At 38.6% G+C, this 126391-nt stretch overlaps 7 protein-coding genes and 2 long non-coding RNA genes across 20 annotated transcripts; 6 read left to right on the top strand and 3 right to left on the bottom strand.

Annotated features, from left to right (window-relative positions):
- The first annotated feature begins 17471 nt into the window (after window positions 1-17471).
- Window positions 17472-19058, top strand: LOC135652386 (uncharacterized). Of its 2 annotated transcripts, XR_010502118.1 has the most exons (4): window positions 17472-17744; window positions 17825-18004; window positions 18106-18201; window positions 18837-19058. It is a non-coding gene; the product is annotated as an uncharacterized LOC135652386 (long non-coding RNA). The 2 variants fall into 2 exon arrangements; XR_010502117.1 differs by lacking the exon at window positions 18837-19058 and having other exon boundaries at window positions 18106-18593.
- Window positions 19059-22336: 3278 nt separating this feature from the next.
- On the top strand, window positions 22337-28981 carry LOC103970657 (MADS-box transcription factor 50). Its single transcript, XM_009384525.3, has 7 exons — window positions 22337-22822; window positions 27545-27626; window positions 28055-28116; window positions 28222-28321; window positions 28398-28439; window positions 28533-28574; window positions 28674-28981. The coding sequence occupies exons 1-7, from the start codon at window positions 22641-22643 to the stop codon at window positions 28788-28790; spliced, it is 627 nt and encodes a 208-aa protein (XP_009382800.1). The 5' UTR covers window positions 22337-22640; the 3' UTR covers window positions 28791-28981.
- Window positions 28982-36226: 7245 nt separating this feature from the next.
- LOC103970656 (uncharacterized) lies at window positions 36227-44474 on the bottom strand. The gene is made up of 9 exons (XM_009384523.3): window positions 44086-44474; window positions 43084-43148; window positions 40746-40794; window positions 38573-38667; window positions 38320-38405; window positions 38152-38211; window positions 37982-38063; window positions 36795-36908; window positions 36227-36723 (listed from the first exon to the last, which is right to left on the bottom strand). The coding sequence occupies exons 1-9, from the start codon at window positions 44270-44272 to the stop codon at window positions 36553-36555; spliced, it is 909 nt and encodes a 302-aa protein (XP_009382798.2). The 5' UTR covers window positions 44273-44474; the 3' UTR covers window positions 36227-36552.
- Window positions 44475-46191: 1717 nt separating this feature from the next.
- On the top strand, window positions 46192-57188 carry LOC103970655 (uncharacterized). Of its 4 annotated transcripts, none has more exons than XM_009384522.3 (13): window positions 46192-46324; window positions 46822-46911; window positions 46983-47081; window positions 47187-47407; window positions 49812-50002; window positions 50223-50331; window positions 50473-50780; window positions 51632-52030; window positions 54405-54489; window positions 54579-55247; window positions 55338-55468; window positions 55689-56091; window positions 56657-57188. In XM_009384522.3, the coding sequence occupies exons 2-13, from the start codon at window positions 46856-46858 to the stop codon at window positions 56815-56817; spliced, it is 2832 nt and encodes a 943-aa protein (XP_009382797.2). In that variant the 5' UTR covers window positions 46192-46324; window positions 46822-46855; the 3' UTR covers window positions 56818-57188. The 4 variants fall into 4 exon arrangements, with proteins under 4 accessions (XP_009382797.2, XP_009382796.2, XP_065030936.1 ...); XM_009384521.3 differs by having other exon boundaries at window positions 47184-47407; XM_065174864.1 differs by having other exon boundaries at window positions 54579-55468; window positions 56657-56936.
- A 1690-nt stretch (window positions 57189-58878) lies between these two features.
- LOC135582307 (WAT1-related protein At5g47470-like) lies at window positions 58879-62068 on the top strand. Of its 2 annotated transcripts, XM_065175418.1 has the most exons (8): window positions 58879-59057; window positions 59123-59253; window positions 59328-59393; window positions 59651-59767; window positions 59880-60129; window positions 61152-61313; window positions 61452-61603; window positions 61756-62068. In XM_065175418.1, exons 2-8 carry the CDS (start codon window positions 59141-59143, stop codon window positions 61892-61894), a joined length of 999 nt encoding a protein of 332 aa, XP_065031490.1. In that variant the 5' UTR covers window positions 58879-59057; window positions 59123-59140; the 3' UTR covers window positions 61895-62068. The 2 variants fall into 2 exon arrangements, with proteins under 2 accessions (XP_065031490.1, XP_065031489.1); XM_065175417.1 differs by having other exon boundaries at window positions 58883-59253; window positions 61756-62020.
- Window positions 62069-74354: 12286 nt separating this feature from the next.
- LOC135652949 (probable indole-3-pyruvate monooxygenase YUCCA5) lies at window positions 74355-83892 on the top strand. Its single transcript, XM_065174316.1, has 5 exons — window positions 74355-74824; window positions 79312-79363; window positions 82870-83013; window positions 83096-83467; window positions 83563-83892. The coding sequence occupies exons 1-5, from the start codon at window positions 74355-74357 to the stop codon at window positions 83785-83787; spliced, it is 1263 nt and encodes a 420-aa protein (XP_065030388.1). The 3' UTR covers window positions 83788-83892.
- A 19801-nt stretch (window positions 83893-103693) lies between these two features.
- On the bottom strand, window positions 103694-115620 carry LOC135653419 (actin-related protein 2/3 complex subunit 1A-like). Its single transcript, XM_065175382.1, has 15 exons — window positions 115309-115620; window positions 113523-113608; window positions 112754-112830; window positions 112555-112649; window positions 111869-111938; window positions 109741-109810; window positions 108575-108648; window positions 108451-108493; window positions 106805-106886; window positions 105726-105814; window positions 105544-105629; window positions 105272-105335; window positions 104419-104525; window positions 104262-104320; window positions 103694-104184 (listed from the first exon to the last, which is right to left on the bottom strand). The coding sequence occupies exons 1-15, from the start codon at window positions 115376-115378 to the stop codon at window positions 104138-104140; spliced, it is 1119 nt and encodes a 372-aa protein (XP_065031454.1). The 5' UTR covers window positions 115379-115620; the 3' UTR covers window positions 103694-104137.
- A 911-nt stretch (window positions 115621-116531) lies between these two features.
- LOC135652860 (uncharacterized) lies at window positions 116532-119413 on the bottom strand. 7 transcript variants are annotated; one of them, XR_010502225.1, is made up of 5 exons: window positions 118922-119413; window positions 117968-118275; window positions 117612-117715; window positions 117233-117308; window positions 116532-116912 (listed from the first exon to the last, which is right to left on the bottom strand). It is a non-coding gene; the product is annotated as an uncharacterized LOC135652860 (long non-coding RNA). The 7 variants fall into 7 exon arrangements; XR_010502227.1 differs by having other exon boundaries at window positions 117233-117291; XR_010502229.1 differs by having other exon boundaries at window positions 118067-118275.
- Window positions 119414-120046: 633 nt separating this feature from the next.
- On the top strand, window positions 120047-122284 carry LOC103970651 (alcohol dehydrogenase 1). The gene is made up of 10 exons (XM_009384516.3): window positions 120047-120142; window positions 120230-120366; window positions 120545-120591; window positions 120679-121004; window positions 121085-121167; window positions 121255-121330; window positions 121405-121466; window positions 121546-121641; window positions 121732-121893; window positions 121976-122284. The coding sequence occupies exons 1-10, from the start codon at window positions 120106-120108 to the stop codon at window positions 122090-122092; spliced, it is 1143 nt and encodes a 380-aa protein (XP_009382791.2). The 5' UTR covers window positions 120047-120105; the 3' UTR covers window positions 122093-122284.
- The last annotated feature ends 4107 nt before the right edge of the window (window positions 122285-126391 follow it).

Below are 126391 nucleotides of genomic sequence, written 5' to 3'. Positions count from 1 at the left end.
CTCCCCAATTCGTTCACCTTGTCCGCGACCACCATACATCCTCGATGGCATATCCAAATCTACGACTTCTACTCGTGTGTTCCACTAGATGGGATCAATCTGATCCACACTCACACCACCAATGTCGGTTGACTTTGACTCGATTCCCAAAACCGGTATATATATATATATATATATATATATATATATATATATATATCTTTGTGCCTGATTTCAGAGTCTGGTTGATGTTTGATCATTCAGATTCAAAGCATGATGAGATATCGTTTGATGACAAAATGGAAATAACAACACAAAAGGGGGATAACATCAAGTTGGGTCTTGGGATTAAAAGCTGAATACTTGCAACCATGGACCATGGACATATGACCTATCATTGCAATCATTGTGTGCTTGTGGTTTGAAGGCTGTAAAGTACTATTCTAATCCATTGGTTGTCAAAGCTGCATTGGTTCCAAGTGAATGGGCTTGAAATTATGACCCACATCTTGCAAAAAGGTTGTAAAGATAGAAAGTGATATTCCGATATAAGGAGAGGAGGAAAACAAATTCTTCATAAACCATATTAATTTTTGACTTTACTGAACTCTATCTAATTAAGTTGTACTGTGATTGATATCTTCTCTCTTCAATCTCTCTCTTAGCCATATGAGACTATTTTCTGACTTATTTATCTAATATATATTTTTTTAAAGCACTTTAACTAAAACAATAAAAAGAAAACATGGGGAGGGGGACATACATATTTCTGGGCAGAAGGTGACATTAGGTGTATAAAGATGGGAGAAGTTGAGAGAAGATACATGAAAGAAGGGACAGAAGGAAGAAGGCAAGTTAGGGTTCATTTGTCTCTTGTTTCCTAGTGGTTGGATGTTGCTCTAATGGTTGGCTATATATTTTTTTATGGCTTTCCACTGCCTTACATGCTTGGATGCATTGCTAAGTGCCAAAATATGAAGAGGAGAGAGAGAGAGAGAGAGAGAGAGAGAGAAGATGGGAATTGTTCCAACTTCTTTCTGACTTATGAAAGACACATACAATCCAATCAAAAGAAAGTAAAACACAAAACAGAAAGAAATGGATTCAAATAAGGGATATTGTAATGCTTAAAAAATATCTATCATAAGGGTAGAAGGACGTTAGGAAATAATTTGAGTGCTCTAATGACTTCTCTTAAGTGGATCTAGAAAGACTGTGATATAAGGCCAGAGAAATATTTTGGGAGATGATATATCGGATAAATTCTGATTCACTTAAGATAACTTACGATCTATTTTTTTTCATGAATATACATAAAAAAAATTTTGAACTATAAAATTTGATAGAAAATTATGATATACATAAATATGAAATGATAACTTTGAATTCCTTATATATTCTAATCCTTGATTATGTGTATTATGGATTGATAACTCTGGTAGACAATCATGTGCATTCCTTATATGTAGGCATCTAGAAGACTCCTAACGTGATGACAACATTATCGTTTCCCTCCTTTGGAAGATCACTTAAATCTTCTATCATTGACCAACTAGAAGACTTCCTTATAAAATCTCTCACCTGTATGATATTTTAGTTGCATTGATTTAAGATTGACATTTATGATAGAAGCTCAATCTTGCGAAGACATAATTGAAAATCATCACATAGGAAAATATGGAATGACAACTCTGTATTTGTTAAATATTCTAACCCTCAATCAATTTATGATTTGAGGATTAATCATTAATATAAGTGCATGATTTGAATGATTTTTTTCCATATAACCTGCATAAATATGTATTACCTCAACGAGATCATCCCTTTCACAATAAGTACTTCATTACATCATAACCTTCTTGCTTCAGACAAGGTTCACTTTTCCTTGCTCTCTCTTCCTCTACCCTGCTGGCGACTGTTGTTCCTCTTCCGCACCTACTATGTTGCTACTTTATAACTTTTTCTACTTTCAAATTCTACCATTGCACCGAAGATAAAGACATGTGACTCCACCTTACCAATCTCCTAGCGTAATAAGCTCCACAATAGATTTTTTGCTTGGTGGGAATTCCCTTTGCTCTTTTCTACTACTCAGCATTTTTATCGGTGTCCTTATCACCTTCTCGTCAACTATTGAACTCACTAGTGCCTCGGATCCATAATCGACCTCTCGACGATAGTCCATTGCTTATCACCATCTTTTTAACTACACCATCAGCACTCACAATCGAGAGGACTCAAGAAAGAATGAAAGAAATCACCTTCTTTTGCACATCTCAAATCAGATTCTCTTATGTGTACTTCTCAAATCTGATTTCCTTCATCAGATTAGATCTTCTCATGTGCACTTCTTATATTTGATAACCTTCAATAGATTATATCTTCGCCATCTGTGTATTCAAACTAGACTATTAATTGGTTTTGGATTTCTCTTATTGGATCGCAATATTTTCTCAGCATGTCTTTCTACTCTACATTTAATGCTCCAATTATTGTTTACTTAAGAAATAATAGTTCATCTCAGCCTACAAGACTTTTATATGTTAATGTAGCAATTCTAATCCCCTTTACGTTCTCCGGTGACAATTATGTATTTTGATGAGTATAATTAACCAATCTCTTCTTTAGATATGATTCATTGGGCTACATCGATGACTCTCTTAGTTGTCCACTAGAAAAAAAATCTAAATATCAAGAAAACCTATCCCGATGACAAATCTTTATTAGAAGTTCTGGTTATAATAAGATTATCTTATTCTACAAGCCATTCAAACCCTAGTTACTGGCTCCATAGCACCATTAATCTTTTAATGTAATACTACGATAGAAGTATGATCTAAGTTATAAACTACACTTGCTAATCACTCTCACACTCATATGCTAAATCTTTTATCTACTCCGATGAAAACAATATAAGAGGGAGACACTATTGCTAATGATATATAAAATCTAAAAGTTATTATATATGATTTGACTTTAATAGGTTATCCCTTGAGTAATGAAGAAGTCATCGTTCATACTCTCAATGGCTTAGGAGATGAATATAAAGAACTGATGATAGCAATTCGAGCATATAATTTAATAATAGTACAACTAGTTGATGATAACTCAATTTGTGTTTCTATAAGAGATAAAAACTCAATTAGATATTATCATGGTCTATCATGATAATGCTTGTATCATAGGATCTTCTGTCCCACATGATTGAGATTATCTTTGTCATCAGAAAATAATAATTGGAGCATCAAATGTAAAAGAGAAAGACGAGACCTACTATCATAATTCAATTCAACTAGAAAAAATAATCAAAGCAATAAAAACTTCAATAAAGGAATGAACAATATGCCTTCTAGAAACATGGATAATATATAGAGTCATCATCCTCTATTACATCATCAACTCTCCAACTATGATAGCAACTTCAACTCAAACAACTTAAGAAATAACTTCAACTATAACTATTAGTAGTTCTAGTGTTCCAACACTAGTAATCAGTAAAAAATCATCTGTCATATTTGTGACAAAATTGGACACACATCAAAAGTCTATCAATCTCAACCCAATCCTACTGTTATACCTAATTGGCCTCAAGCAAACATCATGATTACTCTGATTGCTTATCTAAACAATTTGAAATCATTTATACTAATGTCTAGGGCCCTATTCCCACCACTTTTTTGATAATTTTAGATTTTATATTATTTTTATAGATTACCTTACTAAATATATATGGTTATATCTTTTCCAATATAAATTTGAAGCATTACAATCTTTACTTATTTTAGAAAGCTGATTGAGAACTTCTTTCAATCTATCATTAAAATATTTTGCTTTGATGGAGGAGATAAATACTAAGCTCAAACAACTTATGTCTCATTATATGATATACAACATCTCAAGTCACCAACACACATATCTAAACTAATTGGCTCTGGACGAAAGCACCGATATATAGTTGAGATTAGTCTCACCCTCCTACACTACACCTCTATGTTATTAATATTTTGATCAACAATCTTTCAAATTGTAGTCTATCTCATTAACCGCATGCTCACTCCAATCCCATAATACCAATCATCATTTGAAAAACTATTTCATAAAATTTTAAACATTTAAAAACTCAAAGTATTTGATTGTTTATATTATTTCTGACTATGTTGTTACGCTTCACATAAGTTAACACCAAAATCTAAACAGTATATCTCCAATCCCACAATACCAATCATCATTTGAAAAACTATTTCATAAAATTTTAAACATTTAAAAACTCAAAGTATTTGATTGTTTATGTTATTTCTGACTATGTTGTTACGCTTCACATAAGTTAACATCAAAATCTAAACCTTATATCTTCATTAAGTACTCTTTTGAATATGATCCCTTTTGGAACTATGATCCTCAAGTTCAAGACGTCTTTGTATCATGTTATATTATATTTGTTGAATCTATCTTTTTCTTTCAAAATCTTGCTCCTTCAGCAACACAAGTCACTATAATAATAATTTATTACTAGATTTATAACACAAAGGGGAAGAAGTATTTAAAGCAATCTATGTAAAATTCCTCTATAAGCTTGCTATTATTATTTTCTGGTATCATGATTACTATGCTTTTTGTTGATGACAAAGGGGGAGATATATATATGAATTGATAAACACTGCCATGATTAGAAATACTATGAATGATGCTATGAACACTGCTATGATTATGCCATCCTTGCATCACCAAGAGATATATGAACATGTGCTAAAGTTTGCATTATGCCCTGAGTTGATATTTTATCATGTGAAGAAAATGCAAAACTTGCTAGAATACTTCAAATGTGTGCATCAGGTAATAGTGTTTCACAGCTTTATATGATAATGTTCAAACTACATGATGAATAGTTACAAACACAATCATACAAACTTATTGATGTATGTCAAACCCTGACATCATCCTTGAAGAGATACATCATGATGAGTATCATGATGGGAGTATTGATAAGTTTAACTGATCTAACTTATCAATACGTCACTTGAATTCTTAGGTCTTGAATTCAAGGTTGACTTATCTCAACTATGGCATATAGACAGGGGGAGTTAAGGATAACTCCATTATCAATTGATTGTCATCATCAAAAAGGGGGAGATAGTTGAATCTCGGATTTTGATGATGAAGTCAATTGTCATTTGTTGTCTAATCTATGTGTTGAGATAAGTGTGCAGGATTAACTACGATGAAAGATAGATAAGCAGCAGGAGTTGCGCCGGAGTCAAGTTCATGATCACGTTGGGAGTTCGAGAGTTCGACGGAAGTTCGGACGGTCGTCGGAGGTTCTGCGAGAACAGATCCGAGAAGTCCAGAAGCTTGCCAAGCGAAGCTTGTCGGAACTTGCCAAGTGGATCGTCGCAAAGTCCAGGAGTTTGCCGGAAGTCCGCAGGAGCATCACCGAGGGTTCATCGGATGATCGACGGAAGTTCGCCGGAAACTCGCCGGAAGGAGCGATTGACGCACCGAAGCAAAGCTGCAGAAGTTGTCTTAGATTTAATCGTAGTTAGCACGTTGATTAAGTTGGAAAATGGGAGATGATCCCATTGGCTTAATCTTGGGGCAATTGGGCCCCTGAAAGACTGAAATTGGGCCGAATGGAATGAACCATTCGGACCCTGATTGCACCAGGAGGTGCAACCGCCCAGGCCAGGAGGTGGCACCGCCTGGGCTAGGCCTTCCAGCGAGACTGGGCGGTGCAACCTCCCCAGCAGAGAGGTGGCACCGCTTGAGCTCAGTCTTCGAGTAAGACTGGGCGGTGCAACCTCCCTGGCAGAGAGGTGGCACCGCCTGAGCTCAGTCTTCGAGCAAGACTGGGCGGTGCAACCTCCCTGGCAGAGAGGTGGCACCGCCTGAGCTCGGTCTTCGAGCTCTGCCAGGCGGTGCAACCTCTCCAGTCAAGAGGTGCAACCGCCTGATCCCAGAATTCCGGGATTTGATTGTTTTGAGCTCCAAATTTGAATTGGGTTGGGGCCTATAAATTCCCAACCCATTCAGCACTGAAAAGATACAGACCTACACCGAAATCTTGATCTTTTCTGTGATTCTAAGAGCTCAAAAGTGTTGTAAAGCCTTTAAGTCTCCTCCTTCTGTTCTTCAAGTTTTCAGTTGTAAAGTGAGGAGAGAAAGGTCTATAAAGGTTGTCTCCTGAGCCTGTCAAAAGGAGAGAAACTGTAAAAGGGCAGTTTGGCCTTCGCCTATTGAAGGAAGGCCCCTAGTTGACGTCGGCGACCTCGTCGGTGGAGGAAGCCAAAAGTGGAGTAGGTCAAGGCTGACCGAACCACTCTAAATCTCTGGTTTGCGTTTATTTTTGAGCACTTTATCATTACTGCAAACCTCCTTCATTACTACTGCTCTCTGCGCTTTCACGAACAAGTTCTAAGTGCTGTTCTTCCGAATCTGCATTCAGACGTAAATTCGTGTTTTCGTACATTACAGTTTACGTTTACGTTTGATTCTGCAGAACTGTCTTCCGTGCTTTTACGAACGAGTTTCTTTGCAGTTTACACTTACATTTTGATCCTATTAACTGCAAACTGTCCTCTACAATTTTACGAACGAGTTTTAACATTTAGACGTAAAACTGCACTTAGACGTAAATCGACTTTCCTCGCACAATCATCAGATCTCAGTTCACGTTTGCGTCTTGATTTCAACTGCATACTGCCTTCTGCGAGTATACAAACGAGTTTCAAAGTTCAGACGTAAATCTGCGTTTAAGACGTAAATCTGCGTTTAGACGTAAATCTGCGTCTAGACGTAAATCTGCGTTTAGACGTAAATATGTTTTTTGCAGATTACTTTTTGAGCTGTACAACAGCAGCACATTGTCTTTATACTTCTGCTTAAACTGCTCCTAGACGCAAACTGTGTTTAGACGCAATCTGCGCTTAGACGCAATCTGCGCTTAGACGCAATCTGCGCTAAGACGCAAACTGCGCTTAGACGCAATCTGAGTTTAGACGCAATCTGCATTTAGACGCAAACTACGTTTAGACGCTAACTATGTTTAAACGTAAACTGCACTTAATCATAAGTAATCTTAGAATCGGCTTTTGCATCAAAATAGTCTTTATCGAACGAACGCAGCTTTCGTTTTTTAATCGCTGAAAAATATCCGCTGCACTAATTCACCCCCCCCTCTTAGTGCTCTGGATCCTAACAATTGGTATCAGAGCCCGGTTAACTCTCAAAAGGATTAAAACCCAAGAGAGATGGCTTACGCCGGAAACCAAGAGGGCCATTCCATTACACGTCCACCCATGTTTAATGGGACGGACTACACCTATTGGAAGACCCGAATGAGAATCTTTCTTATTTCTATGGACATTGATCTTTGGAATCTTGTCGAGAATGGTTTTTTAAAGTCTTCTCTTCCAATGATCGATTGGAATGATTTGGAGAAGAAGGCTTTCGCTCTTAATGCAAAGGCTATGAATGCCTTATTTTGTACACTTGATAAAAACGAGTTTAACTGTGTTTTAACTTGTGAAACTGCGTTTGATATTTGGCACACGCTCGAAGTGACCCATGAGGGCACAAGTAGAGTAAAAGAGTCAAAAATCAATTTGCTGTTACATTCTTTCGAACTTTTTCGGATGAAACCGAGTGAAACCATTGGCGACATGTTTACCCATTTCACGGATGTCGTCAACGGTCTAAAAGGACTCGGAAAGAGCTTTTCGGATTTTGAGCTTGTTAATAAGATACTAAGATCCCTTCCTAAGAGTTGGGATCCTAAAGTCACCGCTATTCAAGAGGCAAAAGATCTGCGAAATTTCCCTCTTGAAGAACTAATCGGGTCATTAATGACCTACGAAATGACTTGTAAAGCTCATGAAGAGCAAGAAGACATCCTTCCAAAGAACAGGAAGGATATGACACTCAAAACTTCAGAATGCCACTTGAGAGAAAACTCAAGTGATGAGGACTGTGATGATGACTTGGCACTTCTAACAAGAAAGTTTAAAAAGTTCTTTAAAAGAAACAAGTTTAAAAATGATGCAAAAAATAAACTTGAACCCAAAAAGGACCAAGTAATCTGCTATGAATGCAAAAAGCCGGGACACTACAAGAGTGATTGTCCCCAAGTCAAGAAAAGAACAACAAAGAAGAAGGCGCTCCAAGCAACATGGGATGATTCGAGCGCATCTGAGGAAGAGGAGTCCAACACCGAGCAAGTTGCTCATTACGCCTTAATGGCCATCGAAGATGAGGTAACAAATTCAATAGATGCTGATTTATCTTTCGATGAATTATTAAATGCTTTCAATGACTTATTTGACGAATGCAAGAGTATAAGTAGAAAATATAAATTGCTGAAAAAGATGCATGATAGTCTTACTTGTGAGTTTGATAAGTTAAAAGTCAAACATCATGATAGTCTAAATTCATGTATCAAATGTCATGAGTTAGAAACTTTGCAAAAAGAAAACCTGCTACTCAAGGACACCTTGAAGAAATTCGAGGTTGGTAGCAAGTCATTAAACATGATCCTTACAAACAAGGGTCACATTCTAAAAAGGAGCGGAATTGGATTTGTGAGAAGTCCTCACCAAAATCCAACCACCTTCATAAAAGGCTCCATCTTACATGTTCAACACCAAACCAAGTGCAACTTTTGTTGCAAATCTGGACACAAGACACATTGTTGTCCATTCAAGAAAATAAGTCCAAACAAACTAATCTGGGTTCCTAAAGGAACCATGACAAATTCTATGCAACATGATAAGAAATGTAGATCTATTTATGAGGCACCCAAAAGCAAATGGGTTCCTAAAGATCATCCCTTCCTATAAAAACATTAAAATTTTAGGTCGGAGCAAGAAATAATATTCTGCTCCTTGACTCTCGATGGTCAGAAAACAAGAATCAAAAAGGAACTCGCAACACTTAAGTAACAAGTGGAAGTTATGAAATCACAAATACGATTTGGATACAACCTTATTAGAAACATATGACATCCAAATTCACATACCCCCTTGATCTTCAAAACCCGTTAACACTATCATCTACGAATTAATTCTTGTATCATGAAGAAACTAAATATGTCATGATCTTAAAAGGGATACCAAACAAACTATCAACATACGTATGCACGTTAAAAGATCTATCTTGATCGTACAAAAGCTTCTTCCTTAAATAAAAACTCATACGAAATCATGTAACAAACATTAATTGCTCTGAAACTCTCCTCAAGGCAAAGGCTCCCTGATCAAATCATATTAGGTGCTCACTGGCTGCAGGCGGTGGCACCTCTCTAGCTGGCGGTGGCACCTCCAGCTATCACGGGTTGCCAGAGGTTGCACCGCTCCAGCCAGAGGTGCAACCGCCCGCAACTCTGCCTTTTTAAACCCACACTAGGGCCGGCTATGGAACCGACCCCAACTCACTCCCATTTCCTCCTCTACTCTTCCAAGTCTCCTCCATTCCCATTTCACTCCTCTAAGCCTTCCAAATACCTCCCATTTCGGAGCAAAACATCAAGAATCCTTCCTTTTCTTGAAGATCTCACAAAGGTACTCTCTAAGAAGCTCTTAAATTCTGTTTTGTTCTTCATTTACTCTAGCTCATCATCATCTCTCTAAACAACAGTAGTTATGGGATCTAGAAGATCCTCAAGGGACAAGGGAAAGAGGAGATTAGTAGAAGAGTTTGATTTCACTCTTTTCGATTCGAAATACCATGCTGAAAAATTTCCCTCTTTCGAACTTAGATGTATCAGTAAGGGAAAATACGTAGATCTAAATGAACTAAGAGACTTAGAGACCATCCAATGGTTTGCAAACCTAGGTCTACTTCCAATCTTGCAGATTAACGAACCCATCTATCCTAGGCTTGTTAGATTATTTTACAATAACATACAAATAGATGATGAAGGAAGGATGTCCACCTATCTTTTGGGACAACACATCTCAATCACTGATAGGTTCATTTGTGATATGATAGGCATTCCCATAAAAAGCATAGGACTCTACTTTAGAGGATCATGGGATGATGAAAGTATTGGAACATCCTATGTTGAAGCCTTAGGAACAATCTTTGCCAATCATAACATAGCATTGGTTCCCAAAAGTTGTGAACATCTATTGCCTTTGAACACTAAGATACTTCATTATATCATGACTAGTATAATTCTTCCTAAACAATACCATCATGATGAAATAAGTCAACTAGAATTAGGAACTATGTACTCAATCATGAAGGGACATGACATCTGTCTTGGCTATCTTATTCAACAAAATATGTTAGAATTATCTAAGAAAGATATGATGCTCCCATATGGTGGTATAATCACTAGAATAATAAAAGCTTACGACATTCTAATATCACCAGAAGAAGAAGTAATGAAAGTAGATCGATTCAGCATAATAAACAAAAATCTACTTCACCGACTAAGATGTTACTATAGAAACGGTAACTGGGTTAGACTCCCTAGAAGGACTGATCACCCTCAATCTGAACCAGAACCGGAAACACCAGTATTTAGGGGTACTCAATCTCCTCCGACCCTTCCCTTTGAGGAAACACATCCAGTTGAGCAAACTCATACATCCATCGAAGAAATTGGGATTCGAATGGATCGATTCGAACAGAGACAAGAACGGATTGAACAACGACAAGATCAAATCCTATCTGAGCTGCAGCAAATTCATAGTCAATTTGACTCCTTGTTTAGGCACTTTAATTTTCCACCTCATCAATGAACTTGTTGAACACCTGTTGTTGTTGTAAACTTCTTATGATACTCACTTCTGATGTACTGGCTGTAAACATCTATTGTGGTAAAAGTTATCTCAGATTTTTATGGTATCATTACTGTTTGGTATGTGATGTGTCCAAATTAAGAATGTTGTGCTTTGAAACTAAAAGTTTTGAAAATCTTGTGATTTGATTTCATTCGAGGAGAACTAGGAATGTTGATGTGTCCGAACAGATAAATTTGTTAAAATAATTTTCTTTCGGACTATATTGTATGATCAAATCACTTGATTTCCATGATTATATGTGAAAATCTGCAACAAAATCTTGTCCGAATGCATCTTATTTATGAAACAGATTTTCTCGTACACCTTCATGAAAATTGAGTTTCTGAAATAGATTTAATGAAGTGATTCATGTGTATATATTCCATCCTGCAAAATCTTTACAATGGATTATAACACAAAGGGGAAGAAGTATTTAAAGCAATCTATGTAAAATTCCTCTATAAGCTTGCTATTATTATTTTCTGGTATCATGATTACTATGCTTTTTGTTGATGACAAAGGGGGAGATATATATATGAATTGATAAACACTGCCATGATTAGAAATACTATGAATGATGCTATGAACACTGCTATGATTATGCCATCCTTGCATCACCAAGAGATATATGAACATGTGCTAAAGTTTGCATTATGCCCTGAGTTGATATTTTATCATGTGAAGAAAATGCAAAACTTGCTAGAATACTTCAAATGTGTGCATCAGGTAATAGTGTTTCACAGCTTTATATGATAATGTTCAAACTACATGATGAATAGTTACAAACACAATCATACAAACTTATTGATGTATGTCAAACCCTGACATCATCCTTGAAGAGATACATCATGATGAGTATCATGATGGGAGTATTGATAAGTTTAACTGATCTAACTTATCAATACGTCACTTGAATTCTTAGGTCTTGAATTCAAGGTTGACTTATCTCAACTATGGCATATAGACAGGGGGAGTTAAGGATAACTCCATTATCAATTGATTGTCATCATCAAAAAGGGGGAGATAGTTGAATCTCGGATTTTGATGATGAAGTCAATTGTCATTTGTTGTCTAATCTATGTGTTGAGATAAGTGTGCAGGATTAACTACGATGAAAGATAGATAAGCAGCAGGAGTTGCGCCGGAGTCAAGTTCATGATCACGTTGGGAGTTCGAGAGTTCGACGGAAGTTCGGACGGTCATCGGAGGTTCTGCGAGAACAGATCCGAGAAGTCCAGAAGCTTGCCAAGCGAAGCTCGTCGGAACTTGCCAAGTGGATCGTCGCAAAGTCCAGGAGTTTGCCGGAAGTCCGCAGGAGCATCACCGAGGGTTCATCGGATGATCGACGGAAGTTCGCCGGAAACTCGCCGGAAGGAGCGATTGACGCACCGAAGCAAAGCTGCAGAAGTTGTCTTAGATTTAATCGTAGTTAGCACGTTGATTAAGTTGGAAAATGAGAGGTGATCCCATTGGCTTAATCTTGGGGCAATTGGGCCCCTGAAAGACTGAAATTGGGCCGAATGGAATGAACCATTCGGACCCTGATTGCACCAGGAGGTGCAACCGCCCAGGCCAGGAGGTGGCACCGCCTGGGCTAGGCCTTCCAGCGAGACTGGGCGGTGCAACCTCCCCAGCAGAGAGGTGGCACCGCTTGAGCTCAGTCTTCGAGCAAGACTGGGCGGTGCAACCTCCCTGGCAGAGAGGTGGCACCGCCTGAGCTCAGTCTTCGAGCAAGACTGGGCGGTGCAACCTCCCTGGCAGAGAGGTGGCACCGCCTGAGCTCGGTCTTCGAGCTCTGCCAGGCGGTGCAACCTCTCCATTCAAGAGGTGCAACCGCCTGATCCCAGAATTCCGGGATTTGATTGTTTTGAGCTCCAAATTTGAATTGGGTTGGGGCCTATAAATTCCCAACCCATTCAGCACTGAAAAGATACAGACCTACATCGAAATCTTGATCTTTTCTGTGATTCTAAGAGCTCAAAAGTGTTGTAAAGCCTTTAAGTCTCCTCCTTCTGTTCTTCAAGTTTTCAGTTGTAAAGTGAGGAGAGAAAGGTCTGTAAAGGTTGTCTCCTGAGCCTGTCAAAAGGAGAGAAACTGTAAAAGGGCAGTTTGGCCTTCGCCTATTGAAGGAAGGCCCCTAGTTGACGTCGGCGACCTCGTCGGTGGAGGAAGCCAAAAGTGGAGTAGGTCAAGGCTGACCGAACCACTCTAAATCTCTGGTTTGCGTTTATTTTTGAGCACTTTATCATTACTGCAAACCTCCTTCATTACTACTGCTCTCTGCGCTTTCACGAACAAGTTCTAAGTGCTGTACTTCCGAATCTGCATTCAGACGTAAATTCGTGTTTTCGTACATTACAGTTTACGTTTACGTTTGATTCTGCAGAACTGTCTTCCGTGCTTTTACGAACGAGTTTCTTTGCAGTTTACACTTACATTTTGATCCTATTAACTGCAAACTGTCCTCTACAATTTTACGAACGAGTTTTAACATTTAGACGTAAAACTGCACTTAGACGTAAATCGGCTTTCCTCGCACAATCATCAGATCTCAGTTCACGTTTGCGTCTTGATTTCAACTGCATACTGCCTTCTGCGAGTATACAAACGAGTTTCAAAGTTCAGACATAAATCTGCGTTTAAGACGTAAATCTGCGTTTAGACGTAAATCTGCGTCTAGACGTAAATCTGCGTTTAGACGTAAATCTGTTTTTTGCAGATTACTTTTTGAGCTGTACAACAGCAGCACATTGTCTTTATACTTCTGCTTAAACTGCTCCTAGACGCAAACTGTGTTTAGACGCAATCTGCGCTTAGACGCAATCTGCGCTAAGACGCAAACTGCGCTTAGACGCAATCTGAGTTTAGACGCAATCTGCATTTAGACGCAAACTGTGTTTAGACGCTAACTGTGTTTAAACGTAAACTGCACTTAATCATAAGTAATCTTAGAATCGGCTTTTGCATCAAAATAGTCTTTATCGAACGAACGCAGCTTTCGTTTTTTAATCGCTGAAAAATATCCGCTGCACTAATTCACCCCCCCCCTCTTAGTGCTCTCGATCCTAACACCTTCTAGCTTAGTGAATCATTATCTCCATAATAATTCACTCGACTCATTGACTACGGACGTACTAAGCCACTACGTCACAGTCCCTAGACTATATAGGGGAATCCAATCTTTTAGACCTATCTGTCCTTAGTTACCGTAAATCTATAGTCCCTCATTTATATAATATGTCAGAGATTGTATACCGGGCATGGTGCTGTCAGACCCATACGGTTTCTACTCAAATCTCGTTTTAATCAGATTGTCCCGAAGAACTTTTTTTCTCTCAATCTGACTAACCCTGGCCAGGGATTTGTCTGAGCAAGAACATATAGGATATTTCTCCATGACATTGAGAGCATATGATTCTCTATCAACACTCGATAGCCATCATAAGGTTGACTACAACTCTTGATAACCGATTGTGTTAGATCTGAAACATCCAAGTCTATTAGTTCGATATCAAAGAGTGGAATACTCATATAGGACATTTTTAGTGTCTTAAATCTAAGGACCAAATATATCACTGGGATTACGGAATCGTTATCTAACAATGAGACATCATCAATCATCTAGCATTTTGTGAGCAAATCAATTAGTGAATTCATTCTCTAATGAGCACCTGCATTGTATCTCTAGTATCCCCAGATAAGCAGCTATGAGACTAGTCACCTCCATCATATGAACGAGTATATAATACATTAGTATGCCCGGTCATCTCGATATCCCTCTTGAGTAACCTATAAGTGAGACTATTTATAGTCTATATTTAAAAGTGAATGGACATCACAACACACACACACATATAATATATATGTATATATATATATATATATATATATATATATATATATATATATATATATATATATATATATATGCATATAATAATAATAATAATAATAATAATAATAATAATAATAATAATAATAATAAGTAAAATAAGTGTGTGTCATATCATACGTGTCATCACTCATGAGATTGACTTGTAGGACACTTATGACTAGCATACTAATGATAGAACTATTGGAAAATCTGATTAAAGCATCATATGCGCAGCGGAAGAATAAAAAACAAGATTTATAGATTTTTTAGAAAAAGTATTTCGTTGTTGTGCAAAGATTGATGCGTAAAACAAAATGCAAAAATGAAAATCGTGGGTATCAAGGGAGATTTGTTATCTATGGAGATCGTATATCCTTGAAAAATTCTAGATCTATAGGAGTAGATGAATAGGGTCAATTGTCTTCCTCTCTAATAGTGATCCTACAAGTCACAGGTGTCATATAAGCCAATCATATGAGTGATGACACGTATGACATGACACACAATCTTTTTACTTATTATTATTATGATATTTTCTCACTTTATATTGCTTAATACATAAATATATTATGATGTCCATTGTTCTATGTAATGAAAATCTGATTGTTATGAGATTATGATAATGAGATTGATTCATCTTTAAACGTAGACCCTAAATAATCTTGGTCATAAGTTATTCGAGAGGGAGATCGAGATAACGGACAAATTGGTGTACTGTATATCCATCCATATGATGGAGGTGGCTGGTCTCATAGCTGCTTATGTGGGAACACTAGGACTATAGTGTATGTGCTAATTGGAGAATGAGTTTACTGATTGATCCATTCACGAAATATTGGATGGTTGATAATACCTTATTGTCAGATAATGATTCCGTCTTCCCAGTGGTGTAGCTGGTCCTTAGACTTAAGATACCAAGGATGTCCAATATGAATACTCCACTCTTTGATACCAGGCTTATAGGTTTGGAAGTTTCAGATCTAGTACAAATAGTGATCGGGAGTGGCAGCCAATCTTGGGAGGGCTATTAAGTATTGATAGAGGATCATCCGCTCTTGGTATCATGAAATGAATATCTTATGTATTTTTGCTCAGACAAATCTTTGGCCAAGGTTATTTAGATTGAAAGAGAAGAAACTATATGGGCCTGATAGCACCGACTGATGTACAATATTTGAGATATTAGATGGATGAGAGATTATAGGTACATGATAACTGTGGACATATATGTCCAAATGATTGGATTCTCTTATATTATTTGAGGAATGAATTCTCTTATATTGTTTGGACATGTAAGTTCAAATAAGAGACTATAGGTACATGTAGTCGATAAGTCGAATGAATTATTATGAAGATAATAATTCACTGAGCCAAAAAGAGTTCTGATAAGTATGACTCATAGTTAGCTCGATATTGAGCCTAGAGGGTGAACATATATGGTAGGTATTGCGATAAGTAAAGTTTCAGATATGAGATATCTGTCAGAACCCCTATCTTATTGGATATCAATTAAATCTTAAATTATTAGATCCTATAGATGAGATCCAATAAGAACTAATAAGAGATTATTAGGTAGAGATCCACTAATCTAGGAGACTTGAGTAGTTTGATGGAGATTCAATACCCAATAGGGCATGATTCATTAGAGTTAAGTTGACAAGGGGCCTCTATAAATAGAAGAGAACCAAAGCGCCATATGTTAGGCTTCTTGGTTGCCATATCCTATTCTCCTCTCTCCTCTCTCCTCCTCCTCAGATAATAGGTGTGGAGATTTGGGCAGCAATTCAAAGAGTGTTTCGCAACCCCTAATGAGTGGATCACTACCGGAGAGGAGTACACTTGACCTCCTTTGTCATCTACCATAGATCTGTATGATTTCATAGATATACGATCTCCCTTGGTAACACAACTATCTCAGACATGGTTTTAAATTTCGTAGATTTTTTCGCACCAATCTTCACACGATGATGAAACCTTTTTATAAAAATATAAGATTTTGTTTTATGTTCTTCCGCTGTGCATATGATGTCACCCCTAGATTTTTCGTACAAATCCACATGGCAAATGCGGCGAAGATGCTCCTCAAATCACTGCACGATCTTCCTCTCCACGTGCACTATGTGATCAAGAAAGGTCGACCTTTCTTGCTGTCCACACACCCTCAACTAGGGTTGTTGGTTGAGGAGAGGAGAGGGAGGAGAATAGGAGGGAGATTAAGATGTGACTAGCCTATGCTATCTTTTGGCCTTTCCTATTTATAGAAGTTCTTACCACTTAACCCTAATGGATCCTACCATATTGGGTATTGGATCTCTATCTAATTACCTAAATCTCTTGGATTAGTGGATCTATACTCAATAATCTCTCATTAGCTCTTATTGGATATTATCCATAAGATCCAATAATTCAGGGGTTTATTGGACATCCAATAAGATAGAGGCTCCAACGGATATCTCATGTTTGAATCTCTGCTAATCGCAATACTTACCATATGTGTATGATACTCTAGGCTCAATATCAAGTGGCTATGAATCATACCTATCATAACTCCTTGTGACTCGGTAAATTATCATATACATAATCATTCACTCGATTCATCGAGTATGGATATAATAAATCATAACGTTGTAGTTCCTAAATGAGATATAGGAATCCAATTTATTCGACTGCACCGTGGTCAGAATATTTATAAAAAAAATTAATAACAAGGGGGTATAAATTTCAAATAGTTATTTTTGATGTTGAATCATGCTGAGTCGGTCCGGTCCGGTCCGGTCCGACGCCTAAACTCTATAAAAGGGCAAACCACGCGCCGTCGTAACCAGCAATAGCATCATGCTTCCACCTCTGTCTCGCCTTCAACAACGGAACCAAACCGAGATCCCATCTCCGCTGGCCGGCGACGGTAAATAACCCTAACCCCCTTCGATCACTCCGAAAACCCTACTTCGATCTTTAATATCAGATATTTTCCTTTGGTTTCGGCTTGCAAGTAAACCCTGTTCTCGGATTCCGAAGAGGGGGTCCACGGCCGATGCTCCTCTTACGACCTCTTACGCCTCCGAGGCGATCGCATTCGGTTGGCATCGCGGAATCCTACGATTACTAGAACAGTAGGTTCGACGACGATTCCCATCGTGGTATTCGATGTTTGCTAGTGTGTTGTTTGATGTAGAATTGTTGATCGAGTAAGGCGAGAGGGAGATGAAGAGAAAGGGGTTCCGAACTTCTGCCCAGCTGGAACAGAAGCCGGATCACGAGAAAGCTCTCGACCTGGGCCTGCGGTGATGTCCGGATCTTCTCGGAAATGCTTCTCCCTTCTTCACAAACAACCATGTGATTTCATCGTCGCCACTGATGAACCCGTCTAAAGGTACTGCTTGTGCTCTTTCTCGGTTGACTGGGGCTTCCATTAGATCCCTTTTGTTGCTTAGTGTTATTTGCGCGTTCAGTCTTTTCATTCTTTGAGTGTAGACTGGAACCGGGCATGAATGTGACTCGAAATTGGTGCTGCACTCCTTCTGGCTGCAGTTTCTGTTGATCTGGCAACTCATACAGCGGTTTCTGTCGGTAATTTCCTCAGTCTATACCTGACCAAGTAGGGGACCGTTTGGAGGTGTTAGCACACCAATCTTTATTTCCTTCGATGCGTAGCTAATAATCCATTAGCTTCTTCGAAGCTGATGCAGCTTGTCCGCTCTTTGTGGATCATACAAATTGATACTAGATCGTTCTTAAGTGCCAAGTATTCTTCAGATAGGTCTCTGTGTTCAAATAAAAATCTTCAGGTTTCCACTGCTCTTTGTTTGCAGAAATTAGGGAGACCAATTATTATAGACTTGTCAAATTATGTAGTTGCAGCAAAATTGCTTAATTTGACTCTATACCTTCATTAGCTAAGCTGTTAAATTCTGTATGTTTTCCTATATTAATTTGGTATTAAAATTGTCTTTGGTTTTTTACTCTGTCTTTGCCGCTTTGGCGTATTCTTGTTCCAAAGGTCTAGCATATGTGCACAAAATTCTTGTACAGTCAATTGTTTCTGTGTTACATACTCTCTGCATTGGTAGGTCATGCAACAATGCTCACCAATCTATTCAAGTATCATGAGTTGGTCCAGAACTTTTCATGACCGTATGATTTCTTCCACAAGATGCACTGATCTTTATTCACGATAGGTCTTCTTTTTATCTTATGTGATGCAGGATCATTCTAATTTATTTCTGTTATCACCCCCACTCTGGTTATATTAGAGCTTCATTGAGAGAGATCATTGTGCCGTGGAATCATCACTTGATTCACTTCTAAAGCAGTGTTATACTCCAGTAAGAAAAACATGTCACATTTTTGTTGCTCTCATTCCAGTAACTAATGTTATACTCTGGTTCAGAGCTGGAATTATAAAAATTGATCTTATTTGCATGTGATCAATTTTATGTTCAAATATTCTTTGTTTTTCTATTATATCAGGGAAGCCAACTTCTTTTATTATTTGTCAGAGCAAGACATTAGTGGTAAATGCAAGTTCCTCTACATCATGATCTGTTCTCATTTTGTTGCTAAAAGAATCAGGTAATTAACTTTGGTCTTATCTCTGGGAACATTCTCAGTTCTTTTGATATTCTTTTTCAGCCATGCTGGCAGATATCAAGTCCCACATCTTTCCCAATGCTTCAAAAATGATTGTTATTTCATTCTCTTTTTGTCTGTTTGGCAGTCTGAATTTCTTGTTGCCTTGACCAAGGGTGTCCACTGAATTCCTTCCAGTGACTCAAACCTGTTGTTTTTCAGTATGAAATTTCTTGAGAAACACCGCAAATAATAGAACAGTGTAAATGATTCAAAAGCGGTTTGCATTAAAATGGGAAATAACAAGAAATTGACTCTGCATCAACACCTAAACTTCCTGACCAAATACCCTATTTTCATAAAACTTCCTTCTCTGGGTCATAAACTTCAACTCCTGTTAGTTACATTTACCTGATGTATCGTAATTGTTATCCTGATTCTTATTTCGTATGACCTGATATTATTATTTTTAGTCTTGATAAATTGGAAAAAGTTACACATGGAAATTATTAATTCTCTTCAGATGATAGATACTGATCATCATTGATGAATTCTTTAAATTCATCAAAAGTGCCAAATTCCGAAACAACCTGATTAGATTTGCTATTATACATGCACAGCTGAAGAACATCTTTAAGTTGTAGCTGTTGAAGCAACTTCTTGATTTTGTACTGATTTGCTTGATCATTTTCCATGTATAACTGAAAAGCATAATCATACTACTTTGTGGTGCTGGAAAGTTTCTAGTTGCTGCTCCTGCTTGTTGTCAACTAAAATAGAGATGCCACAGGTTATGTTTCTTTGGATCAATGTGTTCTTTAGATCATGAGTCATGTAAAATCTCTTTTCATTCCAACAGATTAATTGTAGTGTAACAGAAGCTATTGGGCATCTTGGTTCAGGAAGAAGATCCTGAAATATGGATTGATTGATCACTCATTCTTCACAAAAATCTTCAATCTGTTGGGTTAGCTGCCATGATCTCCATACTGGCAAACGGAGAAATAGGATTCCAAGTGTGAGACTTCCTAGTCAACCATGTTGCTGTTGGGTAAGCATGTCATTCATGTTCCATCATCATTTTTCAAACTAACACTAACACCTTTTGATCATATATATATATATATATATATATATATATATATATATATATATATATATATATATAAAATCAATTACGTCAAGAATGATTATTAGATAGCCAAATGATAGGACTGTGTTACCACGGAAAGGGATTGTCTATAGTAACTTGATTCCCTTTTTAAAACCATTGAGAAAACTGCAGAAAGATCATATATTTGCTTACATATATGGTTTGGCACTATATTTTTTTATTTTTCTGAAGTCATCCATATATTAATTACTATCTCACTTCTCCGGCGCAAAAGTTCTGGTCACATTAACTTGATTACATATTTAATCGATTCAATTAATGACCTAATAGTCCAAGATTTAATTGGATGGATGGTATATTGGATTCTGATAAGCATGGGATCGATGCAATGGTGTTGTATCATTACCTTCAACAGCCACTACAATTCAGAAACCTACCGATGCTTTGCACCCAAACCTTTTCCGTCAAAGGCGACGGGCAGAGCTAACTGAAAAGTTAGGGCCCCACAGATGCCGTCCCCATCACTCCGCAACAAGGAAAAGCCTCGTGACTCAAGCGGAGGCTCCAGTCGGACGGGCCGGCGGAACCCAAGCGGATCACGAGGTCCGCCGCGCGGGGGAGCGATGTGGGGTGGGGTGTGGTGAGGGAGACCACGAGGTGTGTGGGCGGTGGTTGTGGGCCTTGCGATCTAAGGCGCGAAAGGGTTTGTGGCGGATCGGAGCGCTCACACTTCGAATCGCTCCGCCTCCGCCTCCGCCTCCGCCGGCACCGCGCTAACCACCCCCCCCACTTCTTCTCTCTCTCTCTCCAGCCCTCACACCACCCGTGACTTGCGCGCCGAGGAACTTTCTCTGAGCTTTAGCTTATTAAAGAACCTAAGAAGAGGAAGCAGAAGCATGACGAGGAGTCGATGATAGTGTAATCTATGTGGAGAGCGAGAGAGAGAGAGAGAGAGAGAGGAGAGTAGAGGGTGAGGAACAGGAGGATCACGTGAGCCGGGCGGCCGCGTCGAGGGCGGGGCGCGTGTCGACACCTCGTAGGCTACCCAGCCTCGTACGATCGGCCCACGCCTTGCCGGACACGCACCCACCGCCCCGTTCGCTCCTTGTCCCCACCCACTAACCTTTCGTTCCCACGTCCCATCACTTGCGTCCCTCCTCCACCTCTTTTCTCTCTCTCATTCTCTCTCTCTTCATCTCTCGTTCCCACGGCCAATCACCCGCGTCCGTCCTCTCTCTCTCTCTCTCTCTCTCTCTCCATCTCCTGTTCCCATGTCCGATCAAGAGGTTCTTTCTCTCTCTACATCTCCGGCGAGAAGAACTTACGCTGTAGCTTTTGTTGTATTTAGAGATAGTATAACTATCATATTAAGAATTTTATGAGGACCTCAAACTTTGACCTTAATAGAAAAATCACGCGATCGGACTCTATTTTCACCAATTTCATTCATCCATGAGTATTCTCTTAATACATCTTTTTATTGATACTTAATCGTCTTCCTTGCATTAATTAGGAAACGTCAAACCCTGATTTGATTGGTTAAACTAAATGATAAATTCAATCACGATCTTGTTTAATCCCTTTTTAGCGACATGAGCACAATAATTATGTTCTTAATGTGGTGACTCTTTATATATATATATATATATATATATATATATATATATATATCTGTTGATGATAATAAAAAACAACAAAGAGTAAAAGGGTGAATGGGAGCAATGAAAAATACGGCAAACATAGTTGAATAGTCCGCACTACAGCTCTCGACCATAAGAAGGAAGGAAATGCTGCCAAGTCCATGAGACTGTACAGGTAAAACAAGTGTGAGGGACGGATCTGCCCAACTTAGAAAGACATACTTTTCCTTAGAAATGAAGGGAAATGGAGACTCCTACACAAAATTCCAGAGTAAGAAAAGATAAAGAGAACTGCTTCTCGATGGCTGCGACCGAGACAGACTCCTAACCTCCTCCTTCTACATGAGGTAAACGAGTGGCCATAAAAAGCGCCCCCCTCTCCCTCCTCCTTCGTTCCATCCTTTGTTTCGAATCTACGACAGTGTGACCAATAAGGAAAGGGGTACAGTAAAAGGCAGTGAGGCGAACCAATGGGACGAGTTAGTGCAAGAAAACGAGGTTTCTCTTTTTCTTTTTTTGCGACTGTTTGCTGCTGTTGCTGTGATTATTCTTTAGCCATTTGTGGAGGTGCGTTCGCCAGCCATCCTCTTCTTCTTCCCCTTTATAGCCGAGCTGAGGAGGTCGCAGTTTAGGTCAAGGAGAGTGGTAGTGGCTTTGGGGAGAGAGAGAGAGAGAGAGAGAGAGAGATGGTGAGGGGGAAGACGGAGATGAGGCGGATAGAGAACGCCGCCAGCCGGCAGGTGACCTTCTCCAAGCGCCGCAACGGCCTCCTCAAGAAGGCCTACGAGCTCTCCGTCCTCTGCGACGCCGAGGTCGCCCTCATCATCTTCTCCAGCCGCGGCAAACTCTACCAGTTCTCCAGCTCCAGGTTAATTCCTCGTCTCCCCTTCTGCCGCCACCTGATCACTGTGGAACCGATCCCTTTCATGCCTTCTTCTCGACATCTATCAGTGTGTGGTGCCTGTCTTCTGCCTCCATTACTGCAACAAAATTGATGGGTCTCTCTCCCTTGTACTGTACGCAGTACAGGTTTTTGCTTCCCAGGCAAGGAGTTGGACACTCTCCTTTTGATGCTCCTGTACCTAGAAACTGAGAAGGAGCTTTTCCACTCGGTTGATCTCTCCGAGAACACTGCCTTTTGCAGTGGTATTCCATGGAGATGTTTAGTCGATTTGTCTTCAAGATTACCAACGCATGTACAGCAAAGGATCACACAACCGAACTAGATATCTAGATCTCATGTTCAAGATTTTGTGGTGTTACATGTAGCAAGATTAGTTTCAGATTTGTGGTATCCATCATGTAGCTCATATTTCTTTCACACATTAGCAGTACACATCCAACAGCTGCATCCATTATTAGACATGTCAGGTCCTTCTCACTAAAGAGGGAGGATGAGTGATGGAGGGGTAAAGGTTTTGTTGCACCAAAAAGGAAAAAATATTGTGCTGTATTGTCCTTTTATTTCTGGTTGCATGTTTGGGGCTCCATCATAATGCTGGCCATCTCTAATAGTATGCCTTCATTTCACAGTCCAACCTTTTAGCTATTTGGAGAGAAGTTTCTATATATCAACTGATTTACTTGAGAGCATTAATCATGAAATTAATAGCAAGCACCCTACTTTGCTTCTACATCATAGTTCCAGAGTTTGTTCTTTAGTGCAACACTTGTACTAGACACTTGGAAATAGGTCACAGCTAAATATGGTGGAGAGCTCTATTTCTTGGAGATATATCTTCCTACTTTGGTCACAATCCCTTTTCTTGCATCTTTTTTGTGCTTGCCTCAAGTTAATGGCATTTCTCAAAGATGAGACTCCAAACACACCTTCTTGTTAAGGTGCATCGATAAGCAGCGACTTTGGTTTGATTCCTCAATGCTAAGTCCCATTCTTTTCTGTTTATATATATTGTCTTTCTTCAGTAAATGCATGTAATAACATAAAGATTTATCTTTAGAAATCCTAATTACATATTTCATTTTAGGATCATGTGATGGAACATCCTCATTCATGGGGATTACATACCAGTGGACAGCTTCTGCACATCAAGTGCTTCTATTGGTTTTGTCTCACACATGAATTATCATATCTTTAAATGTTGACTCTTTAGCCATTGACTTGACTTTAGACTCTTTGTTATAGCTGATATGCATGCCTCATCATTTATGAACCTTTTTCTCTGCAACTTCAACGTTGCAAGATTATGAAGTTGTACCTTCTAATTCTGACTGACATCATGTGCTTGCAGTCATAAGTTTTCCTTGATCCTATGGTGCATTACCTCAGGAACTTCAAGTTACCTTCAGATCTTGCCTCAACAGTATCATCAAACTCGCAATCGGTATTCCGAGGAAGAAGATAGCTAGCTATCATCATTCATGCCCCCCTTGACCTTTATAATATTATTTCTATTGATTATATCAGTTAGACGTGTTCAGTGAATTGTTAATTGGCTGCTAAACATCGTAGGCCGTCTTCGAACTTAGTTATGAAGGATCAGTAATGCTTAGCTGCTGGTGTCTTTGTCAATTGATACCGAAACATAATCGACTTTGTGTCGTAGATTATTATTAGGATAGACCGGGTCTTGCACTGAATATAGGATTCGGGAAAGGATACCTTTCGCCTAAGCTAATCCAAATATTTGATCGCGTTGACCCAATTTTGATTTGTATGTTTGCTTCTTCAGTCGATAGAAGTAATATATGGCCTGCGAAGGATTGCTTTCTAGCTTATGCTTCCACCATTCTCCTTAGACTAAATCTTGAGACAAATCGGGTGTCGGAAGTACTGAGTTCTGATGAGAATAACGGAGTGCTTAGAGAATTATTATGGTCAGATACTTAGGGCCAACCTGTACGGGAACTTAAATCCTCTTCAAGAATAGAGTTCATCTTTGGATGACTTAGAGTTGCATATTCCTTGCCACTTTCACCTCACTAAGTCGAAGGAGACTTAGTCCTCATCCCAAGTCAACTGCTGCAACATAGCATGGCCATGCATGCCTTCATGTGGATATCTCAAGCTTACAACTCTTTCTGCATGGTAAAACTACTCTTGAGATCGTCATAGACATGTATGTACATGTTATGTGACCTAGAAACCCTAACCTCGGATGACTCCTGTAACCATGAACTCGGTGAGAAACCTCGGCTAACCTATGGAATCCTTGCTTTTTAGCATAAGGTTTCTGACCTATTTAGCGCAACATAAAAACAATTGTCACGGGCAGACCTAAAACTATGAACCCTAAACCCTATAGATTAATTCCAAAGAGTTGATTTCACTTGGACTAGAGATGAAACATTGCTGAACCGTAAGGCGCTAATGGCGACGATCTCACCCCATCTTGCTTGTGTGTATTGGTAAATTTTGTGATCTCTAATGATCTAAAATGTAAGTGTAACCCTATATTTCATCAAGTTCCATAATGATCGAGCCACATAAGTGATCAAAATGATGCACATATGTTTCATCAAGTTCCATAATGATCAAGCCACATAGGTGATCAAAATGATGCAAGATGAGCATCCAGAGAGAAGAGGTATCACTATTGTCATTCAGATTTTATTCATGAATGGTGAGCACTGTAGGATATACATATGTAACAAGAGTTGCTTCTCGTATTTGCTGAGTAGCTTAATGAGTTTGAGGAGTGGATCAGTAGATGGATCGATGGTCTTCAATCACAGCAACAATAACAATACCGATATGAACATATCGAGATAATTCCCAGCTAATACGATTCAAATACACATCAAGTCAGGAGAAATTAAACTCTAGCATGGTGTACATTTTTAGGAACAATGATAGAACCATGTCAAGAATTGTCGCACAGTTTATTCCCGATAGTTATCAATTGAGACTTGATAATCCTTTTTGCCATTTAGCTTGCTAGAGAAAAGTGTCATTTAGTTCATCTAAGCCCTTCATATCAGTTAATATTATTAGTGCAACCTTCGATACTCTTTCTCTTCATCTGCAGCATGTTGAAGTTGACTTCACCCACTTATCAAGGTGCAATCACAAATTTGACTGCATGTCCAAATCGAGTTACACTATCCTGACTCTTCCTTCTCTCAATCTGTACTTCTAATTTGTCACAAATGTCATGAGATTATGCTCCATTCTAAAAAATATAGTACCCCGACTCGATTCCAAAATAGTTTTTTTTTTTTTCATCTTGAGTTTTCTTTTTTCTCAAGGTAAAACTGTCTCGAGAGCATTGTGGTTTTGAATATGAATGTCATTTGCTCATTCTCATTCATTTGTGTCTATTTTATGAATCTATATTTTCAAATTAAATAGTTACTTTTTGAATAAATAATGCATGAAAGTAGTAGTTTATCATGTTATTTGTGTTTGTAGGCATTATCAATAAAGTGCATATATCCAACATATTTAGCTACATGTGTCAATTGAATGTATACATACACACAGACACAACTTTTGCATGGTATAGCATCAAAACCAATTCTTTGTAATGTGTCACTTTACCTTTTTTTTTGTCTATTTCTGAGGATAAATTGGATAGTTCCACTTAATATCCATATATAAGAATAAAGGAGAAAACCAAAAACCAGCATTGGAGCTTGGCATTTGATGTAATTCCCTTCCAATTTTACACTTGTTCAAATACTTGTTATGTTCTTACTTTCACTATAGCATCATGTAGATACATGTTTCTTGTCTACTTTTCTTTGACTCACTGCATTTTACATTGAAACCATCACCAAAAACCTGTGCATGCAAAGTCATAGTCTTGTGTGCACTCCCCTATACAATTCAATATCTATCTCTTGGTCTTAAGTTGAACATAGAGATATTAGCCATGCTTTGGTAGCTTTTGGAAACTGTTGGGGCCATGTTAAGGTTGCTTCTTTATGTTATGAGTATAAATATGATTCATGTCAATGGAAAACACCTCTCTATTTGTGGGTTAAGATTGCTTCTTGTGCACATATTATTGCATCTATAAGTTCCATCTCATATTGGTCCAAATATACCATTCAAATCTTTCCCATGTTTTAGGCAGTCCTATCAGCAAATGAGCACCTATAACATTAGAAAATGGACTCTTGATATCTTGATATTGCTTTATGTTCTGTACCTAAGTTTGTATCTGATGTTTAGCCTATCTAGCTTACTGTATTTGATTGACATTCAGCAGCTAGTATCAGAACTCCCAAGTTATCTATGTGATTTCATTTGAATTATCACAATCTTTTGCACTTAAATTCATAACTATCCTTGTCAAGGCAACCCCACAGTGCAAAATTGATGTCTTGAGATGCATCTGTATGAGTTCTCATTAAACTAAGATAGTTCCCAATGTGATCCCTTGCAAGGATTTTCATAGCCTAATAATATAGAAGATAGCCTGGCCGACTACCTAAAGTCTCCTTTTTCTTTGTTTTCCAGCTCAGTTGCAATATGATGTTTTTGTAATGTGATCTAATTTATCGGATGCATAGACATAATTGAGTTAGCTTCTGTGAGAACAGAATTTCTGCTTTTGGTTCCTATGCTTTCCAGATTGCATTTTGTAAAATATCTGACTTAAACTTGTCCATTTTTGTTGTCCAGTGTTGAAAAGACGATCCACCGCTATATGATTCACACAAAAGATGTAAATTGCAAACAGAGTTTGGTGGATCAAAAGATGCAGGTTGAGCATGCTTCATCTTTTACATGATTTCCCCGTTTTGCTATCTGGATTTGGATTAGTGTAGGCATGCAAGAAAGCACAGTTTAGCATGAACTGCTAGAACCTGACTTGAGGAATGTGACAAGACTCACTGGAGATTTCATTGCAAACATCAAAGTTGATGAAACATTGTTTGGATGATCTAAAGCATTAGCTAAATTCTACATTAAATTCTGAAACTTAAGTAACTCCAAAAGTATCTGTTATGACTGATTACCATTCCACTTCAGTGCTATCAACAATGACCAAAGATATCTTCCTTCAAAGAAGAAAAGGAAGAATGATGTTGTCAATCACTCTACGATAGTCAGCTAATGAATCATAGAAGGGACTTACAATGTTCATGGAAAACAATTTGATATCTCCTTTGGTTCCCTCCTGTGTTGCAGAATTTGGTATCTGAAGCCAAAAATATGGCCAAGCAGATTGAACTTATTGAAGCCCAGAAAAGGTAATGGCACTCTGACCGGAGTTCATTCTCACTGTTCTTGCCACAAGTCAAATGTTCTTTCCGGTTAACACTGCTGAACACTTTGGAGAGTATCATCCGCTGCAGGAAGCTGTTGGGTGAAAGCTTGGAATCTTGTTCGGCAGAGGAATTGCATGAGCTAGGGAATCAGCTAGAGGAGAGCCTAAGGCAGATCAGAAACAGAAAAGTAAGTTCTAATGGCACTTCCTATCTTCTCTTGCTGATCGATTGTGACTCGAGACTTCTTCTCTTCCTTCATTCAGCATAGCATCCTAACCGAACAGATTGCAGAGCTCAAAGAAAAGGTAAAGACATCATTCCATCCTTGCTGAACTCTGTTGCTTTCAACTTCTACTGTAAGCTAACAATTGCCTCCTTGTGATCCTCATGAAACAAAGGAGAGGAGCCTTATGCAGGAGAATAAATTATTGCGCGAAAAGGTGAGGAATCTGCTACATTTTACCTTGCAAAGAGACTGGTCCATCTTCGATGAAAGATCAACTAATTTTGCATTTTGATTTCTTATCAATCGACTAAAGTTCAAGGAAGGAAATATGCCACAATTACATGCTGCAGAGTTTGCTGCAAGCGATCGGAATGCTCAAAGCATGGAGGTAGAGACGGAGCTGATGATCGGAAGGCCGGGAACTCGCTAATTATCGTGATTGTACCTCTTGAAAACCAAGTTCCATCGATACACAAGTGTGTGTACAGCAAGAGGAATCAGAAAACACACACCTCATTGTAGGTGATGAACAAGCAAATGATCATGTTGGAACTCATGTCTCGGACAGACTTGTTTGTGGATGCTGGTGAATGCTGATTGCTTACCAGAGCTTGATGTCTTTGTTTGTTGTGCAAATAGTGATCACAGAATTGCTACTGAATGCTGCAAACATGGAAGGTTATCGCGCTTGAGAGACACTTTGTCCTCCTACTTGGAGAGCTTCTCGAGGGATCGATCACTTGCTAAAGACCACAAGAGACACGAATCTTAGGGCAGAGATGGAATCTACGCTGTGTTTAGGCACTCGTGCCACGTGGACGTTGTTTTGTTGACGTGTCCTTTTTCTATTCGAGCATTATCTTGCTCCTCGTCCCGCCCGTGCGGCTGCTGTGGACTCGGCGGAGTCTGCCATTGGGTGATATCTGTGGGCCCCGGATGTGTGAATCTATAGGAGCGCGGGGAACGACGTTTGGTCGCTTGACTTCTGCGCACTGGTACGGCGCGCTGCCATCAGTCTCATCGTCTCTTTCGTCCGCCTCGGCCTTCCCATCCTGCTGAACGAAACACCTCGCCCTTTCCCTTTCTTCGTTTCCCGCTCCACTCCTCCTTGGTGCGGTGCCCGCCCTTGTACGCCTCAGACTTGGTCGCCGGCCTTTCGTCGAACAGGTAGCCGCCGCCCAAGAATTCCCGTTTCTCGGGCTCCGCCTCTGCATCTTCCTTCCTTGGTTGGGACTGCAGTGAGTCCCTTCCGGCCATCCTCCGTTGTTCCGCCGCCGCCAAACGTGGCACCTAGCTAGCCTCCTCGTTCTCCCCGTCTCATTTCGCTCCCGCCAAACCCCCACCACCGCCATCTCGGGCTTCGCCGGAGGCCCTGCTCATCCTTTCACCGCTGTCACCTTCAATTGGCCCACGTGTCAGCCTCGGCGCTCCGGAGTTTCCGCGCTGCAGCATCCCTTCCGGAGATGGAGGACAGCAGGAACGGAGGAGGAATGAGCTCTAGAAGCAGGCGGGGAGAGGAGGCAGCATTCGCTGAGCCGCGCCGCCAAAGACTCGGACGCATTCTTCGGGCGGCGCAAGGCCGCACCTCTTCCGGTTCTTGGCCGGGGACGGATTCAAGAATCGGCTGAAGAGGCCGACCCCTTTCTCGTGCACGATTAAGTCGGTGCAGTCCGAGTGCAAGACGAAGTTTCTTGAGCCATTCCAACTCTTTCTTGCTCGCTCTCGGAGCATGTGGCACGCATGTAGTCTTCCTCAAGAACTCTCACTCCAACAAATATAATTGTGCTATGGTGGAAAGAAGAATCCAATAAGTCAACCCGAGAATTTTGCAGAAAAGAAGCATATGCCAGTTGTTGGTGTAAACAACTTTTTTAGCCGTGGGCTCGGGGCCGACGCGGCTTGTTCGGGGGTCCGAATGACAGTGATCTTGCGCGACGTCCCTCGAGGTCTCCCGGTGGTCGACTGCGGTGGCCTAGTCGGGACGTCGCGTCAGGCCGGGAGGAAAGCTTCGCCGCAGCGCCGGGTAGAGGCGGCGCCGGTCTTTCACCTGCACACAGGTCGGGTCGAAAGCTCGGCCCGACTACTCCGACGACCAAATCAGTGGGTGGGGAGGGGGTTTCGAATGAAGAAGTGCTTCTGTGTCCATGGCCCTCCTTTGTTTAGAATCCGGGGGTATTTATAGGCAAGTTTAGTGTTACCTGATGTGCCTGCCTGCCGGGGCAGGACCGTACCTCTGATGACGTCTGACATTGCCGTTGGTGTTGCATGGAGGACCGAACTGCCGCAGGGTATGGGCGAGCTTCGGTCGACGCCTTCCTTTGCCTCGGCCGTGCGTGCGGGGTCAAACGATGAGGTCGCCTGAGGGCAGTTTGACGTCGGCGCACATCAAGTCGGCGTTAATGCTCACTCCCTTGGACAGTGTGTCGTCCAGACGTGGCTGACGTCATGGCGCATCGTGTCGCCATTTTTGTCCTTATCACCAGAACCGAAGAATACTTGAAGAAACATCACAGTGTGCAAAAGCAATTGCACTAGAAGAATAAGAAGACATCGACTCCACATTTCTTTGCTGATGCTCACACTCCCTTTTTTTTTTTCTTGCATATAATTAATTTCCTGCCATGACTGAGCCAGTGAAAATTATTAATGGTCAGAAGAACTGTTGTTGTACGGAATATTTCTATGGTATTTCGCATTTCTTTTTTCACTAGGTTTTTAATCAATGGCTATCCGCTAAGCAGTCATATTTTTCTATGCATGCAAGTGTAGAAATGAGTTGCTGGATCCGACAGCAAAACCGAAGCTACTGCAAAACGAAGCTTAAGTACCTCGATACTGTGCTATTATCTTAAATGAGACCGAAAGCTTATTTGAGTTTGATATAATACTAGTGTATATTTATATTTTTTGATTTTATTTATATTTTGTAAACATATAGACATTTTATAGTATGCTTGATAGTTTCATTTTGATTGACTTTTGTGATTGTTTTAGGCTTATAAATATAAGTTATGTGCCGTCATCGTATAGAGATAAAACTGTCTAGAAATATGCTATCCAAGCAATCGTTTTTAGATTTTTTAGCTCTAGTGATGCAATGTCTGTCGACATAACACCCACGAGCTACTTGAGTGGCACATGATCAGATGAGCCTTCTGAGTAGTATCTAGGGCTAGTTTGTTGTCTTGTTTCGCAGTAGTGTCATGTAGACACCTAGGGACTTTTGGTCGTAATGAACCACCTTGGATCATTTGTCACTTGATCGTTCAGAGCTTGCGAAGTCTTTATTTATAATTTACATTGTCTATCAAGTATTTGCTAAAATAGTTACTTATGATATCCTAAATTAAATACTTCTTCTAACCCCTCTTCTCTTTAGAATGTCCTTAAGAGATCATAAGAGATTTAGGAGAGCTTGACCATTTCCGGATGGACACGCAAGGGTGCCGCACGACTTAGTCAAAACTAGTTAAGTCCATGATAGATGGTATCAGAGCGAGACAAGCATACTTAGAAACACTTAGCATAAAAATGTGAGGGACCTAGCGAGGTTGTATTGAGGGCAATTAGCATACATGATTGTTTGAGAAAAATGACCATAGAGACATAAAGAACGGAGTCACCCAAAGGAGTAATTATTTAAGATTGACATTCAGAGGAATGATCAACCCATCACACGAGAGGCACCACGAGGACAAATGAGATAAGAAGAATGCATAGCGCATAAAAGTTGGGATGATTCAGTTCGAGCTACAGCTTGATGTTAGCAACTAAATTTGATGGTGTTCAAGGCAAGCAGAGTGCTTCACAAATGATGAGACTATGCAAGGAGGGATGGGTTGCTCGATGATCGAAAGAGTTGTACAAAACTCATATAAATGAAGAGATTTGTTAACTCAAAGAATTTGATACTTATGATGTAAGGACTTGTATGCGGACAATAGATTATTTGTGGCCATCCCAGGTTAGCCAAAACTCAATGTCATGGAGCATTGAAACTTTCTATTTAATATGGGAAGGATATGTTTGTAGGAGGTTGAAGTATATAGTAAGTTCAGTATATTATCAGGCCTTGAGAGGCGTAGCGAGGGCTATATCGACGAAAAGTCGTAATCTAACAAGTGTGTTCACAATGGTGGAATAATGCATAGTTTGTTTAGTAAGACAAAGTAGTACAAGAGAATGATGGTCTTCGAAACTTCTAAAGGGAATGATGTGAAGAGAAAAATTACTCTAACATGACATATATCTAGGAGGAATAAGTCTCAATTATCTAGAGAGAGAATTATATGCAATGAACAACACATGTTGATGAGGGGGTACCTCAAGATAATAACTTTATAAAGCTCAACAAACCGAGCGAGTAGTGATGAGTCATCATATGATATGATATATTGGTAGATGCATGAGGTGATATATTGGTAGATGCATTGTAAGATCAAGTGGGGGAGCAACCCAAAATAATACCAAATAAAGACACACTTAGAGTCAATGTAGAAATCAGACTTAACGAAGGGTTGATTAGTGGAATGGTGGGCACGAAGGTCACCATTAACTCAATGTAAACCGAGGAGCAGGGTAATTTGGGTGAAACTTAATGAAGTGACCAAGCTGTATAAAGGAAGTCGACATAGAAGACGAAACATGGAGTAAATGTACGAAGCTTTCCTTGGACAGAGGTCAATGACATAACTTTTATAGAGGCAAGAGTAAGATCATATTATTCTATAGGTCTCTCGTTCTGATGGAGCAAACTTATTTGCATGGTGCCAAAGTTGAAGGGAGCTTCGAGGCACGCGTAACTTATCTCAGCGAAGCATTTGATGAAGGAGCTAAGGCCACTCAAATTGTGATGGCGAAGTTGGGGTTAGAATACCTTGTCACAAGGCAAGAGGACACAGATGCAAGTACTCTTGAAGAATGTGACATAGTGCTACAATTCAAGTTCTCACGAAGGAAGTGGTGCATAGTAGAGATTGTGTTGAGGGGGCAGAGGCTCACGATCCAGATAGTGATGCACCAATTTTAGTAAAGTTGGTGAACTTTAAGAGATGCTAGGCGATATACTCTCCTAGAGCTACACTTTATCCAAGTATGACCCTGATGGATGAAGGTCAATTGCCAAAGGAGCAAACATAATTGGAGGTAGCAGAGGCCCTGCAATATGCTAGCAGAGCCTACACATAGAGAGATCGCAATCCGAGTTCATCCCATAAAATTAAAATACAATAGAGATGTCACCAAGAGGCAACATGATGTAGCAAATTATGGTGAAACAATTCGAGGCAATATGACACATATGAGAGAAGTCCCACGAGAGACTAGATCATATGGATGTATGATTGGGAGCTATTAGGAGCTCTACTTCGGCAAATAATATGACGACAAGAAGGGCTATAGATTCAAGGAGTAAATGTTATAGTACTGCAAATGCATGTCTTTTATGTGTGTATCAAATTTTACATTAAATGAAAGCCTTAATCATCCGCATATGTGGGATGTGTACCACCAAAGGAGAATTCTAAGTGCAAGTACTAGTGAGTCTCATAGGGGGACTTGATCATATAGAGGTATTATCAGAGCGGTTGGAGAGTTGGATTACTCTAGAGCTCATATTTGCTTAAGGGAGCCAAGTAAGTCAAAGGATAAGATCGAGTAAATGAACGTTAATACCAAAGGAGAACAAAATCGATACTAGCCCTACAACATAATGGCGGAGGCCATGCGTGAGAGTTGCAGTTTGTCTTTTCATCGATTAAGGGGAATTACTTGGAGAACACAAAGGTATTGAAGCAGATTGTTGAAAGGGGCAAGGAAGCGATGATGGGTCTAGATGGACTTAGCTACCCAAAATCAAGTATCGATTAGAATGAAGGTGGACTTAGAGAAATATAACATTGCGTAAAGGCGGATCTACATATCACAAATAAAGGGGCACAAATATGAGACGACAGATAGTAGGGTCATGGGCATGGTAGTATCATAGTATCACAAAGGCGGGACTTCAAAAAAGTTATCGATCCTTGCTCTCATGGAAGGACAGTGCTTAATCGTGAAAGGGATTAAGGAGGAAGGGAATGCAGAGGCAAACTCTAAGTATTGAGATAAGACTGAAGGGTAAATGCTAAGGAACATGATAAGATCGGTGTCCATATGCTTCTCATTAAAATAGTCAAAAGTGGAGGGCTTTGGGTTAATGAAGAAAGGCTTGACTAAGGAACGAAGTAAGCAGTACGCGGTACTATACATTTTCTACTCAAAGGAGTAGGCGACAAAAATGATGGAAAAGATGGTATAATCCCAAAAGTGACCAAAACTACTAGAGACTTGCTCTAAGTCCAAGTAAAATTTTACTCTTTTCGGGCAAAATTTCTTCCATTTTAGCAGTTTGATAGCAATAAGAAAGTAAATTGCAATAGCTAACTTAATGAAAGGAGTGCAACCACTTCGGGTACTTTGAAAGTATGAGCAAAGAGCAAGTGAAGGCTAATAACCAGCTCGATGTATGAAGTACAACCTTCGATGAGGCGGGCAAAGTCGAGTAACATTTGCCTTCTCAACTCTTAAGAGAATGGGTGAAAACAAGTACCATAGTTTTCTTATTTATCTAGTAAAGGAGCTCTACATAGGTTCAAAGACCCTTTGAAGAAACCTAGTGGAATACAACAGTTGTCAAATCCTCACCAATAGTGAATGGTGTTATTGAGAGTAAATTATCTACTTTATTTTCTAATGGAATATCAATTGAAAGTGGAAGTGATGCATACCTATTTGGAGGCGATAAGTAAGTAGAAGATAAATTAGTATAAAAATTTTGTGGAGGAAAGATCTTAAAAACTTCAAAGTCTACAAGACGATGCTCTCTAAAGCTCTAATAAGTATCTACCCAATTCAAACGACATGAGACATTTGAGATACTAACACATAATAAAGAATGTCTTTTCCTTCATGTGAAGGATTCCTAGGAACTAACAATGATCAGTACAACTCAGCCAACCCAACACTAGAGTTAAAGTCATCGATGAGTTAAAACAACATGACGGATCAAAATTTGACTACTCAACAACTACAATGAAGAGTAATTGAGAACTTTGCAACTAGAGCAGAATATTAAAAATTCAACAATGATAAGGAGATGCAACGTCACTAAGGCTTTGACAAAGACGTCAAAGAAATAAGTAGGGGAGAATGTCATAGATAAAGCTGTAAATAAGGTGTTTGATGTAATACTTATGTATGTTTATGTCTTTCAATTTCGTTGATGCTTTGCACAGCATATAGAGGGTTTACAATAGGCTTGCCAACCCCATTTTGATTGACTTTTGTGGCCGTTTTAGGCTTGTAAACGTAGATTATCTTCATTTATCCTGTAGAGACTAAACTGCTAAAAAACAAACCATTCAGATAGCCATCTAGAGGGTTTTCTAGCTTTGTAGAGTGATGAAAAATATCAACCAATATAGTACCTGAAAGCTACCAGAGTAACACATAATTGGATGGACCTTTGGAATAGTGTTTAAGGTTGATTTACTATCTCATTCTAATATGAATATTTGTGAAAACTTTTGATCGTGATAGATCACTTTGGACCATACAATCCTTCATAGTTTATAAAATATATATTTATAATTTATATTATTTATCAACTGTTTACTAAAATGATTATTTGTGAAATCTCAAATCTTCTCTTTTATAAATCTTTAAAAATCTTTAAAAAATCATAAGAGGTTTTATGAAAATTGACCCTTTGAGGTTTTGAGGAGACTGACCCTTTACATATGAACACAAGAGAATACCACAACTTAAACAAAACCAACTAAATTCGTGATAACTCAACACTATAACAAATCATTTATACCGTCAATCTCAAGCCTAAAAAAAAATTTCATTATAAAAACCAAAATTAAGAACAGCGGCTTGTATTCCAATGATTTACCTGAGGCACACCTTTAATGGCACACCACACTCCAGCTTATTATGTCTAAACAATGCTGTTATAAATATAACGATTCTTCGCTGGCAACGGCACGATAACCTAGTTGAAGTACTAAAACATGATCTACGAGCTGACAGTATACATACCACACTGGTCCAAAGGGGAAAGAGGATAAGAAATCCCTCAAATGATAGAATACAGATAATGACCATCACGTTAATTAAAGCAACCAAGGAATCTGTAGAAAAACACAGAATCAGGAGTTCAGTTTCATGTTCTTCAGCATGCTGATGACAAGAGGCAGCTTCTTAGGAGCCCTCTCTTTGTAGTCCCTCTGCAAGGCCTCTGCCGCTAGAGATTGCAGGTTGGAACCCTCTTTCTCTTCCTTGTTCCGTCCTTTCGTTAGCTGATTGATGGCAATACTACACTGGAGACATTTAGAGGGTGGATCAGAATGATTGTGGCGAAAATGTCTCGGGTTATCAAGAACATTCTTACCAAGCATACACCATAGAGAGCTCTGGTGTTCTTTCCTCCAGTCAAGGTAATGGTGGATGCATAGTACTTTTTAGCTGTCTGAAGATTTTCCAAGCCACCAATGGTATAAAGAACCTGTTGAATCAATGTCTTGAGAATGGTAAACCATGTAAAACTTAACTTGATGCCCTCAAGATATGCTGTAAAAGAAATTGAATTGCTGAGAAAATGTATAATGGACACAGTTTGAAATCCACCAAAGCACCTCTTATGTCAACCTGATTGCCAGGTTAGGGAACTTGTAAGCCTAAGAGGACCTGATTCTATTGAGCTGAGAGGATGACAATAACCTTAAAGCAACTCACATACTAGACTATATCCATGAGATTCTGAACAATTTAAATAGATACATGGGAACTCCTTCGTCTTTAATGGACATTTTGTCTGATTGTCATCAACTGGCTGAGACCAGTAAGATTCCTAGGACTTGTAATTACCGAGCTCATTTGCCGGAAAATTTTGCTAAATCTGAAGGTGTATCTAAACCATATTTATGCAAACTTTGATTTGAACACACGTTCTTTTCCAAAAAAACAAAAATCACAAACTTTCCACCATTCTATAGCAACTTGATGCCTACTACCTTATCACCATCATAGTAACCAATGCTTTAATGTTTAAAATGCACCAAGATGCAAGAAAAAATCACCTCTCACCCAATAATTATATAGGTCTTCATGGGGAAATTTTTCTGTCATGTACAAAGACATTTTTGCATTCTATCATTTCCGAAAAAGTTAATTAACTATGTGGATATGTAAAAGACATTATTTGAGACACCCTCCAACCCAAAAAAGGTGTGTGCTTTTACAAAATCAATCCTAAAAATTAGAAGAAAAAAAAAGACAATAATTCTTCAAAGAAAAAAAAAAACTTCTTGACCTATTCATCATAACAAAACCATTAAACAGCCAAATGAATAATTTGTCCCATTTCCAAATTGTCTCATATGTTCTTTGCAATTTTATTTGCCACATTCACTGAAGATGGAGGGACTACATTGTCAGATGATAGAAATAAAAGAAAAGAAGAAGAATTCATTAATTAAAGAATATTAGCTGCATGATGAACAACCAGTTTATTGAAGAAGAGCAATACAAAAACCTTAAATAAGCTATTATCTAAGACACTAGTAGTAGGCCACTTGCCTCTGCATAAGCTAGATGATATGGAGGAACTGTTGGTTGAGATAGTATCAGCTCCTCATAACAAAAGGCTGCTTGCTTATACCTAATTAGAATAAGAAGCAATGAAGATATTTTATGGACAGTAGAACGTGTTAGATATTATTCCAAGAATGTCAATCAAGATAACTTACATCTGTAGAGACATGTAGATTTCAGCCAGTTCTCTCCAAGCATCATGATCTGCCATGAATCTGATATGAGATCCAACAATTAGCAATACATTACCTTTTAAAACATTTTCAACACAAAGAACAAAACATATTCAGATAATAGTATATAAGCCTGTATACAGTTCTTACATTTCTAAGTATTTATTGAGTAAATTGACAGCAGCTGATAAATCTCCTTGTGATTTCGCTATAGCCACCATTCTTTTGTGGATTAACTGCATGGAATGGGGCTTACACTTTCTTTAAGTCATTGCTCAAGAAATCATAACTAAGCCATATCAGCCAAACACAAAATCAATAAAAAAGAAAACCATAAAACTAAGATATAATTTTATATGTTTTGCATATAGAAATATTAAAAAAGAATAGACGAAGACTGTACTTGATCAAGTGGGTTGTCTTCTAGAAGGCGTTCATAAGCTTTTTCTGCTTCGGCCCATGCACCTTTGGCCTCAAGCAGCAACCCTTCTAATCTTCCTGGAAATAATTGCATCGAGCATTTGCTTAGTAGAATAAATAGTACAAATCTTTGCAAGAAATCAACAGCATACGGAATAGACCTCAAGGTTCGCCGTACCGTACCGTACCGGCGTTTCGACCCAGGCTCGGTACCGGTACGGTACGGTATACCGCTCGGTACACCCAGGTGTACCGAGCGGTACACTCACGTGTACCGAGCACTGTACACTGCTACAGTGTTACTGTACACTGCTACAGTGTTACTGTACACTGCTACAGTGTTACTGTACACTGCTACAGTACTCGGTACGGTACGGGGCGGTCCGCGTACCGGTCGTCTCTCGGACCGGTACGTACCGCCCGTACCGGGCGGTACGATTCGGTAAGTAAAACCTTGATAGACCTCATAAATATAGTAGCTTGCATTTTTTCCAATAATTGCTCTTTTGCAGGTTCAAGAAATAATAAAAAGATGTAATACAGTAAACATCAATTATAAACCACAAAAAGAAAATGTTGGTTTTTTCTAGGAAACGTGTCCATTTCCCTTCTTTCATCTAACAAGAAATATATTCCATGGAGTCTCACAATTCCTGCTCATATTCTTTCTCTAAGATTATGCAACATGAAATTTCATGCTTACAGAAATTTCACATTATATCAAATTATCGGGGTACAAAGCAAAGCAGGTTGTATGGCTGCCGGGCATGTGATTGGTAACAACAAAAGCATGCTGGTGCTAGCATCAACCAACACCTTAAAAAGAAGAAAAAAGAGCAAAAAATTAATCTCGAAACAAAAGATAGTGCAAACTGCAAAAGACTATAGTCCATTCCCAATGGTCCAAAGGATAGTCACAAGATAGAAATTAGTATATGGCTGATTTAATTAGGCTGTAATTAAGTTATTTTTAAAAGAAAGAAGTTTTAGTACTTGAATCATAGAAATTGTCTTCTAGAACTCACACAAAAGACTAGAATGGTCACTCTAATACTGCCAAAGTGGAGCAAAAATCAGCCCTGACATTTTCAACATGGGACCATTTAAAATGCGAGTCCGTTCTTATACAAAAATCAATGAGTTCCACCTGACTGTCTAACATAGCATCCAATGCCACAATTAAAGAATATGTCATTTCCACATATCATTCCCCTATGTCAACTTAAGGCTTAAGCAACTCGACACTGTTGCTCAAAACTTTTAGCACATATAACCATCCTACCAAATAATAGAAGCTGTTTATATATTTAACCAAGCTGAGATATTCTTAGCTAATGCAAGAAGTAGCCAAAACCACCCCTAAGAATAAGTGTTCCCCATGATAAGCATGTCAAGTGCATCCATCAACTAAATAAAAGTTCTCACATAATAATCTCTAAATATAGTCATGGTCCCTTAAATTCAAAATTATTTGATGGAGTAAAAATAGTTTGTCTCCTTGTCTTTCTTCTCCCTGCATCTTAATACAGTTTAACTATATCCAAATCCCTTCAAGAATTTTCAAGGATGGAATTGGCACTTGGGAGACAAGCCACATCCAACAAGATGAAAAAAGAAAAGAAAACTAATTGTAACTGTTCATAAACTAACCCTATTTAAATCATCTTCATGATAAACAGGTGTTATATAATATATGAACGGATTTCTGATTTCCAATAACGTGCAGCTCATATCAAAAAATTAGTTTCAACTCATGAAAGACCTTAAATATAACAAAAGATTACAATTCATGAAAAAAGTTAAATACTAACAAAAAGTTTAAACTCATTAAAATGATGAAAATAACTGAAGGCATTGTAAAATAAGCAGCATGATTATTACTTTCTAACTCTTCACGGCAAAAGTCTACTATGGTAGCATAAGTCACTAAATATATAATGGTACTTGAAAACCTTTTCAGATATCCTAGGTGACAAACCAAGGTCTAAGATCTCAAACTTCTGGCACAGATCTACTTATAGAAAAGATGTGTTAGTTCACTATACGAGACAAATGCAGTCACTTAAATGTTTTGCTTCATACAGAAGTTTCCAATTCTATGTAGGTCAATCAATCTCTATGTTAAACAGAATTATGCTGGCAATGAAGATTCTCACCAACCCTTGTGCTTCCTGGGAATTCTTTTGAGAGAATTGCAATGCAATCCTGCAAAAGAAAAAAAGAAGCAAATTATATAGAACTACATTTCAAAGTAACATGATGAGTGCCTTAACCATGCGAGCTAAATAGTCAAGCTTCAGAGATAAAATGATTATAATAGGTTTTATTGCGAGTCCAGCTATTATCGTTTCTATGAGAATATCTATCGTTATGAAATATTATCATGGGAAAATTAACTAATGCTCACAAGAGGTAACTGGTTAGACTAGACCACTTAAAACTGAAATTGCAACATTCTGGTAGATGTCTCCATTTGTAACTTAACTTCCTTTTCTTCTCCTTGAGCAAATTAGGAAATTAACATAGGACATGGTTTCATGTGGCAGCCTATGAGTTTATATAAAACCCACTCTAAAGCACTAAACTTTTTCCAGAGTAAAAGAAAAATGTAACTAGACTAAATTAAAATTGAACCCAAATCTAGGTTCATCACAAATCGAAAATCATGTTGGCTTTTCTTCTTTCCGCATCTAGTGTAGACGCCTCAATTTCCACAAACTCTCCCCGGTCTAAGAACATTCATCTCCAACGAATGGATGATGTAATAATGAAGGGATGAATGATTTTTTTCTACCATAATATGTGTAACTGGTGTGACACCACAGCCTTTATCCCAAAGTGAGATCAAGAGAATTGGAGTGAACAAAAAGTTAACTATGCCATATCTTATTCTCCTCTCTTCCCCAATCATCCTATCACCTAATTACATAATCCCTAAAGCTCGAAAATCCTTGATGTCCTAGATTTTTCTTTGATGGTACATGATCTATGAAACCCCAAACTATTGAAAACCTGAAGTTGTTGGAGCTATCTAGCAAAACGAACTAGTGAATCAACTTCACAATCAAGTAAAACTAGTCAAGAAGGACAGGATCAATGTCTTCCTCGCTCCTTAAAGTCGGTATGTGTTTTAATTTGTGTTACTTACTTTTGTTGTCTTGAACTGATTTTTTCTATTTATTGTGTCTTTTTACCGAAACTCTCCTCTCTGTTTTGTCCTTTTTTTCACCAACTCAATTCCCAATTCCCTAGGCACTCACATCTAGGTTGTCCTGTGTCACCATCCTTAAGTGAGCCTCCACCTCTAATAGTAGGAAGCACTTTGATGAGAAAGGTGAAAGTATTTGTTTCAAGCTACCAGGCTACCAGCCATTAAAAGCTTGCATAATATTGGTTGAACAACTTTGCTTCATTTGACAGAATAAAACTATAACATTCAGCGTTGGTATGAGGACAGCATACAGAGCATCAATAAGATTGTTACATTGCAAAGTAGGAATTATAGGTTACCAACCATAGAAATAGCCTTTATACATGCTAGGCAAATTCTGCATGGATCTGACCTTCCGCATACTAAGAAATGTGGGAACCTTTTAGACTAGGCTGTCTTGGTAATTTAAAGATTGTGCATAAATATGTTTTTTAATAAAATACAAAACACTCTGGAACAGTTTGGCCTCGAATATTTATTTACCAATTGAACATGTGTCAAAGAAAACTCAAAGCGTTATAGTAAAGGGCGCGTATAAAAGTATTGATATATCAAGACTATTATCAATAAAATACAGCAAATAGAAAACCTAGTGAACCTTGATCTAACCAAAGGGCAATAGAAATATTTACGTTTATCACATGAGGTTCATGTATCTCAAATGTGAACAAACGTCTGTGGTAGTATCAAATAAATTGTAGGCCATATAATAGTAATAATATTAACCTCAGGACTTGGTGTGTGAATATCTAATTTCAGACACTCTTTTTACAGCAACAAATTGTAGTGCTAAATTATTGATTCTGTGCTATTTCAGGCATTTTCCTACATCAGTCAATGAATTAGGAACTTAGCAATCTGATACTAATGCATACTAGGACCTCTAGGTAACGAAACAAATATGTGAATATCTTGGGATCGGAGACCATAAGAGGCAACTGCAATGAAAATAATCCACAAAATCTAAAAAATCATTCAAGAACAAAATTTATTCTTATGGACTCTAAAATATATTTGTTTTTGTCATGCAATTAGCTTTTCTATTGATTTTTTTATTATATAAGAACTGAAAATGAATAAAAACTTTTTTACTTGGCAATGGTGAAACACAACAAGCATGGAATCACTCATTGAGCATAAAAGAGAATGGAAATTGCTGAAAGCACCATGGAAAAGTGTTGCATTGGTTAGAAGGTCTATATAAGTAAGAGGAACATTAAAAAAGTAGAAAGCAAAATACAGTTAGACAGATTGACAACAACAGAAAGAGAGAGTGGTCCTACCTTTGCAACATCATGTTGCTGGCAATCCATAGCAGCAAATGCCACCTGCTCGTATAGGGTCCATTCTGCAAAATAAGAGAAACTGCTCTGAATATTGTTTCCCTCGTTGCTCAAATGAACTTTCCTATTTTCCCATTTTTTTAGTAACACAACCTCGTTAAACTAATAACAAATTTTGATTATGTAAAGATCTCTTAGCTCAATATCTGGGATGGGATGGGATGGGATGGGATGGGATGATGATGCTTAATACATGGTTCAAAATGTTTAAGCTTATCTTTTCCTTTATGACTTAAACTTGGCAGGCTCCATAGTTCAGATCTTTGGTTTTACCGGCTAATCAGCACAACTTGATTAGTTCCATAAATTGATTCATTACTCCCGATACTTAATAAGGTATCTGGTTAACGGCCATTTTCCTTGGCAAAAAGATTACAACATTAATAATTAACTTGCTTATAAGACTTGTTTCATGACAGTAATAGGACTTGTTCTCTGATGTCAAAATAACCAAGCACTGATTAGAAGAATTGTGCTATTAAATTAATCTCCCCTTAAATACTGCATATCTGATTGTGATAAAATCCTCAGTTTTCCATAGGTTGCATCTTTAGCATTCAATTGTCCCGTAGTCTCTTTTTTTTTCAGTTGGTTGACTGGATCTACTATCGTGAGTTGAAGAGCCCAATTGCAACTTTTCCGTACATATTTGACCTAGTGGAACTATGATCTTTACTCATAAAGACCTGTTTAACAGACAAGCAACGGTATACTTCGATTGATACACTGAGGTGCACCAATAACTCTGCAGTTGGTCTAAACGAAATGATATTGGAACCTCATGATCAAGCCGTGACACCCACATGGTCACTCCATTAGCAAGTACGAGAAGATCTCAATAGAACTGTACGAATTCTCATGAGATCGATCTCGTTTAAGGGAAAGAAGGCCTCCCTCGTGTCCGGACACGAAAAAATAACCAAATCAAGAAATTCAACCAACCTTCTCCTCCGAGCTTGGATCGGGCCTTGGGGTCGTTCAAGATCGAGAGGCCGTGTTTGAGGACCTTGTCGGATCGTCGGGCCTTTAGCTTGCGGACGAGGCAGAGGTACTCCTCCGCTCCTCCGCCGCCGTTCTCGACCTGGCTCTCGAGCCGATCCAACCGCGCCGCCTCCTCCGCCCGCACCATCCGCACGCGATCGCCGGCAAAACGCTCCTCCGCGGGCGAGAAAAGGGTGAAAGAGATGAGCCAAAAGAGGAGAGCGCCGGCTGCGGTGGATCCAATCTCGTCATCAAGGGATCGATCGGGACCTATTTAATTCGGAAGATCCGATTTCTCCCTTTCAACATCCACATCTCAGCCGCCCAATTAAATCGTCGACTAAACGAACGGATGGAATGAAATAACGAGAGGGATGGAGAGTCGAGACCCATCGTCGACACCGGATCCGATAACATCTCGGGTTAGTTACCGGATCCGGATGTGGAACGTTAGGGATTGCATTCCGCGCAACTGTCGTTCAGATTCGTGCAACGAATTGATGGGCGGTGTGGATGCTTCGTGGATGTCTAGAGCTAAGAGCATCATGATGAGATCAACCTGCGGAAAGGCTTACTCTTCCCATACCATAGAGCATATTCTGTGGCCACAGGGTTAATATGATATGGTGCATTACATTGACTCGATACCTTGTACTTGGACGGGATGATCGTTTGTTCTCGTGTTATCAGGGTTGATATGATATGGTGCATTACATCGACACGATGCCTTGGACTCGGATGAAATGATCGTTTGTTTTACACTGTTTGAAGTCATATGAGACGACGATCAACCTTCGTTTGTATGTATAAAAATCAATCTCCCGACTAACCTTAAGGGTTAACTTCAAATACTCAACTCCTCTTAATTCCACTGACTTGAATTTCGGAATGATCGAGCATTCACATGAGCAACTTTCATTCCTCTCAAGTTAGAGTTATTTTTAAAAATAAGGAAGACATGACAGATTTATGATCTTATCATACATATATATATTTATATTTATTTATTAACCGGTGTGATTTGGATTATAGATTCTAGGAACGGAAACCGAATGAACAATTGACCCACTTGGAACTAAACCGTCGATGGATCAGAGCGAAACGAAACAGTTACTGCAACAAAAGCAACTTTGCTCGCGTGCCTCACGAAACAACTACAGGAGCACACCTTCTCGTACGATCCGATCGGTCTAGAACCAAAAGACTAGAATGCCAGTCATTCCATCACCTCCATTTCACATCACAAAGGATTTGCTTTCGAGTGTAGTTGTTCTGGGTGGATATCCTTGCATTGGCGTTTGACACTGTTAATGATCCAAGAAAAGTGATGCGGTCATTTCAGTGCTTCATGGTACTATGAAAACTCATATGCTCAGATCTTGTGCTTTGTGCTGCATGTGTTTGTTTGAGCTACAACTGTGCTCAGAATGCATAGATGTTGTCAGTTCAAGGTCGAACACCATCTACCATGACTTGTAGGTCTGCTTCCATAGAAATAGCAGACTTTCCATTGCCGCGAGCTTCTCCCAGAAAGCAATAAGAAGCTGATCTGTTTCTCCATCCCTACCACGATGAATGCCACAACAAAATCCTTCATATGTTACTAACTAGGCATGAATCTGTACGAGACTTAGCGTGTTCTTTGTATCATCTTCATCGTTAGGACAGTATATTATGGTGTCTCTCACCATCGAATGTCTCAGGATTTTGGAGGCACATAAGTTCGCTTCGGATGTGATGTACTGTAGTCAGCATGCAAGGCGGTTGGATGAGACTTGAAGCGGCGTACTGGCGGGTAAAACGCTTGGGCAAAACTACAGGGACGGGAAAGAACCAACGGCGAGCATGGGCGACGTGCAGCTGTGTCACCTGAACAGCAAATACGGTATTTATTCCACGAGAAGGGCGAGCCCGGAGCGGGGCCTACCTCACTCCTGTGGTGGTGGTGGTGGTGGAGTCACATTGAACGGGAAATCCAGTTTCCTGCCTTGGATGAGATAGGAAAATTCCACTCTCGTACGTGAGATGCAGTTCCCGGGTGGCCCCCACTTCACCTCACTTCTCTCGCTCTTTTACCGCAGACGACGAGACGAAGACCGACCTCTGTCTCGGCGTACCTTCTGTCCCTACCCGAGGAACAAATCGGTCACCTTCTCCCCTACCGCCACTGACCCCCGTGCGATCGTTGGGATCGAGCCAGGTATCTCGCTCCGCCCCCTCCGATCCTTCTCCAGCCCCTAATTCATAGGGTTTTCACGATTTTTTTTTTGTGATCATGTGATTCGTCGGAACCCTAAAGCATTCGCCGTGGTATCTGCCCTAGTTGAAGTAGAAATTGATTTCTGTGGACTCTCGCTTGATTGATTAAATCTAAGTGTGGAGATCTTTGGATTCTGATAGTTCAGTCTTTTTCTTCTGTTGCCTTATGTATATCTGCTAATCTTTTGGTGTTATCTGAGGGTGACTTCCTCTTGTAGACTTTGAACAGGGAACTGTACAGAACGTAATATTTCGCTTCCAGGATTTGTTACCAATCTAACATTCTTTTTCGTTCTTTGAGTTGGCGCTGCTGCTTTCCTGCAAAAGATTTTAGCCGTCTTGAATCAGATGTATCAAATTTGTGTTAGTTGATATGTAATAGGAAGATAAGATAGTTGGAGGTTTGGCAAAATATTGAAGGAGCTGAACCTTTTTTAGGTGATAAAATTCGTTGTACATTGCACCTCCGGAAATGAGTTTGGACAATGAAGATCAGGAACTGCTCGAAAGAAAATATGTATCTGAAAAGTGAGCAACTCTGTTTGCTTGTTATGTATTAGTGTTTCTGCTGGCTACTTATGTTTTTTGGCTTCTTTCAGGCAGCCTAAAGTATCATATACAAGAGAATATCTTTTGTCTTTTAGCAACTTGGATATTTGCAAAAAATTGCCCAGTGGATTTGATGTTTCAATATTGAGGTACAGTTGGTTAAAATCTACTAAGAAAGCGTTTGTTTAATTTTTTTCTCCTTTTAACCATTTATCAGTGGTTTTGCTCCACTTGCTGTTATTTTCTTTTAGCAGTGAGTTCGATGAAGCATCAATTATTGTAAATGAGCAACAAAGAGGTGTTGGAAGATTAACTCAGAGTACAAAGCACAGTGAGTATGGATCATCACCGCCAAATAGGTTAGAAACCACAGGTAGTTTTCCTCGAGGAAACTTTGGGAGGTGGGATGCACATTCGTCTGGAACTAGCAATAAAGATGGAGATGTTCAATCTAATCATGAAGGAAGTACTCAAGGTTTGTATGTTATCTATGTTACTATTAGTTGATAAAATTTCAAGTTGTTTTGATGCTGTAGCAGTGGCATAGTTTCATGTTGACATTATCAATACTGCAATTTTTTTTTCAGTGTTTCTTTTTTGTAGAATAATAATGTATGTGTTTTCGTCTCTTACTGTTCCCAATCCTCAACTTTTTGAAAATTGCATGTTCTGAACTCAGCAGTTGGAATTGCAGACCACATGGCATCATTTGTAATGCATATTGAAGTTCTACTGTCAGCCACCCATGTTATTGATCATAAACCTTTACAAAGTCAAACAAAGTTTTTAGTTTCTATTGGAATTCAAGAATGCTAAAAAAATACAGATTGGTGTATAAGACCTCATTGACCAAAAATAAAGAATGAACAGAACAGATATCATTAAAATGCACAAGTTTATATGATGTGACCCTCTGAATACTTAAAAAGCTTGTCAATAATGGATGTGAAAATTTCCATTTTTCTGCTTAAGGAGTATCTTATATTGTCTTTTAGTTCTGTTTTTCTTTTTATGTCAAATCATTTCATTTTCAACAAACTAAGTACATTTAGGAAATCTATGATTTACATTGTTTTCATAAGGAATTGGGTGGTCTGAATTTTCTCAGTGTTACACAGTAAGATAATATAGTGCTTTTGCCTTCTCTTTTTATCTGCATGTGAAAAAGGACTTATGCTTAGATAACTATCTAGTTTGTGGTGAGTTGAATTTTGTGTGTAAGCAAGTATTTCCCTTTTTTTCTTCTAGTAACAAATTTGTGATCCGTGGTACCTGTTTTATGTAATAGCCAACTATCGATAACAATATCTCCAGTGATGTCTATGATGGCATATGGTGTATGTACCTTGTGACAACTTATTGATATTTGAAACAGTTCATAAACTTGAGGACTATGGGAAAGGGGGATCAGTAATTATGTTTTAATGTCAATATCATGTATTGGTATTATTTGCTTTTGGTTTACATGATTTGTCATAAACTGCCATTGACCAAGATTTTCTGTTATTTAATTTACAATTAAAGGGAATATTAAAATTTGTGATACAAAGCAATTGCAAAGTGAACCAGACACGGATTGGACTCAACATGTGGCCAGCAAAGATATGGCCTTGTTTGGCCATAACATTGGGTCATCCTTCCATATATTGGACAACAACAGCAGTCTAGCATTGCTACAGTTTCTACTAGCCAATAAGGCGCTGAGGAACATGAGTTGGCACCTCGAGATTTACATGATCAGGTTGAGAACTAGTGGCATAGCAGTAGCCTTACTTTCAAGAGGCTTTGGGATGATGATTGCCAGCTTCAACTTGGAGTTCTACAAGCACAAGAAGAGAATTCAGCTTCCACAGAATTCCTATGCACAATAAGAGTTGAACACCAGCGGCCATACATCAGTTTAAAAGGAATAAAGGCCAAAAGCTTTGAGAGATGATCCACGAGTCCAATTGGAAAGGGAATAATGGTTGGCGACTGTTTGATGGGCAGCCAGACCCCAGTTCTCAACAATAAAGGTGTTAGCCAGTTTTGGGAACCAACCAGTCCCAATCGAACATGAGTTGGGACAGGTAGGGCCCTATTTGGACACCAGTAAAACAGTAGGGTGTTCCCATAGTTTAGCTAAGGCTCAATTAAGGATTTAGTAACAAGATGATTGTCCCACTTTAAATATGTTTTGGATTTAAATTACAGCTCAATATTGATGTAATTAAAATATTATAGTCTTATATTTACAGGATTTTGATTACATTAGTAGCGCTGTTGATGCAAAATATTATAAGGCCTAGCAAAGGCTTGAAATATATTTCATTCTTTTATATTTATAGAGTTATAGTTGGTTTAATGGCCCTTGGGAGGCTCCCCTTGAAGTAGAGATGCATTAATATCTTAATTTTTTTTACTTTGACATTCTTTTTCTGCAATCTCCAGTGTTTCATAATCAGATTTTCTGCTCTATGAATTATCTCAATAAGGACTCAGTTTTGGTCGTGCATATGAACAGAATCAGTGCCTATCCTAGTCCAAGATTGGGTTCATTTTTGGTTGACGTCACAAATCTCAGTCCTTCCATCATCTTCTGGAAGGACAACTGTCAATCTGAGAAGCTTCTTGCTTCCTCACTTGTGCGATCTTGGAGCAATCTCATGATAAATACTGGGTAGAGCTTTCATGGCAATATACTAGATTACTAGAATAGAAGAATCTGACTAACTATTTATGAATGTTGATCTTTATGTTGACTGACAGAGATTTTTTCTGTTTTTAGAAGTCATGGTCTAATTCACCTGTTTACATGCTTGCTAAATAGGTTCTTGCCTTTTTATCTTTATAAACCGAAGTGGTTCTGCTACTCAAATGATGCAATTTTCAAATTCCAGACTCTGGTAGGCATTCTGGAACCCAATCTAGACGTTTCTTGCAACATCCTGAGCATGATGGACTTCTGGGAAGTGGTACATATCCAAGACCTTCAGGATATGCAGGATCCTCAGCACCAAAAGCTAGAATGGCTGGTCACTTTCAGCTTAATAGAACTCATGAACCTTATCAGCCCCCACGACCTTATAAGGTTAGGCTATCTGAGAATACAGATATAAAGTATAGTTCATTAAAATGTTCATTTTTCCTTATTCTCTTTATTTATAGTTTATTATCTTTGATCTTTTTCTGTTAAGTTCTGATTGTTCATATGAATGTCTTTCTGTCTCTATTGTCACATATATTGTCCTGATATAGGTCTGATCCCATAAAAAAATAAGATAATTTTATGAAAATATTCTTTGTTTCAGGCTTTACCATTTCAACGGAAGGATGATAAAGATTCATGTAATGATGAAACATTTGGTTTGGCTAATTATTCAAGTGAGGACAGAGTGGAAGAAGAGCAGAGGAGAAGAGGTACTTTATCGTAATGATGAAACATCAGTTCGTAATTACATTTGCTCAGCTTTATCTGTTCCTTGTTTAAATCTTTTAAGTAATGAGACTATATACTTTTTATTATTTGGTTTTCTTTTCTTCATTATATTGACAATGCAGAGTCCTTCGAATTGATGAGAAAGGAACAACAGAAAGCACTGCAAGGGAAGCAAAAGCAGATTCCTGATAACCAAAAAGAGAAACTTGATGCCGATATTATTGCATTACTAGAGAACTCGGCTGATAAGAAAAGCATATTGAATGAAACTCACAAGGCGGATGATTCTTCTTCATTGTCTATAAATGATTCTTCCAGGCCTCTGACTATGCGAGTGCCTCTATCTCGGCCACTTGTACCGCCCGGTTTTTCTAATACAACACTGAACAAAATCCTTCCTATTCAGCCTTCAAACACTAACTCGTCGGAGGTACTAATACATAACCTTCTACGGAGTAACTGCTACTGAGAAATTTGTCATTTTTTCCTTAGGAACAGATAATACTGGCAACTAGATGTTTTAGATCTTGCTGTCAGAGTAAGCTGGGAAATGAATCTTTATTTCACCTATTAGTGGTCTTCTTTTACTCACAGTAGTGGTATATTCATATATTGGTTCAGCACATGGTTTTGGATCTTGATACTGAATCCTATACTGGTCCCTGGCTGGATCAATATGGGGCTGGCAAGTACTACATACCAACATGGTACACTGGCATAGTAGCTGGCACTGAGAAGGTGGGAGGAGGCTGAGAAGGAGAAGAAGAGGACGAGAACAAGGGAGAAGAGAAGAAGAGTGGAGGAGGAGAGGTACCAGGTGGGTGGCTGTGCGAGGTGAATCAGGATTGAGAGAGAGAGAGAGAGAGAGAGAGAGAGAGAGAGAGAGAGAGAGAGGGCATTAAAAAAACGATGTCTGCATGCCAATTCAAGTTTAGATCATCAAATGTTGCCCGGTAGTATATGTCCATAAGCAACAGATTTTTTTAATAGCTATTATTATATTGTTTAACGAAAGATTCAGTTGTCATATTTATTGTGCTTTTCCTTGTCTGATGTTCTGCTTATCAATGCTGAATACTAAGCACCATGGGTGATGGCAAAAGATTAAATCATCCTTTAGTAGAAAGTCTAGAGAAATGATGCCTCCATAGCCTTCTATTTCTATTAACCACATCATTAAGGAATTCTCTTAATGGTTATACTCAAGTATTTATAATAACCTAGAAGCTCAGTTCTGGATCAATATTGTGGCATCACTGCCATGCTCACTTTACCTTTCAGGCTAGATTTGTGGATACTGTGGACAACCTTCCTCTAGATGGCACTGATAATGGTCAAGAAAAGAGGAACCAAACAGATCCATTCTTGAACAACAGAATGCTAAACAATGGCTCTATATCTGATGTCCTTGTCAATGACACAGATAAAATTGTGATTCCAGCATCAGGTCTTGAAGTTATGAAGCTGTTAGCAGATGCTGAAAACATATCCTGTGCAGCCTCTGGTCTTCACAAAACAAACAAAGTTTGTGAAGGAATCCTAGAGAATGATGATTCAGGCAAAAATGAGAAGACTTCTGAGATTACACACACACTTGTTGAGGATAGTTCTCTGTTAATTCTGGAAAAGTTGCTTGGTCATTCTCTGTCCAAAAGTTCTGGCAGTCCAATTTCCTCTGAGGTATATGATTATGATCATCTTTTCTTTCTTCTGTACATTTTTTTTATAAACGTTCTATACCTTCCTACCTTTCTTTAGATATAATGGTTGTCGTATGAAACTATGTATTAAATAGAACATGTGCTCATCAAATTGCTGTATTATTTTCTTGTACATCATGCTCATTAGGTTCTACTATACCTGAAGTTCACCTATAGTGGGATATGAACATTTTCAGTTATTAACCTTCTTGAGAATGTTTTTTCCTGAATCAAACTATTATCACGAGGACTTCAAAAGTACATATGTTGAACATGGACACTTGTCAGATGCTTCCAGATAATATGACTTTTTTTATCTTTAACATTTATTTATGTTAATATATTATATACATAGAATACTTAACTAGTATGCAGAAAACTTTAGGACTTGTTGAAAATTGGCATATATGTATTTGAATTACTCTTATGAATATTTACTACCTGTTTATGTAGTTTGTATGATGCTTATATATTTCATACATGATGATCATAGATTGTCATATTATACAAAATATAAAAATTTCAATTTCACATGAAAATATACATGTATCAATTGCCATGTGCATGCTGTGTCATAGCTTTTTTTCACAGGATCTGCCATGTTTGTGTATGTGCATCTGTCCATGCTTCTTTGAGATCAAAGAGTTGGATGTGCTGTTTTACTTTTATTTGTGTTGGTGATAACTAAATGAATTTATGAGTTATGACATTACTCTAGTAGGGGTGAGGTATGTGCTCCACAAATTTGGAAAAAAAGCTGCATTTCAGGAGGATTACCGGCATTCAGAATTTTATAATCTATACTATCAAAAAGCATTACTTGTTTTTAGTTGCATCCAGAGAAAAACAATCAAGGGGCCCAGATGTTCAAATTGGGTTCCGCAGCTTAATTATCTGTATCCTAATCTGATCATGACTATGGTAATGTTCCTGTAGTCAGAAACCTAAACCCTGATTTTCCTGAGATCTAATAGACCAACTTTTGATGTGAAGAGGTCTATCAAGCTTCTGCTCGAGAATGCTTTGTGAAAAGTTCTTAATACATATGGAAAAACTTTGAGGACCACAAAGCATATTTCAATTTCTCATTTGTGTTTTTTAAGTAAAAGCTTTGAAATCAATGCAGAAGTCATGGTTGTCAAATACATTTCTATATGTCTTTTTTATAAGTACTTGTGCTATATCTGGCAATTTCATAAGTAAATATTTTGCTTCCATGTTTCCTAAAGCAACTTTTCATTCAGTTCAGACTCATGAATTCTGACCTTTGGATGGTCCCTCCAGACTGACAGTTCACTGCCTCTCATACTCTGACAGTTCTTATCATCCGTCGTCCCATATTGATCATGCTTTCTGGAATATACTCATTTAAGTTCTAAATGAATATAAGTAGGAAAAAAAGTGCATGTTAGAATAACTAAGATACAATGTCATGAATTAAGGGTAAAAAGGAGCATATTAGAGAAGGTTCAGTGAACCCATATATCATTGCTACTTTTTATTGCACAAATATCTAGAACTATTATTTTTTACTTGTAATTTGTTATTATAAAATTATTTGCAATCTGCATTACTCAATTATAGCTGTCATTTTTTTAGTCTTTTTTGAGCCAAATCCTGTTATCTTTTATTAGTAATTCAAGCAGTTGACTTGAGAGAAAAAAGCTGGACTTAGGGGTTTAGGCATTTAAGTGCTCCTGTGGTTGCTTGGCCTAAAATTTCAAAAGCTCTTGGTGCCTTATGTTGGTGGGGGTAGCTGAATGGCCTAGGCAGCTGCCATTGACAACCTTTTCCTGCCATGACTTGTGCACTATGTCACAGTGATGTGCTTTGCTGGCCAAGTGTCAGTCAGCATTGTATCACAATGTAAATGTGTTTTGAGATATTCTTATACTAGTTGTTGACATACTTAGAATTTCTTTTGTCGACAGATCTATTATAATATGTCCTGACATATGTATGCCTTTGACATGAGCGCCATCATCTTCATGATTTTCCTCTCTTAAAACTTGTGTCACTTGTACATGAAACAGATTTTCTATTGTTTCATTGTTGCATAAAGGACATACGATTGAATTTCAGGTTAAGAATTCCCAACCATAAAGTTACAAGTAATTTGGATTCTTGCAATTTTGTAGATTGCTTATACTTTATTCACTTTTTTAATCTATTTGAATTGTCAAGAGTATTGTCTGTGTTCATCTCTTTGTTTATTCTACATACATATGCACATACAACTGTAATAATGACTTATATATGTCTACATGTGTGCCTGAGTACAGACACGAGAAAGTCTTAACCTATATATGACTGATAAGGAGCTTAAGTGACCAAATTGTTGTGTTGTTTTCCAGAATCAAGATTTTAAAACAGATGAAGAGACTTGGGTTCCTACAATTTCTGAATCTTCTAAATTTGCTAGTTGGTTTGTCAAAGAAGGTAAACCTTATCCTGTTCATGCCTTGTAGGAGAATCTTGTTCTTTGCTTGAATGGTAATCTAATATTTCATATTCTGATGTCCTCACAGAAAACAAGCATTTGGATGATTTCTCATCAAAAGACTTGCTCACTATGATTGTGAATAACGAGAACGTTGGGTCACCAGCTTCTGTAGATTCTTCTAACAAAGCGATTGAGCATATGGCACCAAGCTTACCATTCAAACATAGTGATATGACAAAGAAACTTGATGCATCTCCTGCACCTAGTCCTGTTGTACTCACATGTGAGGACCTTGAGCAGTTAATCTTGACTGACACTAAAGGCAGCAGTTCAAATCTGCCGCATGCTGTTCTGGGAACGGGGATGACAAAAGATGGAAAATTGGAACGGCAAAAATCTGAAGTTGATGATCATGCGTCACAACATCTTCTTTCTTTATTACAGAAGGGGACAAAGAAAGAGAAAGAGATGGTATCAGTAACATCTCCTGCTCTGGAAATTGGATCGCTTGAAAGATTTTCCATAACTGACACATGTTCTGGTGTTAATCTTGGGATTGTTGAGTCCAATTCTTGCAACTCTGAGACAGTGTCCAGCTCTGAGAAGAACCTAACACTCGAAGCATTATTTGGGTCAGCATTTATGAGTGAGCTCCAATCTGCTCAAGCTCCAGTCTCTGTACAAAGAGTTGTGGATGATGGAGTCAACACTACTGCCATTCCGACATCGCTTGGATTGCCATTTCCAAGTCCAGGTATTAGTTTCTTAACTTCTAATTCTCGTGATTATCAACCAAACAAGCCCATTCATGAAATAGATATGGTATTTTTGAACTTTGTTAAAGATGTCCAATGTATTCTTGGCGTTGGCAAAGAGCAAAGAAACTCTCCTGTTGAGGACTTGAAATTTAGTGCTGCTGATTTTGAAGAAAAAGCTCCAGAAACGCACTTGCCAGATGAGCATAGTTTGATTTCTGTGAGTGATTCTTTGGACGCTGTAACCTCTGACCCTTTTATCTTTTTGAATACCAATAAAAGTGAGCATCTATTATCGTGAAAAGAATGTTGAGCGTCTCAATGATAAATGCTATTCAAGAGATGCAGAATGCATCCGACCATCTGGTCTGGATGGCTTACCTTCTTTTTGGAGCCTGCATGACCTGGTTGGTTCTGATTCTTTTTGCCATCATTTACAGGGAATGACAACTTCTCAGTTACCTCATAGGATCAATCGTGTGAGGCCTCTTGACCCAGGGTTGGATCCTCTTAATAGGAATCAACAGATGAAGTCTATGGGTCCTGAAGGCATCCATCATGGCCCTTACCTTAATTTTCCTGAAAATATTGTTCCATATAATAATCCACATCATGGGAGCGATCCACGCATCAATCCTGCTGCCTATAATTTGATGTTGCAGCAGATGCCAATTCCGGGAAACTTTCCCCAACAGGTATTTCTTCAAGGTTTGCCAAGAGGTGTACCGCTATCTCATCCCATGAATCATATGCAAGGGTACATACCCAAGATCAGCAATGTGCACAATATGTCATTACATCATCAGCAGCCAAATTATGATGGCTTGGGAATGGGAATGCAAGGTAAAGTTTCTACTACTCTCCGTGTCTTCCCTATTGGTTTGGTTCACTAACGTTATAATTTAATTTTATTTGGAACCTTGTGTGACCCTGATGTGGAGCAGATTCCTAGTCTGCTTGTTGTTTGTATGAATTAAGAATGAACTTCAGCGGTATGGCAAGACTAATGTGGCTAATTCTTGTACTTGCCACTTTGCAGAAGTGTAGTAAAATTCAGCTGCATGACTGAAATGCACAGCAGTTAAGAGTAGATTGTCAATTGTTCAGTAATTGGATTTCATATTTTAGTACACCCATACTGTAATTGTATATAGGCAATGCCAGAGTGCAAACAAACATCCAGTACGTCTGAATGTTCTAGATCCTGCTATGTATTAGCCATTATGTCTTCGTGATCTCAGTAAAGTTCTAATGCATTTTATTTTTCTATCTTTTTGTTTATATTTGTGGATTAAGCCTGCATGTGTTTTCGTTTGTTTATATTTTCCTTTATGTTTATCTTTTTGTTTATATTTTTCTATCTTCTTTCTGATATTTGTTATATTCTCCTTTTGTTTTCAACATGCAGGATCTCTTGTTGGAAGTGGCGGAAAAAATCATCCGGAGGCATTTCAGAGGCTGATCGAGATGGAACTGAGAGCTAATGCAAAACCAGTTCACCCTGCGGCTGCTGGCAACATTCCTGATATGTATGGTCCCGAATTAGGAATGAGCTTTAGGTATAGTTGACTATTAACAATGTAGTGCTTTCATATCACCAGAAGGTTGTTGAACCCCTTGTCTGCGCGTCGGTGGATGATGTTTTTTTTTTCTTTTTTTTTAATGCTGGTGTCTTTTTGCATCGTGTATGATAGCTTTTCGAATAGCCTCAACAGGAGGTCTGTATGTTGAACTCTCCCCTCCCAGAAGAAGAACAAAGAAGTAGGATGTAGTTGATGGCGATCCAGATGAGAGGGAGTCGGTTCTTTTTTTGTACTGTGTCAGTAGCTCATTAGAACAAAACTTTTTAAGGTTCTGCTCTAAGCCTCTAGACTGTTTTAGTGTCGGCAAGAGGACATGGTAGGGTTTGATATCGGTGCAATGTTAAAACTCTTTTTTCAGAGATCATAGCTGATCGCCATGCAGTTGGCACAGCTGCGTGCATGCTGTACTTACTGTGTCGTCCAGGTTTCGTGTTCTGTTCCTTTGCATGGGCGTCATGGTGCCTGATAAATTCTCAACTGTTTCATGGATCATAATGTTTCTGTACCGTTATGGCTGTAGTTGAAAACATTTATATTAAATCTAAAGTCTCATACCAAAATAAAATAAATTTATAAAAAAAAGGTGTTTGAGAATTTGCTTAAGATTTCAAGCCAATTGTTAAAGAATATTATAGATAACTCTCAACGCCGAGTCCGTTGATGCAATGTCAACGGACGATGACGCGTTCATACAACAATGAGTGCTCACCGAGGAATGCGTCCTGCGGACATTTTGGCTTCCGCGGATGTAAACTGCGACTGCGGCGATGGCGCATAGGGACCGCCAACGACGACGGTAGCACATGACCCATCTGCTTCTTCTTCGGGTGGTCTTCTGCATCTTTCAGCATCAATGTCTGTCATGATCACGATGCAAATCACGCATTTAAACCTACAACAACCCGGGGGAGGTCACCCTCAAGCTGTTTAAGGTAGCTTCACATTCGCAATGTATGGAGTGCAAGCAATGTATACTGACCTGAGAGTCATTTTTGTTGGAAGTTGGTACAATAACTATAGCCCTATCAAGATATCCCTACTGCCCCCTTCACTTCCCACTCAGTAAGGACATCATCCAATCATGGCAATTTTCCACGCCAGCATCCAAAGAAATTTAAGTTTTAGAGCAAGCACCCTTTCTAGTCATGTATACTATCACTTCCTAAATGAAGAAAAGGTGCCCTCCAAATACATCGAAAGTAGGAAGCTTCCCCTTCGTGTTTAGAAAGGTATCCTAAAGCTGAAAGTAATATATATAACAAAATAACACTGATGATAAAATTACTGAGATATCAGTGACATTATTTGATTATTAGGAAAGATTCATTTGTCAAGATTGACTAAAATATCAGTCTCACATCACTAAATTACTCTTCTAATGACAGTGAAAGATCACCGGGAATGGGCTGAACGCAATGGCAAAAACTTGATTTGACTTTTCATGTTAGCTTAGACTTGAATTGCTTGTGCTAAGCCCTTGAAGGACTCATATAAAATTCTTCAAGAAATCTAATACCTGAATCTTAATCACAAGAAGTTATTCCTCCAAGAATAAGGTATGATTGCTGTTTAGTCCTACATCCGCTCGGATACCATAATGAATCCATTTGACTCGTCTAATAAGATTAATTAGATCAGAGTATACTAGTAATCACACTCTCCCACGCCCATGCCAAGCTCCGCACGCGACGCACCTTCCGCCATGCACGCGGACACAACGCGGGCAGCTTCACAGCGTGTGCACGTTTATCGCGCGACCAAGACCACCAAAACCACCCGCCGACTGCTCACCCGCTCGGCCCGGCTGAGCGAATCCTAGGGACCCCAATTGTGTCCGATCCATTCAGCACAGGAGTGGGTGGGAACCGGGTAACGAAGAGAATCTTCTGCTCAACGAGATTTCGCGGGAATTCCTCTGCCACCGGCGAATGTCCATGTCGGAAGAGACAAGTGTCCTCGCCATTGCGATCCTCGGATGCGTGTCCTTTTGTGAGCATCTCCACCGTAAAGCGGCCAGGGTGCCCCGCGGTAACACTTTCCCCTCGCTTCAAAGACTTGAATCCCGAAGAGTAATTCCAGAGAGAGAGAGAGAGAGAGAGAGAGAGAGAGACCATAACACGCAGTAAGGATGTCTTTATATAGAGACCACGAAATCTTCATGTAGAGACTACAAGACCGGTGGTTTGAGGTGTGGTTTGGTGGCTGAGGCACCTGAGCTCGTGTTAGGTAGGAAAGGAGGAGGTGGGTTCATGGAGGAACTCTTCATCATCTCCGGGAACTTTTTGGTGCAGGTCACGTATGGGGTGTACATGGTGTTCCTGAATGGCGTCTTTAATGCCGGCGTCAACCCGTTGTTCCTCGTTGTCTTCGGGAACTCGGTCACCGCCGTCGTCCTCCTCCCCTTTGCCCTAGCTTTCGAGAAGTGTGTTGCCTCTCTGTTGCGGTCTGGTACCTGTTCTACGCTTGGGACTGATGCCCTCTTTATTGCATACACAGGAAGAAATGGCCGACCAGGTTGAGTGCCACGTTGTTGTCTCATTTTCTTCTGCTTTCCTTGGGAGGGTAAGGATTTCTGCATGTATACTTCCTAATTAGCATTTCTTAGAAATAATTGCTGAATCTACCTGCATGCCCACCCTCTCTCTCTCTCTCTCTCTCTCTCAAGTTTTCTGTGCCCAACAGTTCCCATCAAGGCCAGAGAGATGCGAATCATTTATGAACTAGCAGCGATGAATATATGAAGAATGTCACAAGTGAGATTCTAGTGAGATTAGGAATCTATAGATGAACTTAACTCTGTATCCTGTGCTGCTCATCAGGGTGACCTTATTTCAAGCTCTAATGTTGGTGGGAATCAAGAAAGCATCTCCAGATGTTGCCTCTGCAATGCCTAACTTGACTCCTGGTCTCATCTTCATAATTTCAGCCTGCCTCAGGTACCCAATAAACAAGTTTATGAGATCTGAAAGCATGCATGTAAGCTTGCAATACTTCAATCGAGGGTTTTGCTTATGATACTGACAAAGAAATGTTTGGGTGGTCTTGCAGGTTTGAGAAGTTTGATGCATGTTGCTGGTACAGTAGAGCCAAGATCATGGGGACTCTGGTGTGCTTGGCTGGGGTACTCACAATGTGCTTCTTGCAGGGCACATCTGAGACACCAAGGTTGGCAAACAATTGGTCATTTCTCTTGGCTAAGCCCTTGACATTGGACAAGGCCATCAACAAAGACTGGGTGCTTGGCTGCTTCTATCTTTTGGCAGGGGTTTTTATCTTGTCCTGCACCACTGTTCTGCAGGTTTTCTTTTTTCTTGTTGCTAGCTTTCAATCCTAATTTTGTTACTTAGTCAGTCACAATCTTAGCTTTCAAGATTTAGTAATTTTTATCAGCAACTGAAGTCTCATGTTTCTCCTTTTCTATCTTTTATACAAGTGGTTAATTTCATTTATTTAACCAGCATATTAGTGTTTATGATAATTGTTACGTCAGGTAACTGTTCAGCCGTGGCCTTGAGGCCGTCGCGGCTTGGTCCGAGTCTGGAAGGCAGTGGTCTACGGGTGGGGGAGCCCCTCGAGTCTGCTGGATCTCCAAAGGCGGCGATCTCCGAAGGCTTCGCTCCTGCACAAAGGTCGGGTCGGGGTGCTCGACCCGACCCCTCCGACGATCAAGTCAGTCAAAGATGTGGAGGGGGTTTAGGAGGAAAAACCTCCGTGGGTTGAGTTATGCTGAGAGTGTCCTCCTCTTCTTTGGGGAGTTCGGGGGTATTTATAGACGGATTTAGCATTATCGGATGTGACCGCCCGCTGGAGCGGGATGGTACCTCTGATGGCGTCTGACGCGGCCGCTGGGGTCGCGTGGTGGAGTGGTTTGCCGCAGGGTATGGGCGGAAGCTGGTCGTCGCCTTACCTTGCCGTGGTCAACCATGCCGGGTCGGGGGTTGCTGCGTGGTAGCGGAAGTTGTCAGCGCGGGTCTAGTCAGCATTATTGTCTTCAGACTCGGGCAGCCTGGTGCCCAGGTGGGGCCGTCGTCGTGGCACGTCATTCGGCCATTATTTCCCCTATCAATAATGATGCTTATTGTGAAGCTAAACAAAAGCTAATTAAAGGGGGAAAAAAATATACCAAAAGCTTAATTATACAGAGGAGAAATAAATGGTTGCAGATGTTGATCAGGGAGAACAGAGGATATATATATGATGATCAACTATTTTTATGCAAAGATTTTTTATGGGTTTCTTGATATTTCTTTCTAATACCAAAGGAAGTACAATGAAGAGCAATCTGGAGTTGAGCATGACAAACATGTATGCTGCTTGCAGGCTGCAACCATGCTGAAATTTCCAGCACCCTTGTCCTTGGTTGTCATAACCTCTGTGATGGGCTCCTCTCTCACTGCACTGCTGCAGCTCATAACTGAAGGCAAGATCAGTGTTGGTCCTACCACCATGAGCATCACAAGCATTGTGGCAATTGTGCTTCTGGTATATGCTATTCTCTCTGTATTTTTCTAGTCATCTCTGTAGCAGCTTGAGCGCTTATTGAGGACTGATCTCATGTAGCACCAAAACATTATTTTTTCAGCCATAATTGGTGATAATTGTGGTTCTTATGGCATGCAGGGTGGAGTTGTGATGGGCACATGCATGGCATTCCAAGGCTGGTGCATCACTAAGAAGGGTCCAGTCCTGGTTTCCATCTTCTGCCCCATCCAAACAGTCAGCACTGTTGTTGTTTCAGCTGCACTCTTAGGACAGATCATTAGCCTCGGAAGGTATCAGTGTTTCCAACTCAAGTATAATTCCTGCAGCTCCCATTTGTAGACTTTTAATTAGCATAGTTGTTATAGCTTTATCGAGTATAATTCCTGTAGCATGGTGATGGAAGAAGAGTCCTGACCAGAGAGCACATCATCCTCTTTTGCAGCCTAGCAGGAATAGTCCTCATGTTTGCAGGACTGTACATTGTTTTGTGGGCAAAGAAGAATGAAACTTTCAGCATGCTTGATGTGGATGCTGAGCCAGAGGTGCTTGTTGAAGATGTTGAGAAGCCACTGCTGTCTTGACTCCAGGGGCAAGTAGAACTAGTGTGAGATATGCACTAACTCAGTCATAAAATGCAGAGTCCATGAGACCTGCTTTGACAAGGTTCTGCCTTGATGGAGAAGAAGAATGAACCATACCTTATCTGATGTACTCAGAGCACCACCATCATGTAAAGTCTAGCTTCTTTATGCAAATCATATGATAGTTTAGCTAGTGATCTAAGATTGGGCTATCAAATGATTTGCCACGAAGATTATGGGTTGCCACATGGCGGGCGCCTCCACCGCCGCCAGCCTCTAGCGCCCTTGCGCGTCGCTCGTGCCACTGAAAAGCCGCCGCCCTGGATCGCGGCATGCCGTCTTTGCATGGTGGGAACAGCGGCATCGCTGCCATGGGGGCGGCGGAGGAAATGCTGCCCTCTGAGGGGGTTGAGAAAGGAGTGCATGAAGGGCAAAGGTGGCCTTGAGAACGAGGGGTGCGGCGGCGGAGATCCGCGAGGCAGGAAACCGCCTCTGGCTCGGCACGTTGAAGACGGCGCTGGAGGCGGGCGTCTGTGGCCGGCTTCTAGGAACACGAATCATAAAGCTATCGGACATGACCAAAACAAACGGCCCATGATTCACTGCCGGCAAAACAAATGGGCCGGATTGGGTTGGGTCGAACAAAATCGAGCTCAACACAGACTCAACGCAAACAAGTCGACTTGACCCAATCTTCGTCATTTTAGCCCATAAGAAATCTTGACCCAATTTGCACAGTAGGTAGGTTGCAATGAATGTTTTACGTTTATATCAGCATAAGGAGAATTTAGATGCGTGATTTGGTCGGAAAAAAATTGATCTTATTGAATGTTGTCTATTTTGTCTTTACTATCTTAATATCTTGAGAGAATTAATTATGGGGCGGCCATAAGGTCCAAAAACATGATTGGCAAACGTTAGCTCATGTGAATACTGTTGCCTTTGATTGATGAATGCAAGTCAAGTGCATGCAATTTCGGTAAGCCAAACAAAATAAATGAAACCACATTGTGTTGATTAATATTGGGGATGGAGAGAGCATTTTAAAATAAAAAATTAAAGATTAACAATATATATATCAGAAAAGATAAACGTGGTTTAATAAATTTCACCTAGATTTATGAAAAAAATTAAATTCTTCATAATGCGAGATTAATTATAAGACATTCAGCTATTCTCACTCAAATATTACTTTTTATAGAGTTTCTCACATGAATTTTAAAAAATTTATACTTTTTTCTCTCACCCTCTATAAAAATTCTACAGAGTTTACACCATAGAGAGAGAATATGGAAACATAGAAAGGATTTCTCATATGTTTTGCTTTTCTCATATCAAAACTTAGGGATACATAAGAAATTTATAGAAGAATAAAATCTTAATTATCAAAGTTTTCTTCTTTCACAAGAACTCCTCGTAGTATTAGGATTCTTTATCCCATTAGGATGTTGATTTCAGAAATCCCAAAATACTTATCAATCTCAATAATTAAAAATAATATCTTTGATCAATGCACTCAAATATCGACCTATCACGATCATACATGACTAATTCTTTAGGATTCGTATATTAAAAAATTGATCAATCGATCATCAATGTTTTTATTGATCATGAAACATCGTGGATCCCTTCCTATTTATTTTAATTTTTTTTAATAAAAATAGCAAAAATAAGATTCAAACTAAAATATTTTTATAATCTATTAAAAATCTTTACCAGCTTAGTTAGTTGGCATCCTAAATGATTTTAACTGTAAGATTAACCACCATAGTCATCAGATGTGCCAACTGTGCTAAGGTTGGTTGTTTGTCCAAACAATTAATCAAAATTAGTAGGAAGTGTCATCTTCATGCCAAGCATGAACTTTAGCACTAAATTAATTTAAATTAAATAATGATCTTCTATCTAGATATCTGGATTGATTAGTGTGACATTACATGAGTGATAAATCTCAAATTTGAGTGGAAGTGTGAGTGTCATTATTTGATTTGTATCATGTAAATTTTTGCAACACTAGATGATGATAAAATGTAGACTGGTTGAAGTTTTGTGAAGGCTTATTCAAGCAATATCATGATGATTAAATTATGGAATTTAGCCACAAAAGACCTCAAACAAGATCATATTCGGCCAATTACTAATTAGCTTCAAATGCATGCATCTTTTAGCAAGGCCTCAGCATCATCCTAAGTGTCGAGAGAGAGAGAGAGAGAGAGAGAGAGAGAGGGAGAGAGCATATAATTAACATATGACCTAATCTTATTCACCTAGGGAGAAGATGTCTCGTGACCAAGGACATATCTTCTCAGGGCATTTTCCTAAGTCATCTCATCCACCAACACATCAATTACTCAAACATTTCATGCTCCAAGAAGTCACTTCAAAGAATCTATTCCTCGTGAGACAATTGAGACCACATGCATCGTTGAGCATGCATGATAACATGAAAGAGGCCATGGATCACAATCTTCAAGTCCTACAAGTAATTTGTCCCCTTCCAAGACGACTCTATCATGATCATCATCATCATCATCATCATCATCATAGAGAGAGATAGAGAGAGAACCTAATCTTATTGACCTAGGAGGAAGGGGTCTCTTCCAATGGCACTTTCCTTGGTCATCAAACATTTCATGCTCCCAGAACACACTGGAGCCACATAAATGCAGATAAGATATCATGTTGTCACATGCAAGCATAATTAACTTTACTAGGGTCATCCAACTGAGCACATTAACTCAACCTGTTCTTTGGGAGGTGGGCAAGCATTGGGGATTACATGAAAGGCAATGAGGTCACCCACATCCATATGTCTGCCTACTAATTTCCTATCCATGAGATCTATATTTAATATACTTAATCAAAATTAACTAACATAATTAAGGTTCTTATATAATTAACAATATTGTTTTTATCAATTCAACAACAAGCTAACAATAATCATTATCGTTCTGATACTTTATAATTAAATTTATATGAATTTAGATACAATCTTAAACATCTCTTGATGATAAGTAAAGAATATTGGTGGAATACTTGCAAGCAAAGTCATTTCCTTTGGCACTTGTAAATTCTTCATTCAATTATCAGATTGCAACTTCTTGTTTCTTTTTAGCCTTCAAGAGTTACATGTTTCTTCTGGACTTCATTTGGAAGCTTCAAGTGCATAAAGATGGCAACGATAGATTAACAAAAAAACAAGACTTTTTACCTAGCTTTTTTTGTTTGAAATCTAATGCATCACTCCATCATCATTGAAGCTGGTGTTTATAATTGAATAAAATATATAATAAAATTAATTAGATTCTGATGATAAATATTGGTTAATAGAAAAAAAAAATCTATATTATAGTAGGATTCCTTAGGGGATGCTGTTGATGGGAGGAACTCTCCTAATAACTTATCTTAGATTTTCTGCTCTCGTCTATAAATAGATAGGACATTTAAGGACTAGACGAGATATGTTGTAGAGGACGTAGTTGAGAGATTACAGTTTTTCTCTCAACCCCCCTAAACCATTAATAATAGTGGTATTGTAAAAAGATAGGAAGAGAGGAGGAGTATCTAGTTCTCCTTGCAGATCATCGTCATTGTGATATTCGGATATGGAGGACAGTACATTTGCATATCAGACAGAGATCTTTTTTCAAATGACATCGAACGATATGCATCATAAATCTGATCTAATATTATTTAATTTCAATCCTAACATAAAATTTTTTTCGCATTATATGTAGCATATCATATTTTTATACTTACAATTGGCATTAGAGCCTAGGTTCTTGAGATCAAATACATTAGATTTGTTTACGATGCTTCAATGATATATATATTTTGTCGATCTAAATTCCTATCTACTTTGTCTTGTCGTCTGCTTATAGGTGATGTTAGATTCTTTGTAATGCGGTCTTCGATGATAGCGAGGTAGCGACGGTGGCTGTGCAGCACCGTTGTCGATGGCAATTGCACTGACTGCAACAACATCATTGCATGCGGTCGCTATGACAGACTTGCTGCAGTAGGCAACTGCGTCGAGCAACACGAGGATCGCAATTGTAACAATTGTCGTAGGCGAGACTGCCAACTGCGAGTCGTACATTGCAATTGGTCGCACATCGCGGTAGCCGTGTGTAAGCGTTTAGGCAATCGTGCACAAGCGACAGCGCGCACACATGACGACCACGTAGCAGCGACCGCGCGTGAGCAGAGGCCATGTCCAGGTGGTGATGGTGCGTGGGCAGTAGCCGCGTCTAAGCGACAGCCTTGCGTGGGCAGATGTCGTGCCCAAGTAGCGGTCAAACAAGCGATAATCGCTCGTAGGCAATGGTCGCACTAGCGTGCAGAGGCGGTGGCTGCATGTAGGGCGACGAACCTCCGCGGGCAGACGCACCTTAGGGTTTTGATAAAATTACATATTGGACCCTATAATTTTTATTAACTCTGTTTTAATTTTTTTTATAGTTCTACCATTTATAAATCTCATAATTCTAGTTTCTGTCCTATCAATAAATTTACTATTATACCCTTATGATATTGAGAATTTCTAATTTATATCCTTAATTATAAAATTAATTAATATAATTAAATTAAATTTGATCATGATTATATTTTAACTAGATATTGATTGAATTTAGTTTCTATCAAATTTTAAAATGATTAAATTTTGATCAATTTTTAATTTTTATCGACCTCTTTAATTGGGTTGATATTTAGCTCAATTTTGGGCTTGCCCAAATTAAATAAAATAGATTAGATTAATTTAACATTTTATATGGAAGTAAAAAATGTAAATTACTATTTCTTTTATAGTTTTCTCATATGATTTATTGATTACATGTGGTAAATAAAATTTAATCATTATTTTTAGATATTTATTTGGTTATTCACATATATTTGTTTGAAATTATAAAATAATATTTATCTTTTACATAAAGGCCCTTTATGATTTTATTTCATCATGATTACAGTTATCATATCAGTTTTTCCTTTTGCTAATTAATGTTCAATAATTATTACGGTTGTTATTTTATTATTAAACTATTTCAATATAAATTAGATTAAAAAAATTTGATTAATATTATTTGTAACTCATCTCTCTAAGTTTTCTCTGACCGATAGCCACCAAAGTGGAATGAGATAATAAACTTATGGGATATGATTACAATAAAAATCTTATCATTTATAGGATATTTTAAATAATATTTTATATTATTGTATTAGTCATATAGTCACCAAAGTAGCCTAGATCAATAGCTTATAAAATTATATTAACAAACTAGTCCTAAATGATATTAAGAAAATAATATTCATAATGACACACATAATTAGGGGATTTAGATAATCCCAATGGAGAATCTACTTCAAATAATTATATGATAGGGTAGGATGATACTGTTTTGGATAGCCTTATAGTTTATAATTATATACCCCAAAATAGCAATATTATTCTATAATGATGGTATCAGTCCTCCGTATGTGATCTTAAGTAAACACTAGATATGTCAATATTTCACCTAAAGATGAAATATGGATGATACCAATAATTCATCATATTTTAAAAACTCAAAACATTAATGTTATTTTATATTTTACAATGGTACTTCCATCTATATATTCTCATGCTTCCAATGTCCTTATACTATCTGGATCAAATTATTTAGAATGGTTAGAGCATATGCAATTCACACTAGGCATATTAGATCTTGACTTAGCATTGTTTATTAAAAAACCCACAAACTTGATTGATGAAAGTACTATGGAATAAGTTAATGAAATGAAGGCTTGGAAAAGATCTGATAGGCTTAGTTTAATGTTTATAAAAATGACAATTGTAAATAACATAAAAATTTTATTACTGATTGCAACTAGTACATGAAAATATTTAAATATTATTGAAGACAAATTTAAATATGTTGATAAGTCATTAGTTGACTCACTAATAAAAGAACAAACTAGGACTCAATATGATAGCACTCGAGGAATTCAGGATCACATCATCAATCTGGTTGATAAAGTTATAAAATTTAAAGTATTAGACATGAATGTTGATGAGTCTTTCCTCGTGCAATTCATTTTTAATTCTTTTTCTTCCCAATTTGGCTTATTCAAGATTCACTATAATATAAATAAAGATAAGTGAGACTTTGAGTGAGTTAACTAGTATGTATGTTTAGGAAGAATTGAGATTAAGGCAGAAAAAATTATATAATATTATGACTACTACTCAAGGGGTTGGTAACAAGGAAAGAAAATTGAAGCATCATCCATCAAAGAAATTTGTCCGGTCTAGAAATGTTAAACAAACTAATGAAAAGAAAGCTATTATAGTAAAGTATTTATTTTATGGCAAGAAAGGATACGTGTAGGAGGATTGCATTAAACATAAAACTTGGTTCAAAAAGAAATGTATAAACTCGATCTTTGTATATTTCAAATTAAACATTCTAGAAGTTCTTTTTAATATTTGGTGGATTGAGTCTGGTGCTTCAACTCATGTTACCAATAATATATAGAGATTTCTTTCAATTCGAAAATAAAAAAAACATAAAGAATTCATCATTATGGGAAATCGTCTCAAAGCGAAAATGATGTTAGTGGGGACTTATCGCCTATGCCTAGAGACGGGTCATCTGGTGGATTTTGTTGATGTATGTTATGTTCCTACTATTTTTAAAAATTTAGTTTCTCTATTTATAATTGATGAGTTAGGATATTGCCTTTCTTTTGGTAATGGTAAACTTACTATATTTTATGATTTAATAAAAATTGGTTCTAGAATTGTGTGTGATAGTTTGTATAGAATTAATTTAAATCTTAAGTTTATAAAGATATTATTGATCTTGTAATCAAGTGTTGGATTGAACGTAGTTTCAATAATGAAATACCTTCTATACTATGACTTAGACTTCACTGATTTTAATGTTTGTATGAATTGCATTAAAGGAAAGCAAACTAAACATACAAAGAAAAATGCCACAAGAAGTAAAAAACTCTTTGAGATTATTTATAGGTGGAAAAGTAAAAAACTCTTTGAAATTATTCATAGGTGGTGAATTTTATAATAGATATAATGAGTCTGGTCAGAATATTGGTCATTTTGCTAAATTCCTAGAACAATGAGGTATTTGTGCTCAGTATGCCTTACCAAGTATGCTACAATAGAATGATGTTACTGAAAGGTAAAATCATACTTTTATATATATAATTAGGAGTATGATGAGCTATTCCTCTGTACCTTAGTTAATATGAGGTGAAGCTCCAAGGACAACAATGTATATTTTGAATAGGGTTTATGGTAAGTCAGTTTCATTAACTCCATTTGAGTTATGGACTAGTAGGAAATCTAGTCTAAGACATTTACATATTTGGGAGTGTTTTATAGAGATAAAAGTATTCAATCTGTATAAAAAGAAATTAAATTCAAGAACTATTTTTGGATGTTTTATTAATTATTTAAAAAAATTAAAGGGATATAAATTTTATTGTCCTAATCATAGTAGAGAGATAGTAGAATATGGTAATATAAGATTCTTAGAAAATGACGAAATCAATAGGAGTGAAAAATCTCTGATGATCAATTTTGATATTGAGAAGATTTAGGTTAATTCTCTCACATCATCTCCTATTCGAGAAATTATTGTTTCTCAAATCAATGAAAGAATTGATGAGGGTGAACAACAAAATAATATCAATGAACTCTCATATTGATGTCGTCGTTGATGATATTGTAGAAAAATCACAATTAATAGCTTTGAGAAAATCTCAAAGGAAAATAAAATATATCATTTCTAATGATTATGTGGTATATCTATAATAATCAGATTATGATATAGGAATAAAAAGACTTCTTATCGTTTTCATAAGTCATAGAGTATGATGCAATAAAAGAATAGTTAAAATCAATATACCAAAATAGTATTTAGAAACTTATTGAATTGTCCAATAATTATAAAAGAGTCGATTGTAAATGGGTTTTTAAGACAAAATGTGACACAACAGGCAATATCGAACGATATAAAGTTAAACTTATGACCAAAGGTTTTTCTCAGAAATAAGGCATCGACTACAACAAAAGTTTTTCTCCAGTTTATAAAAAGGACTCGTTGAGAATCATCATGGTATTAGTAGCTCATTATGATCTTGAGTTATACCATATGGATGTAAAAATAATATTTCTAAACAAGAATCTGTATTAGAAAATCTATATGGAATAATTTAAAGGATTCATAGAAAGGGGAAAAAAAGTTGGACTTGTAAACTTAAGAAATCTATTTATGACCTTAAACAAGCTTCCAAACAATGGTATATAAAAGTTTCATGATACTATTACTTTCTTCGGATTTAAGGAAAATACTATTGATCAGTGCATATATATGAAGGTAAATGGGAGCAAGTTTATTATATTGATCTTATATATGGATGATATTTTGTTTACTAGTAGTGATATTGGTTTATTATATAAAACCAAGATATTTCTTGGTAAAAAATTTAAGATGATTGATATAAATGAGTCAGCATATTTTATTGGTATTGAGATATTTATGGATAGATCTTAAATGTTATTAGGACTGTCTCAGAAATGATATATTAATCATATCTTGGAGAGATTTAATATGTAGCTTTGCTTAGTCAATAATACACTTATTACTATAGGTGAAAAATTTAACTAAAACTCGAGCTCGAAAAATGACTTAGAAAGAAATCAAATGAAGAATATTCTTTATGGATGCATAGTTGAAAGTCTATTATATGCTCAAACCTATACAAGATCATATATTAGTTTTATAGTTGCAATGTTAGGTAGATACCAAAGCAACCTATGAATGAAATATTGAAAAGTTGTAAAGAAGGTAAGGAGATATCTGCAGGGGATGAAAGATTATATGCTCACATATAGGAGATCAGATCAGCTTTAAATGATGGGATATTCATATGCTAATTTTGTAAATTGCCTCGATAGTAGGAAGTCCACCTCAGGATTTGTATTCATGTTAGTTGGTGAGGTAATTTCTTAGAAAAGTGTAAAATAATCACCTATTGCATCATCAACAATAAAAGTTGAATTTGTGGCATGCTTTAAGGCCACAAATCAAGTTTTATGACTGTAAAATTTTATCTCACGACTTGGTATGCTCGACTCAATTGCTAGGCTACTGAAGATATTTTGTAATAATATCACAGTAATTTTCTTCTCTAAGAATAATAAGTACTCTAGTGGTTCCAAGCACATCGAGATAAAATACTTGGTGGTTAGAAAAAAAGTACAGAAACAAAAAGTGTCAATTGAGAACCTGAGCACCACTATGATAATTGTTGATCCATTTATAAAAGTTTTATAATGTAAATTATTTAAAGAATATGTTCTTAGAATGGGGCTTGTGAGTAATATATAAAAGATATAGTGATGCATGTTTATGTGGATGCTATTATTGATATTTTTTTTCATAATTAAAGTTATTTATTTCTGTTATCCTATTTATATATATGTTTATGCATATTATAGTTGAATGCAATAATAGGATTATCTTAACAAGATAAATTATATGGTTATTATGGACTATATAATGAAAGACTAATAATATTATAGTATATAGAAGGAAGTGTGGAATTGATGACGTATAATCGCTATGACTCGTATTGATAGTTAAACTGAATATAGTATTATTATGCTTATTGATCATATTAGTTTATTTTTAAAAATTCATGAGTATGTATAAAATACTTTTCAAATATTTTTTATAATCCAATTAGGTAAAATTATTTTTCAAAAAAAATTTATTTTATCTGTTTTGATTTTGAATACTTTTTAATATGTGGGCCAAGTGGTTGCATGGTGCAGGAAAGTGAGTGAGAGAGAAAGGTGCTACAGTGACAGTTCATGTACATCCCTATGTGCCCAATCCATTCTGGTGGTGATGATGATGCATGCTAGCATTCATGTGTCACCTTTGGATGTTGATGTTGGACGTATTCTAGTTCCAGGTTTTGGTTGGGATGTGGCCATGAACAGGGTTGGCAGCGTGCACTCCCATGACCTGATCTCACACAAGGGCTTGAGAGAGAGAGAGAGAGAGAGAGAGATAGCCAAATTGCCCTAAACGCTATCTTCCTTTGACACGAAAAGGTTAGGGATCCATGCACATGCCTCTCCACTCTCAAACGAGTTGAGAGTGGGGCTCAATCATCACTCCCTTTCATCTTCCGAAACAAATGAGGGATCATCGAGTAGTTTGTGTTGTGCATCTCTAGTCCATCTTCGCATTCACAAAGAAAGAAGGGGTCAAGTAGAAGAAGCTTGAAAATTAATGCAGTGTGAGCATGCATGCCTCCCTCCCACATGAAATCTTATATAAAGTTAATTAATGATGAAGTGTAAACGTAGTTCCAAGAATTTTCTTCACTTGATTAATTCGCTCATGCATCATTAAACTATGTGATGAGGAAAAGAAAGAGTACTAAGCAATCCTATGACCCCCAACATTGTTCTTGATCCAAATTTGGCTCCATTATAGGCCATGGGGGAGAGGCAACCACAACGGCTCCTCCTGGGTCCAACGTGGAAGCATGGCAGCCATCTAATGTGGCACGAACCACATTTACCTATATTTGATGTGGGCCCATGACAAAAATAATAATTAATCTAAAATTTTTTAATATGTTTATCTCTTCTAAGAGTATTCAATATTTTACTAACGATACAAAAACGAGCCAATTTTTGACGATCATTCTATTATCCGCACTCGAAATATAAATAAACTAAGATGACTAACGACTATATATAAACATGTAAAGCTAGAGATTTTATTTTGTAGAAAACTTGTATATGAATCCCCTATTACAAATGTATTCTATATATAATCCTTTAAATGTGATATTAACTTCAGACAAAAAAAGAATAAGTTTAATTCCCAATCTTTTTTGGTTCAAGTTTAGATCTCAAGTTCTTATGTCGACTATAGAAGAAAAGAAGAACGAAGGATGAAGGGATGAGATAATGGATTTTGTAATAAACATGTCATTCATCTCATTAGATGATATGACAAATGATGCAAAGGAAAGACTTTGCTTTACATCTCTCCCTGTTTCCCTCCTCTCCTACATCTCCACTTCTCCCTTTCAGCTTCCTTTTCTCGCATTTCCTTCTCTTATTTTGCTAGCCTCATTCATCACCCTCAACGTTTTTCCTTCCTTCCTTTGTCGTGTTTCCTCAGCCCCCCACATGGTTTAGGAGAGGAGAACATGAAGGAATAAGGTCGAGATTTCCAACTAGGAAATCATCTATGAGCTTCACTTCATTATGTGGATTTTAATTTGGAACTCAAACCACTGATCAAAATGTTCAAGGTTAAAATTAATAGTAAGATGTTTATCAAACTCTTTTGTTAATCGTAGTCTACTTTCGATGTGGGACTAAGTCAAAGTATTACAGATCGACTCATTTAGAATAGATTATGAGTTTTAATCATTCGATATTATTTTTCTGCTTGTGCCCTATAATCGGATTCAATTTCATTATATAAAAAAAATTCAAGTTTAATATAGGTCGGGTTGTTTTGTTATATCCTAAATTTTTGATATTGGTGGTCATCCAATTCAAGATCGATATATGGATAAGGTAGGATTTAAAAATGAATGAAGTTTCAACAAATTTGGAGGATGGACATTCTTCCATGAATAGAGAAGCTTATGCAAAATAGAAATGAAGTATGTGCTATTGATTCCATAGATTGCTTCACTGTCTTCTTGGTAAGAGCTAGTAGTATCACAAATCACAGTAATGGTCAAAGCCACAATAAAGCTGTGAGATCAGAACCTTGTTTGATGGTGCAAAGGATTTGGACAACCTCATGAGTTTGACCACTTTATTGAAAGCTTCAATCAACCCAAATGATTTGTAATCTCTCTTGACCTTTCTGAACAATGCCTTGAAGAGGCTTTGGCTTATCCAAGTTCTTCATGTAGGCATTAGCTTTATTTCTGACATACTCTTATTCTACAAAGCTACCAAATGCATAATTTTCAGCATAAGTATGCTTTGCTGTTACAACAAGAACTGATTGGTTGATGGATCAGAATCATGCAGAAGCTCAAAGGGTTTCAGATTTGTGGTTTGAGACTGAGACGTGAATCGGAGATCAAGACATCTGACAGTGACTGATGAAACAGAGAGATGATGGAAGAAGAATCAATGTCGGATGCTGATAAATTCCATCTGTTCTTCCATGCATTTATGGCAGATTTGTTTCTGCACATGAAGAACAACTTTTCTCCTCGTATTAAGCCAATCAAATGGTGTTGATGGGAAGGCTTATCGTCTGCAAAGGCACTCATCACATGCAGATCCCATGGCGAGCCCAACTATTTATACACCTCCCCGTCCTCTGCTCCTTCCCCCACTTGAATGTGACCAGCTGCATCTCTCTCCTCTGCTGCTTTCTCGTTCTACTTCTCATCTTCGATCATGGCTCATTTTGCTGATCATGGCAAGAGAAGATGCAGATGGGTGAATGGCCCACTCATAGTAGGAGCAGGTCCTTCGGGGCTGGCCGTGGGCGCGTGCTTGAAGGAGCACGGCGTCCCCTCCGTCATCCTCGAGAGGTCCAACTGCATTGCCTCGCTTTGGCAAAGCCGAGCCTACGACCGCTTGAAGCTCCACCTCCCCAAGCAGTTCTGCCAGCTTCCTAAGCTCCCCTTTCCTGAGGACTTCCCCGAGTACCCCTCCAAGAACCAGTTCGTGGATTACTTGGAGTCCTACGCCGCGCACTTCCAGCTAAATCCACGGTTCGACGAGACGGTGGTGTCGGCGAAGCGTGACAACACATGCGGCATGTGGCGGGTGAGGACTTGCGTCGGCCGCCATGGGAGCAGGGGCAGAAGAACCGAGGTGGAGTACATTTGCCAGTGGTTAGTGGTGGCCAGAGATGGAAGGAAGTGAGGAGTTCGTGTTAGAATATGTGGCCTTTTATTGAATAAGATATATAATAGAATTGGGTTCCGTTGCGATATTTTAGCCAAGACTAAGTCCACTACGGAACGATTCCTCGGAGATATTCTTGATGGGAGGATATCTTCTGAGATCTCATCTCATCGTAGACCCTCTGCTCTCGCCTATTAAAGGACAGGATCTCTAGGGGTTGTTAAGGGTGGTTAGTGTGTTAGAGCGTCGCACCTCTCCGTTGAGGAATTCAGTTATTCTCCTCGACTCTCTCCCCAAAAGCCCTCTCCCCAAATCCATCAATCTGTGTGATCCTGTGAAAGGATAGGAAGAGAGGAGAAAGGGTCTACTCTTCGCACTCCCTGTAGATTCCGCAGCGCGATCGGATTAAAGACGGAAGACGGAACCTGCAGCAATCTTGGATCACGGTGTGCTAAGCAGATCAAACAAGATCTCTGAATGGATGGCATCAAAAGGTACGCATCGTATAATTAGATCTATGTATTGAATTTCAATCCTGGCATATAGGTTAATTCCGCATAATTGATTTAGCATAATTACAGATTTTTATGCTTACAATTGGTATCAGAGCCCGGTTTTTTGAAATCATGCATTAGATCTGTAAATTAATTTACGATGCATAATTACCTTTATCTTCCAAGAACTGCTAAGCAGTAATGGTCACCGTCGACCTCGCTGCAAATCTGCGGTTACGCCGAGTAGCGTACGCATTACAGAACTCGTCATATGGATATTACAGAACTCGTCCCATATGCGGACATTACAGAACTCGTCCCATATGCGGACATTACAGAACTCGTCCCATATGCGGACATTACAGAACTCGTCCCATATGCGGACATTACAGAACTCGTCCCATATGTGGACATTACAGAACTCGTCATATGGATATTACAGAACTCGTCCCATATGCGGACATCACAGAACTCCGTCCGTCCGTGCGACGGCATCACAGAACTCCGTCCACGCGACGGCATCACAGAACTCCGTCCGTGCGACGGCATCACAGAACTCCGTCCGTGCGACGGCATCACAGAACTCCGTCCGTGCGACGGCATCATAGAACTCCGTCCGTGCGACGGCATCACAGAACAGAACTCCGTCCGTGCGACGGCATCACAGAACAGAACTCCGTCCGTGCGACGGCATCACAGAACCCCGGTCGCACACGGCCAGAATCCGTCCATGCGACGGTCGGCCGCACGCAGGCAGACAGCCCAGGTGGCGGCCATTCGTGAGTTGGCCGTGCACAGGCGGCGGCCGCGTGCTGGCAGCAGCCACCCGCGGGCAGGAACCGCCGCAGCGGCAATGGCCGCGCATGAGCAGTATGCCCCGCGGCGGCAGCGCCGTGGCGGCAGTGGCCGTGCGCAGACAAGATCTACCGCGCACAGGCGGTCGCTGGCAGCCGCGCACAGGCGGCAACCCGCAGCCGCGCACAGGCGGTAGCCCGCAGCCGCGTACAGGCGGCAGCCGCGCACAGGCGGCAACCCGCAGCCGCGTACAGGCGGCAGCCGCGCACAGGCTGTAGCCCGCAGCCGCGTACAGGCGGCAGCCGCGCACAGGCGGCCAGGCCGCAGGCAGCAGCGGCAGTGCCGCTCGCGCAGGCGGCGGCGGCGATGGCAGATTAGGGTTGGCATATTTACGTTTTTGTCCTCGAGGCTAGGGTTTTGAAAAATTACAGTTTTACCCTTTGCAAATATCGTACTTACGGTTTATGTTCTGTCAACATATTTACGGTTTTGCCCTCGGGTCTAATTTCTGCCAAATTACAGTTCTGCCATTCGCATATTTTCGATTTATATCCTATCAAATATTATCGGTTTTTTATCATTATGAAATTGAGAAATTTAGGTTATATTCTCAATTATAAAATTGATAAATATCATTTATTATAATTATGATTAATTTTAATCATGATTATATTTTTTGATTATTTGATTGGATTTAATTTTGATTAAAAAAAAAAAACTATAAATTATGGTTTATTTTATGGTTTTCTCATATGAATTATTCATTATATATGTGGTAAATAAAATTAAAATCCAATTATTGTTTTTGGAATTTTTATTTATTTATTCACATGTATATGCTTGAAATTATCATATGAGTTTTATTAATGTTCAATAATTATTATTGTTATTTATTATTGAACTGTTTTGTATTATTATTCAATAATTATTATGGTTATTTTATTATTGAATTGTTTTGCATTATGTTCAATAATTATTATTGTTATTTATTATTGAACTGTTTTGTATTATTATTCAATAATTATTATGGTTATTTTATTATTGAATTGTTTTGCATTATGTTCAATAATTATTGTTGTTATTTTATTATTGAACTGTTTTGCATTAGTATTCAATAATTATTATGGTCATTTTATTATTGAATTGCTTAGCAAAAATTAAATAAATTGATGAATATTATTTGTAATTCATTTCCCTAAGTTCTATCTGACTAGTAGCTGCCAAAGTGGCCTAGGATGATAAACTTTTGTGATATGAATTACAATAAAAGTTTTATCATTTATAGGACATTTTTATTTTATATCATGGCATTAGTCTTGTAGCCACCAAAGTGACCTGGACTAATGACTTATAAAATAATATTAAAGAATTAGTCCTAAATGATATTAAAGAAATAATATTCATAATGGCACATATAATTATGAGATTTAGATAATCCCAAAGGAGAATCTAATTCAAATAATTATATGATGGGGTAGGATGATACTATTTTAGATATCCTTGCAGTTTAGGGTTGTATACCCAAAGGTAACAATACCTATTCCTCAAGGATGGTATCAGTCCTCCAAAAATATTCTTGAGTGAACACTAGATATGTCAATATTTCACCCAAAGGTGTAATATAGATGATATCAATAGTTCATCAATTTTTGACAAACTCAAAGCATTAATGTTGTTATATATCTTTTTGCAGTGGTACTTCCGCATATACACTCATATGCTTCAAGTGTCCCTGTACTTTCTGGATCAAATTATTCAGAATGGTTAGAGCATGTGCAATTCACACTAGGCGTATTAGATCTTGATCTAGCATTACTTGTTGAAAAGCCTGCAGACTTGACTGATGAAAGTACTGCAGAACAAGTTAATGAAATGAAGGCTTGGGAAAGATCTGATAGGCTTAGTTTAATGTTCATAAGAATGACAATTGCAAATAACATAAAGACTTCATTACCGATTGTAACTAGCGCAAAGGAATATTTAAAGGTTATTGAAGACAGATTTAAATCTGCTGATAAGTCATTAGCTGGCACATTGATGAAAGAACTGACTACAGCTCAGTATGATGGTACTCGAGGAATTCAGGATCATATCCTCAATATGGCTGACAAAGCTGCAAAACTTAAAACATTAGGCATGAATGTTGATGAATCTTTCCTCGTGCAATTTATTCTTAATTCTCTTCCCTCTCAGTTTGGCCCATTCAAGATTCACTACAATACAAATAAGGATAAGTGGGACTTGAATGAGTTGACTAGCATGTGCGTTCAGGAAGAATTGAGATTAAGGCAGGAAAATTCATATAATGTCATGACGACTACTCAAGGAGGTGGTAACAAGAAAAGAAAGTTGAAGCATCATCCATCAAAGAGATTTGCTAAGTCTGGAAATGTTAAACAGACTAATGAAAAGAAAGCCTTTACTGTAAAGTGCTTCTTTTGTGGCAAGAAAGGACATGTGAAGAAGGATTGCATTAAACGCAAGACTTGGTTCGAAAAGAAAGGTATTAACTCGACCTTTGTATGTTTCGAATCAAACATTACAGAAGTTCCTTCTAACACTTGGTGGATAGATTCCGGTGCTTCAACTCATGTTACAAATAATATGCAGGGATTCCTTTCAATTCGGAAACCAAAAGAACATGAAAGATTCATCATTATGGGAAATCGTCTTAAAGCGAAAGTGATATCAATGGGAACTTATCGTCTGCGCTTAGAGACGGGTCACTTGATGGATCTTGTTGACACATGTTATGTTCCTACAATTTCTAGAAATTTGATTTCTCTTTCTAGAATTGATGAGTTGGGATATTGTATTTCTTTTGGTAGTGGCAAACTCAGCATATTTTACGATTCAATAAAAGTTGGTTCTGGAATTCTGTGTGATGGTTTATACAGAATTAATTTGGATCTTGAGTTTGCAAAGACACTAATGACCCTGCAATCAAATATTGGATTGAAACGTAGTTTCAATAATGAAAGATCTTCCATATTGTGGCATAGACGATTGGGGCATATCTCCAAGGAAAGAATTGAAAGATTAGTGAAGGATAATATTTTGGAACATTTAGACTTCACTGATTTTGATATTTGTATAGATTGCATTAAGGGAAAGCAAACTAAACAAATAAAGAAAAATGCCATAAGAAGCAAAGAACTCCTTGAGATTATTCATACTGATATCTACGGACCACTCCACATTCCTTGTTTTAGTGGAGAAAAATATTTCATCACATTTATAGATGATCTGTCCAGATATGGCAAAGTTTATCTAATACATGAAAAGTCTCAAGCCGTTGATACTCTTGAAGTATACATAAATGAGGTTGAGAGACAATTAGATAGAAAAGTTAAAATTGTCAGATCTGACAGAGGTGGTGAATTTTATGGCAGATATGATGGATCTAGTCAGAATATTGGTCCTTTTGCTAGATTCCTAGAACAACGGGGTATTTGTGCTCAATATGCATTACCAGGTGTGCCACAGCAGAACGGTGTTGCTGAAAGGCGAAATCGTACTCTGATGGATATGGTTAGGAGCATGATGAGTTATTCCTCTGTACCTGAGTCGATGTGGGGTGAAGCTCTTAGGACAGCTATGTACATCTTGAACAGGGTTCCTAGCAAGTCAGTTTCATCGACTCCATTTGAGTTATGGACTGGTAGGAAGCCCAGTCTGAGGCATTTACATATTTGGGGATGTCCTGCAGAGATAAGAGTATTCAATCCACATGAAAAGAAATTGGAGCCAAGAACTATTTCAGGATATTTTATTGGTTATCCAGAAAAATCCAAGGGATACAGATTTTATTGCCCTAATCATAGTATGAGAATAGTAGAATCTGGTAATGCAAAATTCCTAGAAAATGGCGAAATCAGTGGGAGTGAAAAATCTCGAAGGATTAATTTTGATATTGAGGAGATTCAGGTTAATTCTCCCATATCATCTCCTGTCCGAGAGATTGTTGTTCCTCAAATCAATGAGAGTATTGATGAGGGTGAACAACAAAATAACATCCAAGAACTCTCACATGATGTTGATGTCGCCGCTGATGATCTTGTAGAACAATCACAATTGGCAGATTTGAGAAGATCTCAAAGGAAAAGGAAACATGCCATTTCTGATGATTATGTTGTATATCTACAAGAATCAGATTATGATATAGGAATAAAAAGAGACCCCTTATCGTTTTCACAAGCCATAGAAAGTAACGATTCTGAAAAATGGTATGATGCAATGAAAGAAGAGTTAAAATCAATGGTACAGAATGATGTCTGGGATCTCGTTGAATTGCCCAATGATTGTAAAAGAGTCGGTTGTAAATGGGTCTTTAAGACAAAACGTGACTCAACGGGCAATATCGAACGATATAAAGCCAGACTTGTGGCCAAAGGTTTTTCTCAGAAGGAAGGCATCGACTATAATGAGACTTTTTCTCCTGTTTCTAAAAAGGACTCATTAAGAATCGTTATGGCATTAGTAGCTCATTATGATCTTGAGTTGCATCAGATGAATGTGAAAACAGCATTTCTGAATGGGGATCTGGATGAGGAAATCTATATGGAACAACCTGAAGGATTCATAGAAAAGGGAAAAGAAAGTTGGGCTTGTAAACTTAAGAAATCCATTTATGGCCTTAAACAAGCTTCCAGACAATGGTATATAAAGTTTAATAATACCATTACTTCCTTCGGATTTAAGGAAAACACTGTTGATCAGTGTATATACCTAAAGGTAAGTGGGAGCAAGTTTATTATATTGGTCTTATATGTGGATGATATTTTACTTGCCAGCAGTGATCTTGGTTTATTGTACGAAACCAAAATATTTCTCAACAAGAACTTTAAGATGGTTGATATGAATGAGGCATCCTACGTCATTGGCATTGAGATATTCAGGGATAGATCTCAAGGATTATTAGGATTGTCTCAGAAAGGATATATTGATCGTATCTTGGAGAGATTTAATATGCAGCTTTGCTCAACCAATGATATGCCTATTACTAAAGGTGAAAAATTCAGTCAAAACCAGTGCCCAAGAAATGACTTAGAAAAGAATCAAATGAAGAATATTCCTTATGGATGCGCAGTTGGAAGTCTACTATATGCTCAAACCTGTACAAGACCAGATATCAGTTTTGCAGTTGCAATGCTGGGAAGATATCAAAGCAACCCAGGAATGGAACATTGGAAAGCTGCAAAGAAAGTAATGAGATATCTACAAGGGACAAAAGATTATATGCTCACATACAGGAGATCTGATCAGCTTGAAGTAACTGGATATTCAGATGCTGATTTTGCAAATTGCCTCGACAGCAGGAAGTCCACTTCAGGATTTGTATTTATGTTAGCTGGTGGGGCAATTTCTTGGAAAAGTGCAAAGCAATCGCTTATTGCATCATCAACAATGGAAGCTGAATTTGTGGCATGCTTTGAGGCCACAAATCAAGCTTTATGGCTGCGAAATTTCATCTCAGGACTTGGTGTGGTCGACTCAATTGCCAAGCCGCTGAAGATATTTTGTGATAACACCGCAGCAGTTTTCTTCTCTAAGAATGGCAAGTACTCTAGTGGTTCCAAGCACATTGAGATAAAGTACTTGGTGGTTAGAGAAAGAGTCCAGAAACAGCAAATGTCAATTGAGAACTTGAGCACCACTATGATGATTGCTGATCCATTGACAAAAGCCTTACAGTGCAAAATATTCAAAGAACATGTTCTTAGAATGGGGCTTGTGAGCAAGTCATAAAGGATATGGTGATGCATGTTTATGTGGATGCTATTATTGACATTTTACTTAATTAAAGTTATCTGTTTCTGCTATCCTGTTTACATTTATGTTTATGCATATTATGGTTGAATGTAATAACAGGATTGTCTTGACAAGACAAATTACAGGGGTCATTATGGACTATGTTAGGAAAGACTAACAATGTTGTGGTACATAGAAGGGAGTATGACATTGATGAAATACAACCGCTATGACTCGCATTGATAGTTGGACTTAATATAGTATTATTGTGATTATTGGACTTATTGGCTTATTTTAAAACATGGCCATGTATAAAATGCTTTTCAAAATTTTTGGAATCCAATTAGGTAAAATTGTTTTCAAACAAATTTTGTTTTGTTTGTTTTGATTTTGTATCTCTTTTATATCTTATCAATTAATGGGCCAAGTGGGAGAATGTTAGAATATGTGGCCTTTTATTGAATAAGATATATAATAGAATTGGGTTCCGTTGCGATATTTTAGCCAAGACTAAGTCCACTACGGAACGATTCCTCGGAGATATTCTTGATGGGAGGATATCTTCTGAGATCTCATCTCATCGTAGACCCTCTGCTCTCGCCTATTAAAGGACAGGATCTCTAGGGGTTGTTAAGGGTGGTTAGTGTGTTAGAGCGTCGCACCTCTCCGTTGAGGAATTCAGTTATTCTCCTCGACTCTCTCCCCAAAAGCCCTCTCCCCAAATCCATCAATCTGTGTGATCCTGTGAAAGGATAGGAAGAGAGGAGAAAGGGTCTACTCTTCGCACTCCCTGTAGATTCCGCAGCGCGATCGGATTAAAGACGGAAGACGGAACCTGCAGCAATCTTGGATCACGGTGTGCTAAGCAGATCAAACAAGATCTCTGAATGGATGGCATCAAAAGGTACGCATCGTATAATTAGATCTATGTATTGAATTTCAATCCTGGCATATAGGTTAATTCCGCATAATTGATTTAGCATAATTACAGATTTTTATGCTTACAGTTCGGCCGGCAGGTGATGCATGCTAGCGACTACAGATCCGGCGAGGCGTACCGGGGAAGACAAGTCCTCGTCGTAGGCTGCGGGAACTCTGCCATGGAAGTCTGCCTTGATCTCTGCCACCACAATGCCTTCCCAACCATGGTGGTGCGCGATGCAGTGAGTGGTGCTTCTCTAAGGATTCATATCGATGACTTCTTCCTATCTACATTGTTTACTGATGAGCTGAATCGTGCAACAGGTTCATGTGCTGCCAAGGGAGACATTTGGGAGATCGACCTTTGAGCTGGCTGTTTCCTTGATGAAATGGCTGCCGGTGAAGGTGGTGGACAAGGTGCTCTTGATCTCATCATGGATGATACTTGGAAACGTCGAGAAATATGGACTACGGCGGCCTTCTCTCGGCCCCTTGGAGCTGAAGAACACGCAGGGGAAGACCCCAGTTCTGGACATTGGTGCCCTGCAAAAGATCAAGACAGGTGAGATAAGGGTGGTTCCTGGAATCAAGAGGCTGTTGCATGGTCGAGCAGAGCTCGTCGACGGACGAATTCTCGATGTAGATTCGATCATCCTCGCGACCGGTTATCACAGCAATGTTCATTCATGGCTGCAGGTCAACACTCTGTTCTTCCTCACATGTAATCTTCATTGTTCTTCTTGAACTCACTGAGTTCTATGTTGGATTCTGCATGTTGTTGTTGTTTGCAGGGCACAGAGTTCTTCAACAAGGATGGATTTCCAAGCCAGGCATTCCCAGATGGGTGGAAGGGGGGTTCAGGACTTTATGCTGTTGGATTCACAAGGAGAGGGCTCTCTGGTGCATCCATGGATGCTGTGAAGATAGCAGAAGACATCGGCAGGGTGTGGAAAGAGGAGACCAGACAGGCCAAGCACATCACTGCTTGTCACAGAAGATGCACTTCACAGAACTGAGGAAGAACTTCACAACTATTACTAATTTACTTTCCTCTGTCTCTCTCTCTCTCTCTCTCTCTTCATGTAACAACGACTGTAGCATGCAAAATAACACAAGTGAGATAGCCCACACTCCATTTTGCATAAGAAATGGGCTTCTTTGTATGTAACATAATTGTTGGAGTTCCTTTTCAGCAGGTCAAAATGTTTCTTCTTTTCTCTCATGAGAAAGCTTTAAATTGGATCAATCTATCGGCAAGTAGAAACTTCTACATAGAGTTATCTCTGCTTAGCTTCTTTTATGTTAGTACAATATCTCTAGATTCTGAGTTCTTAATCTCCTATAGCTAAAGGAAGCTATAAATGAATCAAAAGAACTTATGGTTGCTGGAAGAAGTGCTACAAATCTTCTGGTTTTTCTGGCACAAAAAGGCAGTGACCTTTTCTTGCACTTGGAAGGAGCAGTTGATTGGTAGTTCTCATGGCCTGTGAGCATCCATCACAATCGAAGATGAGATCAGTGATTATATGCATGCAAGTTTAGTTATTTCAGGTACGTGCACCTCAAAAGAACACTAAGATGCTGCCCTAACTCTCTCCCGGGTGGGCACAGAAAGATACTGCAGTCTGCAGGTAGTCTCAGCTTCCTCGATGCAAAGGTGTGATGGAAGGCTAACATCCTCATGGCGTTGGATCACTGTCGTCACCATGGTTCTTCCCTTCATGGAGAGTCCATGAACAGGAAGAAGGCTCTCGAGCAGTGGCTGCACCACCATATGGTGCAGAAGGCCATGAAGACATGGTGAGGCCACCACCTCTTTCCCTGTGATGCTGCCCCATGTTGCGGTGTGGTTGGTGTTTGCAGCACAGCCACGGTGATGGAGTGAGCGTGGCATCTGCTTGCACCCGTACAGCCAAACACTCGAGAGAGGCATGCATGGAACGATCTTACTGGTGAAATGTTGGAGTCCATATGCCTGGAATTAATGCAGGTGAGCGTGGCTCGGATGCTTGCTGTCTTCATGACCAATGGATTTCCACAGGAATTCAAATTATTACTGGCATTGAAGAGCGGAATCCCGGAACAGTAGCTGCTGCAAGCAATTAAAGCAGTACGAAATGATCATTTTGAGATTGAAATAATAACATCAATTAATCATCATCCTATACGTACGTACTATTTATAATAAATAATTATAAGTTATCAACCTTTATTTGCCCGAATAGATAAAAAGTCAGAAGAAATTATAGGAGGTTGTTAGCGGTTGCTTCCTCGTACAATATTTAATAAAATATTTTATTCTTTTAGAATCAAATATAAAAAAATATTTTTAATATAATAAAAAGAAAAGATCATTTTTTGACCACTCGTATCCATATTCACCCATCTCAGTTTACTATCTTGGGCATTAAAGGGGCTGAGTTGAAAAACCTCTTCCGACCTCGATCTTCATGTAGGTGGCACCTTAGGAGCTTGGCGCTCCCACCTCGGATGCACATCGAATAATGCTATGCACATAGGTTTAGATCACATTGGGCTAACCAAGATGTCAACGACTTCTTCCTGTAATATTTTTAACGTTAGAAGGAGGGCTCAATGTCACGGAAATACCCACCTGTTGACCATCTCATTGAACGCTTGAACAAGGAGGCTTTGCCCTAACCTATAATACTTTTGCCTAAGAGGGGTAACAATTATCATTTCTGCACATGAGTGTTGAGAAAATTGGGGCGACATCACATACGGAGCGAAAAGATAGAAAACAAAAATCTCATATTTCCATAGAAAATAGTTTCTTGTCGTCATACGAAGATTGGTGCATAAAAACCCATAAAATCGAAAAACCACGTATGTTAAGGAGATCGTATACCCTGAAATCTAATAAATCTGTGGGAGAGGATAAAGGAGGTCAACTATCCTCCTCTCTAATGGTGATCTACAAGGCAAGGGCTACGAAGACGCTCCTCAAATTGTTGCACAAATCTACTCTTCACGCGCATCATGGGATCGAGAAGGGGCCAGCCCTTCTTGCTGTCCACACGACCCAAACAAGAGCTGCTGGTTGAGGAGGAGAGGGGGAGAGGAGAATAGGAGGTTCCAGCCAAAATAGGTCTAGCCTATGGCCCTTTGATCACATCTTATTTATAGAGCTCCCTATAAACTTACCCTAATGGATCATGTCCTATTGGGTACTGAATTTTCATCCAACTACCCAAGCCACTTAGATTGGTGGATCTCTACCCAATAATCTCTCATTGGCTCTTATTGGATCTCATCCATATGATCCAATAATTCAAGGGATTATTGGATCTCTAATAAGAAAGGGGCTTCAGCGGATATCTCATATCTAAACCTCAACTCATTGTAACACCTATCATATATGTGTGACCCTCTAGGCCCAATATCAAGCTAACTATGAGTCATGCTTGTTAGAACTCCTTCTGGCTCAGCGAATTATTATCTTCATAATAATTCACTCGACTCATCGACTACATACATACTAGGCCACCGTAGTCCCCAAACGATATAGGGGTATCTAATCTATTGGACATGTCTGTCCTCAGTTACCATGTATCTATAGTCCCTCATTTATCTAATATCCTAGAGATCGTATTCCGGACATGGTGCTATCAGGTTAATATGGTTTCTACTCGAGTCTCGCTCTAATCGGATTCTTTCGGAGAATTTTCTCTCTCAATCTGAATGACTCTGGCTAGGGATTTGCTTAAGCAAGAACACATATGATATTCTTCTCATGACATCGAGATCGAATGATTTTCTATTCACACTCAATAGCCATCGTAAGGTTGGCTGCCACTCCCAACGATCAGTTGTGCTAGATCTGGAACTTTCAAACATATAAGTCTGACATCAAAAAGTAGAGTACTTATATAAGACATCTTTGGTGTCTCAAGTATAAGGACCAGATACACTAATGAGATGACGGAATCACTGTTTGACAATGAGATATCATCAACCATCCAACATTCCGTGAGCGGATTGATCAATGAACTCATTCGCACCTGCATTGTATCTCTAGTGTCCCAACACGAGCAACTATGAGACCAATCGCCTCTATCATATAGACGAGTATACAACATACAAGTCTATCCGAGTATCTCGATGTCCTCTTAAGTAACATATGACCAGGATTATTTAATATCTATGGTTAAAAGCGAATCGATCTCATTATCGTAATCTCATCACGATCCAATTTATATTCCATAGATCCATATACATCATAATATATGCAACATACAATATAAAGTGAGAAAAATACTAAATAAATAGTAATCAAAAGGTTAAATTACCTAAATACCTTTTATAATTCAAAAAATTTTCTACATGTCCCGAATTTAAAAAAAAAAAGTTAATTAAAAGATTTAATTAACTATTATTATTCATCTAGTAGTTCTATATAATGATATGTACATGTGATATATGATGTGGACAAATGATTATCGACCGTGTGATGTGATGCATGTATGTGATATGATTATTATTATTATTATTATTATTATTATTATTATTATTATTATTATTATTATTATTGAGACTTACGAGTCTCTATTTTTTCTCGTTTATTGTGGAGCTTGTGTGACTGTAATTAAGTTATAATTACAGGATGAGGCGCAACAAGAGCGTGGAGGCGATAGCAGAACCCACGAGATAGAGACGGACAATCGCGACGCATAAAGATACGTCGAGATATCGACGGAACCAGCAAGGACGAGATAGACGATCACAGGACATGAAGATACACCACTTCACACATAGATCTTGATATGAGTGATTAAGCCTATTGGCTCGAGCTTGATTATATTATGATATGGTCTATGATCATCTAGTATAATTGTTCATGTGACGTGTGATTACTAATACACTTACTAGATATGTATATATATAATTGTATGCAATGTAGATATATATTAAATATGTATGTGTGTGACACGTCATAGGAGACCAAATCAAAATTTCCTCTCTCAATAATATTAAGTCGGTAAACGTGAGACAATTAGATTGACCCACGTGGCCTTCCATCGTTATAGGTAAGAATTGGTTCCTGACGTAGGTTGAGTTGGTCGAGTCCCTCGAGACTCACCTATATTGTGATTCGATATCTTGCTATGACATAAAGATATCACTAGTAACCCAAGGATATGGTATGTTTGATCAAGTCCCTCGAGGGCATATCATCGAATCAGACTCATCTTATAACGATGGTGATGACTTAACCGAACATCATGGTTGGTCAAGTCCCATGAAGCCATGGTGGTTTGGAGGCCAAATAGGACGAGAATCATAAGGAGTTGTGATTGGTAAAAGTTGCATACCTTTTTGGGCTTAATGTGATTGGTCGAGTCCCTCGAGGTTACACTAAGATGTCGACTGGATCCCGATCCCCACTAGAAGTCTGTCGGAGACTTTTATTTCACATGCTGAGGGTGTCGTGTGACTCGCTAGAAAAATAGAGGGAGCATGTCAAGATAGAAGTCTATATTGATTATTTATTTTGTAAAATCTGCATGTTATTTATTTATACTACATCTTATGTTTGTTAGAAATATGTCGCTTTCAAATCTCTTACGTGACATATTTGATGTCAACCGCCTCACTAGTCCAAATTATACGGATTGGCTCCTAAACCTGAGAATTATTCTTACGACGGAGAAAATCGTATACATCCTTGATATAATGATGCTTATGCCCGAGGAAGGAGCAAACGAGGTTGAGATCGCTTGCTACATGAAGTACATCGATGGCTCTACTCTTGCTCAATGTTACATATTGGGCTCCATGACTCCTGAGTTACAGAGATAACATGAAAAGATTGATGTCAAATCTATTCTCCTACATCTCCGCAAATTGTTTGAGGAATAACGAAGGACTTAGCGATATGAGATATCTAAGAGTCTCTTCCGTATTAGGATGATTGAGAGGATAGTGGTTCAGAACCATGTCTTGAAGATGATTGAGTGGATATAGAAACTCACAGGTCTTGGAATGGTCCTAGAGGATGACCTGTGTATGGAGCTTGTGCTTTAGTCTCTACCAGATTCCTTTTCTCAGTTCATAATAAATTTTAATATGAACAAGCTTAAGATGACTCTACTTGAGCTCTTCAATATGTTGAGGAAGGCAGAGAACACTATCAAGAAAGAGAAGCCAATTCTCTATGTTGGTGAGACCAGAAAGAAAAGGAAGACAGAAAAATCCCTTAAGAAGGGTAAGGGTAAGGGCAGACCGGGTAAAGTAAAGGTTGCTAAGAAAAACCTAGTAATGACAAAGGCCAGTGCTTCTACTACGACAAAGATAGACACTAAAAGAGGAACTGCAAAGAGTACCTTACAGAGGGCGAAATGAAAGTTTGGAGAAACTTTAGGTACATTCATGATCAGTCTCCATTTATCATAATCTTATGATAACACATGGGTATTGGATACAAACAATGCTTATCACATTTGTAATTCGTTGTAAGTTCTGGCAAGACTTAGGAGATTGGCGAGAGGTGAGATGGACCTCAAGATAGGCAATGGAACAAAAGTTTCTGCAGTGGGTATTGGCGAGGTCACCCTACATTTGCTTGATGGAGCTATTATTGCATTAGATGCATGCTATTTTGTTCATTCTATTGTCAAAAATATTATTTCCATATCATGTTTGATAGTTAGTGAATATAAATTAGTTTTTGAGAATAATAGTTGTTTAATATTATTAGATGATAAGATCATCACGAAAGGAACATTGCATAATGATTTGTTTATGCTATTACTCTACATATATATCCAAGAGGAAACGAGATTGGGTGAATAGTGCATACTTGTGGTATTATAGGCTAGGTCATATCCATGAGGAAAGGATTTGAAAGTTTCTGAAGAATGGATATCTAGATCCAATCTCCTAGGTCTTGCTAGAACTTGCAATGAATTGTAGATGTGATAAGCACTACCGGTATCCAATACTCATGTGTTATTATAAGAATCTAACAAATGGAGACTTATCATGAATGTACCGAAAGCTTCTCCAAGCTTCTATTTCACCTTCTCTGCAAGGTACTTTTTGTAGTTCATCTTCTAGTGCCTGTTTTTGCTGTAGTGGAAACACTGGCCTTTGTCCTTTGCTAAATCATTCTTAGCAACTTTTGCTTTACCTAGTTTACCCTTGCCCTTGCTCTTCTTAAGGGATTTTTTTGCCTTTCTTTTCCTTCTAGTCTCACTAGCATATAGAACTGGCCTCTCTTTATTGATCGTGCTCTCAGCTTCCCTCAACATATTGAAGAGCTCAAGAAGAGTCACCTTAAGCTTGTTCATGTTAAAATTCGTAATAAATTGAGAAAAGGAATCTGGTATGGACTGAAGTATAAGATCCACACATAGGTTATCTTCTAAGACCATTCCTAGACCCATGAGCTTCTCTATCTGCTCAATCATCATGAAGATATGGTTTTGAACATGTGTCCCCTCAGTCATCCTAAAGCGGAAGAGACTCTTGGATATCTCATATCGTTGAGTCCTTTCCTGTTCCTCAAACAATTTGCGAAGATGTTGACTCGACCAATCATGCTAAGCCTGTAAAGGTAGATAACTCTTGTCGATCACAACTCCTTATGATTCCTGTCCTATTCAGCCTTCGAACCATCATGGCCTCGAGAGATTCGACTAACCATGATGTTCGGTTAAGTCATCACCATCGCTATAAGATGAGTCTGAATAGATGATATGCTCTCGAGAGACTCAACCAAGCATACTACGTCCTCAAGTCACTGATGACATCTCTATTTCGTAGGCAATATCTCAAATTGTAATATAGGTAAGCCTCGAGGGACTCGACCAACTCAACCTACATCGAGAATCAATTTCTCCCTATAGTAATGAAATGTTAGGTGGGTCAATTTAATTGCCTTACGTCTATCGACTTAATATTATCGAGAGGGGATTTTGATTCGGTCTCCTAATATGTCGTATCACACACATACATATTTAATATATATCTACATCACATGCAAATATATATATATATATATGTATGTATATATATATATATATGTATGTATATATATATATATATATATATGTATGTATATATGTATGTATATATATATATATGTATATATGTATGTATATATATATATATATATATATATATATATATATATATATATGTATGTATATATATATATATATATATATATATATATATATATATATATATATATATATTTATATATGTATGTATATATATATATATATTTATATATGTATGTATATATATATATATATATATATATATATGTATGTATATATATATATGTATGTATATATATATATATATATGTATGTATATATATATATATATATGTATGTATATATATATATATATGTATGTATATATATATATATATATATATATATATGTATGTATATATATGTATGTATATATATATGTATATATATGTATATATATGTATTTATATGTATATATATGTATTTATATGTATATATATATATATATGTATATATATATATATATGTATATGTATATATATATGTATATATATATATGTATATGTATATATATATGTATATGTATATATATATATGTATATATATATATATATGTATATATATATGTATACATGTATATATATGTGTATATATATATATATACATATATATATATATACATATATATATATATACATATATATATATATATACATATATATATATATATACATATACATATATATATATACATATACATATATATATATACATATACATATATATATATACATATACATATATATATATACATATACATATATATATATACATATACATATATATATATACATATACATATATATATATATATATATATATATATATATATATATATATATATATATATATATATATATATATATATATATATATATATATATGGTAGATATATAGTCGATTACACATCATATGAGCAATCACACCAGTTGATCATGGATCACAGCCTAATGTGATCAAACCCGAGCTAGTGGGCTCAATCACTCACATCACGATCTATGTGTAAATCGATGCATCTCCATGCCCCATAATTGTCCATCTCGTCTTTATCGGTTTCGTTAGCATCCCGTCGCATCTTCATGCGTCGCGATCATCCGTCTCAGTGTCGTGGATCCCACTGTCACCTCCACGCTCCCACTGTGCCTCCTCGTATAATTACAATATAATCGCAAGCATGCATGCCTGATAATAAATGAAAAAAAATGGAGGCTCGTAGGCTCCAATAATAATAATAATCACAATACATACATACATACATCACATCACACGGTCCAAGATCATTCATCTATATTACACATCACATATACACATCATCATGTAGGACTACTAGATAATAATAATTAATTATTTATTTTGTAGCCCTTTGGGGTACCCTACCCTAGGGTGCCACATGTGGCTAGGAAACCCTAACTGCAAGACTGCCTTGGGTGGCTAGAAATCCTTGGCCCCCAAGGTGTCCTCTATAGCTAGGAAACCATGGTTGCAGGGTATGCAGCCAGGAAACCCTAGTTTTATAGTATCCTACAAGCCAATCACGTGAATGATGATACGTGTGACATGATACACACTCTTTTTACTTATTATTTATTTGGTATTCTTCTCACTTTATATTGCATGTTGCATATATTGTGATGTTCATGGATCTGTGCAATGAGAATCGGATTGTGATGAGATCACGATAATGAGATCGATTCGCCTTTAAACACAGACCATAAATAATCAGATAACCGAATAGACTGGTGTACTGTATACCCATCCAGATAATTGAGGCGGTTGGTCTCATAGTTGTTCATGTGGGGACACTAGGGATATAGTGCAAGTGCTTATTGGAAAATGAGTTCATTGATCGATTCACTCACGGAATGCTGAATGGTTGATGATACCTCATTGTTAGACAGCGATTCTGTTATCCCAATGGTGTATCTTGTACTTAGACTTGAGACACCAAGGATGTCTTGTATGAGTACTCCACTCTTTGATACCAAACTTATAGGGTTGGAAGTTCTAGATCAAGCATAACTGGTCATCGGGAGTGGTAGCCAATCTTACGAGAGGTTATTGAGTATTGATAGAGGATCATCCGCTCTTAGTGTCATAAAAGGAATATCATAAGTGTTCTTGCTCAAGTAAATCTCTAGCCATGGTTATTTGGATTGAGAGAGAAAGAGTTCTCGGGGAGAATCCGATTAGAGCAAGACTCGAGCAGATTCCATATGGGCCTAACAACACTATGCATAGTATATGGTCTTTGGAATATTAGATGGATGAGGGACTATAGATACACATTAACTGAGGATAGATATGTACAATAGATTAGATTCCCCTATATCGTTTAGGGACTGCGACGTAATAGCCTAATATGTTCGTAGTCGATGAGTTGAGTAAATTATTATGGAGATAATAATTCACTGAGCTAGAAGGAGTTCTGACAAGTATGACTCACAGTCAATTTAATGTTAGGCCTAGAGGGTCACACACATATGATAGGTGTTGCAACGAGTAGAGGTTCAAATATGAGATATCTACTGGAGCTCCTATTTTATTGGATATCCAATAAGCCCCTGAATTATTGGATCTTGTGGATAATATCTAATAAGAGCCAATGAGAGATTATTGAGTAGAGATCGACTAATCCAAGAGGCTTGGATAGTTGGATGGAGATCTAGTATCTAATAGGATAAGATCCATTAGGGTTAAATTAACAGGGGACCTCTATAAATAAGAGGGATCCAAAGGGCCATAGGCTAGACCCTTTTTGGCTGTCATCTCCTATACTCTATCTCCCTCTCCTCCTCAGTTAGCAACCCCTACCGTGTGGATCACCGTCAAAGTGGAGGATAGTTAACTTCCTTCATCCTCTCTCACAAATCTACAGGTTTTCTGGGATATACGATCTCCCTATGTAACACATTTTTCACATACATGTAGTTTTCAGTTTTGTGAGTTTTTATGCACCAATCTTCAGTTTTGTCAACAGTCCCTACCATGTGGATCACCGTCAAAGAGGATGATAGTTAACTTCCTTCATCCTCTCTCATAAATCTACAAGTTTTCAAGGATATACGATCTCTCTATGTAACACATTTTTCACATGTGTGTAGTTTTCGGTTTTGTGAGTTTTTACGCACGAATCTTCACACAATGACGAAACCTTCTTTTTCTGCAGGAAATTCTATAATTTTATTTCATGTTCTTCCACTACACATGTGATGCTGCTCTAGATTTCCCAACAAGTTTCAACAATCATAAGGGGAAGCGTTGGTCGACTCCATCACAAGTCAATCTCCGTTCACCTAGAAAATCCAAGAGAAACCGATTCAACATACTTTCGCCTCTTGTCCTTGGAGGCGTTCGGTGGTAATGTTGACCCAACATAGTACATTGTAGCTTTCCGTGCCTAAATATCATTGTATAATACTTAGTACGCCCTGATGTGTTGCACCTTTCAAACTATATTAAGAGGCTCAACATGAGAATGGTATATCCACCTGAATCTACTTTCTATCAGTTCTTTTACCCAGCTTATGAGGGAGTTCAAACGTCACTTCCTCAGGAACATATACCCATGGCCTTCGGTAGCAACATTCCTCGAACTCACATAAAGGGAGGAGGAAATGCTTGTAGACTTTATCGCTTGGTTCACTATTGAGATCCAAGGTGTGATAGATGCTCATTTGTCACTCATAATAATACAAGTCTTTATGATGGGGCTCAAGCCCTCTAACCTCTTCTGATCATTGATAGAAAGGCTACCGACGATTGTATCAATGGTACTTCAAAGGATCAATCAATATATCGTCATCAAGACAATGGTCTTAGGCAAGCATGAGGAGTTATGCAAGAGGCCAAAGTAAGAATGGCCACAATCAGCCCCGACCTCAAGGTCACCGTGGCTTAAGGAGAAATGAATGACCCTAGTTACCTTACCCAAGGTCCGAGTTGACCTCCCTAAATATGACTAGAATTGAAGTTTTTCTATAGATAAAAAAGAATTGGCTCTTAAAAAACCCTCACCAGATGAAGACTCCATTGGTGAAAAGAGACATATCCAAATATTATTAGTTCCACTGGATTACGATCACAACATGAAGAATTATTGCAACTTGAAAGAATAAATTAAGAAGCTCATATGTCGGAGATACCTCAAGCAATTTATTCAAAAGCATCGGGATCCCTCACCCCGACCTTAGGGGTCGATGATGAGACAAATTGATGTAATCATTAGTGGACCTTCCCCGGGGGGGGACAACTCCTCTAGTCGTAAGGCTTATACCTGAACTACCATTGAAAAGTGCACAAGAATGGAGGACAACCCAAAGATAACCTTCAAAGAGGAAGAGACAGAATACCTAGACCCAAGTGATGATGATGCCTTAGTGGTTTCTGTGAGAATTATCAATGCTCGGGTGAAGAGAATCATGATTAACACGGGTAACTTTGCTAACATCCTCTACTTTGATTCTTTCTAAAAATTTGGGATGTTAACTAATGACTTTACCCCTATGACTTCTTCACTAATGGGGTTCATTGGCAACTCTATCTCACCTCTCGAGACAATGAATTTGAACGTTACATTTTGAGACAAAAATTGCTCTAATACAATACTAGCTAAGTTCATGGTGGTGGATATCATCTCAACATATAACATGATCATAGGTCGACTCACACTGAATAGGCTGAGGGTACTGGTATCAACCTATCATATGGTGATGAAATTTTCGATGAAGAAGAGGTCAGAACCTATTGCCTCGAAACAACAAAAGGGGTGGTGTTGCCGAGAACATGACATATTGTAAACTTAAAGAAGTTCTACCCTTGAGGCATCCTTCAGGGTTAAGTCAAGGTGATAATGTCCTAAGCATCAAGCCCGACGACTCAATAAAGACCAACACCTTACAAAACGACGGTTAAGGCATCAGGGCGAAGTGGCGAGATTAAATCATCATTAAAAGGCACTTCGATAGCCATTGGAACATTTTGATCTTGTGGGTACTCGGTGAACAGATCTTCTTCAATCTTCACATCGAGATACCTCTCCTTCAAATGAGCTAAGATAACATAGTACTCGTACTAGTATAAGGCGAACTCTTTACATCTCCAGGCCCTTCCTAAACCCAACGAAAGCCTTGTAGTTGACAATCGCTTCCTCTGAAACCTTGGTATAATACTTTTTTTAGCCTCCAACGCCTTCTTTAGACTTTGAATTTGCTCTAGCATACTCATGACCTGCTCGTTGGCCTGGTAACTTGCTCGATAAGTTCATAGTTGTATGCCCTCATTGAACCCGACTCTTGGGTAAGTCATCATAGCTCATCATCTACATTCTGGTTGTTGCTCCAGACCACCCTCAACCGTTTAGCATTATTAGCGAGGTGTTGCTCAGCCTCTTCTAGTTGCCTCACTAGCTCAACTCCTTGAGCCTCTACCTCAACGATAAGCGTTAGGTCTCCCCTCTTCCTCTTCAGCCCCTCCACCTCCTCGCGAAGATTGTTGATCACGAGGGACTGCTAATGAATGATGGAGTCGATGTCCAATATACAATCAAGAAGGGCCATGACATAATGGTGATGCTATAAGTCAAAATGTGCTTGAGGCGCATTGTAATATCCCTCATTTCTGGAATTTATTAATAAGGATTTATTTATAAATTGGAGGACCTATATGTAAATATAAAAATTTTAAGTTGTAATAAAGAAAAAAAAAAAGGAAGGAGCGGCGGTTTTATCCCACCGCCCCCACGCTCTCTGTTTAGAGAAGCTGTGGGGCATTGGGGAGAAAGAGGAAAAGTAGAGAAGAAGGGAAGAAGAAGAGAAGAAGGAGAGGAGGGAGAAGGAAGGAACGAAGAAGAGGAAAAAGAGAGGGAAGAGAGGAGAGAGAGGTAGCTGCAGCAGCTAGGGCTGCAGCACCTCTGTTTCCTCTAGAGTGCATGTGTGGGACGTCGGGGAGGAGAAGGGAAGAAGAGGAGAAGAAGAAGAAGAAGAAGAAGAAGAAGAAGAAAAGAGGAGGGTGGCTGCGGCAAGGCTGCAGCGAGGAGCTGTGGGGCGTTGGGGAGGAGAAAGGAAGAAGAGGAGAAGAAGAGAAGAAGAAGAAGAGAGAGGAGGGTGGCTGCGGCAAGGGCTGCAGCGAGGAGGTGTGGGGCGTCGGAGAGGAGAAGGGAAGAAGAGGAGAAGAAGCGAAGGAGAAGAAGAAGTAGAGGAAGAGAAGAAGGAGAAGCGGGAGAAGAGGTTGTGACACCTCTGTTTCCTACAGGAGGAAACAGAGGAGAGGGTGTGTGTGGCGCCGGGGAGGAGAAGAGAAGGAGAGGAAAAGAAAGAGAAGAAGAAGAGGAGGGAAGAGGTGGCTGCGGCACCTCTGTTTCCAGCAGGAGGAAACAGAGGAGAGGTGACGCTGTGCGTCGAGGAGGAAAGGGGAAGAAGAGGAGAAGAAGAGAAGGGAAAGAAGAAGAGGCTGGGGCTGCGGCGGTGGCAGCTGCAGCTGGAAGAGAAGAAGGAAAGGAAGAAAAGAAGGTGAGGTAGAAGAGAGGAAGGAGAGCTGCGGCTGCGGCTGTGGCAGCTGCAGCTGTGGCAGGGAAAGAGGAAGAGGAAGGAAGAAGGGAAGGAGAGGAAGAAGAGAAGGAAAGGAAGAAGAAGAGGAAGAGGGGAAGGTGGTTGCGGCGGCTGTGTTTGGAAAAGAAAAAGAATGGAGAATGGAGAAAGGAAGTAGTGCAGGGAAGGGGCTGCGGCGGTGGCTGCGGCTGCGGCTGCGACCGTGGCTATGACTACGGTTGGGAAAAAAAAGAAGATAGATACAGAAAATGAAACAGGGAGAGGACACAGAGGAAAAATAGAAGAGGGATTCAAGCGTACACTTTCTTCGGATCTTTTGATCAAAACCTTCGAAAGGCAAGTGTCCTAATCTTTTCTTTTGCAAGTGTTTCAATCCTTTCTATTGCAAGTGTTTCGATCCTTCCTATTGCAAGCTTTCTAATCTTTCCTATTGCAAGTGTCCCGATCTTTTTTCCTGCAAGTGTTTCGATCCTTCCTATTGCAAGCTTTCTAATCTTTCCTATTGCAAGTGTCCTGATCTTTCCTTACTATAATTTTATCTTTGCATTTGCTTTGAATATGAAAAACTTTAAATTGTTCTAGCCTTGCATTTGATATATCTTCTGTTTAGACGTAACGACTTAAATCTGTGAAACTTCCGAGATTCTGACATTTCTACTTTGTTATGGTTATAACTTTATGCACTAACCTCTGATTTGGACAAAACTTGTTTGATCTGAATATAGACTCATAAACCTTTCTTTCGATAGGTTATTTTAAGAATTCGGAGTAAGTTTGCCTGTCCAAACTTCTGTTTCAAATGAGCCTACGAATTCTGAAAAACAGGGATCGTAATTTCTGACCTTTTGATACTGAACTGCCTATAAGTCCCTGTTGGAAACTTTGATTTATTCAAAACTTATTACATTGGAAACTAGACTCGTAGATCTTTCTTTGGATACCTGGATTGAAAGATTTAGAGTCCAAATGTCTGTTCAGTTATCTATTGAATCCGACCCTATGGATTATGCAAAACAATAATTTTGTTTTCTGACCTTTGGTTACTAAATCAATTGTAACTCTTTGTTGGAAACTTTGATTCATACGAGACTTGTTTTATTTGAAAATAGATTGAAATATCTTTCCACAATAGCTTTCTTGAGTATATTGGAGCACAATTGATAGTTTGAATCATTTGTTCATTGTGCCTCTCAAATTCTACCAAAAATCGAGCTTTGATCGATTACGCATATTCCGGTTTCATTCCTTTGGAAATTGATTTTAATTTAGCTTTCTTGTTCAATTGAGCTTTATATTAATGCTTTGAATTCTTGTATGCTCTTGTCATTAAAATTATTTGCATTCTTGAAAACTATTGTGTAACGTTTATGCTATATCATATTGACTCATAGCATAACGTTTATGTTATATAGTATTGTCCTTAAAATAAGAAGGTTAGATGAATTCAATGTCTTTCCTTTGGACATTGAATTCATCTAACCTTCTTATTTGAATTGAGCTATATATGATTACTTGGAATCCTTATGCTCTTGCTTTCATTTCCTTTCAAATCTGAATACAGTTGTGAAAGATTATGCTTGCATCATATTGACTCATAAAGGCACATGTACGTTTTGTTGTTCTATGTGTGCTTCCGATATGTGCTATTTATTGTTCATACTGTCCCTTTGTACTCTAGTGTTTGTGGGATATTGTGAACCTTTACCAGAAATGGTAAAGGGAGTTATACATAGAGCTTGTGATGCTCTGCCAGCCTCCTATGACTTCACTCAAACATGGGTGGATGGAGCTCCTAGACGTGGGAGACTTATGTTTGGCAGTCATTCAGAAATGGATATACCATATTATGTTATGGTCTCACTTCACCTTCTATGTGTTTGATATGATATCCAGAGCTTTTGTTATGTGTTTCTATATGTGCTTTGGATGAGAATGATATGAATGTAACGTCAAATTCGACGTTTGAGCTTTTGTTCCGTATTCGTTCTTTGATATATTCCGAAATGATTCATATGTCGTTGATATGCTTTGAAATATTTTACATACCATTGATATGTTCCGAAATGTTTCATTTGTTATTGATATGCTCTGAAACATTTCATACGCCTTTGATATGCTCCGGAACATTTTATACGCTATTTATATGCTCTAATTACTCTATGCTCCATTTATTATGAACCAAATATGTTTTGAATGACATGACACATGATTTTGTATCTAATGAGATGATATCCTTGAGAATTCTTGTATTCTGCCTTGCATTATGATACCTTACTTGTTTGAAATCATTCCTTTTGTTCTGAATATATTTTGTCACTTGCTGAGCTGTTTTTAGCTCACACCGTTGTTATATAAATCCTTCGGGTCAGCTTGTCACTCTTTGAGATGTTTTGAATTGGGTTGAAGCAATGGAGAGCTATTCAAGATTATGGGCAAGTCTTGTTGGTTATTATGTTATTGTTGTATAAGCATATTTTGTATGTAATGAAATGTTGTCGATGAACCAAAATGGATATACCGTGTAAAAATGTTAGAAGATCTCTCTTATTTGAAATTTTGGAATGTTAAGTCTAGTTTACGATGATGTGAATATGTGGTAAATGATTAGAGTTCTGATTGTATAAATTACTTAGTTTATGGATTTATAAATATTGTTCATGTTTGTTAAGTTGGCTTGGGTTGCCATAAATGTGAATTATCGAGTGATGTGATATATAATTATAAACTGCACAGGTTTTATATATGTGAATTTGATAAAATGTTTTTCAGTATCCTCAAATGTTAGTTTGGATTCTGGATTGGTTTGTGATGAAAATTTTAATATTATTGATATTTTTTACGGTCGTGACACGTATGAGTCGGGAAAACGTAAGAAGAAACCTACCATAGTAGGAGACACAAGATAAAATGTGTCCGAGATATGTGAGTCAAGAAAACTCGACCCATGTAATAAGAAACCCATCATGGTGGGATGCACAAGACAAAATGTGCTCGAGACACGTGAGTTAAGAAAACTCAACCCGCTTAATAAGAAACCCATCATAGTGGGAGGCACAAGATAAAATATACCCGAGGTGTGTGAGTTAGGAAAACCTGATCCGTGTAATAAGAAATCTATCATGACAAAAGGCATAAGACAAAATATATCCGAGACACGTGAATCGAGAAAACCTGACCTATGTAAGAAGAAACCTATCACGACGAGAGGTACAAGACAAAATATACTTGAGGCACGTGAATTAAGAAAATCCGACCTATATATGAAAAAACTTATCATGATATGAGACACAAGACAAAATGTGCCCGAGACACGTGAGTCTAAAAAACCCAACCCGTGTAAAAAGAAACCCACCATTGCGGGAGGCACAAAACAAAATATGTTCGAGATGCATGAGTCGGAAAAACCCAACCCGCATAAGAAGAAAATGATCACAACGGAAGGCATAAGGCACAATGTGCTAGAGGTGCGTAAATTGAGAAAACCCGTCCTGCTTAATAAGAAACCTATCATGGTAGGAGGCACAAGACAAAATATGCCCGAGGTGCACGAGTTAGGAAAACCTAACCCACGTAATAAAAAATCCACTACGATGGGAGGCATAAGATAAAATATGCCCAAGATGTATGAATCGAAAAAACCTGACTCGTAAGAAGAAACCCGTCATAGCAAGAGGCACAAAGCAAAATATGCTCGAAACACGTGAGTTGAGAAAACCCAACACACATAAGAAGAAACCCATCATGATTATATGCACAAGACAAAATATACCCGAGGCACGTGAGTCGGAAAAACTGAACCAACATAAGAAGAAACCCACTATAACGAGAGGCACAAGACAAAATGTGCTCGAGGTGCATGAGTCAAAAAAACCTAACCCGCATAAGAAGAAACTTATCACGGTGGGAGGCACAAGATAAAATGTGCCCAAGGCACGTGAGTCAGAAAAACCCGACCTGCGTAATAAAAATCAATCATAGTGAGAGGCTCAATACGAAATGTACCCAAGATGCGTGAGTCGAGAAAACCTGACATACGTAATAAGAAACTTATCATGGCGAGAGGCACAAGATCAAATGTGGCCGAGGCGCATGAGACGAGAAAACCCGACCCACATAAGAAACATGTCACAACGAGAGACATAAGATGAGATGTGTCTAAGACACATGAGTTGGGAAAACCCAACCCGCATGAGAGTAAATATACCATGGTGGGAGACAGAAGGGAAAGAATGCCTGAAGCATGGAGGTAGAGCGACCACTACCCAACATAGTCGATCAGCTTGGAGGCACTTGAAAAAAAAAGGGAGATGCAAGCACCTTGGGCAGAGACGAACCCCCTCAGCCCGAGGTGGGTCCCACAGAGATGGGAGGGGCAGGTCAACAACGGGGGACTTCGCTGCATCCCTGCTATGGACCTATTACTCGATGTGGGTCCCTTAGGGATTAGCAAAGGAGGAGCCCACCTCAGCTCCTCTCACAGCCCACCTCATGGCAACCGGAAGAAGAGGGACAGGTAGGCAACTGGGGGGCTTCATAGCATTCCTATTATGGATCCACTACACGATGTGGTTCCCTCGGCAATGAGTAGAGGAGGAGCCCACCTCAACATCACATGCAACCTGCCTCGACTCATCTCGCAGCTCGCCTCAATAGTGAGCAAAAGAAGAGAGGTAAGTTAGTGACAGGGGGCTTCGTAGCATCCTCGATGTGGACCTATTGCCTAACATGGATCCCTCAAGGATAAGCAGTGGAGGAGCCCACCTCCACACCGCCTATAGCCCACCTCAACTCCTCTCGTAGCCCGCCTCCGCAACGAGCAAAAGAAGAGGGGCAAGTCCACAATGGACCACCGCCAGCAATGTTTGCACCCCTTGCTTGTGGTCCGCATCGAGGCGTGGAGGTCGGGAAACCCATCTAGGTCGAGAAGAAATAGGCCCCCTCTACCTAAAGTGGGTCCCTTGATGATGGGAGGGGTAGGTTAGCGATGGATTGTCTCCAGTAGCGCTCACAACCCTCAGCTACAGTCCTCACCGAACTATAGAGGTTAAGAAACTAGACCCCCTCCTTCGCTTGAGCCAGGGAGGTCGGGATCCCTGATCCCCCCCCCCCCCGCTTGAGGCGTAGAAGTCGAAAAACTCAACAAGGTCAGGAAGAAATAGACACCCTCCATTCGAGGTGTGACCCTCAGCGATGGGAGGGGTAGGTCAACAATGGACCGTCACCAGCAGCACTCACACCCCTCTCTTTTGCCCAAGGCATGACAATTGGAAATCTTGACCAGGTCGAGAAGAAATGGGCCCCCTCCACTCGAGATGGTTCCCTCGATGATTGGAGGGGTAGATTGGTGATGGATCGCCACTAGTAGCACTCGCACCTCTCACCTATCATCCTCACCAAGCTATAGAGGTCAAAAACCTAACTCTACCCTCCACGCCCGAAGGAGGGTCGAGTTCATGTCAACAAGGATTGATCTATGACCGAGGAGGGCCCATCGGCGATATACGACCCCTTGTTGAGGGATGGAGGTCATCGATTCAAGGCGCTGGTCAAGCGCCCCCTTATCCTATCAATGTCTACCTAATATGCAAAGTCGAAGAACTAATCGAAGAGGCAAAAGTTTTAACATGTGAGATGAACTGGACACTACACTTCATATCCCTCTTGTGAGAGCCTTCGAAGCACACCTAAAGGAGTTGGGACAAATGATAGGGAGAACATCATCAGTCAGTCGTCATCCGACATGTGATCTCCACGTAATATTCAGGGTGGACGAAGAAGACGAAAGCCACCCTCTACTTATCTACCCACGTGGACAAGGATTCAAGGCAGGTGGTTATGAACTGTCCCCCCCCTTATCACCCCCTTGGATAAAAGATCGACGGAAGATTGTTAGAGGCAATTAAAGGTTACCTCCTCAAAGATTATTTCATGAAATATTCTACCTGTTTACGATTAGGTATAAAAACATCTTTGACACAATGAAAAAAGATCACATCCTCACTCACATATCTCAAATTACTAATTCAAATATTAAAGGGACTTGGTTGAGAAGTAAACTTTCTAACCACTCGCATCCTCACTCACATATCTCAAATTACTAACTTATATATATATATATATATATATATATATATATATATATATATATATATATATATATATATATATATATATATATATATATATAGAGAGAGAGAGAGAGAGAGAGAGAGAGAGAGAAATGTTAACTAGTGACAATCTCAAAACTTAATGGACACAGAATATTAAATCAGTGATGATAATCTCACACAAAACATTTTCCGTAAATTTCAGCATGGAATACCAAATGAATTCTCTCGGTTCTTAAAATATATCTAATAAATCATGATACATAACAAAGCAGTATAGATCAAGCATTGTAGGCATGAGAAGATAACCTCTGCGTCCACCGCATTTAAATTTGAGAATACACTCGATATGATGTGAAACTGATTGGATCAGTATAAAAAAGGCAAACCCACTTGGCCGATAACAACCATTTTGATCTACACAGCCTGCTAAATGGACATACTTGCAGACCAAATCTATATCTGATCAGCTGAATATACACTACGTCAGAAAAATTCTTCCATGATAGGCTTCCAAGCCAGATTTGGCTCTGGAATCAATCTGAACTTGCTATTATGGATTCTGGAGATGTGCAACAAAAAATTTCAACTGGTGTATTATTACACAATCTTCGTATCAATGATGACCATCTTGGAGTTATTGTGGAATATTTATATGCTATTATCCAACTCCCAGATCACCACTTTCCCATCCAACCCTGCAAGAAATAAAAGACTTCTGAATTCTGACACAAGTGACCAACAAACTTTAAAAAATAAACCTAAATTTTCTAACCTGATGTACTGAAGCGTCTCACAATGGTATCACCAGGTTTTCTCAAAGGAACAATACAGCTGAAATCACAATGAATATGTTTGAGCATAACCTTCTTCAAAAGAAGGCTGGAGAGGTGCAGCAAAGGATATCTCAATGGCATGATATATAAAACTACCTTATGCAGTTTTCATGAGCCCCGCCCCGCGGCCGTGATGATTCAACTGTGTCAGAATTGATTGCTGGTTTTGACTGACCATACAACTTGCCAAAGGCTTCAGAGAACTGGGAAAAGTAAACAATTTATTATTATTAGCTAGGTATACGAGAAGCTAGTTAATTTCAAGAATTCTACCTGACATATATTGCCCATTATATCTAATTTAGATCAGGAAAATATATGGTGGAGCTTAAGTTATATATTAGATGGTACTATATTGACTATGAGCTTAACTATACATGGTCTATTTTTGAAAGCATATGTAGCTTAGCCAGAGGCTTTGTTAGCGCTTCAAAAGTTTACTTTCTCTCCTCTTTCTTCTAAAACACATAATTACATATAAATCAAAGGTAAAGGTCAACGAAGAGTTACAAAATAGGAGAACAGGCAACTAACCGGATTTCATTCTTGTGATAGATTCTTAACAATTACAGTTCATAGGTTCTCTAAAAGATTGCAGTCATGAATGACTACAGGATTTAAAGGTCATTGGGTATACAAGTACAAACTTGGGATCAAAGAATTCAAAACATTCAATTCTCAGTATAGGTGTACTGTCAGTCAAAGGAACACATACCTATCAACTGTGGACATTAAATTTGAAACAAAAATACCATTTTTCACATAGATTACAGAGAAAAGAAAGAAACATACAGATTTGGCTGCATTCGGAAGACCATGAGAAAGAGTGATGGTAAACTAAGTCTTTATGGAGATCAATTGATGAGAGTGTAACAGAGTATTTGTATATCTTAGTACAAGAGGATTAAACTCATTCCTTAGTTTGTAGGAATAGGATCTTCCCCAATACCTGTGAACCATATTTAGAGCTTGATGGTGCTATTTTCTTCTCATCTAAGAATTTTACAAAGCTCCTGTTACAACAAAAAAAATCACACAAAACAATAATGAGGAATCTCAAGTGCACCATAGAGCACAGTGTACAAGCAATGCATATTATATCAAATACAATAACTTTTATTGTTTTACTGCAATAATCCCATTTACATTAGCAATAAGGTTACTTAGCTTTGGCTAATATTATGAAACAAGTTTATGGCTAGTTTTGTGAAACAAGCATACCATAGTCCTGTTTCATCTGCAGTGAAAACCATAGGGTTGCAGTCGAATCCAACACCAATAACCAATTTCTCAGAGACAAAGAGGATCTGAAAATTATGTCAGCCATTGGTACATAAGTTCAGCTTATGCTTGAGAAGAACATAGATACTGTAAAACAAAGTAAAGGGAAAATGCTGACCCACATCACGTAGCGGCAAATCACGCAAGGCTACATTTTGTGCTGAAGGAGACGAACCCACATCTTCAATGAAGTATATCATAGAGTTGTGACCTACAAGTGAAAAACCAAATGGCAAATGTTGGGTCGTAAAAGAAAATTAAAATAGATGCAAGAGAAGAAAGTGGTGAATTACAAACTGTAACAGCAACTTATTTGATATATACTGTATCATGGTTAGTGAAATTAGGTATTCAAGTGATTTAACATGTTTTGCAGGGATGTTAAAATTGAACAAAGCTATTATTCATTTGGTGAAATAAATTTGTAAGACCTGAATGGAACAAAAGGAGTGTAGACCAACCATAAGTTTCTGGAGAAAAAAGTCATGCAGTCCAACAGTGTCTTTCTTTATTGAAGAAAAATATCAGGGCCCCAGTGAACTTGTAAATGTGGTAGAATTTTAAATTTTACCTTACTGGCTAATAACTGTTCTCAAAGACAAATAAAAAAAAGGAAATAGATGCAACCTTAAGAGAGAGCAGAGCAAAGAACACATACAGAGCAATGAAGAGTTTTATCCTACGGAAAACATAGTGTAAACAGGAGCCATTATGACCCCAGCATAAGAAAAAATATCTAATCCGTTTTCCAATTGTATTTAAGGATAATATTAGTCAATTAAAATTCACAAACAACTTTGATAAACAACTAAATGAATACAATCTCCCATTACCAACACATAAAGATGTTAAAAACACTTAAAAGATGCAAATTTATTCTATCAAAAACCATAAAAGAGACGAATAATGTAAAATAGACACGTATTTGAGGGAGAGTGCATCCTATGTAACAATGTGTGCAGAACAATGAAGAGATTTATCCTTGGATAAAGAAAATAACTATTGCCATCAATAAAAGAAGACTTCAGTTAAGACCATGAGTACATGACCATAGAAAGATTAAACTCTAGAACCTGTTACAAATTTATCCGGGGATCACACTGATCAACAGTAACATTAATCAACAAGATCCAGGAACAAATAAAAAACTATCTCCCACTAGTGGAGTATTGATATGCAAAGAAGACCTAGCAACTCTAACCTGCATAAGCCAAGGTATTGCCACTTGGAGACCACCTCACACCAAATGCCCATGTAAACGAAAGATCAAGTTGTGCAATTTGCTGCTTTCAGGAATACAATAAAAATATCAAGTAAACATCAAGTTCCCAGAAAAATCTAAAACAATAAACTCTACAGTAAAAATAAAGTTCTAAAAGACATGAATAATTATTCACAAAAAACGGACAACTTAATAAAGTATATTTCAAGATAACCACTAAATGATATTCTGAGAACTCAGAACAAAGCTTAAATCAACAAAAATGTACGTTAAATTGGAGAAATACAATGATGCTTTCTTGAGTTTCAACTTTTATTTGATAAGACTTAGAAGCTTGGAAGAGAGACAAAGAACAAATGAGAGAGATTGAGAAAGTTTTGAGACATTGAGTGAAAGAGAGGAGAGAATGGTTGTTTTCAGGTGGGAAATCAAAAAATGGGAGAGTGCGGCACAATAGTACCTGGCATAGGTGGTGGTACCAGATCTAACCGGGTGAAATTGACTGGTCCATGTCTGCATCATAGTCAAAGCAGTACAGTTGGCATTTTTATTTCTGCTTCCTAGTAATTTTGTATACCGACCTCAACAGTCTCATGTCAACTACACAAATTTTTTATACTTACATATAAAATGTCCAACACCTTGATTCATATAGCATAGTTTACATGACAATCATCCTATAAAATTTTATTTTTACAGAGCACATGACTATCACACTAATGTCTCAATCTCCCTCTAAAGTTTTATCATCCATGATCCAACTTGTATTTTATGAAAAATATCCTTATCAACTTTCTCCATTTTTGTTCAATAGTGGATCCAACATAAGTCAAACTATATTTATTGGAATTTCACAATCCATCCTAAGTACATCATTCTCCTTTCAGTGCCAGTTAAACTATATTCTTTGCAGTCAATCTTAGTCTTAATCTAAATTTTTCGATCTCCAATGTTTGCCTTTATTGCTGAAGTTTATAATTAATATCATTCAAATTCTTATCATTTAATACAATATCATCAGCAAATAACATATACTATGAAACTCTATCATATAAGAGACTCGTAAGTTTGCCCATTATCAATATAAATATATAAAGACTTAAAGCTAATCCTTGAGGTAACCCTTATAGTTATATGAAACTCACTAGATTTATTCTCTCCAATTCTAACACCAGTGACTACAATATCATATATATAGTTTATGAAATCATTAAAAAAAAGTTGAAGCAAATATCAAATAAGATAATTTAAGGCATACACTTAATTTCAGGACATGCCATGTGACAAGTGAATGTTAGGCAGGTTAGGCAGGCACTTATAGTCTGGCATTGTATGGCAATACATCATTCCATGCTGGTCAAGAGCCTAGCTTCATGCCAAGAAAAAAGGATTATCCATGCCAATCCTTTGTAATCTTTAGTTATGATGTCTGCATGCAGCAGCACAAACAGGCATGACCGAGCACACCTAAGCTGCAGAGGTGCATGCACACACATCCTTGCTGCCCATGTTTTCTTAACAAGGTCAGCACAAACATCCAGGAGGAAGGCGTAATCAAACAAACAATATAAAAGAACATTTACAAGATTTGTTCAACTAAAAAGAATAAATTGGAGGATACAAACCTCCCCAAACTTTAAATTGCTAGAAGAACTTGCTCCTGATTCCCTGACACAAGTCAAACAAAAATAAGCTATCTGTATCTTCTTTAAAGCATCATTTAGACTATCACTAAGTATCCATACCAACCTTGAGTCTACACCTTTGATGAAAGTGGAAAAAACCCGACACTTACCATCAGTAGATGTTGTTGCAAGAAGAATCTGCAATCACAAAGCCAAAGACGAATTCAAACAAGCACTGGAAATTGTTCTGTTCTTACAGTGACAAGAACCATCATTCTTTTAGTTCTGAGAATAGATGTAAATAACAAATATGCATGCTGTAAATTCCCTAAGTTTCATGAGTGCAGTTGGAAACCAGTAAACCAACTGTTCTAACTGCAGCTTTCCTTCTTTTACATGTTATCAATCGTCACATTGCAACCCAAGCAAAAACAAGAAGAGGAATGTGCTAAATCATGCTTGTGCCATTTCAGTGACATAAAACCAGATTCTAGTTCACATAAATAGCAATTAGGAAGAAGGTATGTATATTTTAACAAGATGCAGTCACAATATAACAAAATAGCCTGAAGTACTATGTCTATTCAGCTAATTTGATCTGTAGGTACTCGAAGTCAATAACACCAACATGCGGGAATGCAGAGTACTGGAAGTCCATGTTTTCCTGATATACATTTATAAAGGCCCTAAATATGAACAAGCTAATGATCCAATATCATTGTTCTACATGTATTACAAGAATAGAAACCCAGAAGAAAGAAGGATAAGCTTTTATTGGACTATTAAATTAAAGTTTCAAGTTTAATGTTTCACAACAATGATGATATGTAGTTGTTCTATTCTGATTCTAAAAGTCATACAGACAAGATAGTCCATCTTTACGCACTGTAATTTCTCATTTACATTGACTCTCAAGGTAGCCCAATTGTTCTACTTAAATAGATGTATGCCTGAAGGATCGGGCATGATAAATTGACTTTTGTGGTGTATATAAATTATTTGTGAAATCTTCTGTATATGTCAAACATCTCACCTTTTGCTCTTGTTCTTCCACATGCACACTCACAATTCAAAATTATAAGTATCTATATATAAGCTGGAGAACATTCTAAGGATTAAATATTAATTTGACAGGAAAGTAAACAGAGATATCACATTTTAAAAATGTCTAGAAGTTGAACTAAAGTGACCAATTTAAACAACTCCAAACTACAACTTTTCAGCATTTTAGCTTGGATAGAAAAAAGTTGCAACTCGTGATAAAACAAATAAATAGGGTCACGAACTTACATTGTTAGGATGCCATGCAACACTTGTAACTGAAGAATTGTGTTTTTTCCTGATAAGTTTACTAACCCACCTAAATGAAATAGCATGTAGTGTAAGAAACTAAATTCAGCTTACAGGATCAAAACTAGTTAGATAATACAATGAGTTGTATGGCTAACCAAAGTAACAATTTTCAGTAAACATTGAATAACAAATATAAAATAGTTGACACTGTCTGAGAAGATGGCACGTTCTGTATGTTGACATGACTAAACACCAAGGAAGAAAGAAAATCATTCTAAACCACTTTGAAAGTTTGAATTGTGAAACAAAACACTAAAACAAGATACTGAAATTGAATGTTCTAATGAAAGAACGAACTAACTATTCAAGGGGGTTATCCAGATAATCTAGGATATAATAGCTCAGCGATTGTGGGGTAAAATAGCTCTCTTGCTTTCTGTTTTTCCTTTTAACTTAGATACTCCAATCTTTAGCAACCAAACAAAAATAGAAAGATGGAGTGAGTTAACAGGAACGGGACAGGATGACCCAATTCAAATGCAGCCACCGAGTCATGTGAGCAATGGGACATAAACTAACCTACTAAGTCCTCCCATTCTAAACAAGCTGCTATGTCGACAAGAGAAACTAATAAAGCATACAGTGCAATGATGCCAACAAAAGGCATGACAAACCTTTTGTTTTTCATGTTTTTACCATAATCAAGTAAATCAAGTAGCTACCTAGTTAGCACTCAGAACAAACAACGTAAAAGAATTTCAGCTCAGCCTTATTTTCAAAATTGAAGCAATCATGACACCAGAACTGTACCAACTCAACCATCAATTGGTATCAAAACCGGATTCCTTGCATTTGATAACCATTCTTAGCTAGGTATCAAGATTTAACCATGACTAGAAAACGAAGTTACATTTTCATTCACACTTTTTTGTCTATGTGGAGGCTAAGCCATTTTACCTAATCCAGCATTGTTCATGTTGAAATCTTCAGAAAATAAGTTGTACTAAGTAAAACAACTTCAACATGGATTCTTTCCTCCAAAGTGCCAAATGTGCCTATGGCTTACCCCATATTCCTAGCAAACTGGCTTTGAGATTGATTTAGCAGTGATACTGGGTCAAGAAGGCTCTGATGCTACATCAACTCCACATGAGACATTCTGATCAAATGTTATATGTAATCTACAGAATGTCACTTATAAGTTATAAATTAACAACCTTCTCTGGACTACATTGAAAACTAATGCAGCTTAAGACAAAGATATGCTTGATGAGACAATACCATTTTAAAAAAAATTAATAGGACACTCAACCAGCTGTTAACAAGACTAGAGACAGGTGGTCCACTCTCCATCAGAGGTGCAATCACCCCACTTAGAAATCATTTTTGTACTTTTTAATTTATAAAAATTATCTAGGAGATGCAGACTCGTAGATCCTCTATAAGTTGATGGATATGATACTTTCTCGTCAACAATAAATAAACATGTGAAGATAGTAAGCACCAAATAAAACAAAGATTATTAACCAGACACCGGACAATTTCCCAAAAAACTAAAGCAAATGTATTCATGTGTACAAGTTCACAAGCCACAAATAAGAAACTACATGAAACCAGGGATAGTAATTTTGGGTACTATATCCATGCCGGTCATTAGCTAGACCAGAAGGGGAAGGAGGAGAAAAGAAAAGGAGGAGAAGGAAGAGGAGAAGGCGAAGAACAAGAGGGGAGGATGAGGCAAAGAAGAGGGGAGGAGGCAGTTAGAGGAGGATGAGGAGGCAGCAGCAGAGGATGATGAGAAGGTGGAGATGGCGGAGGATGAGGAGGAAGTGACAATGGAGTAAGAGTCGGAGGAGCCGACAGGCCAAGGGCAATGTAGGGGGAGAGAGAGAGGTTGATAAAGCGTCTTTACGGTTAAAAAAATAAGCTTACCGATCCGATCCAGGCCTGTTGACACCTGAACCAGTTAGCAGATACTTGATAGGCAATCGACATTTAGCACAGTAGTTGTACCAGAATATACAGCAAACATATTTGACATGCAAATGTTCTAGTTAGCATGGTAGTTGATTACTGCATATAGATGATGCAACAAACAGAATAAATGAACATGAAAGCCCATTACCAGTTATTCTCTTTCTCGTAGTAACATATGCATACAGTTTTAGCACCACTTCCGACAGCAAACTTGTTCTCTGAGAAGTGCATCGATGAGTTAATAAAAGCTAGAGAGAAGGTACATTACATTATACTATGAAACCAATACCTTTATCTCTTCAGAAAAAAAAAATAATATAAAAAGCTGTTGCCTTTTACTAAATCAGATCTACAGTAATTTTATACCCAAGTTTCTTGTTAGTTTTGAGCAAAAGATTCCACTATGTATAAATTACAATTTCATAGATTGTAATGGTTATCAAACTAATTGGAAATTCAATTTGGATGAGGCTTTGTAATCTTGTGGTAATTGGTAAACTGAACGGTAAAACAGTAGTCTCACTTCTTTCATTCAAGTCTTCATTTGTCACTCTTATCTACATCGACCATTCAACTTGAGTAGCAGTTAGTGGATAGAGTGAATATGACAATAAATCCAAGTGTTTCTCCCTCATTTTGCCATTCAGTTGAATATACATCAAACAACCATGCAATGGAAATTGCGATAAAGACTACTTGGACAAGGCTCATCTTAACACAATCACAAGGATAATAAGTCTATCTGATGTGTAGCAAATCACGAACAAGATCACTAATCATTAACAGACAGCAAAATAAAGAGCAGAACGTGCATCTGCCACCTTGTTCTACTACCTTTAGGACTCCATTGAACACAGAGGGCAGCACGATTAAGCCTGAGAATAACAAGGGTGGGCACCCACTCAGATGCTTCTTGATTCCAAACATATCTGAGATTAGAAACATCAAAAGTAAGCAAACCTGGATTCATTAGTAACATCACCACATACATGCTTAACATGACAGAATAAAATCTTTACAGGAAAATACTCACGAATTTCGATCATGTGAGACAGTTACAATTTTGTTAGATCTTACGCTCCAATCTATTCCAGATACAATTTGATCATGCTGTAAAACATAAAAACATGGCAACAAGTAAGTGGCTATGAGCATGAGCAGTGCCCTAAATGAGATGATATACTACAGAACTCAAAATTTTAAATAGACAAAATTCTCTATTCTTATTCTTGCTAATTATTAGTCCATCCTTTTAGCATTTTCCTAAGTATGTGGCATAATCTCACCATTTCATGCTTGATGAGTAACACTCTGCTATGCAGAGAATAGGTGTTGAAATCAGAATAGTAATGGAGATATACATCCATCAGTAGGGCATTTACATATATAAAACTTACAGCCATACACAAACTAGTAGGACTAACTATATATGCCGACTATGAATAAAATCCTGAATCCCAGCTTGGTTAATCTAGGCTTCTTAAATTTAACACGGTTGGTAAAGGCCTTCCTCATTCTATAATGGCTTATGCTGCTCCAAATGCATACTTGTGCATGTCTAAGTGTTGCATGATTATTAAGTTCATTGTAACGATTTGCAATATGTTGAAATGCATCATTTAAATGCAACATGGGTACTGTAATCCTCTCGTACAACAAAGAAGCTTCGTGACAGCTTGAAGTATATTCTTGTAATCAGAAAACATCATCATAATGTTAAATAATTTAAATCCTAGTTAACTACATGAAAGTCCCAGGTCTTAAAAGGAAAAGATGATCATAAGCTTCAAAGATCACGATACCTTTTGAAGTACATGTACCCTTTCCCACTTTTCACCAAAAAGTTTGTAGATATGCACCTCATGATTATTTGGACAAAATGCAACCACTGCAAGAGAAAATGGTGTTAGGTCATAATCTTGGACACATAAGGCACACGATTTTACTTATCAATACTTCATGACAGTGCGTTATTAATCAAAATAACTAAAAAAGACAGATGACTGAATCCAGAACCATCAAGATGGATGGAAAACAAAGAAAAATCATGATGTAGGAGGCTCTTTGTAGACCTATCAATGGAAGGAAAATTTTAAGCATGTTCAACATGGAATCCTATTTTCACTATATCAAACCTCTCCAACACCATCCAAGTCAGTCCTAAACCTTATATCACAGGTAGAAATTGATAAAAGTCCAACCTTAATCAATCATCAGAAATCTGAAATTTCTTTTTTCAATCATACATCTAGATCAGTGTGAGAAATTTCACAATTATTTATTTGTTATTCAGATGGGATGAAACTAATATAGAAGACAATCGAAGGCCTACTCATGTTTTCTTCTTTGAATGAACATGGTGAAGATGAGACCAACAATCATCAGTTTACCAAAAACATACAGCAGAGTTTATTAAATAAAGAGGTGGGAAAGGATGGTTCTAACAGATAGAAAGAACAGTTATATTCTTTTAGAATGGTAAAAACCAGAGCAGTACAACAATAATTCTTTCCTTCAGTATAATATATCTAGATCTATTTAAAGTTTCAACTCTTTGAGCAGTCAAGCACTCCCAAGTTATCATGACCATACTGACCATTAAAATTTTATATTTCACTGTTGTTTTATTATTTAATTCTCTCAACAAATCACTCCTTGGTTCACAATAATCCATATTTTCGGATGCCCATCAAGCAACTCACGTCATACCATGCCACTGAATGCAAATAAACACGTGGTAAAGTAGTTCTGAACTATAATCAAGAACCTTGACGAGGCATGTTATGAATAATCTAAAGCCTCTAAATACTTTTATGGAAATTACAGTTGAAAAATGGAGCATCAAGTTTATACCCATCACTCAGAATGGAAATTTCTGGTAAGAAATCAATCAGCCAGAAGAAGACACCAATTACCAGAGATTGGCTTCCCTCTGCCAGTCTCCTTATTTCTCTAATAGATGTAGCAGAAATGAATCTCACACGATTTGTCCATGAATCTCAGAAATGTATTAGGCATATATACATTCAACTTAAGTCTAGGAACAAAGGGTCAAATGGACACATCTGGCATGCGGATGACAAAGGGAAGTGATATTCTTTTGAAAGCAAAATCATGATAGAACTTAGTTCTAAGACAGATCCAACAATCTTCAGTAGAAAGAGAGGACAAACTTTTTTATTTCATTTTATTTTCTTTTCCTTTTCTTTTGGCAAAAATGGTCGAATAAATGAATTTTGTTTATCAGAGACCAAAATTAGCGTCACCAGAAAGGATCACATGGATCAGAACCAATAAAAAGATTTCCCATGTCCCAATTAAAGGTGTACAAAACATAAAATAAGCTAAGCAAAACAACCGCAATCGTAAGATCATCTGATGAAGCCTAACAGGATAAATCTGGAATGCTGGGAGTTCCTGATCCAGCGCACGAACGGAAGGAAAAACATAATAGTACTAGGATTTACCTTACGCGAAACAAGCACTGATCCTACAGCAACCGCGTTCCCAGTTCAAGAACCCAATCGTAGATCCGGAAGAACAGGATAACAGGAAATGATAGAAGAGAGAGGACAAACGAGGAATTACTAGATTGATCGGGGCTCCAAGCATGGCAGGTGATGCACTGCGCGAACTGATGGATGGCCACCGCCGCCATACCCTAAATCACCACCTCCTACGCCTCCTCCCCGCACCAACTTCTTCCCCTTTATTTTCCCGTCCGAGAGAGGGATGTCTACAAAGGAAATCGTGATAGGGATGGATGCATCCAATCCTTGGAGGATTCGTCGTCGGGAGGTGAGGAAGGGGCGAGGAAGAGAAAGCTAGAGAAGCAAACACCCCCCGAAACCAAAAGCGATCTCAATTAGGAAAGCGAAAGCCGAGACTTGGATGTCTCACGCTTCTCCGACCCGTTTACTCGTGACCATCTCACTTACCCTTGTCGTCCTCGTAAGAACGGAGGGTGGGGGGGCCATGGTGGGTCCCGCCGCCATACTTTTCTTTTTTCCTTTTTTTTCTTTTTATTTATCGTTGTTAGCTTCGTCATTACTCGAATGATTGATTATTCTCACTTTTATTGAAGTTTTAAGTTAGAATATTTGCATTTGGAATATTTTCTCCCTACTTATAGTGACCTTTCATATATGCTTCTCCCGTTAATAATGTTGTTCATTGAAACTAGTAGGTAAATCTACTAGTTCCTAACTTGAATTAAAAATTATCACAAATCTAAAATATTCAAAACATCCTTGAAATTTTTTGACATCATAATTTGGTTTTTTTTTAATTTTAACATGTTTATTCTAATAATCAAATGGCCTGTTGGTGTGCTTTGATTACCCATAAGGCATATGTGTGTCTATTCTTGGATTTATGAGGATACATGTTATGAGCTTAAACTTGAGGGATAAATATGAAGAATATATATATATATATATATAATGGAATACAATTTGAGTTTAGAGGAACACATGGTTGATGAATGATGGGCTTTGTCCTGGATAAACTTTGTCCCAAGCCACCACATAAACCTTGCACTGGAAAGGTGATCAAGCTGATAAAAATTTTAATTGGATCCTCATTAATCCAAAAAAACTTAAATTGTTATAAAAAGATCTGATATATATATTTAACTCTTAACTTACAAGACATTGCACATTATATTTAACAAAACACAGGATGAATAAAAAAAAGGAAGGAGACAAATACAAGATTCAAACTGAAGAACTGTTTGGATTGGATTACCCAGCAATATGAAGAACTTGAGTTGTTAAGGAAAAACCCAGCATATATTTAATGACCACATGTAGGGAAAACAATGGATTCATATTTTCAGCCATGAAACTGTGTGAAACAGCAGGAAATATCCAAAACCATGTATTGTATTCAGTAGAAAACTGTGAAACAGTTGCAGCATTGAAGCAGCAAGCATGCCGGGAGTGGTCATGCCATGAATGACCACAGAGAAATCATGAACCTAATCAACCACCAAAAACAAGGGCAAATATGTGTTTTGCCCAAATTGATCTAGGCTCCTCTAATTGTTTCATCTCTTTTCTTCTGTGTAATACATACTCCAGAGTCCCCATCTTCTTCTCTCCTCTAAGGGTACCTCATTCTGTTTCTAGCTGTTATGCCGGGACTGCTTCCTATTGCTTCACTGGCCTTGTTGAAGGACTGAAATCCTGGTGCTGCATTCAAGTCCAACTCAATTAAGTCAGGATGTCCAGAGAGTCAAATTGTTCAAATATGAGTTCAGATCAGAATTCAACTTCAGAACCAAGCAACATAACTATAGTGTGTAGGTTTTTCCTTCAATCAGATTGGACGGTTAACCTAACCACAATTAATTTGCTCAAAATTGTAAGAGAACAAGGAATTTGCAATCCGATAGATGAGAGCATCAGAAGACCATGAAAGTGTAATGTCATACATTGTCATGATCAGGATATATTTTATTGGAACATTTTCATACAACTTATGTCACTATAGCTCAAGGTTTGCAACTTACCTCTCCAAAATGAACAGACTGACAGCCCATTTGCTTCCTCATAATTCTAAGTCTCTTCACTGTTTCCAAAACCATTCTGTAAGTTAGACTGAATCAGCAAACTACAAAACAGAACAAGTCTTTGACAATGAGAAAAAACTAAGGACAAGATCACCAGAAAACCCATAAGATTGCAACAAAATTGAATGCATGCACTATAACCAGAGTACAATTGATCTATGTTAATAAATGTATTCTAATGATGATCGAAACACCATGATATCGTTCTCCAGGAGAAATAGGTTCCCTGACCAAAGTAGTCATCCATGAATGATTTCTTGCGTTTAGGAATACCGATAGACAGGTATCAATATCAGTCTGTACTGTGAAGAAGGCATACCATTCGAGGCACATCTCCAACCAGCATCCAGTCCCCATCCTTGTCTTCATAAGTAAGAGAAAACTCAGAAGAACCATCTAACAACTTTGAAACCTTTGCTCCATCTGCCATCATTTACACCAATATAATAAGTAACTCCACCACATCCCAACATACCACAAAAAATACAGATAACTGCCGATTTTATTTCAATTCCTATGCTGCACAATAGGCAGACATCTATAAATTGATTTCCACTATGACATAGAATCTCCCTAATGGAGAACGAGAAATTATCGCTTAGATCTTAAGCTCTGCACTTGCATACATCAGGAAGATTAACTATATAATGATATAATTACAGATAATGAACTCACAGATAGAGGCCAAAGGGCAGGGCCCATAGTAGGCTTCTGAAACATGAGCTCAAGTGCAACTTCAAGAGATTAATGAGAATGATGGGCAATGAGATCCACCTTCCAACATATAGGATCACCATCCATTTCAATTTACCAAATAATGAATTCCTCTTTTCTTTTCCTTTATTCTCCTGATCATTGCTGCCAATGATGAGGTTGGTCTTCTTGAGGGAATTGGAGGTACTATCTTTGGAATGGTTGAACAATCTGTTCATCCTGAAGGCCCTGATAGATGGCCATCCCACTGCCACCTGACTGTTCGCTCACTTGAATTTTTTTTTTGAGACATAAAACCCAAAAATATTCAGCAACAAATTTAAAAGTTTATAAACAGCATAAGCTCAGGGATGAGAAAATAAAAGGAATTGCTTTTTCACTCTTGATTCTTTTTATATGTTAATATTTACATCAAGCATCTGAATACATTTCATCACTAATATTTTGCTTTGAGAACATATCACTGTCATGACAATACACGGAAACAAATTAAATGCAGCATTCAAGCAACTTAGCAGACTAACTCAGTACCAAAACCTTTACATCAAAAGCACCGAATAATTTTCGTCACTAATATTTTCCTTTGAGGTCATATCGTTGTCAAACTAATACAGTAAGACTAAACAATTCAAATAGGATGTTTCACTTTCTGAGAGAGAAAGGTGTTGATTACAGAAGAAAGCAAAGAAGCAAAAGCGAATAGTGTTCTGTTTCTTTCATCTTTCTTTGATGGAAGCAAATTCTGGTGATCTTATTAGTAAACAAAAAAGTCACAAACATAAGAGGAGAACAAAAAGGAATCTTCCTATTGCCGACTCCTTTGGCAGTAAAGAAAGCAAAAAGATAGTAATATGGGAGAACAAGAACCCCATGGTCAAGAGAAAGCAAGAAAGATAGAGAGACTGTAAGGCTCACCTGAGACGGGGAGGAAGGGAGTCAGGGGAGACGGATTCTGCCGCCCGCTTATTCCCGGCGACACCCGGGTTGGTGCCGGAGGACGAGGAGACCAAGGAAGCGGTTGGGGACATCGGAGAGGCGCGCGACGCCAGGGAGGGGAAGTTCTTGGCGATCAAGATGCGCCAGCACGGCCCCACGGCGCCGGCAGCGGCTTCCCCTTCCTCGCCGCCCCAAGGTCAGCCCTAGCCCCAGCTCCTCCTCATTTCTGACTTCCTCCTCCGTCTCCCCCGCCGCTCCAGCGCTGACTTCCGCCACCATCAAATCCTCCTCCTCCACCGTCGCCGCTGCCGCTTTCCACACCGATTCAGTCGACGCCACGCCTCCGTCGAAGCCGCAAACCCCTCGCGTCGTCCTCTCTCTCTCTCTCTCTCTCTCTCTCCGGCGACGGGACACCCTTTCTTGCGTCCGAGTTAAGAGGAGACGGACACAGTTCTGGCTCGCGTCAAGACAACCACCAATCCCCTTCTTTCTATTATTGGGTCCAGGAGAGTTTATTAGAAGAGCGATTGTGATGAGGAGAAGGGTATTATCTGGGCCTGATGTTGGTTTCTGGGCCGGAGTTCGAAATCTCGGGTCTAAGCCCTTTTCTTGGGCCCAAAGATGACCGCTTAGAGCCTTTAATGACCCCAATAACGACATGAAACATATCATTAAACCCAAAAAAAACAGTTAAACCATCTGAACCACCCGCGGCTCGGTTCGGTTCGGTTCGGCTCGCCTCATCCGTGGACGATCGCCGAGCAACTTTCTTCTATCGCACGCGAGATTGCTGCATTACCGTCGTCTTTTCTCACGCGATCAGTTGCGAAATGGCCGCGCCGCCATCGTCGCCCGGCCACTCTACGGTGGCGACACGGTCCCAAAGCTCCTCTGGTTCCTTCCACCATCGCCCTGTGCGCGCTTGGCGACACGAGGCGGCACGTGACGCTGCCGCCGCTTCAGCGACGACGCCCCCACACGTCTGCCAAGTGCACCGCAACGGGACGCGCACGACGGATGCCCGCCACCTCATGGATCAAGTTGTTGGAAATCCCACCGCAAGACGATCTACATATCCGAGGAGGAGGAGCTATTCACCACTGTCATCAACAGCAGCAGAAGCGAAGTGATATCAAGTAAGAAGAGGAAGAGGAGCAGCAGCGATGGCGAGCACTGCCGGAAGCATCATTCCTTGCAAGGGTACATGAATCAACCTTTCCTAATGCATCTAGATTTCCTTTTTGTCGTTCTTCTTCTTGCTCCAAGGAATTTTGGGGGCACGTGCAGCTGCGGTGGCTTGGGAGGCGGGGAAGCCGCTGGTGATCGAGCAGGTGGAGGTGGCGCCACCCAAGGCCATGGAGGTCAGGGTCAAGATCAAGTACACCTCCCTCTGTCACACCGATGTCTACTTCTGGGAAGCCAAGGCATGCCTTCTCCCTCTCCCCCGCTATCTCATCATCCTGTGCACCGACTCTGCTGTGATCCCATTAGATTCTTGCTAACGATGACAGAATCATGTTCCTCACTTGTTTACTATATGATCGAATAAGATTGTATGATTCTCTTCCTTCATTTTTACCCATCAAAATTTCTTTGAATCAGGGTCAGGCACCACTTTTTCCTCGAATTTTTGGCCACGAGGCATCAGGGTATGTTCATGTTGTGTTTCTTCTTCGCGTGGATTCTAATTTTCCTGCAACAACACCGTGCTTTACGCTATGTTCTTCCACAAATAGGATCGTCGAGAGTGTTGGTGAAGGTGTGACGGATCTGGAAGTCGGAGACCATGTCCTCCCGGTGTTCACAGGAGAATGCAAGGAGTGTGCACACTGCAAGTCTCAGGAAAGCAACATGTGTGACCTGCTAAGGATTAACACAGACAGAGGTGTGATGATTGGCGATGGAAACGCCCGGTTCTCTAAGAACGGCAATCCCATTTACCACTTCCTGGGAACCTCCACCTTCAGCGAGTACACAGTCGTCCATGTTGGCTGCCTTACTAAGATCGACAAATCTGCACCTCTTGACAAAGTTTGTGTCCTCAGCTGTGGCATATCGACAGGTATAATCAACACTCTCTTCACCACCACCCCCACCCTCTTTGAGATTAGAAATAGAATGTTCCATCCCTTTTCCCCTCAGGGCTCGGAGCCACACTCAATGTTGCCAAGCCTAAAAAAGGTTCAACAGTTGCGATATTTGGATTGGGAGCTGTAGGTCTTGCTGTAAGTCTTACATATATAGAACACTGATGAATCGATTACCATAGATCTACTACTTCTAAAACATTTACTCTGATCTCTGGTTTGTAGGCTGCAGAAGGCGCAAGAATCGCCGGCGCATCCCGAATCATCGGTGTCGACTTAAATCCCAGCAGATTTGAAGTGGGTAAGTTTTAAGTTTTCTTGCCAACATTTGCTTTCTCAACCACTGGATCACCATTTTGGCTTCTTTATGAGCAGCGAAGAAGTTTGGCATCACCGAGTTCGTGAACCCTAAAGATCATGACAGACCAGTGCAGGAGGTTGCATATTTCTCGAATGTTTGGCCACAAAACCTACTAGATCTGCAGGACTAAACCCAGTTCTTGTTGTCTCCCTTAGGTGATTGCTGAAATGACCAATGGTGGAGTCGATAGGAGCGTGGAGTGCACCGGCAACGTCAAGGCTATGATGTCCGCGTTTGAATGCGTTCATGATGTGCGTGATAGGACTGCGACATGGTTAATTACTACTCTCGAAGGACGAACAGCCATTCTCATTGTCTTCTGGTTGATTCACGCTTGTCAGGGATGGGGTGTTGCTGTGTTGGTGGGGGTTCCCAACAAGGACGACATGTTCATGACGAAGCCGGTGAACTTGCTGAACGAGAGGACACTGAGAGGAACCTTCTTCGGGAACTACAAGCCTAGGACGGATCTGCCCTCGGTGGTCGACATGTACATGAAGAAGGTGAGCTCTCTCCTGTCGAATGCTGAAGACGGTCTCATCAGAACGGAGATGAGATGACGTGTTTCTTTCTTTCCACCTGCAGCAACTTGAAGTGGAGAAGTTCATAACGCACAGAGTTCCATTCTCGGACATCAACAAGGCGTTCGACTACATGTTGAAGGGCGAAAGCCTTCGCTGCCTTATAAGCATGGATGAGTAGATCGAGAACGGAGCAGTGGTTCTACTTAGAACGCCTTGTTACGTACGTGCATGGCGAATAATAAAGCGTACGTGATGTTGTTAGCTACCTAACTGCTGGTTTCTACTGCGCTAATGTTTTTGGTGAGCTTTGCTTGTATTCCGATCAGACTGTTTAAAGATTATATTTCAAATAAAATAATCATTATTAGTATACGATTTGGGATCCTTTTACGTGTCATGTCACGATCGTTAGACTTGGATGTTGGTCAATCAAGATTTTTAAGATTCTAACTCGTGTCTTTGACCACGATTCAGAGTCAATCATTGAGAAAAGGACTAAATCTAAAATCCTTAAATTATCTTTGATCTCTTAATTATTAAATCAAGATAATAAATGAAATTAAATGCATGTTCTAATCGAGCTTTTTAATTCATTAGATCGTAGAAAATATTTAATTTTCAAATATGATATAACTCAACAATAATCAGGTCAATATCAGTCCAAAATAATTTTTTTAGTACCTTAAAAACAATCAGATGGAAATCATTTGTAGAATATTTTCCTCTAATAAACTCAGTATAAAGGATGACATGAGTTATTGTAATAGTAGTTAATTATTATTTATTAAAATTATACTGTCTCATTCGATTACTAACTTAAGTATCGTAGAGGTCATGTTGAAAAAACTTCGATCTTGATCTTTATACAAATCGATTACAAATAAGCATTCGAGCGAGCCTTAACCATCGAACGAACATTCGAGTTCCTTCTTTACCCATATCAGATTTCTTATGCTAAGTGGTCCTGAATCGATTCGGATTGATCCAAGTTTCACTTGTATTCCCATTCAAGCTGGTATTATCTTGTTGGCATCATTGTTCTTTCTCGTTCATTCTTGGAAAAGCGGAACTCAAGAACACTGGAAAGCTCCCCACAAAGCTGATCTGTGTTCGCGCTAAACTCCAAAATGTGCAGCATTTATGTGTGGCATCTGAAACATACAGAAATGTGTATCTGTTCTTTTGTTCTTTTGGCGGATGGCAATCACCACAGCAAAGTTCTGATGGAGATAAAGGAAGGCATTCACAGCTTTAAAGCCTCTTCCTACTTTCTTTTCTTAGGGATCTCTACAGCAATGGCACAGGGAGGAAGCTAACTCGATGAAGAAGACTAAGGAGTGGTGAAGGTCAATGTTCCCTACTTTGTTTCGGTTCTCGATGGTGTCCTCGGAAGACTTGAAGTCACTGACACATTGATTGATAGAAATTAAGCGAAGAAGATAGAAAGATAGAAATTGTAGAAGAAACTATGAAATGTATAAGATATAATTGCCTAATACATTTTGATAGTGAGTTCTTTGACAGCCATTTATACACACTCAATAGGGAGGTTATGCACATTCAGCATGGAGGATTTTTCTCAACTGCTGAGAGATTTCCTCAACTGCCTTGAGGAAATCTTATCTGCTTATCATGCCCCCGCAAGATTGAGCTTCCATCAAGGATGCCGATCTTGGACCGATGAGATGAAAATAGTTTACGGGCGAGAGGCTTTGTGAGTGAGTCGGCTAGTTGATCTGCTGTATGTACATGAGAAACTCGGAGTTGATGTCTGGCAACTTGATCTCGCACAAAATGGAAGTCGATGGCTATGTGTTTCATGCGGGAATGGAACACTGGATTGGCACATAAATAAGTAGCTCCAATATTATCACAATATATTATAGGAATAACCGTGGACTTGACGTTGAGTTCCTTTAGCAAATTTGTGACCCAATTGAGTTCAGCAGCGGCGGTGGCGACGACACGGTATTCAGCTTCAGTTGTAGATCGTGCAACCGTCTTTTGTTTTTTAGAACTCCAACTGATTGGAGTAGCTCCAAGGAAGACAATGTATCCGGACGTAGATGTTCTATCATCAAAGTTCCCTGCCCAATCAGCATCAGCAAAGGCATGGAGATGGAGTGAAGTATTTTTGCGAAGAAAAATGCCATGATTAAGAGTCCCTTTAAGATACCGTAAAATTCGTTTGACCGCAGACCAATGCGTAGTAGATGGTCGATGCATGAATTGCGATAACTTATTGACGGCAAATGAAATATCTGGACGGGTGAGAGCCAAGTACTGTAAGGAGCCAAGGACTTGTCGATACTGAGTCGAATCTGTAGCAGGACTTCCATCACATAATTTAAGTGATTCACTGGTAGAGAGAGGAGTTGTAACCTCTTTCACATCCTGCATGTTTGCCTTTGATAATAAATCTTGAATATACTTTCTTTGTGATAGGAAGAGACCTGAAGATGTAAATGTTGCTTCCACTCCCAAAAAGTAGCTTAAAGTTCCTAGATCTTTGAGGGAGAATCGATCGGCCAAGTGCTTTAGAAATGCCTGAGTTTCAAAGGATCATTTCCTGTGACAATAATATCATCCACATATACTAAAAGATATATTATGCTTCCATTGTGCTGGCAAATGAATAACGAGGTATCAGACTTTGAATTGATGAAGCCAATTGAGGTTAAAAACGAGCCAAGCTCGTTATACCAAGCCCTTGGAGCTTGACAAAGTCCATAAATAGCTTTTTGAAGTTTGCAGACATGCCTCGGATATTGAGGATGAACGAAACCAGGAGGTTGTTGCATAAAGACATCTTCAGTAAGTGACCCCTGTAAAAAGGCATTGTTAACATCCAATTGTCGTATGTGCTAGCCCTTTGAGATAGCCAAACTCAGGATAAGACGGATTGTTGTGGGTTTAACAACGGGACTAAATGTCTCTGTGAAGTCGACACCAGGTCGTTGATGAAACCCTTTGGCGACTAGACGTGCTTTGTATCTGGCAACGGATCTGTCTGGGTTCCGCTTAATTCGAAAGACCCATTTACACCCGATGATATTTTGTGTGTGATGAAAGGGTACTAAGGTCCATGTAGAGTTATGGAGGAGAGCATCATATTCGTCACACATGGCTTTACGCCAGTGAGAAGATTTTTGAGCTTGAGTGATTGTAGTGGGTTCACTGGCCTTAGTGGAGGAATTTGTTATAGCATGTAAGTCAAGGACTTGACGTGGTTTGAAAATACCACTTTTGGAGCGTGTTGTCATTGGATGTCTAGGGGGGGTGGAAGTGGTAGATTGTGTTGGTGGTATAGCCGAGGGCGAGTCACTGTCATGGACCGGGTCAACCGTCGGCACAACAATGTCACTAGATCTAGGAGAAGGTAAAGCCAGTGGCAATATTGCCGAGGGTATGACTTCATTAATAGGGGAAACTTGTGAGGAAGGGAGTGGAGGAATAGAGGGAGTGAGAAGTTGTTGAACTGGAGTAATAGTAGTATGTGAATCTTGAGAGTAAGGACTGGACGGTGTCATTGGAGGTTCGTGTGATGAGATCGGAGGGATATTCCAGTGATGTATGTTTATCGGAGTAGTTTGCATGGTAGGATTATTTTGAAAAGGAAAGACAGACTCCTCAAAGATAACATGACGTGATATAAAGATCGTGGTGTTAGCTTATGTGACGCATAGGGACGGAGCCATGGATAACATAAACAGCCAAAAACTCTGAGTTTATGAAGGTTTGGAAGTTTGTGGAATAATTTTTCAAATGGTGACTGGTATTGTAAGACTGGAGTGAGCATACGATTAATGAGATAAACTACAGTTTGAAAAGCTACTGACCAAAAAGATGGTGGCATGGATGCTTGATGTAGAAGGGAGAGACCAGTTTCAACGATATGCCGATGTTTGCGTTCGGCAGAACCAACCAATTGGGGAGTATGTGGGGGTGACTTGAGGTGTTGTATACCACAAGCAGAGAGACAGGATGTGAGGGCTTGATATTCGCCTCCACCATCAGAGTAAACTGTTTTAATGGAAGATTGAAAAAAATTCTCGACCAACTTTCGAAAGTTGGTAAATACAGTAGAAACATCAGACTTGTGATGGAGAGGATATAACCATGTGTACTTAGTAAAATAATCTACAAAAATGACATAAAAACGAAACTTGTCAAAAGAAGGAATTGGGGCAGGGCCCCACACGTCGGTATAAATGATTTCAAATGGTTTAGAGCAAGAAATGGAGGTTGTCCCAAAAGGCAGTTTATGACTTTTATTGCAAAGACAAGCATCACAATGATTAATAGTGCTATTGATTTTCAAGGTAGGAAGAGAATAACGAGAAAGTAATTTTTGCTGAATAAAAGGGGAGGGATGACCAAGACGACGATGCCATACATCAACCGGAGCTGCGATTGAGGAGTGAGCAGTAGGAAGGGTAATTTGTGAAGTGGATGGCCACTCATAAATGTTGTCTTT

The sequence above is a fragment of the Musa acuminata genome, chromosome BXJ3-11, assembly GCF_036884655.1.
Source record: "Musa acuminata AAA Group cultivar baxijiao chromosome BXJ3-11, Cavendish_Baxijiao_AAA, whole genome shotgun sequence".
Taxonomy (NCBI): Eukaryota; Viridiplantae; Streptophyta; class Magnoliopsida; order Zingiberales; family Musaceae; genus Musa; species Musa acuminata.
Note: the sequence above shows the minus strand (reverse complement) of the source record. Positions and strands in the feature narration are given on the sequence as shown.

Coding starts and splice junctions, on each gene's coding strand:
- LOC103970657 (XM_009384525.3), top strand. CDS start 22,641: ATGGTGAGGGGGAAGACGGAGATGAGGCGGATAGAGAACGCCGCCAGC. Junction 28,322..28,397: donor GGCAGATCAGAAACAGAAAA/GTAAGTTCTAAT, acceptor TCCTTCATTCAG/CATAGCATCCTAACCGAACA. Junction 28,575..28,673: donor ATAAATTATTGCGCGAAAAG/GTGAGGAATCTG, acceptor AATCGACTAAAG/TTCAAGGAAGGAAATATGCC.
- LOC103970656 (XM_009384523.3), bottom strand. CDS start 44,272: ATGGTGCGGGCGGAGGAGGCGGCGCGGTTGGATCGGCTCGAGAGCCAG. Junction 43,149..44,085: donor ATCCAAGCTCGGAGGAGAAG/GTTGGTTGAATT, acceptor CTTATTTTGCAG/AATGGACCCTATACGAGCAG. Junction 38,212..38,319: donor CTCAATAAATACTTAGAAAT/GTAAGAACTGTA, acceptor ATCTCATATCAG/ATTCATGGCAGATCATGATG.
- LOC103970655 (XM_065174863.1), top strand. CDS start 46,856: ATGAGTTTGGACAATGAAGATCAGGAACTGCTCGAAAGAAAATATGTA. Junction 50,003..50,222: donor AGCCCCCACGACCTTATAAG/GTTAGGCTATCT, acceptor TCTTTGTTTCAG/GCTTTACCATTTCAACGGAA. Junction 50,332..50,472: donor AGAAGAGCAGAGGAGAAGAG/GTACTTTATCGT, acceptor TTGACAATGCAG/AGTCCTTCGAATTGATGAGA.
- LOC135582307 (XM_065175417.1), top strand. CDS start 59,081: ATGGAGGAACTCTTCATCATCTCCGGGAACTTTTTGGTGCAGGTCACG. Junction 59,254..59,327: donor TTTGCCCTAGCTTTCGAGAA/GTGTGTTGCCTC, acceptor TTGCATACACAG/GAAGAAATGGCCGACCAGGT. Junction 60,130..61,151: donor CCTGCACCACTGTTCTGCAG/GTTTTCTTTTTT, acceptor TGCTGCTTGCAG/GCTGCAACCATGCTGAAATT.
- LOC135652949 (XM_065174316.1), top strand. CDS start 74,355: ATGGCTCATTTTGCTGATCATGGCAAGAGAAGATGCAGATGGGTGAAT. Junction 74,825..79,311: donor GTGGCCAGAGATGGAAGGAA/GTGAGGAGTTCG, acceptor TCCTTGTTTTAG/TGGAGAAAAATATTTCATCA. Junction 83,468..83,562: donor ATGTTCATTCATGGCTGCAG/GTCAACACTCTG, acceptor TGTTGTTTGCAG/GGCACAGAGTTCTTCAACAA.
- LOC135653419 (XM_065175382.1), bottom strand. CDS start 115,378: ATGGCGGCGGTGGCCATCCATCAGTTCGCGCAGTGCATCACCTGCCAT. Junction 105,815..106,804: donor CAATACCTTGGCTTATGCAG/GTTAGAGTTGCT, acceptor TTTCACTTGTAG/GTCACAACTCTATGATATAC. Junction 104,185..104,261: donor GAGACGCTTCAGTACATCAG/GTTAGAAAATTT, acceptor TATTTCTTGCAG/GGTTGGATGGGAAAGTGGTG.
- LOC103970651 (XM_009384516.3), top strand. CDS start 120,106: ATGGCGAGCACTGCCGGAAGCATCATTCCTTGCAAGG. Junction 121,005..121,084: donor CAGCTGTGGCATATCGACAG/GTATAATCAACA, acceptor TTTTCCCCTCAG/GGCTCGGAGCCACACTCAAT. Junction 121,168..121,254: donor TGGGAGCTGTAGGTCTTGCT/GTAAGTCTTACA, acceptor TCTGGTTTGTAG/GCTGCAGAAGGCGCAAGAAT.